Source organism: Haliotis rubra, unplaced genomic scaffold (genome assembly GCF_003918875.1).
Source record: "Haliotis rubra isolate DU_JTF1 unplaced genomic scaffold, ASM391887v1 Scf1, whole genome shotgun sequence".
Classification (NCBI taxonomy): Eukaryota; Metazoa; Mollusca; class Gastropoda; order Lepetellida; family Haliotidae; genus Haliotis; species Haliotis rubra.
Genome location: NW_025764891.1, coordinates 6,765,141 through 6,883,405, shown reverse-complemented (window position 1 = coordinate 6,883,405; position 118,265 = coordinate 6,765,141). Strand labels below are relative to the sequence as shown.

The 118,265-nt window shown below is 37.0% G+C and overlaps 1 protein-coding gene and 1 long non-coding RNA gene across 3 annotated transcripts; both read right to left on the bottom strand.

Annotated features, from left to right (window-relative positions):
- Positions 1-26,201: 26,201 nt before the first annotated feature.
- On the bottom strand, positions 26,202-36,682 carry LOC124276437. The gene is made up of 2 exons (XR_006898549.1): positions 36,175-36,682; positions 26,202-28,273 (listed from the first exon to the last, which is right to left on the bottom strand). It is a non-coding gene; the product is annotated as an uncharacterized LOC124276437 (long non-coding RNA).
- A 134-nt stretch (positions 36,683-36,816) lies between these two features.
- LOC124276276 (protocadherin beta-15-like) lies at positions 36,817-113,935 on the bottom strand. Of its 2 annotated transcripts, none has more exons than XM_046712019.1 (5): positions 113,884-113,935; positions 54,399-57,379; positions 52,455-52,656; positions 43,466-43,528; positions 36,817-37,543 (listed from the first exon to the last, which is right to left on the bottom strand). In XM_046712019.1, the coding sequence occupies exons 2-4, from the start codon at positions 57,057-57,059 to the stop codon at positions 43,494-43,496; spliced, it is 2,898 nt and encodes a 965-aa protein (XP_046567975.1). In that variant the 5' UTR covers positions 57,060-57,379; positions 113,884-113,935; the 3' UTR covers positions 36,817-37,543; positions 43,466-43,493. The 2 variants fall into 2 exon arrangements, with proteins under 2 accessions (XP_046567975.1, XP_046567895.1); XM_046711939.1 differs by lacking the exon at positions 113,884-113,935 and adding an exon at positions 67,757-69,247.
- Between the last annotated feature and the right edge of the window lie 4,330 nt (positions 113,936-118,265).

Genomic DNA, 118,265 nt, shown 5'->3' with positions numbered 1-118,265 from the left:
AAGCTTAGGAATCCTAGAACAAATAGTAAAGCTTTTCTTGTGAGTTATCAGATATGTTAACATTTGTTTAAGGGTATCTATTTGTGACTGCCATGACTGTTGCTGCTACTGTCGCTGTTGCTGTCATTGTCTCTGTTGCTGTTGCTGTTGCTGTCACTGTTACTGTCACTGTCACTGTCACTGTCATTGCTACTTTAATTCTTATTGTTACTGCAACTGCTACTAACAGCTAATCTGCTAATGTGACTATCGCTGACATGGTTGCTATCACTGTCATTGCTACTGCAACTAGCTGCTAATCTGTTAATGTGACTATAACCGCCTCTGTCACTGTTACTGTCACTGTTCACTGTTGTTAGCATGACTATAACCGCCTGCTGTTGCTACTAGTTGCTGCTAAGCTCTGTTAGCATGACTATAACCGCCTCTGTCACTGTTACTGTCACTGTCACTGTTGCTGCTGCTGCTACTAGCTGTTAATCTGTTAATGTGACTATAACCGCCTATCACTGTTATTGTTACTGTCTAATCTGTTACTGTTACTGTCACTGCTTGCTGCTGCTGCTATAATCTGTTACCATGACTGTTGTCACTGTTATCACTGTCACTGCTGCTGCTGCTACTAGCTGTGTTAATCTGTTATAACCATGTGACAATAACTAGCTAATCTGTTAATGTGACTATAACCGCCTCTGTCACTGTTATTGTTACTGTCACTGTTACTGTCACTGTCGCTGTTGCTGCTGCTGCTGCTAGCTGCTAATCTGTTAATGTGACTATAACCAGTTATACTGTCGCTGCTTGCGCATGACGCCTGTCACTGTTATTGTTATTGTTACTGTCACTGTCACTGATGTTGCTGCTGCAAGGTTGGCATGTTGGCAAGGTTGGCAAAACCATTGCCAACATTGGGCAAACTTCTGAATGCTATCTGCGTAGCTGTTAATCTGTCAACATGACTATTGCCACCTCTGTCACTGTTACTGTTACTTTCACTGTCACTGTCCCTGTTGCTGCTGCTGCTGCTACTACCCAGATAGCATTCGGATGTTGGCCCAACATTGGCAGTGTTGGCAAAACCATTGCCAACATTGGGCCAACGTCTGAATGCTATCTGGGTAGCTGTTAATCTGTCAACATGACTATTGTCACCTCTGTCACTGTTACTGTCGCTGCTGCTGCTACTAGCTGTTAATCTGTTAATGTGACTATTACCGCCTGTCACTGTTACTGTTGCTGCTGCTGCTAATCTGTTACCATGTCACTGACTATTAACTGTTAATGTGACTATAGCCGCCTGTCACTGTTACTGTTGCTGCTGCTACTGCTCAATCTGTTAATGTTACTATAACCACCTTGTTACTGCTGCTGCTAATCTGTTAATGTGAATATAGCTGCCTCTGTCACTTTCACTGTTACTGTTACTGTCACTGCTGCTGCTACTATAGATGCTAATTTGTTAATGTTACTACAACCACCTGTCACTGTCACTGTCACTGCTGCTGCTACTAGCTGCTAATCTGTTAGTGTGACAATAACTGCCTCTGTCACTGTTACTGTCACTGTTACTGTCACTGTCACTGCTGCTGCTGCTGCTGCTGCTACTAGCTGCTAATCTGTTAGTGTGACTATAACTGCCTCTGTCACTGTCACTGTCACTGTCACTGTCACTGTCACTGTCACTGTCACTGTCACTGCTAGTAGCTGCTGTACTGATAATGTCAGATGTGTAACCTCTTCTTTCATTGTCACTGCTACTGTCTCTGCTATAGTGCTAGCTAATGTCATTGTAACCTCTTTACTGCTACTACTACTACTGCTACTGTCATACAACCCACTGCTGCTACTACTACTACTAATACTGCTGCTGCTGCTACTACTACTACTAATACTGCTGCTGCTACTACTACTACTACTAATACTGCTGCTGCTACTACTACTACCTACCACTACTACCTACTTCTACTACTACCACTACTACTACTGCTGCTACTACTGCTACTACTACTACCACCACCACTACTACTACTACTGCTGCTGCTACTACTACTACTGCTACTACTACCACTACTACTACTACTACTGCTGCTGCTACTACTACTACTACTACTACTACCACTACTACTACTGCTGCTACTACTTCTACTACTACCACTACTACTGCTACTACTACTATTACCACCACTACTACTACTACTACTTCTACTACTACTACTACTACCACTACCACTACCACTACCACTACTACTACTACGCTGCTACTACTTCTACTGCTACTACTACTACTACCACTACTACTGCTACTACTACTACCACCACCACCACTACTACTACTACTACTACTACCACTACTACTACTACTGCTGCTACTACTGCTACTACTACTACTACTATTACTTAGCTATCATTATTGCTGCAGCTGCAGCTGTTGTTGCTGATTCTGTTGCTATTAGCATGGCATTTACGCTTATTGTCTTGGGAATGGCAGATAAAGTATAATATTCAAGGCCATTTCAGAACATGATTACTAAATTCAAACTTTCAGCACAAAACCAGTGCTAATAAAGTCTTCATTCCATAGCTGTAGTATTTATGCTTGTTGAGCAATATCTCAAGTGACAATAAGCGTTAAAAAATATTCTAAATGTCACATTAATAAGTCAAGATATCATTCCTGTCAGTTCAAATTATAAAGCTGGAATTCACTTTGTTACTTTTTTTCGAATAAATCAACATTCTTGAAATAACAAGCCAGTTTCAGGAATGGGAGTATACATAGCAATTATATTCAAGCAAACAATTCGAGAAAGGTGGGTTTCATGCTGCTTGTAGTGGATTCCTTATGCATTACAATGTGTCAGTACCATTTTGGAGGAACGTCTGACATCATGTTTGTTTGTTGTTTAATGTAACATTGAGCAATATTCCAGCTATATGGCGGCAGTCTGTAAATAACTGAGTCTGGACCAGACAATCCAGTGATCAACAGCAAGAGCACCAATCTACACAGTAGGGGTTCGACATTGTGTTTGTTTGTTGTTTTCTGCCGCACTCAGCAATATTCCAGCTATGTGGCGGCGGGCTGTAAATAATCGAGTCAGGACCGGGCAATCCAGTGATCAACAACATGAGCATCAATCTACACAGTAAGGGTCTGACGTCGTGTTTGTTTGTTGTTAATGCCGCACTCAGCAATATTCCAGCTATGTGGCGGCTAGCTGTAAATAATCCAGTCTGGACCAGACAATCCAGTGATCAACAGCAAGAGCACCAATCTACACAGTAGGGGTCTGACGTTGTGTTTGTTTGTTTATTGTTTAATGTAACATTGTGCAATATTCCAGCTATGTCGCAGCGGTCTGTAAATAATCGAGTCTGGGCCAGACAATCCAGTGATCAACAGCAAGAGCACCAATCTACACAGTAGGGGTCTGACGTTGTGTTTGTTTGTTTGTTGTTTAATGTAACATTGAGCAATATTCCAGCTATATGGCGGCGGTTTGTAAATAATCGAGTCAGGACAGGACAATCCAGTGATCAACAGCATGAGCATCAATCTACACTGTAGGGGTCTGATCAACAGCAAGAGCACCAATCTACACAGTAGGGGTTCTACATTGTGTTTGTTTGTTTGTTGTTTAATACCACTCAGCAATATTCCAGCTATGTGGCGGCGGGGTGTAAATAATCGAGTCTGGACCAGACAAACCAGTGATCAACAGCATGAACATCAATATACATAGTAGGGCTTTGAGATTATACAGGCCTTAGGCATTAATGGGTGAATCCATCAAACATGAATATGACCCTAACAAACCTATAAACACTCATCGGCGGATCCAGGGGGGGGGTGGGTTGTTTTTTTTCAAAACCCACCCACCCTGGATCCGCGGATGAGTGTTTGAAAATGACTAAAGACCACATTGAAGTTAATGTTTCGCATTGGTGGAGCCAAGGGAGAGTTCAGGGGGTTCAAAAACCCCACCCCCCCTTTGAAAATTCCTGGATCCGCCTATGAACACATTTGGGTATAACCATGATTCAAACCTGATCACAGGGTTCTGACTCCTGAAAGGGATATAACTCTGCAAAGCACATTCCAGCACTTCAGACAGCAGGGCCACATGTGCCTTCATTAAGAATGTAGAGACTTGATCATCAAGTAGATTACATGACCTTTTCCTGTCGACATATATCGGTTTAAGAGGTCAAGGTCATATATATCAAGGCCAAATATAACTGTGATCGTGTAGATTTAATGATAAGTTATAATTAACAATAATTAACAATAATTATGTTGATATGAATTGAAAGGCTTCAACTGATGACTATTTCAACTTGTACACAACGAACCACTTATCAAAGGACATCAGGGTAGCAAAATTGATGCTGTTTATAATGCCCAAGTTTTTATTTTGCTTGGATTTTATTTTTAAATAAATAAAAATCTATATAAGGCCTGTCTGGTTCATCTTCAGTCCATATAACACCAATACTATCTAAAGTTTGTAGGGGAAGGAGTAGCGTTGAATACAAAGCTACTTCCAATGATGATACATCATGATGAGAATACGACTGAAATAGCATAGGACATCTACCTGTGAAGGTCTGGGTTAGAATTGGTCTTCAGCAACCCATGCTTGTCACAACAGGCGATGAACGGGATCGGGTGGTCAGGGTCACTGACTTGGTTAACACATGTCATCGTATCCCAATTGCGTAGATCGATGTTCATGCTGTTGATTACAAGATTGTCTGGTCCAGACCCGATTATTTCTAGACCAGTACCATATATCTCGAATATAGCTGAGTGCAGCTTTAAACAAAAAACAAACAAATAAGGCATATGGTATTGAACATATTCCTCCAAACTCTTTGCTATTCGATTGCTGAAACAAGGTGAACCCTTTCCAAAAATGCAAAGAACTAATTATTATAATTAAATTCTATATCATTGTTTGATGTTCAATGGGCCATCTTTGTCTCTTTTTCTTAAATAAAAAAAGACATAAAATTTAATCATCTTATTCAGAAAAATTCTTGTGCTTCAATGGATTTCAAGATTACTTCTTCATAGCATGAACATTGAGCTGAATAATACCAGTTTATCACAGTATCTAGGGTAACGATGGAATGTTTCTAACTGTATCTGAAAGATGTTATTTTACTTGTGTAATAGAAACCTTTTTGTCATATCCTCGGCTGAAATGGGATGAGCTTGTAAAGAGGGTGAATAAAGGGGATGTCAGAGATAGTGGCGAAGATGATACCGAACTGAGTCTTCGCCAGTTTGGAATTGTGGGTAATAACAGTAACTCAGCCCAAACAAAACATTAACGAGGCATCCGCACAAGGATAACGGTTCATATACCAACAAAACCATTAGACCATAGCATTCCGATGATTCTTTGCCCGTTTTTCTTTCCATGATGGCGCTATCATGTTTCACACTGCATCGATTCTTGAATTTCTAATGAATCCCCGTTTTCCTGTTATTTATTCTAGGCATGGATGTATGTAATGGGCCTCCTACTGAGCTGTAGACACACTGGTAACTCAACACATCTCATACTTGGTTACAGACTGTACTCAAATGTTACAGTAGCTTTTATGTTTCTGAAGATTCTGTCAATTTTTATTATCTTTTTCTAGTTTGACTATGAAATTGTAAAATGATACTTATTCTCTTGAAGATAAAATGCCAATTCCACATTATTTTTATTTGACATTTGTTCACCAAGTTAGTTTTATCTGCGCCATGCTATTTTGATACTAAAACAGACTCAAATAGTGCGTTAAAAAATGTCGCTATCATATATCATCATGAAACTGACTTACTTGTGACTGGTGCCATCAGAGACCATATAATAGATATGGTCTCTGGTGCCATATAGTCACTGGTATGTTCAAAATAAGGCTACGAAAGTATGGTTTTAACAGCATGTATATGAATGCAGGATATGTCAGTTTAGCGTTTTCGTGGATAATTGAGTTATGGGTTTTTCGATGCTTTAGGACATCCATTGTTTTCTCCATTATCACATGATTGTAAAGCATGTGACTAACTTATAAAGACAACTGAAACACAAGCCATCATTAAAGCATTACATGTCTTTGTGACGCAACCTGTCTTGCTGTAGCAAGGAAACACTGCTGTTTGAAAATGTGGGACTTATGATACAACATATGATACAACATATGATACAACATATGATACAACATATGATACAACAATCACATACACTCCGTGGGATATAACATGGAGATATGTTAGTCTAGTGTTGTAATGTACATACACTCTGTGGGATATAACATGGAGATATGTTAGTCTAGTGTTGTAATGTACATACACTCTGTGGGATATAACATGGAGATATGTTAGTCTAGTGTTGTAATGTACATACACTCTGTGGGATATAACATGGAGATATGTTAGTCTAGTGTTGTAATGTACATACACTCTGTGGTTGTATATAACATGGAGATATGTTAGTCTAGTGTTGTAATGTACATACACTCTGTGGGATATAACATGGAGATATGTTAGTCTAGTGTTGTAATGTACATGTGGGATATAACACTCTGTGGTGTTGTAATGTACATGGTGGGATATGTTAGTCTCTAGTGTTGTAATGTACATACACTCTGTGGGATATAACATGAAGATATGTTAGTCTAGTGTTGTAATGTACATACACTCTGTGGGATATAACATGGAGATATGTTAGTCTAGTGTTGTAATGTACATACACTCTGTGGGATATAACATGTTAGATATATGTTAGTCTAGTGTTGTAATGTACATACACTCTGTGGGATATAACATGGAGATATGTTAGTCTAGTGTTGTAATGTACATACACTCTGTGGGATATAACATGGAGATGTGTTAGTCTAGTGTTGTAATGTACATACACTCTGTGGGATATAACATGGAGATATGTAGTCTAGTCTTGTAATGTACATACACTCTGTGGAGGGATATAACATGTAGATAGATGTAAGTCTAGTGTACATACATACACTCTGTGGGATATAACATGGAGATATGTTAGTCTAGTGTTGTAATGTACATACACTCTGTGGGATATAACATGGAGATATGTTAGTCTAGTGTTGTAATGTACATACACTCTTGGGATATAACATGGAGATGTGTTAGTCTAGTGTTGTAATGTACATACACTCTGTGGGATATAACATGAAGATATGTTAGTCTAGTGTTGTAATGTACATACACTCTGTGGGATATAACATGGAGATATGTTAGTCTAGTGTTGTAATGTACAGTGTTGTAATGTACATACACTCTGTGGGATATAACATGGAGATATGTTAGTCTAGTGTTGTAATGTACATACACTCTGTGTGGATATAACATGAAGATATGTTAGTCTAGTGTTGTAATGTACATACACTCTGTGGGATATAACATGGAGATATGTTAGTCTAGTGTTGTAATGTACATACACTCTGTGGGATACAAGTACATGAAATATGTTAGTCTAGTGTTGTAATGTACATACACTCTGTGGGATATAACATGGAGATATGTTAGTCTAGTGTTGTAATGTACATACACTCTGTGGGATATAACACTCTGTGGGATATAACATGAAGATATGTTAGTCTAGTGTTGTAATGTACATACACTCTGTGGGATATAACATGGAGATATGTTAGTCTAGTGTTGTAATGTACATACACTCTGTGGGATATAACATGGAGATATGTTAGTCTAGTGTTGTAATGTACATACACTCTGTGGGATATAACATGGAGATATGTTAGTCTAGTGTTGTAATGTACATACACTCTGTGGGATATAACATGGAGATATGTTAGTCTAGTGTTGTAATGTACATACACTCTGTGGGATATAACATGAAGATATGTTAGTCTAGTGTTGTAATGTACATACACTCTGTGGGGAGATATAACATGGAGATATGTTAGTCTAGTGTCTGTGTTGTAATGTACATACACTCTGTGGGATATAACATGGAAGATATGTTAGTCTAGTGTTGTAATGTACATACACTCTTTAGGATATAACATGAAGATATGTTAGTCTAGTGTTGTAATGTACATACACTCTGTGGGATATAACATGGAGATATGTTAGTCTAGTGTTGTAATGTACATACACTCTGTGGGATATAACATGGAGATATGTTAGTCTAGTGTTGTAATGTACATACACTCTGTGGGATATAACATGGAGATATGTTAGTCTAGTGTTGTAAATGTACATACACTCTGTGGGATATAACATGGAGATATGTTAGTCTAGTGTTGTAATGTACATACACTCTGTGGGATATAACATGGAGATATGTTAGTCTAGTGTTGTAATGTACATAATGTACATACACACTCTGTGGGATATAACATGGAGATATGTTAGTCTAGTGTTGTAATGTACATGGAGATATGTTAGTCTGTGGGATATAACATGGAGATATGTCAGTCTAGTGTTGTAATGTACATACACTCTGTGGGATATAACATGGAGATATGTTAGTCTAGTGTTGTAATGTACATACACTCTGTGGGATATAACATGGAGATATGTTAGTCTAGTGTTGTAATGTACATACACTCTGTGGGATATAACATGGAGATATGTTAGTCTAGTGTTGTAATGTACATACACTCTGTGGGATATAACATGGAGATATGTTAGTCTAGTGTTGTAATGTACATACACTCTGTGGGATATAACATGGAGATATGTTAGTCTAGTGTTGTAATGTACATACACTCTGTGGGATATAACATGAAGATATGTTAGTCTAGTGTTGTAATGTACATACACTCTGTGGGATATAACATGGAGATATGTTAGTCTAGTGTTGTAATGTACATACACTCTGTGGGATATAACATGGAGATATGTTAGTCTAGTGTTGTAATGTACATACACTCTGTGGGATATAACATGGAGATATGTTAGTCTAGTGTTGTAATGTACATACACTCTGATGTTAGTCTATATATATACATGGTGATATAACATGGAGATATGTTAGTCTAGTGTTGTAATGTACATACACTCTGTGGGATATAACATGGAGATATGTGGGATAGTCTAGTGTTGTAATGTACATACACTCTGTGGGATATAACATGGAGATATGTTAGTCTAGTGTTGTAATGTACATACACTCTGTGGGATATAACATGGAGATATGTTAGTCTAGTGTTGTAATGTACATACACTCTGTGGGATATAACATGGAGATATGTTAGTCTAGTGTTGTAATGTACATACACTCTGTGGGATATAACATGGAGATATGTTAGTCTAGTGTTGTAATGTACATACACCCTAACATGGAATAACATGTAGATATGTAAGTCTAGTGTTGTAATGTACATACACTCTGTGGGATATACACAACATGGAGATATGTTAGTCTGGTGTTGTAATGTACATACACTCTGTGGATATAACATGGAGATATGTTATCTGTTGTTGTAATGTACATACACTCTGTGGGATATAACATGGAGAGATATGTTAGTCTAGTGTTGTAATGTACATACACTCTGTGGGATATAACATGGAGATATGTTAGTCTAGTGTTGTAATGTACATACACTCTGTGGGATATAACATGGAGATATGTTAGTCTAGTGTTGTAATGTACATACACTCTGTGGGATATAACATGGAGATATGTTTAGTTAGTCTAGTGTTGTAATGTACATACACTAACATGGAGATATGGTCTAGTGTTGTATATAACATGGTGGGATATATGTTAGATATCTAGTGTTGTAATGTACATACACTCTGTGGGATATAACATGGAGATATGTTAGTCTAGTGTTGTAATGTACATTCACTGTACATAACACTGGAGTATGGATATAGTGTTGTAATGTACATGGACTCTGTGGGATATATGTTAGTCTAGTGTTGTAATGTACATACACTCTGTGGGATATAAGTCTATGTTGTAATGTACATACACTCTGTGGGATATATGGAGATATGTGAGTCTAGTGTTGTAATGTACATTCACTCTGTGGGATATAACATGGAGATATGTTAGTCTAGTGTTGTAATGTACATACACTCTGTGGGATATAACATGGAGATATGTTAGTCTAGTGTTGTAATGTACATACACTCTGTGGGATATAACATGGAGATATGTTAGTCTAGTGTTGTAATGTACATACACTCTGTGGGATATAACATGGATATATGTTAGTCTAGTGTTGTAATGTACATACACTCTGTGGGATATAACATGGATATATGTTAGTCTAGTGTTGTAATGTACATACACTCTGTGGGATATAACATGGAGATATGTTAGTCTAGTGTTGTAATGTACATTAACAAATGACTTCACACACCACAGGGATACCACATTGTTAAATACATTTATGTGTTATAGGCACTTAAAGCAAAACCGTATTTCCTCTATTACAGGCAGGGTCTCTACACACGGCTGCCTCTAATTGATGCCGGGTCATACGTTTTATTCCAGAAATGGGGCCTCCGTGAGACTCTGAGTGTCTAACAGAGGCTGGGTGCATCATTGAAGAAATTAATTATCCCTATCACATTAACCTATAATATGTCATGTGATGATTACTCCCTTCGTGATAATAGTGATGGTTTCCAGTAAATGTTCCCTTTGTATGGCTGTACAGTTTGGGATATGGGAAGGTAGTGAGTTGAAACTTTGCTAGGATTAAATATAACAGATACCCATAAAAGATGGCCTGTTAATGACTTGTGCCTCATTAATTGATGCCCAGGTGTCCGACAAATAATACATAGTATCCAAAACATGTGAAAGATTACCAATGTGCAACAACTATGAGAAGTAAACCTGCATGTCTCAGGCCTGACAAGTAAACACAGAGCCACCAACCACTTCATGATAAAGTAAACTTCCGTTTATAACAAACCCAAAGGGACAACATTTGTTTGTTTGTTGTCAATGCCGCACTCATTAAAATTCCACCTATATAGTGGAGTAAATAATCGAGTCTGGACCAGACAATCCAGTGATCAACATCATGAGCTTTGATCTATCTGGATTTGATGACATGTGTCAACCAAGCCAGTGAGCCTGACCACCCGATCCTGTTAGTCGCTTCTTACGACAAGCATGGTGAGTGAGTGAGTGACTGAGTGAGTTTAGTTTTACGCTGCACTCAGCAATATTCCAGCTTTATGGTGGTGGTCTGTAAATAATCGAGTCTGGACCAGACAATCCAGTGATCAACAGAATGAGCATCGATCTGCGCAACTGGGAACCGATGACATGTGTCAACCAAGCCAGTGAGCCTGACCACCCGATCCCGTTAGTCACCTCTTACGACAAGCATGAGTTACTGAAGACCAGTTCTAACCTGGATCCAAAGGGACAACTAAATATTATTTTGTTATATCCGTAGTTTGATATTTGGACTAAAACATCCGTCAAGTGGCCAGAACTGAAAAGCACTTTCTTCTAGAAGCGTGTTGTAAACATAGTTTACTGGATGAGTCTGAAGAGCACTGCTATGAATGCTTTGGGCAAATATGCAACAATTCTAACCCAACATACACGTTATGGGGAAGTCTACCGCTACCCTCTCTAATGGCTGCCCACGCCAACAGATGGGAAGTTAATGAAACAAAGGCAATTATGGAGTCTAGATTACAATGACTTAAGAAGTGATAAATGTATTTCACTGTTCAATGCCTTTCTATACAATAATCCCTAAAGAGTGTTCTCCAAGCATGGCTACATTCCCACCCGCTGACTGTCACACATTAACTGGTAAACTCCACAAAATGACTTCCCTGTAGGGAGCTTAAGTGGCCTTTAATTCCATCATACCTATTCCACATCAAAGAAATTACTTCATTGGATCATGCTATTCTAATTGACTTGCTTCTGTTGATTGTCTTCTGGGACTTATTGGATAAGCTGAATTTCTAATTATACATTCATGGGGACAGTTTCAAAATGTTTTCAGAGTATTTAGTTTGACTGCTTAATACAACAGGTAAATTGTTATATGTTTTTTTCTATAACATGGTAAAGGCAACCTTTGCACAAATAAAACCTTTCATATTCATTTTTTTTAATATGCAATAAATGCAACAAAAGAATTCCTCATGCATATATTATCTCTAAAAATGAAGAATAAATTGTATACATAGGCTATATCATGAGCATGTATTATAAATCACAGTCATATAGTGATGGTACCAGCTGTTAGCAGCAAAGGTGAGCATGTCCTGCTCCATCAGTGCACCTGTCATAAACACATTCAAAGGCTAGTCAATTATTTGCAGAAAAACATTTGCCAAAGTAAAACAAGTCAAAATAGGAAATTGCATGAGACATCATTTTTGCCACTGATGCTTCAAACATGGAAATGTCCTCCACATGTCTGCCATAAACTTGTTGAAAGCCTTACTGCCTTGTATGTGACCTTGGCCAAACAATTTCTGAGCAAGAGTTCACAGCTTTGAAATCATGGTAAATGAGCATTCTTGATTGTACCCCAAAGCCTACAGCCTACAGCTGCTCAACATACAGGGAAAATTGACCATTGGAAAGCCATCTCTCTTGTCATACATGATCAGAGCGTTCGGTTGCCACGCCCAAGACCCGGGTTCGATTCCCCATTTCTGGTGTTTGCCACCGTGATATTGCTGGAACATTGCTTAAAATGGATAAGACAATATTTTGTCACCCACTCACTCATACTGGATGTTCCAGTTTTTTATATAAGTTTGTTACGTTTGATACCGCCCCTCCTGTACCGAATCTGGTGTTTGTTTTACCCTTGTACATCTCCAGTATCATACATGCTGGTTAAACATCTATATTGCATATCAGTTGCAATCACAAACACATGCAAAGGCAGGTCAAATGTTCACAGGATCAAAACAATAGCATATATACAAAATAATAACCATTCAGTTTAAACAGAATTGTTTTACATAAATACAATGTTCATATATTTTTGAAAATATTTCACCCAAAATGACTGAATAGATTTGTATGGAGCTAACCAAATGACAGTTATCATCATTTCAAGTAGCCAGCTAATCAGGTTGATCTCTCTTTCAAACATAAAATAATGCATCACAGGTTAACATAAATTGATGTGAAAGATTTACTTTAATGTTCAAGTGACAGTAGGTGAGCAAGTTGTCAGTGGTTGAAAAACTGAGAGTGGCTGAGATAGAGTCTGAGAGAGTGGTTAATAGAGCGGTTGAGTGAGTGAGTGGTCAAGTTTTTTTAGGTGGACAGGCAACAAACAAGTGAGCAAATGAGTAACATCATGTCATGGCAGCTTAATGTCGGAGAACAAAAACTTCTTCCTTTCAGAGCGTTACTGTCAATATTTCAAGAAGTTCCATGCAAACTCAACTGAAATGTTCTCAAGGTCATCAAGGACTGGTCCTCATATCTTCTCGATAAAAGCTTGAACAATTGTTTAAAGATTAACCCGGGGTTCTCCATTTCAAACCCATGATCATTAGATTCTAGCACGACTAAGGGACATAACTCCAAACCAGCATGACAATTAGGCCATCCCTTTACATTATTTATCCACAAATCATGTTTAAGTTTTTAATGTTGATATATCTCATCAACATCATCCTCTGGCATCGCGTTGAGACTATTTCAAATGTCAAGAAAATTTATATTGCAACTGAAGAAATTCAAGGTAAAGAACATTTCCTTGGCTTAAGAGTAAATGTACTTTTTCCATTCATGTTAATTGTGAAACCTTTTTATCATCTGTGATTTTACATTTGTAACATTTCAATCTGATTACAAAGCATACAATTTTTTAATGATTCTAGATATGTTAATGTTTCCTGGTCTTCTCTGTGTATTGTTTTCGCCTAATATGTCTGTGGGTAGAGGTTAAAGTACATTGGTTAAAATAAGTGATTGTGGTTTTACAATGCTTTTAGCAATATTTCAGCAATATTATGGTGGGGGACACCAGAAATGGGATTCACCCATTGTACACATGTGGGGAACAGAACCCATATCTTTGGTATGATGAGCAAACACTTTGGGCTATTTTTGTTAAAAATGTATGTTCATCCTTATAGGGACTGGTGACCTCTCAGTCCCATGCCAATACTTGTGGGGTTTATCATAATACAGAAGCTGTCATAAATGCTCGACCTTTATGTGCATTGCTTTAAATGCCATTTAACATTTTTAGATACTGTTGAAAGCATTTTAAACTAAAAATTAACTCATTTACTGAATCAGGCTTTAATGTATGTATATCAGTGTGTCTGTTGTATAATGAAAGCTCTTAATACTTTAATACAAGAAAAACTCTGACTAATGATTATAAATTATGGTTTTGATGATTTAGAATGATAACTCTCTAGAGTAAGGTCAACTTCTTCTCCAATCATGAGATCAACCGGGGTCATCCACTAAAAGTGAGTGAGTGAGAATGGTTTTATGCTGCTTCTATATAGCATTTACATGTGAAGATAGCTGGAATATTGCTGAGTGCTGCATAAAACTAAAGTCGCTCACTCCCTCTCTCTCTCTCTCTCTCTCTCTCTCACTCACTCACTCAGTAATTCTTCCACATCATGCCTGCTGATGCCAAGCATCAGATTCACACAGAACAGTTCCATGAATGGTGAACATAACTTTGAGGCAAGTCAAGCCAACTTTTTAAGCACACGGCCTATAGAACTTTTTCAAAATCATATTTTGACCAAAGACCACATGTCACTTCCTTGACTATCTCATATTGCGATATGTCAATAATTTTAACCTTTGATATTGAGTGTAATCAATAACCAAGTTGAACTGTCTGTATACCATACCCTACTGACATTTTGACATCAATATGTCTGTCTGGCTTGAAATACTTAAACCCATTGCCATGCTTTATAGTAGTGTCAGATCTGATTATTATTTAACCCGATGACTTATGTGAATGATTAACCTTGGATATTTAATAGTACAGCATACCATCAGTATTTGCAATAACCAATACTGTTTGTACCCTCGCACGACCCTTACTTCAAATGTTAGGTGTCAGCGTTCTGCTGCAATAATACAAGGTGGAACAATTTGTCAGTCTACCCTGTCTAGACCAATCAAATGGACAAACATTCAGAAAGCTACCCAAACACACCAATGTCACCACACATAAAAACGCTGTCAAATTTTCCACCAGGTAAATAAAATTTAAAATCTTACGCCAGTTCTCAGCAGCTTGATTGAAGGTAAACATTAAACCACACCTGATTTTACGGTCAAGTGGTCCTTTGACTGGTCAAGAGCACAGTAAACAGCTCACGACTAAATGTCTTCCAGCACGGGTGACAGGACATTGGATAGCACAGCACTGTAAGGAAGAGTTTGAGATATCCCCTAGACCATTTTCATCTACTATCTGTGTGATCTGATAGTCAACTAAACAATCTATTCACTCTTGGTAGACATACTTTAGACTATCCATGTACCCAGTCAGCCATAAGCAAGAAAAACACCCATCGAAGTGTCCCCTTATTTCTAAATTGTTGCAGTTAATCCCCAATCGAGGCCATTCAGTGCCTCAAGGGATCAGAGGCTTAGTACAACATAGCTGAAAGAAGGGCCTGATGCCATGTCACATGTTTTGGATTGGGGGTCAGTTTCTCAAATTCACATTTCCCTTGTTCCCAAAACTACATATCTTTTATTCCTGTCCTGGATTCCTTGTCCTCGGGAATCAAATTGCATTTAATTATGTGTCGTCTGCTTCAGTCCCCAGACAATTCAGGGGAGAGGACTCTTTGTGGAAAGTAGACTTGATATATTCTCCGAGGGCCATCACAGTTCAGGTTGCAGGATCATTTACCCTAGTGGGGTAGCACAGCCTAGCTGTACCCACCTGTGCTAGGTGAGGATGGAATGACCCGTGAGATGCGTTCATGTAGCGTCAGTTCTACATGACTTGGCAAATGGGCAAATGTCTTCTGTCATGTTGTTGTGTAGCAGTATTTTTTGTAGTTTTTTTTCTTGTGTGAAAATGCATAATAGCTCCAGCAGTGGATTGTAACTTCCCAATTATCTTTTCACACATTCAAGTGCTTGACACCTAGATACACTATCACTGCAATTTGTTATAAGTGGATGAGGTCCTGTAGTGTTATCCCATTAGGGGACATTAAGTGTGAGTTCACTTATTGAACTGTATCCAGGTACAGGCCCAAACCTGCTTCTTGTCAATGATAAGCAAAACCTTACCTACTGAGCTATAACGCTTCTGACCTGACCTGCGAACAAAATTGTATCATATATATTTGTTTGTTGTTTAATGAGGCACTCAGCTATATTCCAGCGATAAGGTGGCGGTCTGTAAATAATATGGATCAGACAATCCAGTGATCAACAGCATGAGCATCGATCTACGCAATTGGGGTACAATGACATGTGTCAACCAAGTCAGCGAGCCTGACCACCCCATCCTGTTAATTGCCTCTTAAGACAAGCATAGGTTGCTGAAGGCGAATTTATAAACATATCTTCACCGGTCGGATCATATATAGATCATATGTATATTGCCCTGTGACCAACTAGCTGTCAGTAATCCATGCTTGTCGTAGAAAGCAGCGAACAGGATTGTGGTCTGACTTAATGTTATTGGGGCATTAGGGTAGCCTAGTGGTTAAAGCGTTCGCTCGTCATGCTGAAGGCCCAGGTTCCATTCCCCACATGGGTACAATGTTTGAAGTCCATTTCTGGTGTCCCCTGCCGTGATATTGCTGGAATATTGCTAAATGTGGCATGAAACTAAACTCACTCACTAAATTTATTGATTCATGTCATTATATCCAAGCTGGTTAGGTTGATGCTTATGATGTGAGTCACTGGATTGTGTGGTCCTGATTTGATCTTTTACAGCCCCATGTCATATAGCTGGATTGTTGCTGAGCACAGATTTTGACAACAAATAAATATATTTAAATGTGCTTCATTTTGACCAATGACTCTTCAAGGATTTTGCTGACAATGCAGAGTTTGTAGTATGTGGGTCTTTGTTAAAGCAATCATTATCATGTCGCCAGGATACAGCTGAAATTTCAGATTAGAAGTTTGTTTTTGTAAATTCATCTTTGTTATTGTTACAATTAAATCTATTTTAGTTTTATCACTGACTGCTCTTGGATACTGCTGACATTTCAGAGTATAGAATCTTAGTTTTATGTTACGTGTAATTCATTATCTTTTGTATCATTATATCTGAAGAATTCAGATGACAGATGAGAGCACAGAAATCATCATCATCATCATCATCACCACCACCATCATCATCATCATCATCATCAGCAGCAGCAGCAGCAGCAGCAGCATCATAGCTCTGGGATACAGATGGCAGTTCTAAATATGGAAATATAATTATTCCAATCCCAATCTCATTATAGTTATTTGACTAGGATCGCTTGGAATCACAAACTTTTAATATCAAGACTGCCCTCTACATATGACAGTTGGTGATAGTACAAACTCATTAGGTTCACCTTACTATTACAAGAATCAAATACATGTAGTTATGACACATCAGAAGTTTTACATGAGCTAATCAAATATCATGGCACATGGTCTGTAATTTGTCCACTCATACATTGTACTTACCAATTGTCAACTCCTAGGGCCTTTGAAAGCACAGCTTACTTTTGTAATGGAAATGGCTGAGTGAGTGGGTGAGTTTAGGTTTACGCTGCACTCAGCAATATTCCAGCTATATGGCGGCGATAAAAATACTTTGTCGATATGATGCTAACAGTTCTATGTTAATTTGCACAAAATATTCTCATGCTCTGCTGTCATGGGATTGTCTGATCCATCATGTAAATATCTGGTTGAGATTTTGTCATGTGGGCCTTTTGACCTGTTCCAGACATTTTATTGCTTACAGGACACCATCTAGCAGTATTATATTAAGTTGCACAAAATATTCTTGTGTTATGGGCACAGTGGGGTTACAAACCTAGTGGTTAAAGCGTTGGCTCGTCACACCAAAGACCTGGATTCGATTCCCCACATAGGTACAATGTGTGAAGCCCATCTCTGGTGTCCCCTGCCGTGATATTGCTGGAATATTGCTAAAAGTGGCGTAAAATTCACTCACTCACTCTTGTGTTATGCTGTCACTGGATTGTCTGATCCATCATGCAAATGTCTGGAAGAGAATTTATTGCTTATGGAATGCAACAAACAAAAACTTTTATGCAGTTGTTTGACAGGGCAGGAAATGCTTACCCTATTCAAGGAGACCTGGTGTCATTAGTGATTTTCAGTGATCCATTCGTACAATTTTACTTTTGCCCTTCTATACCCTATGGACTCTGATATGTCAGCTACTGGAGACGTGATGCTCTGTGCCTTTGAAGTTGTATATATTGTATATATGTTTATCTTGGAATTATTGATTGACAATGTCTTAGTGAAATCTGGAAGCATACCTTCTGACAAGAACCATACTTGAAGTCCTGTGGGTAAAGATTGTGTGCTGATTCTTGCCAACCTTTTTCTCAATGCATATATGAAACGGAATGTCTATCTTATCAGGCATATTCTATGGATATTTGTGAAAGAATTGGCATTTTTATATTCTGGTACACATTTCTCTTTATAGCAACAAAGTATGAGAGACCCCTCCATGTTTTATTCCGCATGATTGGAAATCAAAGAAACAACTCAATCTATTGCAAGCTTATCAGTTTCATATGTCCATGCATAGAAATTCACGATGGTAGCTGCATCTTCACAGAGATTTATGACAAAACGGATGCTATTTCGATTGTCAATTTTCCCTTTAGATCCAGTAGGATACCTTCCTTAGGCCTGAGCATTTGATTTTTACACCTCATGCATATTGAGATACTTGAGAAGTTCTTTAATGCTGACATCAACAAAAAAGCTCATGGTGCATGTTAGAAATTATTTGATCAGGAATATAAGATTAGGGGACTCATGAAAGGTTTATAGCAAACATGCTGTGACAATCTGCAGACTTGACAACTCTGTCATAATAACACGACTTACAGCATACATTGTTTCAACTTCCAGCACAATTTATTTCATCATAATCAAATGTTTTTAATATTTCTGTCTGTTGTACTGATATCCAAGAATCTTTCCTTACTGAAATATGCTTGTGGAAAGGCCATTAGTTTAATTTTAGGGCCAATGTAAACCTTTCATTGTTCTTACACAGGAACTATGATCTGTGTGCTTATTTCCAGGGGTGGTTGGGTAGCCTATTGGTTAATGCGTTCACTCGTCACGCCAAAGACCCGGGTTCGATTCCCCACATGGGCACAATGTGTTAAGCCCATTTCTGGTGTCCCCTGCAGTGATATTGCTGGAATATTGCTAAAAGCTGCATAAAACTAAACTCACTCGCTCACTTATATCCAATCATAATGGGGCGGTGGGGTAGCCTAGTGGTTAAAGCGTTGGCTCGTCACGCCGAAGACCCGAGTTCGATTCCCCACATGGGTACAATGTGTGAAGCCCATTTCTGGTGTCCCCTGCAGTGATATCACTGGAATATTGCTAAAAGCTGCATAAAACTAAACTCACTCACTCACTCACTTATATCCAATCAATATGGGGCGGTGGGGTAGCCTAGTGGTTAAAGCGTTGGCTCGTCACGCCGAAGACCCGAGATCGATTCCCTACATGGGTACAATGTGTGAAGCCCATTTCTGGTGTCCCCTGCAGTGATATCGCTGGAATATTGCTAAAAGCTGCATGAAACTAAACTCACTCACTCACTCACTCACTTATATCCAATCAATATTGACAGGACAGTTACTTCCTGGATAGTTGTGAAATGTTCCTAGTCAACTATCTTAGTTTGGTCTCTCCTCAATAGTGTTATCATCGCTGCAGAATGTGTCCCGCTTATCTTATGTTTGTAGGAGTCAGTGAACATGGCGATCAGCTGTGAATACCTGTTGTTTTTCAAGAACACCTGGTGTCATCACTGATTTTCAGTGTTCCATTCATGTAATTTTCACTGCTGTTTTTTCCTTTGCACCAAAAGGAATTTGTTTCTGAAGATAGTAAAGACTGGGTATTCATTTGTACTGACGTTCTATATTTAATTGCTTCATATAACACCTTAACTGTTCAAGTAGTTGACTTCAAAACATTGATTTGATTCCTGTAAATTTCATAAAATTCTACGCATTTTGAAACTGTGCTGAAAACTTCCAGATTGAAGACACTGTAGGCTTTATGTCGACAGCAAAAAAAAGATATGAATTCTTTAGTAACAGCAGAAGTGATGATGATAAGCCTGTGATAAGTACAATAAGTTACATGGTCAAATTTGGCGTCAATGATTTTTATTCGTTATAGATTAGCTTTCATATAGTCCAAAAGTAAATTTAGCCAATTACCTAACACTCTTCAATATGGGAGAAAAAATCCTGCAACACATTCCATGTAGAAATACACTGAGAGAAACAAATAAAGGAACACAGGAAAATTCAAGCGTTCCTTTAATATTTTCCAGTTTTCATCACCATGAAGCAGTGTTCCCTTATTTGTTTCCCTCAGTATATTTTGTTATAATCATCCTCCATACTGAAAATAAAGTGAGTCTTGCTACCGTTATTTATGAACTGCAAAAACTACTTTCATGGCTTTAGACAATGTTCTTCAGGCAACAATGTTCAAGCATTGTGAAGCAGTAAACTGACATTCCATACATGGTGGCGCTGTGCCAAATGTAAGGCTGGGTTGGTGGTATTGAATTTGCAATTACACATCTTCTAGGTCATTATATATGCATTGTTCTTTGGCATATTTTGATTTTAGCCTTGCTATGATGCTGACTCAAATTCTGCGTATATGAATCTACGATGCTTGGATTACACACGTTTATGGTATATTCAATCCTAAACATGGCTATATGACTACATCAATTTGGTCTGTTGTTCCGCCATTATTCCTTTGTGTACGGCAGACTGTTGGTCTCCTGGTTACATCTGCGTGCATCAAAGCGTAATTTGAACTAGAATAAAGATGAGATGCAAGCAACATAGATAGTATGTTGACTCTTTGTAATAGGTTTTGACATAGGTAACATCTCTTCTTTAACTATGGCATAAGGAAACTATGGCAGCAGTCCTGATGCCCCTGGTTTCTCTACACAAGAAATGTGTGTAAAATGTCATGTATACCCTAACCCTCTTATATCCTTCATGTCACATAACTGAGCCCTATGGTTATACAACACCAAATCAGATTCTGTAAAAAAAAGAAAATTATAATTTAAATTTTATTTCTGAATCCCTGTTACAGTCAAAACTAAGCAGCCAGGGGACAGCTCAGTCTGAAGAAAAACAGTAATTTAATGGGATACAGGTGGAAATTTTTACGAACTGTATTTTAAGAAGCACTTTTCGTAGGGAGCCTTCAGTGTGGACGGAATCATCTGACAGCTGTGATTGGGTGATTTTGTGTCAGATTTTTGTGTTTTTTTAAATTTACATCCCTCCAGTCACTAAAACTGACCATATTTTTTAAATATTTACAGCTGTCTTTTTCCATGTGATGACTGAGGCTGAATGTGACACAGGTATTTTCAAGCGGTTGACATTTTGTGCGGAACTGGGCTTAGACTGTTTTGCCTGTACTCGAAAAAGAAATTGGCTGGGGTAGTCATTTTTTTAATGTTTATTACTGCTTTACGGCCAGAATATGCACACGTGTACATGTAATAGCTGTTGATGGCTTGTAATTTAAAAATATATATTTGGTTTTGTGTAACCTATACTGTGGAATATGTCTTTACATTCTAGTTCATTTAGCATTTATAGAGAATTAAAATAGGCAAGTGTAGAAAGAAAGGAAATATGCATTTGGATGAAAGTGACAAAACCATTTCCATAATTTGACAAAATCTCTGCTGAAAGCAGGATTCTATACCCTGCTATAAGGCTATTTTGTAGTGAAGACAGGAATTCACTGAGAAAAAGCATTCCAAGAACTAAATGATAGTCTACACTCAACCTGCTATAAAGGCTATGTTTTATTTTGTAGTATAGAGAAGAATTCATTGAGAACAAGCATTCCAAGGACTAAATGAGTCTACACTCAACCTGTTATAATGGCTATGTTTTATTTTGTAGTATAGAGAAGAATTAATTGAGAACAAGCATTCCAAGGACTAAATGAGTCTACACTCAACCTGCTATAAAGGCTATGTTTTATTTTGTAGTATAGAGAAGAATTAATTGAGAACAAGCATTCCAAGAACTAAATGAGTCTACACTCAACCTGCTATAATGGCTATGTTTTATTTTGTAGTATAGAGAAGAAGTCATTGAGAACAAGCATTCCAAGGACTAAATGAGTCTACACTCAACCTGCTATAAAGGCTATGTTTTATTTTGTAGTATAGAGAAGAAGTCATTGAGAACAAGCATTCCAAGGACTAAATGAGTCTACACTCAACCTGCTATAAAGGCTATGTTTTATTTTGTAGTATAGAGAAGAAGTCATTGAGAACAAGCATTCCAAGGACTAAATGAGTCTACACTCAACCTGCTATAAAGGCTATGTTTTATTTTGTAGTATAGAGAAGAAGTCATTGAGAACAAGCATTCCAAGGACTAAATGAGTCTACACTCAACCTGCTATAAAGGCTATATTTTATTTTGTAGTATAGAGAAGAATTGATTGAGAACAAGCATTCCAAGGACTAAATGAGTCTACACTCAACCTGCTATAAAGGCTATGTTTTATTTTGTAGTATAGAGAAGAATTCATTGAGAACAAGCATTCCAAGGACTAAATGAGTCTACACTCAACCTGCTATAATGGCTATGTTTTATTTTGTAGTATAGAGAAGAATTAATTGAGAACAAGCATTCCAAGGACTAAATGATAGTCTACACTCAACCTGCTATTGTGGGTATGTTTTATTTTGTAGTATAGAGAAGAATTCATTGAGAACAAGCATTCCAAGGACTAAATGAGTCTACACTCAACCTGCTATAATGGCTATGTTTTATTTTGTAGTATAGAGAAGAATTCATTGAGAACAAGCATTCCAAGGACTAAATGAGTCTACACTCAACCTGCTATAATGGCTATGTTTTATTTTGTAGTATAGAGAAGAATTAATTGAGAACAAGCATTCCAAGAACTAAATGAGTCTACACTCAACCTGCTATTGTGGGTATGTTTTATTTTGTAGTATAGAGAAGAATTAATTGAGAACAAGCATTCCAAGGACTAAATTAGTCTACACTCAACCTGCTATAAAGGCTATGTTTTATTTTGTAGTATAGAGAAGAAGTTAAATGAGTCTACACTCAACCTGCTATAATGGCTATGTTTTATTTTGTAGTGTAGAGAAGAATTAATTGAGAACAAGCATTCCAAGGACTAAATGAGTCTACACTCAACCTGCTATAATGGCTATGTTTTATTTTGTAGTGTAGAGAAGAATTAATTGAGAACAAGCATTCCAAGGACTAAATGAGTCTACACTCAACCTGCTATAATGGCTATGTTTTATTTTGTAGTATAGAGAAGAATTAATTGAGAACAAGCATTCCAAGGACTAAATGAGTCTACACTCAACGATTCTGTTTGCTGTGCGCAATGCATGCTACTTCAGTGGGGATAACAACACAAGTGTTACAAGGATAACAACACAAGTGTTACAAGGATAACAACACAAGTGTTACAAGGATAACAACACAAGTGTTACAAAACAAACCTTCTGGGGAACACCTGACTTCATCATCTGAACTCGATAGCGAGTGATGGTTCTTGAACTTCCAGTGTATTTGTTGGACTGAATTTTACCCCTGTTAGATGAGTCCCTGTAATCTGAGTGGATGATATAGCTGTTGTACTGGATGTGCTCCCATTACAATTACATGAAAACCTGGTGCCAGCTGTCTACAGTGGTTTGTTAGTGTAGGGTCTTGAACTTGTCAACCGGTGAAGATCCGGGTTAGAATGAATCTTCAGCAACCCATGCTTGTCGTAAGAGGCGACTAATGGGATTGGGTGGTCAGGCTCGCTGACTTGGTTGACACATGTCATCGGTTCCCAATTGCGCAGATTGATGCTCATGCTGTTGATCACTGGATTGTCTGGTCCAGACTCGATTATTTACAGACTGCCGCCATATAGCTGGAATATTGCTCAGTGTGGCGTAAAACTAACCTCACTCACTCTTGAACTTGTCACTTTCAATTTGTTAGTAGTTATTAATGTTATAACTTTCAAAAGAGTCCCTACAATTGGAAAGGACATGCTCGAATGTTCTATTTCATCTGTATGCAGTGTTTGGTGAGTGTGATCTCTTTTGGAAACGGGGCAGTGGGGTAGCCAAGTAGTTACAGTGTTCGCTCATCACGCCAAAGACCTGGGTTTGATCCCCCACAAGGGTACAATGTGTGAAGCCCATTATTGAGCTTTTGTGTTCTGAAAGCACAAAAACACAGTAAAAGTTCAAAAGTTTATTTTCACATTTGTACAATTTGTCTTCATCAATGAACTATCAACAAAAATAATAACATAGCAATAAAAAAACTAATACAATGTATTCTTAAAGAAACAATAATCATGACTAAAATGCAATAAAAATAGACAAATACATAAACATTTCTCTTATCTACATTCCTATCCATATCATAAGCTTACATATCCTATACAAGAAAATACTGAGAAGTATTTGCAACGTAAATGCTAGAAATCGTGCATTGTCTGTATTCTTCTATGTAATTGCTAAACAATACTTAGTTATACAGTTGATTAACATTGAATAACTCTTTAACTAAAATACTGTTTTTTTGTCCGATCACTGTACTTTGTTGTTTGTTCAAAAGCAATAAAAGCAGGATGACTCATACCATCTAAGTGTTGATTGGACACATCAGAAACCTATGAAACAAATGCCATTTGGAAACTGGGGAAACGTAACACGATATATTTCGAATTACACTTTCTTACTAAAGTACAGATTCTAGTACTTTTGTTGGGTCAAGTTCCATCATGGACTCGAACCCACACTCTCAGCGTCAGGCACCTAATTGCCAGCACACAAAGTCAGACATCTAACCCCCTCAGCCACTGCATCTTGCATAAAAATGGAAGTCAGACAACTGGTAGTCTAGATCACAGGCTTTGTGTACACCTCTGACAAGTGTAAATTGCAATGGCTCCCAATCTGAGAGTGTGGGTTCGAAACCTGGGGACTTACCCCAACAAAAGTACTAGAATCTGTACTTTTTTGACAATGTGTAATCCCAAATATAACATGAGTCACATCAGAAACCATTGTACACATGGTTCTGTGGTACAGCTTCTCTGAAATTTGGTAAATATGAATTTGTAGTTAAACTCTTCTGGACATCCAATTACCGAGTGAAGTACATGCACTTTCAGAGTCCCACAGGTTCAAATAAAGCTTAGTATAAATCATCCCACACTCAAAGAATAAGCCCACTCCTTCAAGTGACCCTGGTGCTAAGTCTATAGTAAACCACATATCAACATATAGTGCATGACACTCCAATCATGTTTGTCCAAGTGATATTGGAAAGTCTGCATAATATTTTTCGGAGACAACTGTACAGTGACCTTGACCTTGACCTTCAAGCAATGGCAGGTGCTGCAGTAAAGGAAGCTATTCATGATCCAAGGGTCCAGGGCCTAGATTTTTTAAGCTCTCTAAGTGCTAAGATAGTCGTAAGTGCCATACATTAACATTAACTTACGACTATCTTAGCGCTAAGAGAGCTTCGAAAATCTAGGCTCAGGAACTGATTCTCTGTGATTTTCGATGTAACAGACGCAAGTATAATTATCACTTCGGCTCTGACAAATCATTTCATCAGGTGATGCGATCCATGATTCACTTATATCAGATGATGAAGTTTATCAAATGATGGAGCTACAGAATAAAATAGACAAAGAACATCATACATGTACATCAATCTGCACATTAAATCAAATACTAACATTGACTTGTGAATGATGAAATTGGGATTTTTTGTCATAAATGTGGACTTCCTGTCATTTGCAATATATATAGTATGAACTGAGAGACGAAACTCAGAGAGAAATTCAGTCTGAACTGTCACATCTTGCTTATTCTGCTTCTGCAGGAATAACTGTAATGAGAGGATGCTTTTCTATTTTAGTTTTTACTGACTCTTACATTTGATGTACAAAAATATTATGAATTCACCTTAGTTGTGAACATTTATTTGTTCAGATCAAATGTCTTGTGCCTTCAGTGTCAGAATATGTCACTTATGACATGAAATTAAACTTCATGATATCGACACAAGTAAACCAAGAAAAAAACCAACTAAGTTTATGTGGTAAAAGTCTCACAAGAATTATCATAAATCAGAGACTTCTGTGGAATGGAAGCATTTTGGCATTACTGACATTCTGCAATGTCACCACAGCAGATCTTCTACAAAACAGCAGAAAAACATAATGGACTTGTCTGTCATGCTAGAATATTACATTATTTATACAAATTAATTCAAAGAAACTATAAAATCTGCTACTTCAATCTGGAAAAATAATACATTACTGGACTCATAAGATATGTTTGTTTTGTACACTATCAATGTTGTATCTCAAGTCCTTATGCCAATTATATACATATGAACAGTACCATGACATCAGCAATAGCATTATGACATCAGCAACAGAATTGTGAAATCAGCAATAGCATTGTGACATCAACAACAGCATTGTGACATCAACAACATAATTGTGACATCAGCAACATAATTGTGACATCAACAACAGCATTGTGACATCAACAAAATGAAAGACACTGGATGTTGAGCAAGTCTGCCGCATGTGTAGTACATTCATGGCTCAACCTTTCACACTCTCATAGCACTATATATAGCCCTTCGCTCAGGAGGATGGACAGCGAGATGCATCTAACCATTGTAGAATCTCAAGCACCATCAACATAATTCACAGTTCATTAACCATTTAAATGAATTTTCAATGCAAATCTGAAAAAAAATGAATTTGATTCATTAGCCATTGAAAACCTTTAGAGCCCTTTTCATCAAGAGTATTCATAACATCCTAATCCATTGCAGTATGAATTTAAAGCATTGTTGACATATTTTTTTATATTTAACTTTTATATTAACATGACATTTTTTTAATCTAATATGAGACAGGGATGGTATTTTACTAAAGTGTTCAGCTAATGATAACATAGAGACTTCATGATTATTTCCCCTTAATAAAAGTAATACAACTTCATCTACTATCTGCGAATTTCTTGCAATGAAACTGATGCAGGATGGAATCTAATAACATATATCTTTACACCCTACATTGAAACATTTTCAAAGAGACCCTTAACCCATATAACAAACCATTGTTTACGTTCTAGGTTAAAGAAGGCTTAAGATCAGAAATCCATTTAAAGCTAGGTACCATTCAATGATATTCAACCTTTATCAATAGACAGAACCAAGTCCCCACATTAGACTGGTGCTACCAGGTATTGATTTACTAATGGCCAAAACCTCAGTAATTGCAAAACATCTTGAGAAGTGCAGAGGCAATTTAACCAAAAAATAGATTGTAAAATGTAGTAGATATACTTCTAGTGCGACCAGGTCATTAATTAGAGGCATATAGCTTAACCTTTAGAATGAAAGGCTTTCGTGGTGAAAAATCTCCATCTTAACAAGCAGCCATTGCCATAGCTTCCGCATGTCAGAGATAAGGGTTGAAGAAGGAGGCTGGAATCGAGTGACTTTTCTTAAAGATTTAGCATTCTGATGATGGTGTCAATTTCATCACACTATGTTGGAGTTCAATATATGGATTGTAAACCAAAGCATAAACCCCTGGAGCAAGTGTGTGATAAATATTCAAATTGGTCTGTACCCAGAGGATATTTACTTCCACTTACAGAATGGATTCTACAACCTTAGTAACTGGGAAAGCAATTGAAAAATGCACATTGAGTTCCTGGTTTGCAGAGTAAGGATGATAAGAATGAGAATGTAAGAATTTTTAGTTTTCATGTTTCAGTGAAGTGCTCATTAATCTGTAAGATATCTACGCACTCATCAGCAAAATGATTCTCCCACACAAAAAGAATTTGAATTCCTGTATGTAGATTTATGGGTTTCAGTCATAGATTTTGGCATATGTCCAGTGTAGGAAAATATTTCAATTCATGCTCCCCGGTCAGCTTGTGATTGGTCCAAAGCACTGTTTAAATTAATCTGAAAAAGAAAATTTACAAATAATGATTTAACAGATAATACAAAATCAACATAAACTGATGTTTCTCTATTCTACAATAAACTGTATCAAAATATATAATGTTTGGGATAATGAAAGAAATATATAAGCAACAACATGAACTATGTCTGTACTGAAAATGGTTTACGTTTTGGAAGGAAATGATCTGATTTTATGACATTTATTTCATCATGACTACACATTTAGTGTTGGATACAGGACATGCAGACCATGAGCGAGTGAGTGGGTTGGGTTTAAGGTCACTTTTAACAGAATCCATTTGAGACTGACATGCAATGATCAAGGGAAACACAAAGAGCTTTGAGCATGCATGTAGATGGGATGGAATATAGTGCTTTATAAATACCCATATAATAATAATAATAATAAATAAAGTGAATTTTTTTAAATAATAATCATCATCATGGTATGTTATATTAATGTGGTAGGAGAGTCTGAGATGATGCAGGTTTCAGACATTCACCAAAATTTCCGAAACCCACGGGCATATATAACGTCACCTGTTTTGAATACAATACATGGTTAAGATGTTGAAAAACTCAAATTTTTAGCCTCCGAGCTGAAGAATTTATTGCCATTTCTTACAAATTTGATGTCAGGAATTAACATAAGGGGCATGAGCAGCATTGGAAATACCAGCCTGCCCAACCGCCCGGGATGGGTTATTTTCAACACACATTGCCAGATTCTCATATTCTCCTGCCTGACGGTCGCGTTAATAATTAGACATGTAATGATGTATATGACAATATTCATCATGTTTCAGGATAATTCCTTATTAATTCACTCGTAAAAATATATGATTAATTCCAATTGGATGATAAACTATGTCACTTTCTAACCTAAAATATTTGCGGGCAGGTAAGTTTTGGTCAGGGCTGTCAAGTTTTACATCTAACCAGCCATGTGGTCTGGCTGAAATTTTTGGAGTAATATGGGGTGGAGTACCTGGATAGAAAATTTGGACCCATCCCAGCTGAAATTTGAACACAAGATCAGAAATTCTATTGTGCCAAAGGGATGCAACTCTGCACAGCAAATTGCTGTATGGCCTTGACAGTAATCCCGACATAAGCTCTCTTGAGCAGAAAATGATCAACACCATCGACGCCTATTGAAACATTCTATGATATCTTGAAAGTCTTGCTTCAGCAATTACAAATGGTGTTTTCTCCTTGGTTTGTAATTCTTTGTTTAAACATATATACTTTGACAAACAAAACACTCTGGAAACATTTAGTCCACATGAAATAGGAATGACACCTTTACATAAAAGAAACCCTTAGGCTTGAAATTTATTCTGATATTTGATAATAATAATTGTGAATTTATAATGCGCCTTTTCCATCTACAAGGCACATGCTCAAAGCGCTAACACACTATGTATTTCTGTGGATATTTTAGAACACGACACCATGACTTGAATAAACTTGTATTACTACCTCACAAAACCATACAGAAAGTTTTAAAGAGCTTCAGTTTGGGTACATTCTTTCCTTTAAATTATTCCCCTTTAAATGACAGCCCTATGTGAAATTTAAACAAACCTTTTACTAAACTCTATCTCAATCATATTTTTTTACATAAACAACTTAAATGACACAAAATAAATAAATCATGAAATAAATGCGTTTTCTATGTAATTGCAAGAAACAGTATGTGTATTAAAATATCACAAAGGGTTATTTATTCTCCTCTTTTCTTCATGAAAGCTACATAAACTCATCTACTGCTTGTAAACCTTCCCATTTTACCATAAATTCCAAACAATTTCATGACATTTAAGAAGATCAAAGGCACAACATCAACTCCGAATTAAAAACATTTTAGTTCTGCTCTTTAGAGAAAAGCACTGGAATATCTGAAAGTACTGGTGCTAACATTACTCAACAGATCTTTAAAGATACAATTAATGCTTGCTAATTTTACAATTTTTTATAAACTTTCTTTGGATGAAACATTACAGTTACCACCAGTCTTGGATAAAATACCAGTCTTTTGACTCCCAAACCATCCCTATGATCATGTGAGTACATTAACTTGTTTCTTTCCAAGCCTGCATTTAAATATTTAAGTTTTCAAGTTGAAGTAAATGCAATCTCATCGTATGAATAATACATCAAATAGGGATTAAATGAGTTGGTGTCCTAAAATCAATGAGAATTGGGAGCTCTTGCAGAATCCCCCCTGTCAGGCTACCGGCCCTACTTTTCAATCAGACTCAGACAATTTCAGGTTTATTTTTCACCACTGCCTTTATAAGCATTTTATTTGCCACCCAGCACACCGAAAGCAGCTGACTTTATAATTACTTTCTGTACCTTTGAAAGGTCAATTCTAATGGAATTTACTTTCAACATGACTCTTGTCCTTTTGCAATGAAACCTGTAAATAAAGGCATTCTTTTTATCATACGATAAACTTAAATATATTATGGTTTAAATCTGATGTTATGATAGAAATAATATGAAATGTTCACACTGGTATATTTTAATAAAAGTAAGTATGGCTTGTTTTCAGACTAGCAGTATCTGAACTAGCAGTGCTTCATTGTGCCCTGACAAAAACGTATGGTTTATTGTTAGTACCCATCAAGTTATTGTCTATGCCACAGTGAAAATTAATGATAATTGTTAAACAAGATTACAATGTGGAAAATAATTTTTCTACATGATTCATAAACTATCATTATATTAAAAAAATCCCTTTGCTGAGGTCAGTATGTGAAAACAAGTAATACAGCCCGTTGTGTGTGTTGACCAATACTGCAGACTAGGGTCCACCAAAGGGGTCAAAATTCTTGTTTCTTCATATTGACCTCATCATAGAATATCATTGCTTTGGGTTACTGGTATACTAAAATTCATTTTATATTTTATGAAGCCTTGAAACCTTAATTGATGTTGTTTCATTACAGTAACACATAAATTGTGAAATGTTACTACCAAATGCCATCTTGGTTTCAGCCAACATTCATCCCATGAGTGAATCAGTTTAGTTTTATGTTGCTTTTAGCAATATTCCAGCAATATCACTACGGGGGACACCAGAAATGAACTTCACACATTGTACCCATGTGGGGAATCAAACTCAGGTCTTTGACATGATGAGTAAATGCTTTAACCACTAGGCTACCCCACTGCCCCTCATCACATAACAGGTAAATATTGAAGGGCAATATTCAATCTCAATATAATTTGGAGGTCCTCATTTTAATGTATTGTTTTGTCACATGGTATGGATTAACCAATGGAATTGCAAGATTCTTAATAGAGGCAAAACAAGTACTTTTGCATATTGTCGAAAGTGTTCTTCAATGGTCATATGGACTGTTTCCATGGTTTAGTGGATAGGGCATCCACTCATAAAACAGCAAGTCAGTGGTTCGATCCTCTTGTTCCACCATACCAAAGAGATTAAAAGATGGTACTTATTGTTACCCTGGCTGAGAGGATTTACACATCATATCCGTTAGACTAAGAATTAGTGCCAGAATATAATCATAGTAAGTTAGGATAAGTATTAGTCCTCTCTGAAAGACTTCAAACCCATAGTACAATTATATTTTTGAGAAATGGAAATGGAATCATCTCATTTAGAAACACAAATCCACAAAGCAAAAAGTCATTCCTACAGGAGCCCTTAACAATTAGAAGGTCATAGAGCTGAGGCAATCCTGCCAAATCATTCTACACTGGAAGCAGATTCATGTTTTACTTTATTCTCTCTAGTTTGGGTTATCATTGATCAATTAGAAAGTCATAATAAAAGAAAATCCTTATAGTGAGTGAGTGAGTGTGGTTTTACGCTGCTTTTAGCAATATTCCAGCAATATCACGGTGGGGGACACCAGAAATGGGCGTCACACATTGTACCCATGTGGAGATTCGAGAAAATCCTTATAATTACAGTGCATATTCAGTAATTGGTATTACATGTATAACGGTTTCAGGAAAGTTCAAAGGATAGAAAAGTAAGGAGAAGCTATTAAACATGTTTTATTAAAAATGTAATCCATTTATTAGGATAATTTTACAGTCTATGTAAAACTTGACACATTGTTGTTTTCATCTATTACCAATTGCCATTTGTGTTTGTTTGATGTTAGAAACCACCAACCGAAGGGACTTGAAAACAACGCAATGATGTTTTCCTTAATGTAGTTTAATATAAGTAATGCATTTAATCCTTTTATATCTGAAACTAATGTGAAGTGTTATTATCAATCAGGTTATTTCCAGTTTTACTTTCATGTTTCAACAGGGAAAAAATGAAACCTAGTACATCTGAAAAAATGTTGTTTTCTGCACCAGTCTGCAATATTCAAGCTTTATCATGCTTCCTTCAAATAATTCAATAGTTGATTGCAAGCACTGTAATATGCATATTCATAAAGAGCCAGATCAAGACCTTTAAGCAGTGCATTATAACCCCAGTCAATGGATCAGTGTGCACTCAGTTTTCATTCTCACCTCCCTGGGGGAGAATACATTCCAGTCTGTGAAACTCTAGTAGGTTAACAAACACATTATCACCTCATCCTGCCAGTGAACAGAGGCATAATTCAAACACTGTGAAGTCACATGCCTATGGAGACAACAACTGTACTACCTGTGCCTCAGTGTGTGGGGGCAGTTGGGTAGCCTAGCGGCTGAAGTGTCTGCTCATCACACCAAAGACCCAGGTTCAATTCCCCACATGGGTACAATGTGTGAAAGCCATTTCTGGTGTCCCCCGTCGTGATATTGCTGGAATAATGCTAAAAGTGGCGTAAAACCATACTCACTCACTCACTCAATGTATGGCTGGACCAAAGCCAAAATTCTAAATATATGTACCTCCCATCCATGACCAACACTGCATAACTGCACCTGATCAGTGATCTGTACACTGTGCAAAGGAACAAGTACCACCAAATGAGATCCATCTGGTCTGTTGACATTGTTGTGTACATGTTAATAAATGTTCCATGGCATTTTCTTTAATTTGAGAACACATAGGTAGACAAGAATATATCTTTCTACTATCCATCTATAATTGCAAAATATTTCAAGCACTTTCATTTCAAACTACTTTTGAGGATCAATATTTTTGAAATGTCAGTTAGGCAAAATGCTGTGTTTGATGAAGATATTCTTATTTCAAACCCTACTTGATACTAGTTTCCTAATCACACTTCAAAGGAAAATAAAACAACCCAGCATACTTCTATAATCAAAATCATTTTAGGTTATCAATTTGGCTTTGATTCATTTTTTGGGTTTAGACTCTTGACATATTGATCAAGAATATCTGAAAAACAACAAATTAAATTGGTCTAGCCGAAACAAGATTTTCCAATGATTTGCCTTAAATCAGTTAAGCGAAGATTCCTGATATTCCGAGGACTAATGTCAGCCATCAGCATGTGCACGATTTAGTCAGGGACAGGTTGTCAATACGCTTGACACAAATCAGTTTCCACATGGAAGCCCTTTTGCCTAAGACTGACTAGCACCAGTGCTGTGAAGGAGGAAAGGTATATTAATCTGCCAGACTGTGATCTTATAGCATCAATCGAGACAGAAACATTTCCTTTCATTTGAATACAAACAACCATAAGCAACATCGCCATAGAAACTGTTATTGAAGCCCACAGACATGGGAATGTGGCATTGGTCAAGCATGTCCAGTTATCGATGGAAGCAACTGTGTGTGACCATTGGTCAGTATATCGTTAATGGGAATATTACAAGAATCGGCCATGTGTAACCACAATATTACCGGAGCTAAAATGTTGATCGGTGGTGTGTAACTTCTATTCCATTACGGTTCTACTTAGTGCTGTTTATGTCCCCTTTCACCGTTCCCTGAACCCAGAATTAATTCTAAATGTGCTTAGTGCTATTTCATGGTGTTTTGCAGACAATTTTATGGATTTTAAGGTGATCAAAATAATGTTTAGTGCTTGAAATTATTTTTGCTAAGGTTGAGAAAAACTCACTTTACTTCCTATCTTTCCTGGATTGTCCTTGAATGGCTGCATGCACACTGATGTAACCTACAGTTATAAATGCATCCTAGCTCAACCAGGTTTTCAGGACTGTTTACTATTGTCATTTCTTTTCTTAATGATAATAACTTTCATTATTATGTACAGTTAAATCAGGTTTATTTTTATATTATCCATGTAATGAAGAATTTGTACATGCATGCTAAACCTGGTGTATAAATAGGTGACTCATTTTTACTGTTTTCATTTCTTTTCAAAATGATAATAACTTTCATTATTATATATAGTTAAATCAGGTTTATTTCTATATTACGCATGTAACAAACAATTTGTACACACATGTTAAACCTGGTGTATAAATAGGTGACTCTTGAGTTAGTAAGAGTAGCGAGAGAGTGAGTGAGTTTAGTTTTATGCTGCACTCATCAATATTCCAGCTATATGGCAGCAGTCTGTAAATAATCGAGTCTGGACCAGACAACAGTGACCAACAGTATGAGCTTCGATATTCACGCAAATGGGATACAATGACATGTTTCAACCAAGTCAGCATGCAGCCTGACAAGCCGATCCCGTTAGTGGCCTCTTACGACAAGCATGAGTAACAGTAAGTTGGCTTGTGATTTTAACAATGCTCTCAGCAGTATTTTAGTTATATTTCTGTTAACCTAATCTATCTCTTATAATGAAGTTTCTCTGAAGTAGATCCATATAGAAATTATTGATATATGCTAATCATGCACAGTAATTAAGCTGTATTATTTCCTCTTGATTAACTGTCAGAAACAAGTTCATGCCAAATCACATACAAATATATTGAGCAATTCTAATGTATTTTTATTTCTATTTCAACTGATCAAAGTTAGCTGTCCTAACAAATTCACAAACCATAAAATCAAATGGTTGTTTTCTTCCTTATACATGTGTACATTGTGGTTCAAACCAAAACAAGCACATCACTGATTGATATGCTTTAATTACTACTTTCTAGATAGATGTAGTAAATTCTTGGAAAGGTTTCTATAACAATGGGGTTTGATATATTTAAACAACTTTTAAAACTGCCATTCAAAGAAGGAACTTTTTTCCATGCCTTATTAATGTATTTAAACCAGTGTTCCTCTCAAATATGTCAACAGAATTGCAAAGAAAAACCCCTGATGACCAACGTCTTCACATGACAAAATAATTCAACTCCACGACAGCTGTAATTTTGAGATAAAGAAATTAGTTTCATTCAGAATCATAATTTTTGTTTTAAAACCAAACACTTTAATCTTTACATATATAAAGAGTATAGACAACAACAGATTTAGAAAGAATACAAACAAAAAACACAACATTTTCACTTGCAGATTTCATTTCAGGATTCCTAGCTAACTTTGCAAAGAAGGTCAGTTTTCCCCAAGCGGTATCAACTCATAAGTTCTTTCTTTCATTATTTTTCCTGAATGTCTTCATCAAAGCTTGTTGTTTTGGAGAAAGCAACATTTCACCAGAGACAGAAGATTTTTTGACAACCATGTGTGTCAAATGTGAAAAGGGATCTTGATTCAAATAATGTGATCTGTGACAGCTTTCAACCAATGTATTCATCTTTAATTATACACTGTTGTGTTGTTTAGAAAACTGAGGTCATGATGCTCAAACCACACTAGTCTGAACATCTAAAGATGTTTGAAATCTAATCAAAACAACTATAATTGGGAGATATATATAGCCAGATATATATAGTCCAAAAATGAATCCACCTACAGGCCCTTTTCTATCAGTTTGATTAGATGACCTTGAAATTAACTAAAATTTAAAGAGTTTATTCAATCAAAAATGAATGTCACTTGTGTTTAACTTTATTGTTATACAACTTACCTGCTGTACAAAAACTAATCCATTTTGTGTAGGCACAGGAACGGTAAGCGGTGTCCTGTTTGGCAGAGTCAGGAGTATGCACTTTGAGCACTGTTGGGAGTTTGTGTCTCCCGCCATGTTATAATAGCACCAATTTCTCACAAACATGAGTCACGTCTCGCTGATGAAACATTCCCTTCGTTTGTGTCCTTATTTGCACTCCACATCCAAGGAAATGCCACATCTGTCACTGTTGGCTAATTTGGACCAAATGAACTTTTGGCAGTCCCATTTTAATCAGACTGTATCCCCTTATGTCTGAAAACATGTGTCACAACTTGTTCTCCATGAGTTACAATGCCTCTGCCCCTTACACACAACATGACACAATCTCACAGGAGATATTCTCTCCCTTAAACACAAATTATCAAATCAATTGCTAACATACATTGTGTCATTAAGTCCTTATCTTCAAACAATGTGTTCTCATTCTAACATATGTGTGTTATCCTAATACCCACTATCATTCAAAATGGAACGTAAATTCTCACATAGGTGATCACATTTTCCTCTTTGACTTCCGAGTTGGATCATATTTTTCTTCTGTGGCTGGTGCAGAGGTCACATTTACCCACACCATTGTTCACTATACTTTCACATTTGTGCACAAGTGTCAGATCTTCTCTGATTGTTGGTCACATTACTTCATCAGTTGGGCCCCAGAGTTTCACATCTTCTCATCCTGTTTTGTCATCAAATATACATACAGGGGCACAAAAGTTACATCCTCTAACATTCTTGGTCATATTTTCTCATCCTTTGGGCACAAGTGTCACAGCTTCTCATATTGTTGGTCACCAAATATCCATATTGGGGCACAAAAGTCCCATTTTCACTTTGCTGGTCACATTATTTCATCCTTTGAGCACAAGTGTTACATCTTCTCATATTGTTGGTCATCAAATATACATACAGGGGCACAAAAGTTCCATCCTCTCACATTCTTGGTCACACTTTTTTATCATTTGAGCACAAGCTTCACATGTTCTTGTACTGTTGGTCGTATTATTTTCATTCCACATTCTCCATAAGCCACAGTGTGGTCACAGAAGCAGACAGATATTTCTCCACTGGACACATGTATGCCATTTAGTCCTCAAATATTCATTCACTCAGGTGCACAAGGACTGGGTCACTGGAGTAGCATGAGGAACAAGTTTCTCCCATATAATCAGATGTCCTGAGATGAGAAGAATAACATGAAACAGATCTAGTCCTGAGATATCTAGTTCTGACACTGGAAGAAGTCAGTTTCTCCTGTCACACATACACCATCAACAAGCTATCACAGAACGCTTAAGGGCAGATCTCTCAACACTAGAATTTTGATCTGAAATGAATCCAAACAAACATGGATTAGAAGCAGTACAATTTGAATCGGTAGTTAAACAGAGGTTTCTAAATTGAGTGAGTGAGTAGCTGCTTTTAGCAATATTCCACTAATATCATGGCAACGGACACAAGAAATGGGCTTTACACATTGTACCCATGTGGAGAATCGAACACAGATCTTCGGGTGATGAGCGAACGCTTTAACTACTAGGCTACCCAACCACCACATTTCTTAACTGAACAAACACAAGCTCATCCTTCAAATGTGTTTGGTTTAATGTGACATTGAACAGTGTTCAAAATATGTCAGCTTGATGTTGGTAGTTTGTCTTACATTACATTTACTACTTTATGAACCCACAAACATGGGTATGGTGTCACGTGACATTAACAGTGATTTCTTATGACAATCGAAAGGGTTTTGCTGATCTTATGTCTTGTATGATTTTGCATAGGTTTCTGTTATATTTATGGCTTTGTTGTTTTTATTTGCACCCAAATATCGTAACCCACAGAACAATGTAAGTATAGAACTTAAATCAGAAAATAATCCACCAAAACATATTGCAGGTTGCATAAAGGACAAAAACACAGTGAAAGTTCTATGAATGGATTACTGAAAATCAGTCATGATAACAGATGGCCATGATCATTAAACCAAGCTGACTCTCTTGTATGGACATGGTGATTAAAATACTATCAGAAATGACGCAGTTGGAATCATTCTGGTTAGATATACACGCAACTCTATTGTTATTTATGCTGCTCTTGGAAATCTGGAGTACTGGCCATTTGCATTAGAATAACTGGATGTGCATTTAGACTGATTCCATGTCAGAATTAAATTCATAGCATGCACTTTAGCAGGCCAGGAAACCATACAATCAAAAGAGTAATATTTTTATAATCACCAATATGCAGTAATTTCTTTTTTTAAGACATTGTATATTTACCAGGGTGACGCCATTGCTAACAACTATTGGAATGTCCACTATATACACCGCCATTTTTATCTTAGTTTTGATGAGATTTTCCTCCAGGTTAAAAATACCATCAAAACTTGTCGATTTGTCCTAAGTTATACCCACATCAAACAATAAAAAGCGACTTGATGAATAATGAAAATTTCTTTTTCCCCAGCATATAAAGTCAAAAGGCTGATGAGTTCGTAGCTTTTTCGGACAAATCAATAAAAGTGTCTGTTGTTTCATTAACTAACATTGCACTTGCCACATCCTAATAGTATATCCTCATGTATATAATTCCGCTAAACAGAGCACCTAGATCAATACTCATTATCAGTTATTTTGCAATTTGTCTAATCTAGGAAGTGAAAATCTTTGTATCCTCATTGCAAGATTCCCAGTAAATTAGTGGCATTTGGGAAGTTTCTGGAAATGTTCTTGCAGAATGGGGAATTTACTTTAATCTACACAATTACCAAAATCTGCACTCCAAACCTTGGTGCAAGTTAGCTGCACCTGTCACCAGCTTATTAGACTTATAACAGTGAAATAGTTGTGAGGGGAAGAGTATTGGGTGTATTGATACGTACCTCAAGCATCTCAAGCACAAAAATATTACACGATATTTATCTAACATTTTTCTTTGATCAAGAAAAGCAGACTTAGGGTGGAAATGAGATAATTCTTTACTTTCATCTTGCCTAGTGTTGAAAACGAAAACATTTGTTAGTCAGATTTAGATTGGAATTTTCAAACTCAAGGTTTAATGGTCCACCATTCTTTTTTGTTAAAGCAAAACAGGGCATGGAAAAAATAAAATATAAAGAAAAATCACTTGAAGCATATATAACCTATCATGGTAACAACTAATCTTAAAAGCATGCAGATTAAGAGCAAAGCGATCATGCAACATTTCCCTTATTATTATAAAATCATTCAATTCAGTGACATTAAAGATCAAAGAGTTTTATTCCTAAAAAGTGTATCTAAAAGGACATCACAGGAGGGAACTCGGTCAGTGCCATGTAACACTTTATAGATCTGCACACGAGGGAGAGGGCTATTGATATCAGTTGTCCTCCTCATAGTATCAATTGACACAGCGAATGTACTAATCCAGTGTTTAACAGTCTGAGAGAACCAGCTGCCTTTCGCAGAAAGATTCCCATAGAAATGTCTCCATCAACCGTCAAATCTTAGACATCCTCATTCATGCAACTTTTTAGAACTTCCAAAATGTAACTGATTCAGGTAAAACCTTTGACAGTTTAAAAGATCTTTCATAGGGCACAGAAAAAGTTCCAGAAAGGTTTATGCAGTTCACTTATAGAACCTTAGAAGATTACACTTTGGTAACATTTCTGCATTAAAGATTCTTCTGCCACAGAATTTCCCTCTGTCATCAGTGTGACCTTCAAGGCTAGTACCCATTTATTTAAGAATATAGATATAGTACTCTTATATTCTGATGAAATGTCAAGCACTATTGACTGTGATGCTGCTTGGAACAGTTTTCTAGTTCTATTACAGCCAGCACGTCAGCTTCAAGTGGCAGGAAAGCTTATAGCGATGCAGGTCTCAGCTTTGGTGTTTTACCACTATTGGTGAGTGGGTTTAGTTTTGTGCCACACCCAGCAATATTCAAATATTCCAATATACTAGTATATTAAATCAGAATTTAAATGTGATTAACCATTTTCATTCAAGACACGAAAATTGACACTGTCAAACATTTTACAGTCGTAAGAAAAATACAACTTCAGAATGAAACTGCTTATCATACAGGAAGACCCACACTTGTTCACTAGTCTGAGTGAATTTTCTAGACTACTCGCTAGTTGTTTTCTCCTTTACACTATCGCTTGTTTCCAATGAGCTACAGATTAGTTGCATATGACCCATGGTGTCGACACTTGTTAAAATAATAATAGAAATTAAGGGACTCTGGTTTGGTTTGTTGTTTTACGCCACACTCTGCAATATTCCAGCTATATAGTGGTGGTCTGTAAGTAATCAAGTTTGGACCAGACAAGCCAGTGATCAACAGCACGAGCATGACTTGTGTCAACCTAGTCAGCGAGTCTGACCACCTGATCCCGTTAGTCGCCTCTTACAACAAGCATGGGTTGCTGAAGATCAATTCTAACCCGGATCTTCACGGGTTGCTTCATGTGAGAGGAAAGCTTATAGTTATGCAGGTCTCCGATGTTTGCCATTTTGGTGTTTTACCACAATATGGTGCTGACGAACTGAGAAACATAATCGGACTGAACCAACAATTAAATGTCAAAGCGCTATGTAAACATTATGATTAAAAGATTTTGACATGTCACCTGAAATCAGGTTAAATCAATTTACCATTTTGATCAGAGAGATGGCATAAATTAAATATAGGTCATTTCACAGTAACAAGAAAAATATTGGTTAAGCCTTCTTGTAACACGAATACAAGTTTATAGAATAAAGAGGGTGATTAAGACATCAATCAAAGAGGGCTAAAGTAATATTTAGATCCTCTGTTAAAGAAGCACAGGCCTTCTTTACAATCGGTTGTCAACAAGTTGTGGACCAAAGCTATAGTTTGTAGACTTCTTGATTGACACTGGAGGTAGTGACCGAGAAGCTCTTCATGAATATTGCCATACATGATCAAATTTGCATTAATTTTCTATGCTTATGAAGTTTTGCATATTCTGTTGGAGAAAAAATAGTCATCTGCACTATATTGAACGTTTTTTCATTACCACAAAGATTGTAATGTAACACTGAACACACCTACCGTCAGTCATCGACAATCATCATAATCATGATATCTGTTTTGTGTCAGATTGAAGCTCCTTACAGCAATATTGCTCCCAACAAAAACTTAATGAATATGTCATGTGCTGCATTGGAGTCATCACACTAGTTCTCATGGTGTGTGATAGTAGGGTTTATCTTGTTCAATGTGTGTATGTGTGTGTATGTGTGTGTGAGTGTGTGAGAGAGAGACAGACAGACAGAGAGATACAGAGAGAGACAGAGAGAGTAAGAATGAGAGAAAGAAAGAGAGAGAGAGAGAGAGAGAGAGAGAGAGAGAGAGAGAGAGAGAGAGAGAGAGAGAGAGAGAGAGAGAGAGAGAGAGAGAGAGAGAGAGAGAGAGAGAGAGAGAGAGAGATACTGTGTGTTATGGCCTTGAATGTGTGTAGTGATGATAGTGACAAGTTGCAGAAAGTTCTGCTCCACATATTGTACAGATGTGGGGAATTAAACCTGGGTCTTAGACGCGATGAGCGAATGCTTTAACCACTAGGCTACCCCACTGCCATTAAGAACTTAAGAACTACCTGATTCTCTCATATCACTATAGTTTATCTTTCATGGCAGTTTCATCTTTCAGGTATGTATCATTCATACTTAGAACATTTGTCGTGGAATGACAGGTGAACTATACTACTCACACTTTGCTAAGGATCACAAAACTTCGCAACTTTACTTAAATGTAGATTTATAATTTGAAATTGTATCCATTTAAAACTGGATAAATAATGATATGGTAACACATCTTTAGGAAAATAGCCACTTTAAGCTAACTTGATACATGAGTAACCATAAAAATCGTTTTCATGGCACCAATCAACCATTTTGCAAAACATGGCATGGGTCATTGATAAGTACACAACACCTGTCAATAGCAGGTATTGGATCCACCAGATGAAATGACATACTGAAAACTTGGATCCATGCTTACAATAGGCTTACATATTTAAACCAAATTTGACCCCACATCATAGTTTACTGTTGAATCAATGATTTGATCCTTAGCAAAGTGTGAATAGTATATATTGTAATAAAAGACTTGGATTGTCCTTAACTTGTTTTGAGTAAAATATAACTGCATAGTGTAATTTGAAAGTTTGTTTTTTCTAAATCTTTACTAGTAATTTCTGGGATTGTTATGGCAACTAGAGGATAATATTATTTTGAACTATTTTTTTCAATCAAGAAAATGTTGGTACCATTATAGTTGCTCTGTTAACATAAAACATCATTTGTTCAGGTGTTTTTCATCTTCTGTCAGTTTAATGATTGATATAAAGAAATACAGCTCTTTGATTATGAAAGAAAATGAAATAATTTATCACTTATATATTGAAATGATCGATACAGAAATGAAATAATTTATCACTTATATATTGAAATGATCGATACAGAAATATACACCCATTTTTGTATATGTCGGCCCCTTTAATATCTTTGCAAACACCTGGTGTTATCAGTGATGTTCAATGATCCATTCACACATATTTTTAACCCTGTTTTGCCCAATGGAATCTGTCTTAATGGACAATCGAGACTGGTGATTCTCTAGCATTGACTTTTTAATTTATCTTTTGCTGATATGGTGTAACAGAACATATCCTTAACTTTAATTGTTTCAAATGTTTCTTGTTTCTAAACATTTGTTTCACTAAACCTTGACGGCAAATTAAGCAATGAAAAAATCTCATTCAGTCTCGCAGAGTGAGACTATATCCAATCAGAATGACTCATTGCTGTTGATTACTAAGACAGAAGAATAATTGATCATGTTCTATTAAACATATCAACTTACAGTTTGTTAGGCCTAAAGTACAAATCAACATGATTTCAAACTTGAAATATTTATAACTTTAATAATATAAAAAAAACCCATCTTTTTTAAGTTTTCAGATCTAGCTCCATACAAAAATGTCAAAATGTTAAGGGTTACCAGTCTGCTGACACAACTTGAATGAACATCTGAAGAAGATTCTCATTAATAACATTAAAAAAATACGCTTTTTCAGAATGTTGCTGCACAAGATGTAATAATGATTGTCAAAGTTACCATTCTGCAGACACAGAAGGAACGAACATTTGATGAAACGGTCTCATTACCCTAGATTTGCCGATGTCAAGTTTATTTTGGATGCATAATTAATGCCTACACTCACCAATGCTCAGCTAGTAACTGGATTTCACCTACACAAGACTGCAGTTGCTACAGTTGCTGATTACTGAAATCAAAATCAATTAAATCAATATTGACAATTGATCAGAAGCAATTAGCTATCGCCTTATAACTGGTGCTGTTGTTGGTATTATGTTTTACAATCATTTCACATCGACCAAATGAATGTTGAACATGTGTGAATTACTGTGAAAAAATATTCTTGATTGATGTTTCGTTTACATGTTTATCCATGAAAGAATGTATTTTTATTCATTTAACAGACTATTGATATCAGAAATAATTGAGGTATGGATATCAATACATGAATAATTTGTGATTGTTTAGTATAAATTGGAAATGAAGTGTTAAAAGTTTACATATTCCTATACTAAAAGCAGGGAAATGCAAAGGAATGTTACAGAATAGGTACAGAATGAAATGCCGTCATGTAGACGCAGTCGGGACTGCCAGGATTATAGCATACACAGTCAATTTGATCACCTCACACAGGATTATCATCACACAGAATTATCATCATACACACAGACCACCAATTATCATCACACAGACAGGGATTATAATTACACACAGACAGGATTGTCATCAGACAGAGACACAGGATTATACCACACTGACAGACAGGATTATAATTACACACAGACAGGATTATCACACATACAGGATTATCATCTCACACAGGCAGGATTACAGGATTATAATCACACCGACAGGATTACCATTCACACAGACAGGATTATCATTACACACAGACAGGATTATCATCACACACAGACAGGATTATCATCACACACAGACAGGATTATCATCACACACAGACAGGATTATCAATACACACAGGCAGGATTATAACCACATACAGGATTATAATTACACACACAGGATTATCATTATAATTATCATCACACAGACAGGATTATAACCACATCACACACACACAGGATTATAACCACACAGACAGGATTATAAACACAGACAAGATTATCATCACACACAGACAGGATTATCATCACACACAGACAGGGTTATAACCACACAGACAGGATTATCATCACAAACAGACAGTATTATCATCACACAGACAGGATTATCATCACAGGTCAGGATTATCATCAAACAGGATTATCATCACACATACAGGATTATCATCACACAGGTCAGGATTATTACCACACAGACAGGATTACCATCACACACAGACAGGATTATCAATACACAGACAGGATTATCATCACACAGACAGGATTATCATCACACACAGACAGGATTATCAATACACAGACAGGATAATCACTACACAGACAGGATAATCATCACACAGACAGGATTATCATCACACACAGACAGGATTATCACTACACTGACAGGATTATCACTACACTGACAAGATTATCATCCCATACAGACAGGACCATCATTACACAGTCACAACTATCTTCACACACAGACAGGATTATCACACACAGAAAAGATCACAACATATTAATGATTATCACCAAATGCAGTCATGACTATGATCACAGACAGGATAATCATCAGGTTGTCAGAATTATCAAAACCTGCAGCAAGGTTTCTGACCACACAGACAGGAATATAATCCATACGAAAACAGGATTACCATCACACAGAAAGGGGTATCAGTACACACTACCATTACTTTACACATTATTATCAGTCAGGATTATCACCACACACACATGCACATGCACGCATGCACACGCACACACACACTTTTATCAAACACTGTCAAGACTATCACCACATGCAATATGGATAATCACACACAGTCAGGATTATTAGATCACTCGCACCCACGCACGCATGCACGCACACACACATCTGTCCAGGTTATCGGCACATGCAATATGCATCATCACAAACAATCTGAAAGTCTTGAAAGGGAGTTAGAAGATGGCGTGTGAGAAGGACATGAAACCCTATTGATGACAACATGTCTCTCCTTTCTCCTGAACTTCCAGGGATGTCTCTCACTCCAGTGAACAGTGAAAGAGCAAGAGAAAGCTGTGGCAGCCAGAGAATCATAAACAAGTCCTTAGCCGATTTCATAAATAAAGTTAGTTTCTAATATATGTTAAAGTGAATAACAGGTTGGTTAGGTGCATATTAGATAAAAAGGCACAAACATAAAATCAGTGAGAAAATATTAATGACATCAAGTCGAATTTCAACTTCACGTCTTCATAGTTGAATATTCTGTCATGTTAATCTAGAATAAATAAACAAATGTCTATATATAGACTAGCTTTTATGAGCCACAGTGCTCTGTGTAAATGGAAATGCATCCTTGCTATGATTATCAAAGCAATGTTAGCCATTAAATATAGAACTTGAGAGTTTCTAAGATTTATCATAAATACAAATATGATAAAATATTGAATATTGCACTATATCCCAATGAAATAAACACACACTATTTGTATAAGCAATTTCCTGAGGAACTATTATATCCCGGGTTTATTGCGACTCTTTGTGAAAGTTGTGAGAACAAACAGGAATATATAGCTAGATAACAGTAAAACCAAGTACAGGGCTTGAAAGGAAAGCATCAGTCTTGTTGGAGGTTCAAGAATCTTATTGAACAAAGGTAATTGTACTGCTTCAGTGTGAAATGAATCAAACTTGTATGAGGTATTCTATTGATGTCCAGTCATTCCTAGTAATAAGTTACAATAACAAATAATAAATGTCTATATCCAAAATGCGCATTTTGTATTCTTTTACTCTAGGTGAATTTTGTTTTACTGACAAACCTGTCACACATGTTCTAAAGAGAGACAAAGTTTTAAAATATTTTTACATTTTTAAAGAAATCTGACTTAAGAATGTAAATCTTATTTTCTGAAATTTGACATATTGACATAGAACAGACATACAACAGGGAATCAAATTGCTTTGACTTTTAGGAACAGTGGGGTAGCCTAGTGGTTAAGACAATTTAGCATCAGCTCATCATGCTGATGCCCAAGTTTGATTCCCCACATGGGTACAATGTGTGAAGCCCATTTCTGGTGTCTCCGCTGTGATATTGCTGGAATATTGATTGTGTGGAATATTGATTGTGTGGAATATTGATTGTGTGGAATATTGATTCAAGATGGGACTAAAACTAACAAAAGTACTAAATCATTTCTTTACTGAGAAAGTGTAATACCAAATATAACATATGTAAAATCAACTAAATATAACATGAAAATAAAGTACCTCCAGCTTCCCAATTTCATTACTCAAGTTCCTACAAATAAAAATGATCACTTCTTGTGATTCTTTCTTTCTCATCTTGATGAAATATACACCTTATAGATAGTCATACCAAACTCCCATTCTTCATGAAAATCGCACCCTCGACAGTGGTACACTAACGCTTTGAAACTGTTGTGTAAAAGAAATAAAATATATAGATATTACTTTTTTCATATTTATTGAAACATGTTAAAAATCTAGAAATAAATTTATTGCGACTTAAAACATATACATGTACTTAAGTATGCACTAGGGATTTGTTACTTGTATAGGTTTAAAGATTCATTTTGTACTTAGATAGAACCAATAATTTTCAGCTATGGGTACCAACCCCCAAATCTCATTTCAAATTCAATAAGTCACTTTGTATTCCTACACCTCTATTATTTTAATTTTATCTTTGTAAACATATCTAATTTCAAATGTCACACTGACAATTTAAACATATTACTTAAACATTTAGATTTTGTTAATTATACATTATCGTGTAGTTCCACTTAATGTAACCCTCCTCTGACGTTCTATACAAAACAGACCAGGTGACAATTTATGTAAAATCCTATACTAACACAATTAAATGGCCCCAGTTTTGAATAAGCCAAGGAGATTGAAATTGGCTGCTGATAGGAAGTGCTAAGTAGATGGTACACATTATGCGGGCAGAATTGATTTTTTGTAAATGTATCTATATGATGCACAGTTTTCTGATCAGCTGTAAAATACGTATGGGAAATGATACATATCGTATTTATTCAAGTTGAAATAAAACAGCATATTAAGATACTCCTGGGATATACGATTTCACTTTGCAGAGTGAAACTGCATGTATTACTTCACATTTTTCCCAAGATGCCCTTTGTGGTAATTGGCTATCCTTTCTACAGCACATGAGCTCTAAATGAGTGATAGGGTTTCATGGATCTCTGGTTTGTTGGATACAGTGATAAAATTAAAGGGATCTCCCTGTTTGTAGGATACAGTGATAGGTTTTGATGGATCTCCCAGTTGATGGATCTCCTGGTTTGTAGGATATAGTGATAGGTTTAGATGGATCTCCTGGTTTGTAGGATACAGTGATAGGTTTTGATGGATCTCCTGGTTTGTAGGATACAGTGATAGGTTTGGATGGATCTCCCAGTTTGTAGGTGATACAGTGATAGGTTTAGATGGATCTCCTGGTTTGTTGGATACAGTGATAGGTTTTGATGGATCTCCCAGTTTGTAGGATACAGTGATAGGTTTGGATGGATCTCCTGGTTTTAGGATACAGTGATAGGTTTTGATGGATCTCCTGGTTTGTAGGATACAGTGATACGTTTAGATGGATCTCCTGGTTTGTAGGATACAGTGATAGGTTTTGATGGATCTCCTGGTTTGTAGGATACAGTGATAGGTTTTGATGGATCTCCTGGTTTGTTGGATACAGTGATAGGTTTTGATGGATCTCCTGGTTTGTAGGATACAGTGATACGTTTAGACAGATCTCCTGGTTTGTAGGATACAGTGATAGGTTTGGATGGATCTCCTGGTTTGTAGGATACAGTGATTTGATGGATCTTGGGCCGGTTTGTAGGATACAGTGATAGGTTTGGATGGAGCTCTCTTTTTGATGAATCTCCATTCTTGTAGGATACAGGGATAGGTTTAATGGATCTCACCTTTCTTTGAATTTTTTTAATTACCCATAATTTCTTAATAATATATCCTTTTGAGCTCCACTTTAGAAAAGTCTTAGAAAACTGCAACTTTCAAATGACGTCATTTGTAGCGTGACATCATTCCCACTTACATCACAATACATGGTGTCAACAATACTTTCTGGAAAACTTAAACAAATACATTGGTGGGTATCAAGTGATATTTCCACTAAGCATCATCATCTACATTCGATTTAGATGATCGTGGTTATTTCCGACCATATGGACATTATTAGATCTGAATTTCCAGCTAATATTAAATTTTTATGCAAAAAAGACAAAACACGTCATCAGTTGAAAGATTTGACATTTAAAATTCTCCATGATGTCTCCAAGAAACTGTACATCATAGCTCCCATCCTTTAACATGGTCTGATCATGCACCTGGCCCCCATCGCACTGCTATACGGGGATTATAAATCTCCTATAGTTTAACATAGGCTTACCATGCACCAGGGATCTGGACCCATCGCACTGCTATAAGGTGATTATAAATCTCCTATAGTTTAACATAGGCTTACCATGCACCAGGGATCTGGACCCATCGCACTGCTATAAGGTGATTCAAATCTCCTATAGTTTAACATAGGCTTACCATGCACCAGGGATCTGGACCCATCTCATCAAACTATCTTAGTGCTAAGGCAATCATAATTCTCCCATACTTTAACATAGGCTAACCATGCACCAGGGATCTGGACCCATCACATACAACTATCTTAGTGCTAAGGCAATCATAATTCTTCCATAGTTTAATATAGGCTTACCATGTACCAGGGAGCTGGACCCATCTCATAAAACTATCTTAGTGCTAAAGCTATCATAATTCTCCCATACTTTAATATAGGCTTACCATGCACCAGGGATCTGGACCCGTCTCATAAAACCTATCTTAGTGCTAAGGCAATCATGATTCTCCCATACTTTAACATAGGCTAACCATGCACCAGGGATCTGGACCCATTTCATACAACTATCTTAGTGCTAAGGCAATCATAATTCTCCCATACTTTAACATAGGCTTACCATGTACCAGGGATCTGGACCCATCACACACAACTATCTCAGTGCTAAGGCAATCATAATTCTCCCATACTTTAACATAGGCTAACCATGCACCAGGGATCTGGACCCATCACATAAAACTATCTTAGTGCTAAGGCAATCATAATTCTCCCATAGTTTAACATAGGCTTACCATGCACAAGGGATCTGGACCCATCACATACAACTATCTTAGTTCTAAGGCAATCATAATTCTCCCATACTTTAACATAGGCTTACCATGCACAAGGGATCTGGACCCATCGCACACAACTATCTTAGTGCTAAGTCATAATTCTCCAACACTTTAACACAGGCTTACAATGGACACAATGCAAAGATTGATTCGTGGAGTGTGGCCCTTATATAAGCATGAAATCAATTTTAGGTATACAACTAAATGAGATCTAAACATGAAACGTCTCTTACAAAATAATTCAAAGATTTATATGTGTACGTTATTAGATTTATTTCCCCCCAGGCTCTGAAATATGGAGGCCAGTCATGAATTGTAGGTATGCTGCGAAGGCAGGTTAATCTTTCACTGGAATGGCAACCTGCGCCAGTCATCAATTTTCGAGTATCTGTTTCTAGATTTCCTCTATCCAATTAGCACATGGAGGATTTCTTACCTCAGTTACCTTAACTCTGGCAATAGATTTCATTTCTCCAACCTGGTACAAGTTTTAATGAAATCAGCCACATGTTTAAAAGAAACATGCACACAGGTGAAAATTAAAAACTGAAATAATTATTTTAAGCTTGTTGACAGAGAAATCTTTCCCTTAAGCTGGCTTATTTCGTCAAGAGCCAATCGATATGGCGGTTGTCAAATCATTAGGCGATATGTACATCATAACCAACGAATCATGCATTAAATGTTCAGTTGGAGTTATTAAAGTTGACATCCAAAGGAATGAAGTTATCTGTGGTCAGAGAAAATAACAGGGGTTAATTAATTAAAAACATATTTTTTTTGTAGGCTTATATTATATATTTATAAAAATATGATGTTAGAAACTCAAGGTTGATAGCATTATAGGATCATGAATGAGTCAGTATGGTCTAATGTAGCTTTTCTCAATACTGAATGGGACCACATCACATTGAGTGAGTGAGTGAGTGAGTTTGGTTTTTTATGCTGCTTTTAGCAATATTCCAGCAATATCATGGCGGGGGACACCAGAAATGGGCTTCACACATTGTACACATGTGGGGAATCGAACCTGGGACTTCAGTGTGACGAGCGAACACTTTAACCATTAGGCTACCCCACTGCACCTTGCTGAGCGTCACACATCTATGTGGGGAATCAAACCTAGTTTCATTGCGTCACTAGCAAACACTTTAACCACTGGACTACCCTACCTCCCTATTATAACATGAATAGGCTGCTATCCTGTGATATGTACAGCTTGTTGGTATAGTTAACTTTGGATTTGATACTAGGCTGTTCGTAGTACAATGATGAGGTGGCTTTATTGTCAATATTTCAGTTAAATCGGGGAATGAAAACTTAGCGTAGAAGGAAAGCCGAAATTGATAGAAGTTATTATGAACATAGAGATTTTTTCTGGGTTACATCTTCTTTTTATTCTCTTTTTTATAAAAAGAAGATGTAACCCATAAAAAATCTCTATGTTCATCAAATATCATCTTCTAAAATGCCAATCAAGCATCTAGAAGTTATTAGTTTACCACATTGATCAAAATCAAGGCAAATCTGGGATTCAAACCTGAGACCAGCAGATTCTGGTAAAACAGAAACTATTTTTCCACCCCAAATACTGGTTACAACTAAATACTAAACATACCACTAAATATCTTAGATCATATATATTACCCATATGATCATAAGTTGAATTAGTTACTCAACATTTTTTGGTACTTCAAGTATGATGGGAATTTAGAAAGACAAGCTCATAAATGTTTGTAGAGAAAGGATATATTTTCAGTTTAAATTAACCTGCAGAGAAATTAAAATCTTTGTTTAAGTCAGTTACTGTTTCTTGCATATATATTACATGTTAAAGGTAATTTTTAAAATGTGTTTCACTTAGCCATTAGATTACAAAATGCCTAACAATATTTTCAGTTAATGCATTAACTGTGACATACATTCTGAAAGATGGTCAACTAACTGGCGGTCCAAGTATGCTTGATTCAAGTCATTTTAGTAAGTGACTGAGTATGGTTTTATACCGCTTTTAGCAATATTCCAGCAATATCATGGCAGGGGACACCTGAAATGGGCTTCACACATTGTACCCATGTGGGGAGAATCGAACCCGGGACTTCAGCATGATGGGCGAGTGCATTAACCATTTGGCTACCCTACAGCCCCTCAAGTAATTTTAAACCTGTGTATGTTATCTGTAAACCCAAATTCTATGAAGTCTGCACATTTTACCTATTTATGATAACCCATGTCTCAGTTTAACAAAGAGCAGTAGTTACAAACACTAGATCTATACTGGGAGTGAGTGAGTGAGTATGGTTTTACGCTGCTTTTAGCAATATTCCAGCAATATCACGGCGGGGGACACCACAAATGGGCTTCACATATTGTGCCCATGTGGGGAATCGAACCCGGTCTTCAGCGTGATGAGCGAACGCTTTAATCACTAGGCTACCCCATCGCCCCATCTATACTAGGAATGCATATTCCTCTGTTGATACAAACACATTGTCTTTGTTCTCTCAACTGTAAAGCTTGTAAAATTATCTTGTAGTGAGTTCACAGGATGTTGAAGGGAAGATGAATGGCTAAAGTTGTGTGCAGCTAGGGAAACTACATTAACGAAAAAAAAGACTGGCAAGCAACAAGCAAACAGAAGTGGTCGCTATGTGAACAGAAAGGGTTAGTGAGTGAAAGCTAAATAAAACCAGAATGTAACTATTTGAAAGAAAGAGTACATTCAGTATAAGCTAATGGTAGGTAATAATTCTGACTTTAAGAACAGTCATTACCTGAATCGGTGTGCATCAGCATTAGGGCACGGTTGCTGTTGATGTCTTCATCGCTAGTGCCACGCCCACTGTCTGTTGCCATGGAGACATCACTTGCACCATCATCTACTCTGCCCAAGAAGGAGTTTTGCCTGTACTTCATATATTTCCGACCCGGGTCAAAAGTACTTCCGTGTAAGCTGTAGTCCTTAATGTGGGATAACTGCAAAACAAACTTCCATGTTATCAATTTGAAAATTTAACTGCACAAAATTGCTACATTGCAACAGGAAATGAAAGACTTGTGCTTGAGATTTCACTGTATAAATACATCTTTCTAAGCACTGGTATTTCGACATGAAGTAGATATTTATGGTCTGCATGTGGAAATAACTTCAAGTTTGGATATTGTTCATTTTGCCTTATGTCAATCCAAAATATTGCCTTCAGGAAGTAAAATCCATACATCATGTGTACTATATCTATGCATGGCAATACATTTGTGTAAAAGTCAACATGATGCTATGAAAAACAACCTCAAACATAATTAAGCGCATGGCCATACTGAAGCTTCTCAAGTGAAATTAGGGACACATAAGTTGTTTTATGCCAGAGAGCAATATTAAATAATGAGTCCATTTATATGGCGCCAACTCCATACACTATGTGTATGCTCATATAAGTAGCGCATTTTAGTCCAGGTATGACTGTCGGAAGAGAGATGTGTTTAGCTGGGACTTGAAAAGCAAGAGTGTTTCGAGTTCTTTGAGTTCATTTTGGAGTTTATTTCATAGAACTGCAGCATTATAATTGAAAGATCTTTGGCCAAATGTCTGAGAATATAAAGTGAGGTAAAAATGTCTGAGATAATGAGAAAACGAATTTGACATTGTCACACATTGTTACACACAATGTCACACATTGTTACACACATGGTAACCAACACATTCCCGACATCTGACATCATGAAGCTTGGTACTGGGGTCTATTCCTTCGTGCCCAGTTTCAACTAGTCCTAAGCAACCTATTCTAGAGAGAGGAGACTCAATGGATGAAGTGGCTAGGTTCTATGGCATGTCTGTAAATGAATCATTGTACCCAAGTTAGTGTTTGTCACTCATAACATCAATCACTGGACAGACTGACACAGTGAGTGAGTGAGTTTAGTTTTATGCCACAGTCAGCAATATTCCAGCTATATGGTGGCAGTCTGTAAATAATCAAGTCTGGACCAGACAATCCAAAGATCAACAGAATGAGCATCTATGCCATTGGGATATGATGACATGTGTCAACCAAGTCAGCGAGCCTGACCACCCGATCCTGTTAGTCACCTCTTACAAGCATGGGTTACTGAAGACCAATTCTAACCTGGATCTTCAGGGGTTGGCTGGCACAGACACAACTGGACCATCATGGTGGTCCAGCATCTACCCAGAGGTAGGAAGGTCAGTAGGTCAATAACCTAGCCATGCCACACCAAAAGAAGTTAAAATATGGTGCTTGTTGTTACCCTGACTAGCACTCAGCACTAAAGGGATAAAAACAGAGTGGGGTGTCCATTTCAAACTGTGGCACATAATTCAGTGGGCCAAACTGTAACAGGGTTATAATAATAGAGGCAGCCATACAAATACACATGTGAGCAAGGTTGCTATGTCAGTGCAATAAACTTAAACATTACATTAAACCCCATTCCACGTTACAGTATGGAACTTTTTCCAGAGAGCCATCATATAGACAAATATTGCTCAGTGTGACACTGAATAGCCACCCAGACTAAAGAGACAGACAGAGAGAAAGAGAAAGAAAGAGAGAGAGAGAGGAATGGACAGAGAGAATGACAGAGAGAAACAGAGAGAGTGTGAGACAAACAGACCAACCAACAGACCAACAGACAGGCAGGCAGACAGACAGACAGTGAACGACAGACAGACCAGACAGGCATCACCATGAGATACTCACATCAGAAATTTTGTCATCTTCTTCTTCCTGGAATGATGACTCCATGACATCATCCCTGAACTTATAACTGTTCCTCTCAATCTCATCGAACACCTTCTTCCGAGACAAACTACTGTGAGAGGTGTACCTGGGGGTGTCAGGGTCGTTTCCTGGGGGTAGGGTATAGATGTTGACCCCCTGCTCCTGTTTCTTCATCTCCTCTCTCTTTCTCTTGTCTCGTCTCTTCATACACAGAATCCCCAGCAAAATCGCAAGAGCAATTATCACTGTCAGACAGGAAAGAGAAATCACAATGGGCAGGTAATCGAAGGATGCATTTGCTGTGTCATGTTCAATTGTGACCGTGAAATATGAATAAGTAGTATGTCTGGGGATGCCATTATCGTGAACAGCAACGAGCATTTCATGATCACCTTCGTCTTTAGAAGTAATGGTTCGGGCCAGAGTTAACTTTCCTGTCAGAGCATTTAGCAGAAATAATGTCTTCTCGTTACCCTGTTCGATAGTAAACGTGAGAATGATCTGACCATCTCGCCCATCATCTTTGGCCTGTATTGTCGCAATCAGAGTTCCAATTTTACTATTAAATAGGACATTAACAGAATTATTTAATCTGTTTGGGAATGTGATAACTGGCGGTTTATCCAAATCCTCCATCACATACACCGTGACGTCTGCTGTGCCTCGAAATGATCCCTTGTCAGGATCCATGACAATCACACCGAAATTGTATTGAATATTGTCTTCTCGAGTAAGTTTCACTGCTGAACGAATATCTCCAGTTCTGGAATCCAACTTAAACAAATTCCTCACAGATTCTGTGTCCCTGAATGAAAACACAAAACTATTAGTTGCATCTGGATCCACAGCTGTTAGTGTCCCACAAACTGAATAGGCAGGGAGATTCTCAGTGATATTGAACTTAAAAAGAGGCTTGGTGAATCTGGGTGGCATGTCATTCTCATCCTGGACTGTCACTATAACTGATGCTGTTGAATTCATTCCTGGGAATTTGGCATCCATAACTATGACAGGAACTTCAAACGATGACTGGATTTCACTATCAAAAACTTTCTTGGCTTTCATTTCTCCAGTATGTCTGTCTAAAGTTACAAAACGCGAGGATCCCACGATGTCATAACGCATGTTGTTATTGCCGGGACCGTCTATATCAATAGCTTTCAGCGTTGTAATAAGATCCCCAACATTGTTGTTCTCAGATATATGTGCAAATATTGTAGCATTTGGGAAGACTGGAGAGTTGTCATTAACATCCTGGACCTGTACAACAATCGCTGTTGTATTTTTCTTAGCAGGTGTGCCAGAATCCCTACATGTGATATTCACCTCAATCACCTTTGTCTGTTCATAATCCAACTGCTGGTCAAGGTAAATACGCCAGTAATTGTACTGGAAATATTCCGATCGAAATCGTGGATCTGTGATGGAACAATTCACCTGTCCAGAGTCGCCTTTGTCGGAATCAACAACGGAGAACACAGTAAAGAAGGATCCTGGTTTAGCGGACTCAGACAGATTAAACAGGTACTGTTTGGGGTTGATCTGCGGAGCATTATCATTGACATCAGTCACATTTACAATCACAGATGCTTCAGTTGAACGAACAGGGTTCCCTTGGTCCTGAACAACAACGGGGAAATGGTATTGCTTCTCCAGCTCATAATCCAGTTGTTTGATAGGGTAAAGCTCTCCACTTACACCATCAATCATAAACGTTTCTGTCACTTTCTTGGTTGCTCTTGGACTGATACTGTAAATGAGGTCACCATTCTTCCCAATGTCCTCATCCATGGCTGTGAGGGCCAAGATGGTGGAACCAACAGGATGATCTTCCTTCACCAATACCGTGAAGGTTCTGATGTCGAAGTGGGGAGTGTTGTCATTGACATCCGTAACTACAATGTTGATGTCAACAGATCCAGACCTTCGAGGGCTTCCTCCATCTTTGGCAAAGATGGTTAACCTGTAGGAAGATTTGGTCTCTCTATCCAAGACTTCTTTCACTCTTATTCCAATCTCCTGGTTGCCTGATAAATCTTCTTCAATGTTCAGTCCAAATGGTCCATCACTAGGGAACAGTTTGTATGTCTTCACAGAATTATTGCCTGTCATATCTTTATCTATTGCTGGGGAAATTGGAATGATGTGACCAACAGAGACAGATTCAGATATGTTCCTTGTGATAGACCGCTCTGGAAATGTAGGGGAATTGTCATTGATGTCTTCCAGTTTGACGGCAATCCGGACGATTCTTTCTCCCACTGCCAGTGTATCCTTATTGGGTGGCCGATAGTAGAATCCTACATCAAAGCTCAATTCACAATCTTTCTTCATCTCACATTCGATTTCTCGATCCAACCTCATCCCAGTTGTAATAATTCCTGTTGTTTCATCAATATTAAATTTCTTTGTAATCTGAACATCCTTTGTAAACATGGAATACTTATGGTTGTCAAGTTCTTGAGCAGTAAATGATAAGTTAAGAATCAAATCATTGGCAATATTTGCAACAAACGTTCCTTGTGGTTGTTCCTCAAGAACTTGATACATCAAGTTAAACTCCTGGCCATGTATCATGACCAAAGACGACACCAACACCATCACCACCAACATCCTCCTCACAATGCTTTGCAGGCACATTTTTATCAATATTCACTACAATGCAAACACAGTCTCTTGAAACTCAAACAAGGATTATCCCCGATTTCTGCTCAATTATTCCATCTATCGATGACAAACATTTTGGGTGCGTAGTCTCCCTCTCCTCAGAGTCTTCTTAGCCAAACAAGGTTTTTGCGATATACATGTTCTCTCCACTAGCATCAATACTTGCACATTGAAATTGCCTCCTTCAATCCATGTGCTTAGCTGCAAACCAATATTTTTATCCAGTGAACAAACACAGTTCCATTTAGTGCGGTTCCAGGCTACAACCGTTATCACTCCACAGGTTTGGCTATCTGAAATGAAATAGACAAATGTAAACAGCAAATTGCACAAATTAAAGTCAAAGGTTGTTATCATGTAGACAGACATTGGTAGCTTTGACTTAACAAATATGCATCTGTCACAACTGGAATATGCACAATTGGTTAAACGGACAGGATATTTCAGCCCACACAGCAGCTTACATGTCAAAGTTACATCTTAACCGATAATTTCAGTTCAGTCTTGAGCAGATCCCAGACAAGAGAGCTTGACATAAGTATTTGCTTGTTCAATATGCTGTGTATACTTGACAAGGAATTCAGTTCTCATTTCACGAGAGCTTTAGATCGACAAGGAAATGTCACTGTAAGCCTGTACAGATGAATGTGAATTAAAATGTCCACCTTTAATCCAACCATGCATGAATTATACCTATAAATGTACGGTAAAAGTGTCCGCCAATCCTTCGGCAATGCTTGAAGTACCCATAAACCCTCCACACACACACATTTTATTTCATTTGCTACACCAGTTCAATCTGATTGTGAAGTAACACAAAGTAAACATTTCAATACCAGTGATCCCTTAGGGAACGCGGATTATCATCATAAAGGATTTGTTCATAATCGGAATATCGTGAGTCATAGTACCAGGCTATACATGCTGACATTGTGGTGAGGTAGCCATTGCTACAGACATTCATACAAGCTGTAGCATTGCCTGTAGCCGCTCTTTACAGCTGTACAGACAGGGCTATGTCTGATATGCGATTGACAGTATAGAGTGAGTGAGTGAGTGGGTAGGTGAGTGAGTGAGTGAGAGTAAATTTTTTTAAATTGGTGGGAGTTTGATTGAATGAGTGAATTGATTTGGGTGAATGAATTGGTAGGTGAGTGAGTGAGTGAGAGTAAATTGGTGGGTGTTTGAGTGAGTGAGTGAATTGGTTTGGGTGAATGAATTGGTAGGTGAATGAGTGAGTGAGGGTGTGTGTGAGTGTGTGAGTGAATGAGTGAGTTTTATGCTGCTTTGCTCTGCAAAGCACCTTAGAGTGAGCACACTGCAGTGCCATAGACAACAGCCAAACAATGCCCAGAACTATGACAGAGCAACATCAAAATGTACAGTGACCAAATACAGTGGCTGGCTTTTGTGAAATGATTCGGTATAAACAGGATATAAGTTAAGAAAAATCCTGGCTTCTCAAAAATGTAGTTATGACAAGATGAACCTTGTGTAGTATTGTAATCATCTACTACTCCACATGAGTGAGTGAGTTATGTTTCGTGACATCAGCAGTATTTCAGCCATGCAGTCACTAAAAACTGACAACAGTTGAATAAGACAATGATTGGAAGTGTGTGCAAATGTCAAGTGAAAAAAACCCATGGAAGTGAGTGAGTGAGTGAGAGACTGTAGGATTTTAAAGTGATAAATGTTAATTTTTTTCATGGCACTCCTCTTGTACCAATGTCAAAGTTAAGAGAAATTATTATAAATGGTTTTAAAGTCACATAACTATTCATCACAGTATGACTCAAAATGTCATTACTGGAACGTTTTCTGTTGCCAAGCACCCCTTGGGATACCAGGCTACAATACAGTTCTGAAATATCACGCAATTATTAATGGATTCCTTGAAGGGATGGGTGATCTGACTGGGTCATTTTGCTCTGCTGGCAAAGAATGCAGTGCAGTAGCCTAGTGGATATAGGTATGTTCATTACACTGTACCAACTGAGTTTCATTCTCCATATGGGTACAGTGTGAGAAGTCTATTCTGGTGTCCCACTTTGATAGAGAGGGAGTATTATGAAAAGGAGCCCAAATGGATACTTACTCACTCACTCACTGATGGCAAGGCTTGTAGTTCATGCTGTCAACCACTCACTCACTCACTCATTGATGGCAAGGCTTGTAGTTCATGCTGTCAACCACTCACTCACTCACTAATGGCAAGGCTTGTAGTTGGTGCTGTCAACCACTCACTCACTCATTGATGGCAAGGCTTGTAGTTGATGCTGTCAACCACTCACTCACTCATGGCAAGGCTTGTAGTTGATGCTGTCAACCACTCACTCACTCACTCATGGCAAGGCTTGTAGTTCATGCTGTCAACCACTCACTCACTCACTCACTGATGGCAAGGCTTGTAGTTCATGCTGTCAACCACTCACTCACTCACTGATGGCAAGGCTTGTAGTTCATGCTGTCAACCACTCACTCACTCACTCACTGATGGCAAGGCTTGTAGTTCATGCTGTCAACCACTCACTCACTCACTGATGACAAGGCTTGTAGTTCATGCTGTTAACCACTCACTCACTCACTCACTGATGGCAAGGCTTGTAGTTCATGCTGTCAACCACTCACTCACTCACTGATGGCAAGGCTTGTAGTTCATGCTGTCAACCACTCACTCACTCACTCATGGCAATGCTTGTAGTTGGTGCTGTCAACAACTCACTCACTCACTGATGGTGAGGCACAGAGTTCATGCTATCAACCACTCTCTTACTAAAATCACTCTCACTCACTCACTCACTCACTGATGGTAAGGCTTGTTCATGCTGTCAACGAGTCACTCATGATGACAATATATGATTTCACTACAACATTTGTCAAAAAACTGATAGACATTTCACATTGCTGAGAGAATCAAAGCATACTCACGAAAAAGTGCATTTGAACAAACAATTAAAAACTTAATAAAAATGTTACGTGGCAGGAAACAGTTGCTAAGCTTAAGTAAAGAATGGAACTATGACACCTGTAGCAAACATATCACCATTAAATAACTATATCTTACTTGTTTCACTTAAGTCACAATAAAGCATGGTCCATATATTTTTTCACGCAGCATTTACAACTCGTTCACCTGACCCAGACTTCAGTATTCCAAGTCGCCATATCATAGCCAGGATATTGCCGACTGTGACAATATTCACGCCATGAATAAAGACTCACCGATACATACAAATTCAGCTTATTAATTTGGACAGACTGACAGACATAGCTACGTTCCCGCGGAGCCAGTCAGACATAAAAAACACATATTACAACCAGGAAATTCTTCGTCATGGAAATACATCATGGGATGCAGATGACCACAAGGAACAAGAGCACCCTCCGCAGTCCCTCGACTAAACACCCAATAAGTCCAAGACTAGGGAAGTAGAAGGCAATGGCAGGTACTTACTTACATGTATAATAGAAAAACAAGAATTTGATGGAAAGCCTGTCAAATAATTCTCACAAAGGTAGCTTATGTCTTTTCACCTATTCAGCATTGGATCTGGGCTATATTTGTATTTGGGCTCCTTCGGGAATGAATGGCAGTTTAAGATTCAAGAGTTGAATAAATGCTTCCTGAGTTCAAAAGAATTCGAAGACATGCATGTGCTAACAAGCGATGATGGATGATAAATCATGATATGATTTTAGAAATCATGAAAAACACAAACCTCTTTCATGTTCATTGGTTTTCATTTCTTGGCACAAGTTGATTGGATTGTGAATTTCGATAGCTTTTCATGCTTTTCACATGTGTTTTTTAAATATTATTTTCAAACTGCTCTCAAAACATCTCATTTTTTAGCAGCAGGGGATCCTTTTCAGTCTTCATACAAAGAAACGTCATAGAAAGTTTTCAAAGAAATGGACAAGATTTTGTAGATAATTTTCTGTCTTGAAAACACTTGTACATTGGGTATATATTCCCTATCAACTTGTGTTTCCAAGAAAGTTGAGAAGAATTAATTCTTTTAGTTTTATTTCTATATTGAGGAGTTGAGGTTAAGCACCAAAAAGGATTGATTTTCCACATTCATAACTACAGTGTGTTAAGGCCATTTTGTTTCCAGCCTCCCCTTCCCCTGATTTTGCAGGAATGTTGTTAAACACACATTTATACATATTCACATATTCCTTTTATTTAACTGCATCAGCTAAACCTTCAATTTAATACTAAAAAAATGGCTCTGTTGACTAAAGATTAAAACTAAATACAGCAATGCTGAATCCATCATTACATAATGTGTCATATTTGAAATATTTATACAGGCAGTCCTTGATCAACTGAATGTTTCCTCAAACATCAGATTAGAAGCAAAATATCTAAATCAATGAACAAACTTAAACTGACAGCTATTATTTCTATCCTTCTACGGTTGTTTCTATCCTTCTACTGTTGTCAGTGTGGGTGGTGGGAGGACAGACCCAGCCATGAAAGCCACAAATCTACCCTGCTTGTCACATTTAGCATGAGTGTAGATATTCACAGTGAGCTGCCCTGCCATCTATGACCCTAGAATGACATCCCTTTGACAAACCAGGATCCATTGACTGATTTCCAAATTCGGCCAAATAACGACCCTTGGTCTTACATGGCATGATCTCGTTTTTTTCAAAAGGGCATGAAAGGAGGGATCAACCACTTTCATCCAACGCCATGATATATAAATGATGGGAAAGTGATTTTAAACTCACCGACCCACTAACTCACTTTATATACATATTCAAATAAATCATATACAATACCAGCAACTTCCCTGAACCATGTTCACAACCACAACTGCATCCTCCGTGGTCAGTCTGGACACTGGTCATCTGTAAACACTACTACTCTCACCACAGTCCCAGAAACAATCAAATCCAGTTTAAATCAGAGTTTAATATATTAGCTTTAACAGACCACATCCTTAATCTCCTTGACCCCGTCTTCAGGAGGACTGACTATATTTGTTTATTTGACCAAATCTAAGTTAAGTAATTACAGGCCTCAGCATTCGCACAGATATCATAAATTAAATTTGCACAACATGACTGAAGACTTGGTACATGCCTAAGGCGTGTGTTATTGTTGACAGGGCTTGGAGGAAGGAAGAGAACAGATTGACCACTGCTCTAAATACCTACTTTCAAAACTCCTCCCTATCGCCTACTATTTATTCAGGTGGCTCTAGCAAGGTGAAAAAGCGTCATGAAAAACAAGCTAAAGAAACCGTATGGGTGGCACACTTTGAGAGCTCTTCACACAACAGATTTGGCCTATTAGAAGTATTAAGGCCACTAGGTTCTGTTAAACATAGTAAAACGAAATCTTGTTTTATGCTTTGTGTTTGAGGAATGTATACATCTTGACAACAACTGACAACAAAAGAATATGATAGAAAAAGGGTATTTTTTATGTCATCATGGTAACCCATGGCAACCATTCAGCATAGTGCTGATGCGAAATCTCAAAGGAAGAGCTAATCAAACAAAATCATGACTATTCAGTCATTCAGAAGATGTGGAATTAGTCAAGCACTGGATAAATACCATTTCCCATTCACTGAACAAGAACAAGAACATTATGACTAATTATCAATATTAGGAACTAACAATATTTATTAGTAACACAGTATCTGGTTCTAAAATTGTGTTTTTATGCTCTCAGTTCACTCCATGTGAAGTCTATGAAGATACTGATTGTCTACAGCAACCCAAGCTTGTGGGAAGAGGCATCTATCGGGATTGGGTTGTCCGGTCTGCTGACTTGGTCGATCTATGTCATTGCATACCCTCTGTGTGGATTGATTTTTTATGAAATCAATCATTGGATTGTCGGGTCCAGACCCGATTACCTACAGACTTACAGATCATATAGCCTGAAAAATGCTGTGTGTAGCAAAAAAACAACCAGATTTGCAATCAAGTACATTTGGTACATTGCTAGACCAGGCTAATACTGAGGTGGACCAGACTAGACCAGGCTAATACTGAGGTAGACCTGGCTAGACCAGGCTAATGCTGAGGTAGACCAGGCTAGACCAGGCTAGGCTAATACTGAGGTAGACCAGACTAGACCAGGCTAATACTGAGGTAGACCTGGCTAGACCAGGCTAATGCTGAGGTAGACCAGGCTAGACCAGACCAGGCTAATACTGAGGTAGTCCAGGCTAATACTGTGGTAGACCAGGTTAGACCAGGCTAATACTGAGGTAGACCAGACTAGACCAGGCTAATACTGAGGTAGACCAGGCTAGACCAGGCTAATACTGAGGTAGATCAGGCTACACCAGGCTAATACTGAGGTAGACCAGACTAGACCAGGCTAATACTGTGGTAGACCTGGCTAGACCAAGCTAATGCTGAGGTAGACCAGGCTAGACCAGGCTAATACTGAGGTAGACCAGACTAGACCAGGCTAATACTGTGGTAGACCAGGCTAGACCAGGCTAATACTGAGGTAGATCAGGCTAGACCAGGCTAATACTGAGGTAGACCAGACTAGACCAGGCTAATACTGTGGTAGACCTGGCTAGACCAAGCTAATGCTGAGGTAGACCAGGCTAGACCAGGCTAATACTGAGATAGGCTAAACCTGTGGTACAATGCCAGGCCAGGTTAATACTGCCAGTATTACCAGCACTAATTTGCCTTGTCCCTACTATCATAGGTTTCCGTAGAACGGATGGCCCAGTCGTCTTACGCATTGCAATTTGCCATTGATTTTCAGTGCGTTACCTATACCAGAAATCTATCATCTCCGGTTCCAATCTCAGCCTATGCTGAATATATTGTTAGGTTTTTCAGCACCTTACTCTGGTTCATGGATTTCTCAAAAAGTGATAAACATCCGATATCTGTATCACATCAGGCGTTCTTGACATTTCATGAAAAAAAAAATATCAAAGTGTTCTAAAATGAGTAAAACTGAACTCACTCACTATGGGTTGAAGTGATATACATTCCTGACTGACAACATTCATTCAGTTTTAATAATGCTGACTTCAGCCGGATTTTCATTAAAATCCCAACTTTTACTGTGATACACCTTTCTGCATGATGATCTGAAGACACCAGTTATTCCATTGCAGATTCTATAAGGTTTACTTTCTGATCAGCCAATCAGTGTTGAGCCTCCATATATGATTTCTGTTTACTTCTGACTGCCATGATATCAATCTGGGCCATTATTATGTCATGGTTGGCTCTACACTCAGTTTTAGTGACATGACATCTGAACCCCAAAGGATCAAAAGAATATTACTGCTCTTTTTTGTTAGTTTTTATTGAAAGAAATGGGAGTGACCAAATCAAGGTGGTAAAGGAATGAAGCTAAACAATTTCAGAAAGTTGAAATCTGATTTGCCCAAGAACTACTGCAACCTTCATTTAGATTGGACAGTCTAAATTTGCTTTGGGCTTATTTCATGAGACGTATGGATCAGATGTTGATACAGAGTGGTATGGTATTGGAGGAAAGGATCTGATCTTAATGGGATAATTAGATCAATCGTGATGGATTCTGTACACTCCAAAACACTGAATGATAACTATGGTAATATATTTAAGACTGATCTACTTTACTTCAAGAAACAAGCCTGTTAAATCATGGAAATTAAATAATGGTATATATCATATATGAATTGAATGTAAAACATTTCACTTTTTCCCACACAAGCTGTTGTTGTTTTATCTCTCCTACATCTAGGGCATGTCAGAAACCTATGACTGTGGGTTTGAATCCCAGTCATCATCATCATCATCATCATCATCATCATCATCATCATCATCATCATCATCATCATCATCATCATCATCATCATCATCATCATCATCATCACCACCACCATCATCACCACCACCACTACCACCATCATTATCATCATCATCATCGTCGTTGTCAGAGTGATTTACACCAGGCCCAGTTCCTCAGTCAAACATTTAATCTAAACTTAAAAAATCTTTCTAGATCTTGTGATTCCAGGACAGGAAGTCGTCTGCAGATTAATGAGACTGATAAACTAAGTTTGTATCAAGAAATCTGATATCCCGTGTATGATTGATCACAACATGATGTCATTTTCAATTAGATATAAATGTAAATTCATTCCATTGATCATTCATAAAGAAACTGAATGTCTATGAAGAATTGATAAAGTCCACAAGAACACCTAATTTAACCATTAATTTTCTAAATGCAGTCAGGATACATGCCTGTTTTTCCTAAGTTTCAAAGATCATATTCAAACGGTAGGATTCTCCATCAATATGGCTGCCATGTCTCCAATGCAACCAACTAATGGCTGCTCTGTCCACTCTGTCAAATTTAATAATCCTTTCTCATTTACCTATTTTTCTCTTTCAAAGTTCTTATCTGTAAATGTTATTATACCTGCATCGTTCCATCATTTGATCAGGTACAATAAAAATATATAGATAAAAATCATAGATGGAGAATGTATTATTCAACAATTTCTCAGATGTTATAACTATGTGAGCTTAATCAATCTTGACGTCTTATAAAGTTTTTCTAGATGCCAGTTCAAAACACTCAAAACTAAATCTCAAATTGATAGTAAATCATTTAAAAGTCCTGCAAAAGACACAAAGCTTTGACAACTAGCTTCTGTCTTTCGTCTTCCTAATTATCCCTTGAAGTTTGGTGTAGTTATCAAAAAAGATTTGTGCAATCCCCCCCCAAAAAGAAATTATATGCTATAAATCATTGTGTGAGACATAACTGTTGAACATAATGAAATTTGAATAATATAATAAGACAGAAGAACGTCATTTTCAAATTCATAAAGATAAAAAAAAAGTGGTTTGCACATACATAACTGTAGTACTGTTTAACAAAAAGTTACTTTTTTTTAAGCAAACACTTTCACAAATTATCAAAACAGAGCCAAGGCCATTTTGTTCACTTGGTATATTCAGAACATTAAAGTTATACAGAGGAATAGCTAGCCATCAAGAAAGGAAATGTGTTGTTAATTAGGTGTGTAATGTGATTCAGAAGGGCTTTGCAGGTGTGCACAAACTGTATTTAGTAAAGCATGTTAATATTCTTAGCCCATGTTGAGTGCAAATGATGATTTCTTAATACACTAATTATCATCACACAGGGTTCCAGCCCATTGACTGCGATACTCTTCAAATACCAATTTTACGCTCAATGGAATCCATTTCGGAAGATAATCAAGTGTGGTTATTTTCTGGCGTTGTAGTTTTATATTTTATGTTTAACGAAAAAAGCTTAATTATTCTAAGATCCTAAGATCTCCATCATTTTGGTTATTGAAACACATGGCTCAACAAAGGCACAAGGTGTTAACACGATTATGGAATCTAATACTTTGAAAGGGCAGTGATGATTGGTCACTCATCAGAACCCTTTCTCACAAAGCGATCTTAGGATTATGACTGATGCAGCTCACCAGGTGATAGGAAATCCGTTCTTGAAACTAACAATAAAATTTCATAGATATTCTCTGAAAAACTCTCTTCTATTGTTCCAGCATTTAAAGTACAACTGTTTTTTGCCTTCAATCTTTTTGATGCATGCCACCTAAATTTGTCTCAATAGTTATTCCCAAGATATTCAATCACTTACCAAAAAATCATTCCCAACACCTAGATTTCTTTTTCGGTTTTGCATGTCAGGAAAATACCCCATCCATATTAGAAGAGATGGCTCCATTTCATATACACGCAGCATTAATAGTACTCAGCTGCTTCAGATGCAGAGCATTTAATCATAGGGGCCATATACTGTGGCTTAAATCATATACTAGCTATGATGCTTCCCTGATGACAACGGTGCCTCTCATGAATGATAAAAAATTCTGAAATTGTCAGGAACAATTTCGAGGATCTGTAGATTCCAGACATCTCCAAGATTGCAGGAGCCATACTCTTGAAGGAATTGTGCTGTAAAACTGTTTGCCGTGGCACGAACACTTACATCAAAACCTATTTTGAAACTGGTCAAAGGCAGGCATGACACAACTTGACCTAGAATCAGGCCCTGTAGCTCACCTAACATATATCATTCAGAATCCATTTCCCTAACACCAAGTTCACAATTTTGATTCATTTGGTAAAGCCGTGTAGGGCCAAAAAAAGTAGTTTTGCAACATCTACAACTGTGCAGTTGAACGCTGATCATGACATCTTACATAAATGGAATATTTATGGCAGCAATCAATCAAATGCAGGAAGTATCAACTCTCCAAGGCTTTTATGGTTTTAGAGTAGAAAGTTAAGAAACATTTTCTAACATTTAAATTTTACCCCAAAAATTGCTTCCTGAAAAAGGATTGAAGCCTACTGGCCATGAATAACACTGCAACATGTTCAGCCCATTTAGCTAAGTAGTTGACGTTACACAAGCATGACAAATGATGTTGCATGACGGACGATGTGGCATGACATGTCAAACAATCATGAAATAACGTCAAAGAAAACATCTTGCAAGGAAGAAATATGATCTACATAGTAAGGATGACAGATATTGTCAGTTTCACATGCCTTCAATGAAACATTGCTTATACACTGTGTCGACTTGGCTAATTGACAATGTCATACATGGCTTTGAGAAGATCTGCAAAGTGACCTCTAAACAGTCAATCACTACTTACCATGTGTCTCGATCCACAACCATCGTAATGGAATCTATCTATCCAGTGCACACAGCCCATGAATCATGTACAACTCATTAGCTTAAATACATCGTTCGCTGCTACTTCCTGTCTATCATTGTAGTTCAACTTCTGCAGCATGTGAACTCACTCCATCTCAACATTTGGCATCCACTTCACACGTTTTACAAAAAATATTCATTCCAGGTAGAAAGGTAATTAATGTGCTGCACGGTGCTACGTCTCAATGTTAAACCTGTGAGATACAGACACTCTAAGTGTATAATTCACATTCCAAAGTAACACTGTGTATAGATACTTTATGTGTTACACTATTGTAGTTCTCTAAACACCTTGAGTGTATCCCTTTGTTACATCCAATGTTAATTGTTACACAATGTTACATTCCATGTCACACTTCTGTAAACAGTATTCTAAACTGTAACATAGTGTTACATTGTAATGTTACAGTCTGCATACAGCTGATAAAAGTGTAAAACAGTGTTACATCTGTATGTTACACTTCTGTGAAGCAGCCAAATCAACAGCAACACAGTGTAACATCCCAATATGGCACTTTGGTAGTAGACACAGTCAAAGTGTAAAACAATTTCACATCCCAATTACACTCTGTAACACAGAAAATAAAGGTGTAACAGTACATCCAGATAGTGAAACAGACAACTGTAACACAGTGTAACATCCAAACGTGACACTTCCTATGACGGAGGATCAAACTATACACATAGTGTTATATCCCAGTGTTACAGCCTGTGGTATCGCTAATCAAAGCGTATCGCAGCGTTAAAGCCCAGTGCACCACATCTAGTTGTACTGCCAATTAAAGAGTATCACAGTGCTACATCGGCAGTTTCTGTCTGTTTCAGCATTAGAACTCAACACACGGTTATCCAAGCTTAGACAACCAAGAGCGACATGAGATGACTTCATCTCTTTCATGATCATGTAACAGCGCTAATTGTCCGTCTTCCCTTGAGAACTTCCTCCCATCATTAGATTATTTCACAACAAAGTCATATCTAGACCGGTCCTTCACGGTAAATAAAATCATCATAAAAAGGGAATCATTTTTTTTAGTCCAAGTAATGTGAAAACTTGTATCTCTTCATGTGACTTGCACACACTCTGCAATACGAGACCTCAAAGGTATAAACTTTCACAAGATTAAAATTATTCTACCGATGAGAAAATATTCATGATCAGCTCCTGCGCTTTTCCCCTACTTGCTTCAATGCAAGCACTCTCCAATAAAATCGTTCTCCCATGAATCCAGCTCTTTGTAGTGGTACACTCCAAATTACTTATCCTTACATGTTGAGCAGAGCTACAATGAAGGCTGGTTTGTACTGCACTATCGCCTCACAAATGACAAAAGATGTTCGGCAGTTTGAGAATCTACACACACACAAACACACGCTGCTAGCGAGAGAAGAATAAATTAACCTGAGTCTCATGGATCGAATCTTTTCAGTAGCTCTCTTCCCATTCACCGGTGATGAATGGAGGAAAAGCAGTTGCTACCAACAACTTTTTCATGTACCCTACCCTGTGACACAATATGAAACCCCCCAGCTTATCTAGTTTGTAGTTTGAACAGATTCTCTTTCGTGTGGAGTTTGCTAGCAGTCGCTGATCAGTCAGTTAGAAGCAGGGTCAATACAGCCTGGGGATGTAGGGATAGTACGATTGCAAACCCATCTCGGATCGGCTTGTTTCATATACATGAAATTACACTTAATGGGTATACACTCCAATTGCTTCATTCAACAGCCATAAAACCATCGGCAATAACTCCTTAGAACTCCGAGCAGAATGAATGGTGTGCGAACTAATTTCTACATATGGTTTAAAATTATGAGGGGTCCCTTAAAAGCTGGGCTGATGCCCTTTTATTTGATGTGAGAACATTTAGAAAGATTTCAGTCAAGAAATTATCTTTAATAAGGCATTAGTGGAGCAGTGGAGTGGACTAAGTGAAGATGTTTCTGCAGACTTTGTTCCAAACTTTTGGTGACAACCATTGAAGGAAATGAGGCTGGTTTAAATAACATCAATCATATTAAAAAAATATCATGAAGTAAAGTTGATCTTATTGATGTTCTGCATTACACTATTGAAGAAGATTCTTTATAAACTATACCACATATAGAAATTCTGTTTGACACAGAGTGAGTGAGTTAGAATTAATGCCACTTTGAATAATATTAGCATTATCTCACTGATTAATGATCAATATAGAACAGGCAGTTCACTGCACTGGAAAATGTGCCGTGTAACATGACATTTATTATCGACATATGTAAACACACCAAAATAGGAAGAATCATACAAAATAATGGATTAATTTTTTAAAGATTTCTTTTTTTAATTGAGAACCTTGTCTATAATGATGTAGTCTTTTATTCTAAATGAGGCCAGACCAATTTTATTTCTTGTTTTACAGATCCGCCGGTCGTATTTTATCAAGAATAAGAAAAAAAAAAATATTAATTTTCCCTGCTCAATAAATAAAATCTGAATGTTTTTATTTTCCAAAAATGTAAACTTACAAGAAAACTTTTAGATTGCTGTTTGCCACATATACACTTTATACATTGCCAAAAGTAAAATACTTTTAGTATTTAGAAGGAATATTACTTTGACTGGTCATTTTCTTTTCATTTCTTTCCCTCCTGCCTGAAGGTTTTCTGAGGACATAAATTCGTGAAAGAAGAAATAAAATTGGTCTGGCCTTACGAAAGGCAACACAGGCCCATAGTACCTGTATTACAATGTATGTGTACAATTGGCAATTAACACAAAATGAAATTTGCGTTATACAATTCATGAGCGCTTAGCCAACATATAACTACTTGATAGTTCTACTTGAAATTTCCAACAATAAAATAATGATGATCTAAAGGATTACCTTCACATTCAAGTACAATGTAAGGAGATCCTGAAACTTTGATATTTTATACCCAAATCAATTCTCTGTTTTTATTAATTAAAAAAGCCCCCAAGTGGCATATATATAAGTTTTTTTGTACATTTTATTCTGTTAATCATATTTCCAGAATTCTTTGGATGAGACGTGCAGTGGAAGCTAACAGCAAGTGATTTCAGATAACATGATTCCAGTACTACATAACGAGAGAAACCTGAGTCTTGCATAGCAACTAGGGTGAGTTAAATAGCTGGTGCAGCAGTTATTGCAGCAGAACAGGAGACACCACTGTATACTAAGCAACCACTGAGTAACAGTAGCCTGAAGCTCACCTGGTTCAAAAACAGCACAACATCTGACACGAGACAACTGCAGTCTGAATCTAACCTATGGATAGTCTGATGCTAGTTGAAAGCTATTCTGACATTATTCTGCAACTCATCTGAAGCTAACCTGAAACTATTCTGATGTTAAGTCTGCAACTCATCTGAAGCTAACTTGAAGCTATTCTGATACATAGTCTGCAACTCATCTGAAGCTAACCTGAAGATATTCTGATACATAGTCTGCAACTCATCTGAAGCTAACCTGAAGATATTCTGATACAAAGTCTGCAACTCATCTGAAGCTAACCTGAAGATATTCTGATACAAAGTCTGAAACTCATCTGAAGCTAACCTGAAGATATTCTGATACATAGTCTGAAACTCATCTGAAGCTAAGCTGAGGCTATTCTGATACATAGTCTGCAACTCATCTGAAGCTAACCTGAAGATATTCTGATACAAAGTCTGAAACTCATCTGAAGCTAAGCTGAGGCTATTCTGATACATAGTCTGCAACTCATCTGAAGCTAACCTGAAGATATTCTGATACAAAGTCTGAAACTCATCTGAAGCTAAGCTGAAGCTATTCTGATACAAAGTCTGAAACTCATCTGAAGCTAAGCTGAAGCTATTCTGATATGAAGTCTGAAACTCATCTGAAGCTAACATGATGGTGTTCTGATACGAGGTCTGAAACTCATCTGAAGCTAAGCTGAAGCTATTCTGATACAAAGTCTGAAACTCATTTGAAGCTAAGCTGAAGCTATTCTGATACAAAGTCTGAAACTCATCTGAAGCTAAGCTGAAGATATTCTGATACAAAGTCTGAAACTCATCTGAAGCTAACCTGATGGTGTTCTGATACGAGGTCTGAAACTCATCTGAAGCTAAGCTGAAGATATTCTGATACAAAGTCTGAAACTCATCTGAAGCTAACCTGAAGGTGTTCTGATACAAAGTCTGAAACTCATTTGAAGCTAAGCTGAAGATATTCTGATACGAAGTCTGAAACTCATCTGAAGCTAACCTAAAAGTATTCTGATACAAAGTCTGAAACTCATCTGAAGCTAACCTGAAGATATTCTGATACAAAGTCTGAAACTCATCTGAAGCTAAGCTGAGGCTATTCTGATACAAAGTCTGAAACTCATCTGAAGCTAACCTGAAGATATTCTGATACAAAATCTGAAACTCATCTGAAGATATTCTGATACAAAGTCTGAAACTCATCTGAAGCTAACCTGAAGCTATTCTGATACAAAATCTGAAACTCATCTGAAGCTATTCTGATACAAAGTCTGAAACTCATCTGAAGCTATTCTGATACAAAGTCTGAAACTCATCTGAAGCTATTCTGATACAAAGTCTGAAACTCATCTGAAGCTAACCTGATCGTGTTCTGATACAAAATCTGAAACTCATCTGAAGCTTACCTGAAGGTGTTCTGATACGAAGTCTGAACCTCATCTGAAACTAACCTGAAGCTATTCTGATACAAAGTCTGAAACTCATCTCAAGCTAACCTGAAGCTATTCTGATACAAAGTTTGAAACTCATCTGAAGCTAATCTGATGCTAGTATGAAACTCATTGTACACTATTCCGATGCTAGCATGAAACTCATCTGTAGCTAATTTGAAGCTATTCTGATGCTAGTCTGAAACTCATCTGAAGCTGTTCGATGCTCATCTTAAACTCACCTAAAGCTAAACTGTAGCTTGTCTGATGCTTTGCCTCATGGTATAGCAATCGTTTTGTCGTTTTCATTTAATTTTATTTTGTCAAATTCCCAAATGAACTTTACATTCCTGTGCATGCCATAATGTTGAGAATAGAAGGAAATACTTTCCAGTAATTCACTCTTCCTCTGTTCACAATCATCAGGAAAACCTAAACAACTGCCCCAGCTAAATATTTACCATTATGTTATTCCAGCAAATCTTTTCCTCTGATGTGATCTTTGCAATGTAATATTGATGTTTGAGGGAAATGTATTTTTGTGCTGTGAAATCTGTTCAAAAAGGTGAGACAGAGCAATCAGCATACACGCCAATTGTAATTTCCCTCTTGACATAGTGAGACGGCAGTATTTACACCATTTTTACGCACAATCATATTTGACACAACAGAATCCACTTCTATGATGTGAAATTATCTCTCAAGATGTCCAGTATTTTGAATTAGATTAAGTTCCAGGATTATTAAAAACAGCTTGAGTTGTGATAGATTTGAGGCTTTAGCTGCATAATGAGCATTAATAACCTTGAAGCCAACAGTGATGATGATGATGATGATGATGATGATGAAGAAGAGGAGGAGGAGAAGGATGGCGATGATATGTCCTAATTTACTCTCATGTTCATCTTGATGTGCATTACAAGATCTCCATTGTGTATCTGAGTTATATTTGATATATGAGAAAATATTTTTTTTAGAATTGTCATTTATTACTTTGACCTTTCTCGAGATACTGTGGGTGGAACAAAAAGAAAAATTCAAAATTGGTCATCTGTTTAAAATAGATTTATCAGAACAGATGGCGACAAGAATCCATCCTTACACTTGATAAATGTGAAGTACAGGATGATATATTGTCCAGTACAAGTCAGTAAGAAGGGCTCCATTGCATCATTTGACACATTCATTATGGTTTTGTGGAAGGAGTTATCCCTGTGTGGAGCTTGGGTGAAATCTGTGTCCACACAGTGACATACCATTAATGAGTGAGTTTAGTTTTACGACGCACTCAGCAATACTTTTACGACGCACTCGGCGGTCTGTAAATAATCAAGTCTGGACCAGACAATCCAGTGATCAACAGCATGAGCATCGATCTACGCAATTGGGATATGAAGACATGTGTCAACCAAGTCAGTGAGCCTGACCACCTGATCCTGTTAGTTGCCTCTTATGAGAAGCATGGGTTACTGAAGATCAATTCTCCCCTATTAATGAATGGAAGCAGGCATCTTTAATGACATTGGGTGGATGGTTAGCAAATCAAACATATTTCACAAATTAGAAAAATCTATAAAATATTGAGTGTACAAATATCAAGAACAAATGAAAGGTATGGTTGTGTGCATGCTAAGGCCACATTATTCAGTTCAGAGTTACATCCCTTAGTGCTGCCAGGATAGGGCAGTTTGGTAGACCCAGGTTAGATTCCCCACATGGGTACAGTATGTGAAGTCCATTTCTGGTGTCCCCTGCTGTGATATTGCGGGAATATTGCTACAAGCGGTGTAAAACTAAACTCACTCACTCACTCCTACCAGGATCAACAGCTCATGGTCACATTGTTTGTGTCCTGAATTATAGGTATTGTCTCTTGGGTTAGTTCCCTTGCTATTCTGATGGTTTACATATTGATGCCTAATAAATAGTGACGTCATAACTTAGTTTAAAATGGCCGCATCTTGTGTTTTGTACTGAGTGCCAAGATGTGCTACTAAATGCCATGATGAACTAAAAAAGACAGATGCTCAAATCATCTGTGCTATATACGCAGTTCTTGCTTGCTCTAATTACAAAGGGAGATAATTTGCTCAGGTTTGTCTAAACCCCAACATGATCAAGAGTTTCAAGAGGTAAAATATTCATGACCTTATTTCTTCCAAACCAGAACAGGCATGTCACGTTATAACTGAAATTATGTTAAAAACACCGAACTTGCTTGTGAGTTTAACAACCGTGGTAAATAACCGTGACATGCGTCACTTGGAGATTAAAGTCTTCCGCACTAAGCTGACATGCAGTGACACACTGCGCCATTAAGGACTAGAAATATAATTATCCAGAGCAGATGTAAGCAGTCAGCCTGTAAGACAGCAGTAGGCTGGGTGTTAATATAGGATTCCATATGCACTTATCAATGTGATCTTGTAACATAGTGCCCGGAGGTCCTTCCAGACTTGGTGACACTGATGTTTACATTGTCTGTGTGACATTAACAGTTCATGCTTGTTCTAATTTGAAACCATCAATTTCAAGTAAATACATGTAACTTTATATGTATTACTGTGAGTGAGTGAGTGAGTAAATTTTCAGTAAATGCATGTAACTTTATCTGTGAGTGAGTGAGTGAGTGAGTAGGTGGGTGACTGAGTGAGTGAGTAAATTTCCAGTAAATGTATGTAACTTTATCTGTGAGTGAGTGAGTGAGTAGGTATGTGGGTGACTGAGTGAGTGAGTGAGAGTAAATTTCCAGTAAATGTATGTAACTTTATCTGTGAGTGAGTGAGTGAGTAGGTATGTGGGTGACTGAGTGAGTGAGTGAGAGTAAATTTCCAGTAAATGTATGTAACTTTATCTGTGAGTGAGAGTGAGTGAGTGCATGCCTGAGTGAGTGAGTGAGTGAGTGAGTGAGTGAGTGAGTGAGTGAGTGAGTGAGTGAGTGAGTGAGTGAGTGAGTGAGTGAGTGAGTGAGTGAAACACTTTGTGTAAACCTGTGATCATGAGTATAGTGCTGACAAACCAAGTCAGGTCGAAACTGGGATTTAAACCAATGATGTAAGCTTGGCATGTCAAAGGGATACAGCTCCACACAGCTAATTGCAGTGCCTTTAACATCTGGGTACACCATGCTCCGTGATGACTGAGGATGTCACATGGAAGCATGTTCATTTGATCTATGAAATGTTTCTTGAACAAAGGTTCAGGAAATGTTGTGTCAAGTGACATCACAGGTGAGCTAATAATCATGGTGGTCACACTATCACTTATATAGTCAACAACAAAAGTTAGGGACCATGAAATATTTTTATATACTATCCATTTTTATCAAAACTCTCCACTTCAAATATAATCACAGAACATATTCATGATCCCTAAACTTTTTGTTCAGCACATTATACACTCATGGATGCCCATCTTCGGGAGAGATAGATGCCTTTCGTTGACGAAGAAATGCGATACCTAACACCAGCTGCCCATGCACACTTGTACTTAATCAGGCACAATGTCTCTCTTTCACATGGAAAAGAAAACCAAAACATAATTACAAATTGCTGGATTCATTGTAAAACTGTAATGACTTTCTTTATTCAGTAATGATTTCACTGCTTTAAAATTCTGTAAAAAAATACTCAAATTGGTTAACATGCCTTGTTTGTGTGTCAGGGTATTGTAAATCTTCCCTGCGTTGTTGCCTCTGAAAACTGTTATCTAAATCTGTTGGTGCTTAGGTGCTTAACTGCCATTTTGTGTATTTTTAATTAATTAGTGATGAATCCTTTCCATATTTATTTATCCAATTCATTCATTCATTCATTCCACTATCTCTTTTTTTCATGTTTCATTAACTATACAAACCTGCAGTTTTGTTGTATCAAACAAGAGCATCAACAGAAACGATAATCAAAAGAATCTATATAAAAACATACTCTCTTGGTACTTTAACAAAGGCTCAAATGACAGTCAGTAACTGGATCGTGTAACACAAAAGGACAAAGGTCCACACATCATTTACTATTGCAACATAGTTTGTTTTGCTTCATTACTGAAATTGGAGACCAACAAACAGCAACTGTCTGTTTACTTAAACGATTAGTCATGTCATGGTGTAGCCATGCATGGATTCATCATTCATTGTTTGTGCCTCTTGACAGTAATCTGAACAATTCAGGTATTACCTTGAGTAATTATCGGGTAATGTGTAATTGTTGTGATCTACGATGCTGAGGTGACATGTATATGCATTGAAACCTTCATGGATGAGGTGAGGTAGCCCAGTGGTGAAGGTGCTTGCAAGGCAAAGGTACTGGTTTGCTCCTCACATGGGTACAAAGTGGAAAACCTATTTCTGGTGTCTTATGCCATGATATTGCTGGAGTGTCACTGAATCTGGCAATAAACTACTCATTCACTCACTCACTGAAAGTACATGATAGTCATTAGCCCAACATCAAATCTAATATTTTCATAAAAAAACACTCATCTAATCATAGTCACATATGTGTTACCAATAATGATGACACTACAATTAGTTCATAAGGTCAAATCTGATTTCCAATATGAAAATTTTAAAAAAAATTTGAGACATCACTTAGCCATGTATCATATAATTGCTGTGAGGATGATGACAATGATAATAATCATAATTATAATCATAATTACCATCACTATCGTCATCATCACCACCACCTCCTCCTGATAGAGGGCAGTGTTTCTATCTCTGTCATCTTCAATATCATCTCAGATTCGTACTATTGATCATAAGCTTCCATCAATACCTGTCCTCAGTCAGCCTAGCTCTGTGTCAGTTTAGTCTGCTTCTAACAACTGCACCTTCACAATGTAGGAATTTGTTTGCAGAGCTCCGCTACAGCACTGACAGTAAGAATATCTCAAATAACCAGCCCCAGCAAACAAAGACTAGGACCAAGATGCCACTCAACAACTCGGGACAATGTCTATTTAGCTGGGCAACAATGTCCATGTCTGTGGTCACTACTTGTATGTCCGCAGCCACCACAGGCCCAAATCTGTCGCAACGTCTGACCATCAATGGTCATCATCGACCCACTAGACTTCAGGTAATGATTACTTCGGCCTCATTAACCCTAAATCCTTTGCGCGGGCAGTTGTAATTAAGACGTGACAATAAGCGCGCCTGGGGAAGACTTGCTGTAGTCTCGGGTCATATAATGACATCAAATGGATGCAGAACTGATTAAACTAACCTGCTATCTTTTCATCCACTCAAGGATGTTTTACGCTAAGTTTCAGCCAAACCATGGGATGGTTAAATGTTAAAATGTTTCTGTTGTACATCTTGCGATTAATTCCTGTTGCGTTGAGATTTTAATTGACATGAGAGCCTCATACCACTTTTAACAATGTCCGCTTCAGCAGGTGTATAACACGTTTGAGACATTCACCATGGCTACAAAGATTAAAGGGCTCCGATGCTTTTCAGGAACTTAAGCCCTCCATGGGGCCATCTATGTTTGAGGGAGTGAATTGGAAAAAGTAGGTTATTTAACCATTCTAACTATCTTCTATTTATACAGAATTAGAACCTAAAATCTTTGATGTGACAAGTATAGCCGAATCTGTAGACCGACACAGCTGTTCTTATAAAAGGTTGATTGTCCATGGCAATTGCATCACCAGCCAAGCTACAGGAAGTACTTATGAAATTGACTGTTGTCCATCATTTTGCAAAGATGAGTATTGTCAAAGATCAATAATGAATAACCACACTCTGGTATTTTCCTACAGAGACAATTGCCTAGAATGACTATATTGACTTCAACAGTGTAGCCAGGCTTAGATCCTGTTGGACTGCTGGGTATTACAAAATCATCCAAATTATAATCTTTACAACTGAAAAGGGATTGTCGTACTTGATTTGTTTGTCCTTAATATGGGGTGGTTTGAAGGTTTTTGATGCACTAACATACTGAAATAATTACCCTCATTAACGGTCGTCTTATTTTTGTATAATCCTTCCTATGTCCTTGTATATTTTTTTCATGACCCTCACGGAAAAGATAAAATTGATTTATAATCCATCATAAACTGTGCATTACAGGCTATTATATTGGCTGGTGACCCTCATCTGATTCCCAGGGCGGTGGGGTAGCCTAGTACTTAAAGCATTTGCTCGTATTGTTGAAGACCGGGTTCGATTCCCCACATGGGTACAATGTGTGAAGCCCATTTCTGGTGTCCCCAGCCGTGATATTGCTGGAATATTGCTAAAAGCGGCGTAAATCTAAGTCACTCATCAGATTCCCTCCCAACCAATAATTAATGACTGGTCCCAAAGACCAAGTAAATGAGATTGTTGTTGTTTTCTTAAATTAAGCTAGTCTATTCTGCCAAAGTTGGAACAAATTGTTGTGTTTTGAGAAATTGGTTTGTATTTTGTAAATGTTTAAAATGTTCTATGGTTGATTGAAACATATGCAGCTATTTTTGATTTAACAATATATTTCAACATCCTTTACAGCATACAAAAACATAGCCCAAATAGATAAGTACAAATAACACAGATTTCATAAATAACAAAGTTCTATAAGCTTATACGGATGGAAGACATAAAACTTTTATTGATAAAAACTTCTTTAGTGTTTGTAACAAAGTTACCAGGCTACTTCTTGCCCTTTGATCATCCATCAGATAATCCTGAAATGTCTTCACAAACAATAAAGAAGTTGTTATAAACGTTTCATGTCTTCTTTCAACTTACATATGGCTATCAAAGACATGGTTATACAGTTTCTTCACTACCATTATTGGCCAAGAAAACCAATAACAAAATAATATTCAATACACGCTTGATATGACAAGTTCACAAAATGTAATATTTTTATCAGTAATATTATATTACCCCCGGGTATGTTATGTATAAGACTGCACTTTCCATCTCTGTAAGAAATCTCTGCCACAATCAGAGTCAATTGCACAATGCTAATTATGTTATAAACATGTGTTTATGAAACACTATGAAATAGTGAAAATACCATGTGTAAAAAAACCTGAGCAAATCCTGCCCAACCGTTGGCACCTGTCACAAACACTGGCAAAGGCAAGTCAATCATACATTTGAAAATCATTAACATTTGGAAAAAGTTAAACTAGGGAATCATTTTTGTCACTAAGGCATCGAATTTGGAAATATATTCGCCTCATTCTTCATTCAGGCTTCAAATACTGTGATTTTGATCAAACAACTTTTGTACAAGAGTACTACTCTGATCTTGGCACATGGTACTGCAACATTACATGAACATGACCCCATGTTGAGGTGATGTGATACTGTAAGTGTAATACTGAAGTAGATGAACCACACACTTCCGCAGTATACCACCATGGGAAAATAGCTCACTTCATTGTGCAAGGCCTTTGTCCCTCTGAAATTGTATACCCTTGATATTCAGGTGCATTGTTCAAAGTATTTGGACATTTTATATGCACAATCTGTATCTATTAATCAATCAGTAATATATATGATTTATCTTAATATCATAGAAATCACTACTTATAATATGGTTACATTTTCAATGAAAATATAACCATCATGAAATGTGTTAGTTTTGTTCAAAGCTTTTATTTAATTTAACACAGATTTCAGTAGTCATTTTTAATTTAAGCAAACTACTGATAAAAAAATAATATTTGAAGAAACTGAGTACAATCAAGAGGAGTTAATTAAAAGGACTTTGTAATTGGCAGCATGATTAAACTTAATTAGTCAAAAGATGGCATACAATTCAGGAGAACTTATTGATCTTGACCTAAAAAATGCTGTAATTAACAAATGATTTTATCAAACTGACCTTAAACCCAAGCCAAATGCGATAAAAGATTTAAGCCCTAAATTCCTAGTTAATTACAGAGAAAAATCACAATGTTTTTCATCTGATATTTCTATCTTTCTCCCGATCAGTTCACACACCTGTAAATAGGTAAGCTCGTTAGCAGAGGGCCCAGGTAGGGTGCGTTGAATCACCATCTTTGTAATATTCACCAACTCCCACATTCTCCCCTTATCAGATTGTCCGAGGCGAGCAAACTACCACAACAATGAGACAAAGAAAAACTTTTCATTTTTTTCTTTTTGAGACCAAACAGTTATACAGCAGACTTACCTGGCACTGTTTGTCTAACCTAGATGATTTGTGGCCAGAACAATACAGTCTGAATGCTGTATTAATACATTCCACTCCAAGCTGTAATGATGTTAAACCTCCAATTTTGTGGCCAATAGTAATTATTCCTCTAAGCAAACAAAAGCTTTTCGTATTCATGGTATAAATTGTTTGAGACAATATATCTTGAATGTGACAGAGCTGATAAGGTACAGTTCCACTCGAATAGCCATATTACATCCAGGTTTGACTATAAAATTGTACCATATACCCCTTCACAGTAAGCACTCCACAGAGCCCTCCCAAAGCCCTCATTTATTCCAAATAGAACAAATCCTACTTTAACTACACAGATACATAACAGAGATAAAAATGGTGGAAAATATCTGATTGGTTAAGCCTTTTCAGATGGCTGTGAATACTATTTAATCAACCTTTGTTTTCTGTGTCAAGCTGATCTGATGGGACACAATGTAGCTGTTCAGAACCTAACTGAGATAAAAGGCATGGATCTCTGTATCGAGAAGATCATTTTTTTCTACTGTCTCATCAGTTTTTACAGAAAGGTCTCTTGGGGAGAAAATTGGTCTAACCCTAAGAACTTAAGAACAGTTTAAGCGAATACAGTATTTTTAGAACCAAGTCCAAAGAGGATGAAAATTGATTAAACCAAACCTATTTTTTCATCTTTTACACATCTTCTTGCTGAATATGCCATGAAGATGAAGATAGATAAAAAAAGTTTAAAAATGTTGTCAGGAATTCTTTTAGGTCAATTACGTAGGAAGAAGTGGTTGTCACATTGAAAAAATCCAACTATTTGGGATGTTTTAAAATAAATATTCATGTTACACATAAGAGGGACATGTGTACCTTTTTTGAAAACGGGGCAGTGAGGTAACCTAGTGGTTAAAGCATTTGCTTGTCACACCAAACACATGGGTTCATTTCCTGCGGGTTCGAGTCCCCTGGGTTAATGTGAAGCCCATTTCTGGTGTCCTCCGTGGTGATATTGCCAGAATATTGCTACAAGTGGCATAAAACTGAACTCACTTTTTCCAAAGCACCTGGTGTCAACACAAAATTTTGGGTACATTTCACCACTATTTGGCCTTTGACTGGCAGTTGAATCTGTTTTGGTAGAGACTCGAATCAGGACTGTTTGGCCTCTTATATTCGTTTTGCCTATTCTCTTTTTTAAATACCAATGTTATCATTAGTACTGAATACAAATAACATCAATATTGAATACAATGATGTAGAACGAACACAATGATCAAGCCAGCCAGTGTCAAATACTAAAGCAGACCATTGGGAGCTACCGGTCAGGCAGGATATGCTCACCTTTCCGTGAACACATGGTATCATCACTATTTAATAGTGATTCATAAACACATGCTCTGTCATCGTATTGCATGGTGACAAACACTGGATTGTCTGGTTCAGACCCGATTTGTTTACAAACAATATCATACAGCTGTAATACTGCTGAAACAAATATCTGCTCATGATATAGTCACAATTGTACAATCGACTCTGCTTCTAGCAGAGATTTCTTCTGAATGTGGAAAGGGTTTTGTCGCTTCTATTTACTTCTACATTTTCAGAAGTACAGAACATTTCTATACTTGCAGTCTAATTAATAACATTTTTCTACCAGTCAAACACTTGAATGTAATCACTTTATTTTGCAACATGTCTTAATAGATATTTTCCACAGGGATCCCTGTGATTATACTGTTCAAGTAAGTGTTCTTATGTCATGGAGTCTGCTAATGCATCACTCATGTCGTAGCTGACATTTTGACATAAACTTCAGTTGAAATGATATATATGTCTGGAGTTTTATTGGACAAAAATGAATCTTTAAATAATTTAGTCGGTATCCACCCAAAATCGTTCACTCATATCACAAGCTGATCTATTTTATTGTCTCTAATTATGAATGAAACCATTTGAAATTTCATTTGTTGGAAAACAATTCTTTTGTACATGATTATGTATCAATCTTTGGAAGATAACTCATTCAACAGAACCTTTCAAAAAGTTGTTGATAGAATTAAAATGTCATCAATGAATGTGAATGACAAAAAGACAAGTAATCATTTTTGGTGGAATCACAAGTTGCTAACTGTGTTCAAACAATTTTCAAAGATAAAACAAATGCAAGAAATTGGAAAGATGTTATTGGTTCCAATTTTTCAAATCTAAATTAAGTTAAGGGATATGAATGTTTTTCTCAGAATACATCAGACTGTTCATCTTAAAACATAGCATTGTCATGATTTTTCTGTAAACAGAAAACACCTCCATTTTAACAGTTGTAGAATACATCTAGTTTCATTAAAAACATGATGTTCATGGAATAATGTTTCATAGATTTTTCCATTATCATTATTTGCTCATAAATAGGCAGACTGTTCTGTAGGTTACAGTCATGGTGTTGACTTTATTACATATGTTGTAATTAGGTATTGTTTTAACCAAGGTGAACACAAAACAGGGCTAAATCTGAATAAGGATATTGATATTCCTATCATATTGTGTGTGTGTGTGTGTGTGTGTGTGTGTGTGTGTGTGTGTGTGTGTGTGTGTGTTCGTGTGTGCAACCACCCATGTGCATGTGTGTGTGTGTGTGTCTGTGCCCAGTTACACATCTAAGTGTAATGACTTAATATTATACCACATTGACAAAATAAACAAGTTTAAGTAACCTTCATGATGCATGCACTTGTTTCACTATCAAATGGTGCTGATATAAGGTGTTTGCAAAAGAGAAGTGTATGCTGCTCAACCACTGGCACCATTACAAACACATGCAAAGGCAAATCAATTATTCACCTGAAAAAACGATGCAGGAACATATGGTACAGTTCCAAATACAAAATTTAGGACATTATCAAACAAGTTGTGCAAGTAGGTTCAGCCGTATGTTCTTGTCAAAAGCACCACTGGTTAGGAAGGACATGGTCACCATTTGATGACAGTTGGCATCATCCTCATTTGACAGTGACTCTTAAACACATGCTTATGATAAACTCTGAATCGTGCAACTGACTGGCAGAAATGTCTTACGTACTAGTATATGGAAAGAGTTTTGTTGCTTGCATGTAATATTTGAATTATATGTCACTCTTGTTTTGCAGTGATTTAATAAACTTATTGAATTTGTTGTTTTAACTTACCGATATATTCTGATATAAAACAACAATACCAATAAACTCAATACTATGAATCCATATACCATGTATAAAACATTTCACCTGCTGTTGCTCAGATGATATTTTCCTCACCAGAATCCCACCCATCTCAAGGGTCTACATCCTCCTGTAGACCAGCATCAGAATCAGCATCACTATCTCTACCATCCTCAGAACCAATAGATTTTGCCACATTCATGCAGCTAGCAGCATTCAGTGACTTATATATTCACTTTAGTATTTGACACAAAAAGTGCACATTGTATTTACTCCATAAATGCAAAACATATTGAACTTAGTTCCTATGAACAAGTATAGCAACTGTCATGACATTACAGACTGCTTACTTTATCATTAGGGGCGGTGGGGCAGCCTAGCGGTTAAAGTGTTCGCTCATCACGCTGAAGACCCGGGTTTGATTCCCCACATGGGTACAATGTGAGAAGCCCATTTCTGGTGTCCCCTGCCGTGATATTGCTGGAATATTGCTAAAGGTGGCGTAAAACCTCAGTCACACACTCATACAATACAAATACCATACATGCTCACACAAATACCATACATACTCACACAAATACCATATCCCAGAACAACCCATCAATAACAATACCACTGCTCATCAACATCACCTCCCCAACATTATACATTATTTGTAGCTTATAGAATATTGCCACTGTTTCTTCATGGAATGCTATGCAATAAATATCTTATCTTAATATCTTATCTTATCTTATCTACCATTGAGCTATAACTACGGGCATTCACATTTCCAGTTGCCATGACAACAAATTCACCCCAACTACCCTTCCATCTTCTTAGAGGAACATATCCTTCACCTTTCTGGAAGAAGAAAAAACTTTGATGACGATGTTGCTCCAACAACACCGCAAAGCTTGCAAACCTATACAAGAGCTGGACAAAAAAGAACCGCCATTAACCCAAAAGACACTCACTGCCAGGACACACCTTGAATTAGCGTCCTTCAAATCCGTTTGAGGAAGCCTCTGTCAAAAACTGGCTGTTTGGAAAAGCCAGGACAAGTTATGACACAGCAGAACACTGCTACTTTTATTTGCATTCAACTTGTAACAGACACAAGTATTGGATTATCTCGAGCAACCATGAGAAAATTCACGAGAAATTTATTCTAGCAATACACCAAGGAGTAAAGTTCAGAGGAAATCTTTGTGACTCGGCAGCTGACAGATCGGATCTCATTTCAAAGATCTGTTTATCTAGGTTGAACAAGTTTTTGTGTGTCAACAAATCTGGCAAAGGTTGAAGCATTGCAGCTTGAAACAAATCTCTTTGTGAAGAATTACAATCTCATTGCTTTAAGATGTGACTAACTATTTCAAACATTGCAAAGTGTTAAAAGAAATGTTTTACACCATTTCTCTAAAATTTACTAAAAATCAATATACAGGAGCGAGTTTGAAGTTAACACTCCTTTGACCAACACATTGTCAGTGAACCGGATGCTTGTAACTTGTCAATGTACAGGATGTTAGCAATTTGTAAAAGAGAGGTTTCTTAAAGGAGGAATATTCTTGGGTTAATTGCCATCCCAAGCAAATTCTTCAAAAAACATTTTGTTGGATTATTAATCCAAACATCATCATAATAATCTGTGTAACAGTTGATTATTAGTCCAATTTAATAATAAGACAGTGTTTCAGTTTTCCAAACGGCACTTATCACGAAGTGTATACCCGAAACCTGTATACTGCCTCCACACAAGTCCCCTTTCCTATGACAAGACCTCCGACGTGGTTACAAAGAACCACCATGTCTCTTCCAGTTGTTAAACCAATACACTTAAAACCCAAACTAAAAGTAATAAGTTCAGATATAAGCTAATACAGGGTAATGAATGATCAGGATATTGCAGTGACTGCCTTGAAATGAATCAAATTCCCAATCGATTCAGTTCATTCCTAGTTTCACTTGCCAAAGGTCATGTACGTGCTTTCCATTCCATTCACCGCTAACCATAACTATGCCACTGTAATATCAATTGATGGAATGATTCAGTAACACGCTCCTTATTTAGGCCATGAATGAAAGATAGCAGTTACTACATTATCGTCTGTTGAAAATACTGTGTTGATGTTACAATACTAATGGCAAGTATTGCTTCAAATGCAGACAATACTGTGGTATGCCCAGGAAGCTATTCCCGATTTTCTCATCTATTTCATACCTATGGAAAAAATTTAAATAAAACACCATTTATTTTATTTTCAAGTTTACTGAACCTACTAACTTTATTAAAAATCAGTAAAATAGTTAAAACTTATTTATATTTTACCAAATGATTAAAAATATCAAAAAAACAAGAAAAATGCTATATTGTTTAAACTAAAAGGATCTGGGGGTTAGGCCTGCTTACTTGGTTAATGCATGACATTTGTATTTCAGTTGAGTAGATAGACACTCGGGACATTAATCACTGGTTCGTCTGGTCCAGACTTGACTATTTCCAAACTGCCATCATATAGTTGCTATACTACAGTGCAGCATTAAACAAGAAACAAACGTTGTATAAACAGTCCCTGATCATTGTAAAGTTATATATCACTTCTGTGATGAAAATGTACACACCATCACCATGGGAACACTGAACATGTATTAAAAACCAGATAAGCATTTCTTTATTCCATAAAGCTGATTAACCTAAACTTCAAGCCACATGAAATAATAAATAGTTTTTCACCAAAGTGTTAACAAAAGGTCCATTTTATATATATATGGCTGAAAGTATAATCTACAAAGGCAGATGAAGATACTGAAAGTTCAAATTTTCTGAAACATGGTCGAGGAGACTTGAGTGCAGTGAGCTTGGAGTGAGTGAGTGAGAGCTTTAGCAATATTCCAAGCATATCACGGTGGGGGACACCAGAAATGAACCCCTGTTTTCAGCGTGACAAGCAAACACTTTAACCACTAGGCTACCCCACCTTTCCCTGTGGGCTTAGAGGGCAAATGCTACATCACATCAGCCATGTTTTCATCCTCAGAACTTTTGGAATCATGGGGTAGCCTAATGGTTAAAGTGTTCGCTCGTCATGTCAAAGACCCAGGTTCAGTTCTCAAAATGTGTACAATGTGTGAAGCCCATTTCTGGTGCTCCCTGCCATGATATAAAACTGCTGAAATGGGTGTACATTATGTTCACTTACTCCTTAGTCTTTCATAGGACAAGAAAATGTGCAAATGTGAACAGTTTAGGTTGTGAGATTGTCACATGTAGGGTGTGAAACAACAACATAATTTACATATAAAAATCCAAATAGAAAAACCCTTGCTATCTGGAACTCCAGTAAGAATATATCTACTTCAAAACCAGTACCATTAAAGTGAAATTACCACAAAGGTCAGATATCAGAGAATGATTTTTTTTATGGACAATTTATTATGGTCCCAAGGACTTGTAGTGAGGAGTTTCACCAGTGTCTTATGGGGATAATCGTGACTTGTAGTGAGGAGTTTCACCAGTGTCTTATGGGGATAATCGTGACTTGTAGTCAGGAGTTTCACCAGTGTCTTATGGTGATAATCGTGACTTGTGTAGGAAAGATACCCCATCCCAACGTCCGAGAAGGGTGAATTTTATGGAGGACGGGTTAAAAAAACATCTGGTCCGTCCTCATGTCGGGTCAGTTTTAGCAAACCAATGACATAATCATTATTATATTATAACCTTTTTGAATATTTACTGCCAAAGGATACTAGAATAATCAGATGATTCCACTAGGAGAGATTTAACAGTCCAAGCTCTGTGTGTGCATATTAAACTATAGCTTAAAATAAAACAAACCAGTTTTAAGTCTTGAAATGGTGTTTTATTTATATTTGGAGGACAGGCTAGATTTTGGCAGGACTGGTAAAAAATTTGACCAGCCAGTCCTGTGGACAGGCTAGATTTTCTACATCTTTCCTACACTGGTCTTATGGTGATAATCGTGACTTGTAGTCAGGAGTTTCACCAGTGTCTTATGGTGATAATCAATTTGTGTCTTGGACAGGAAAAGAAGGTACAGGAGGTACATGAATGTGTAAGAATATTTGCAAATAAACACCATGTGAGTGAGTGAGTCTAAAATATTGAACCTACATCAAAACTGTCTATAAAAATTCATTCTGAGCCAAACCTACCTGTGATCAACAGCCTGAGCAACAATCGACACAATCAGAAGCAGGAGCAGATAATCAGCCAGTTCACACGTTCCACCCACGTAATCCCCATGTTAGTGCGAGGCACAAGGAGCATCCTCTGACCTACATCCCCATGAGGTAAATTGGAAGACACCAAATCCAGAATGCGCAATATAAACTCCTGACTATGTGGCCCTCTATCAGATCTCCCTAGCACCTGCATCTCAGTCCTCTGTGTACTCTGCCCCCAGACTCCAGCATCGCCAACAGCATCATACAGGCCTTACACTTTATCAGCCATAATGATGGCTCCAAGAAACAAGGAAATGAAATAATTATATATTTATCAGTAAATCATCAGGATTGACAAAAAGCAGACACCACTTATCAAACATAGCAACCAACATAGCTAATTATCAATTTGCTCCCTATAAGCTGCTGAAATATATTTTCTGAATGTGTGAATAATCATCTTCATCATAATTACTGTCATCATGTATCTTCATCACCTTCATAGGAGGACGGCCTTTGTGGTCTAGTGGATAGAGTGTCTGCCCAGGGGCCTGAGGTCAGGGTTCGATCCCAGGTAAAGTCAACGAAACGATGTTGAAAGTTGGTAGTTTTTTCCCTGCCTGGCATTTGTCATTTGGCGATGAATTTAGGACTGGTCAGAATGAATGAATGAATGAATGAATGAATGAATGAATGAATGAATGAATGAATGAATGAATGAATGAATGAATGAATGAATGAATGAATGAATGGCAAGGATGGATGAACACTGCCTTACACAGCATCAGCAAGTTTCTATTCATGGTGAGACTGTGTCGAGTTAGTCTGTCTCAGCCCCTGAACCATACTAATTTTCGCTACAGCCTAGCCTTTCCTGGATGCTGAAGCCCTAAATGAAGCAAGTGTAGATTTCCCCAGGTTCTCTGCTCTCCCTGGGGCCTCCTTTTCAATTTAAACGTGTATGTATGTTGCACTATAAAACCAGCATAAGTCTGGTCTAGTACATGCAGTCACACACGCATGCACGCATGCACATTCACGCACACACACGCACGCACGCACACACACACACACGTATGACATCAAAACCCATTTCACCATAATTCACCACATATTTCTTTTGTGCATAAGTCACATTGAGAACAATTTTACCATTTTCTCTATGAAACAAGCAGAACTTGAATGCACTGGAAAACCTCTTCATTCTACTTTACATTTTAAGGACACACAGGAATACAACAAAGACTGTTCTCTATTGTCCAATACCATATCCACCTTGTAGACAATTCCAAAATTTCCCTTGCTGTTGTACAAGACATACGAACTTTTGCTGAGACAAAATGGTATTAGTCAAGAAAGAGTAGATATCCTCTAAAAAGAACACTGGCAAGTTCAAAGACACTCCTAAGTCTCAATTAGCTGTGGAATAATCCTTTATATTCTTTCTGTCTAAGATTCTGAGTCACTGACCATCACGCCTCAGACAGTGATATACACACTTAAAGGGCTCTTCCCATGTGACAGAGTGGTTAGAAGTTCGACTAACACCTGGTGTCATCACTTATATACACTTATCTATTTCAATAACTTTCACTGTTATTTTACGTTTTACACCCAATGGAATATGTTTGGCAGATAACCAAGATTATTCTCTATACCTGGTCTTTTATGATCAATCACTTTAACTACAAAAAATACATATTTACAATATTCAAGGTAGGTCATTGTAATCAATCTCTATATTGATCAATGATATTCTTTATTAAAATATTCAATGTATGTCACTGTCATTAATCACTATAACTTATAAATACACTAAGAGTGATTGAGTAGCCTAATGGTTAAAGCGTTCGCTCGTCACATTGAAGATCTGAGAGTTTGATTCCCCACATGGGTACAATGTGTGAAGCCCATTTCTGGTTTCCTCTGCATGACATTGCTGGAATATTGCTAAAAGTGGAGTTACACCATACTCACTCACTACTACAAATACTTCACTCAATGAAAAGCCATTGTCACAATTTACTATAACCAAAGATATTGATATCTGAAGGAGCTATTCCTGTACTGATAGAACAGTTACACCACACCAGCACAGCTGGTGCTGTATATCCACGCCAGTCACTGTCTCTGAGCAGTTTGTCTTTAAGAGCAACATGATCAAACAGCTGATGAGGGTTGCGCTTCAAATATTTATGAATTGTTTCACTGAAAAAAGAACTTCACAGATGTTCACATGGTGACTCCAGCTTGAGAACCTTTTTGTTTAAAGTATTTAAAGAAAACATAATGTTACAAAAGAAGTGTTTTCACCAACATTACCCATTCTTACATTTTCAAGCTATAAAAAATAGCACATGTAGCAAAGATGTGTGAGTCCATTAAAGAAAGATAATTACAGACAAAATTCAAGGTTATCTCATCACTAATGGTGGTCAGGTAGCCAAGTAGGTAGAGCATCCACACATCACGATGATGGTCTGGGTTCATATCCCTACAAGGGTACAATAAGTGAACCCATTTCCGGTGTCCCCTAAAGGGACATTGCTTAAATATTGCTAAAAATGGTGTAAAAACAATTCATTCACAGACTGCAACAATGTTCGCGTTTCATGAAACTGTTAATTTATGTTATATTTGGGATTACACTTTCTTAGTAAAGTACAGATTCTAGTACTTTGGGGTTGAGTCCCATCCGGTGGAAGCCACGGTGGCTGAGCGGTCTAGGCCTCTGACTTTGTGTGCTGGCGATTAGGTGCCTGACTCTGAGGGTGTGGGTTCGAATCCCAGATGGGACTTAACCCAAACAGTACTAGAATCTGTACTTTACGCAGCTTTCAGCAATATTCCAGCAACATCACGGCGGGGGCTGCAGAAATGGGCTGCACAAATGGTGCCCATGTGGGGATTCGAACCCGGGTCTTCGGCGTGACGAGCCAACGCTTTAACCATTAGGCTACCCCACCGCCCCTGAGGGATGTAGACACAATGCCATTTAGAAAGTGATGAAATATAACATACACTGTGTCTAAGGGATGCAACACAATCGCAAATTGTGGTGTCCTAGTTGGGTCAGTTGTGGCATCAATAAATGAAGGAGAAGAATCAGTATACACATACATATATAAGATATCATTTTATGCACTCTCAAATTCAAAATCAGATTTGTTCATGTAATATTGAAATACACTTTTAAACTGTCTTCATAATTCTTAATATTCCACTGTGTTTACATGTTTACTTCTATATCATGTTTTCTTTGTTGTTTAATGCTGCAATTAGCAGTGTTCCAGCTATATGATGACAGATTGTAAATAATTTACTTTGGACAGGACAATCCAGTGATTGACATCATGAGCATCAATATATGACATTGGGATACGATAACATGCATCAACCAAGTTTGCGAGCCTGACCATCCAATCCTGTTGGTCACCTCTTATGACAAGCACTGAAAACCAGTTCTAACCCGGATCTTCATGGGTCTACTAATGAAGATAACATATCAAGATTCATTGAAGCATGCAGTGTCTTAAATACATCTACCCAGATTTGAACACATGACCAACATGTGCATGCATACATTCAAAACTAACATAATGTTACACATGCATATTCACAAACTCATGATCCAACAATTACAACTGAAACATCCATGCCGATATTCACACACAAGTCCACATTGACACACACCATCCACACTCACACACACAAGTCCACATTCACACACACAAGTCCACACTCACACATACAAGTCCAATTCACACACACAAGTACACACTCACACATACAAGTCCACATTCACACACACAAGTACACACTCACACATACAAGTCCAATTCACACACACAAGTACACACTCACACATACAAGTCCACATTCACACACACAAGTACACACTCACACATACAAGTCCACATTCACACACACAAGTACACACTCACACATACAAGTCCAATTCACACACACAAGTACACACTCACACACACAAGTCCACATTCACACACACCATCCACACTCACACATACAAGTCCAATTCACACACACAAGTACACACTCACACATACAAGTCCAATTCACACACACAAGTACACACTCACACATACAAGTCCAATTCAAACACACAAGTACACACTCACACATACAAGTCCAATTCACACACACAAGTACACACTCACACATACAAGTCCACATTCACACACACAAGTACACACTCACACATACAAGTCCAATTCACACACACAAGTCCACATTCACATACAGACACAAGTCCACATTCACACATACAAGTCCACATTCACATACAAGTCCACATTCACATACAGACACAAGTCCACATTCACACATATAAGTCCACATTCACACAATACAAGTCCACATTCACACACATACAAGTCCACATTCACACACAAACAAGTCCACATTCACACACACAAACAAGTCCACATTCACACATACCATTAATCCAGGGTTACATTCACATGATATCATTAAAAAATTCACACAATTATATGCATAAATACATTTACACAAATGCATGAATATACACGTTCAAACAACCATATGCATCAGCAAAAACATTGACAGATGTTGCAGGACAAACAATAAAATTCACGCACGCACAGAGCTCAGTTCTTTATCCTTTTGAATCCAATCAGGACTATGAAATCAGTCCTATACCTTTAATCCTCCATAAAGCATCTAATCTGCTGGTGCCGTTCTAGCATTATCAGATGTACACAACCAAATGTCTCTATTGCTAATCAATGTTTCATGGAAGAGCAAGAGCTTAATGTTCAATATTATTGATAATTTCATAGTAGAGTACAAAATTCACGACAATAAAATGATTTTTAATCAATATTCTGGCAGAGAAAGCTTTAAGTCTGAGGGTTGTTCAACAAAGCGTTCCATCCTCTTGTGTTGAAAATTGATGTAAAAATTGGTCGAGAAAATGGAAAGCTTTTTGTCTAATCTTGTAAAATCATTTCTTTGATTGCTTCCAAAACAAAAATAGCATTGTGTGACAACAGAACTTTAACTTGAACTTTATAGAGTCAGTAAATAATAACAAAGACATTTATTCCTAAAATTCAATTGTAAAAAACATTTTCTCTTGAAACAGAAATACCATATTTTATAAGCAGTTTCAAGTTTAAAGTCATTACTTGTTATTAATGTCACATGCCTGAAAAGACATATTCTCGATTTAAATTAGAGACCACATAATCAAGATTTGAGGTCTTTGTGAAATATAGCCAGTGGTATTAACCCCAATCCGACACTGTAGATATGCTAAGCCTTTAAGTAGATAGTACCCCACTGTTAGGATAACATTTACCAGGGTGTAGCAACTCGCAACACACTGTCACCCACACACAAAAGGCTCAGGTACGGCTGACTTGACATCTGCATATCCTTAACTACTGACCATTCTACATCCATATTTCACCACAAAATCGCAAAACAACAATTTTAAGACCTTACCTGCTCGCTAATGTCTGGCTGGGAAATAGTGGACTTCTAAAACATATCCAAATGGTCGAAAAGAGGTATTCAGCCCTGAGATCTCACTGATAGCATGGCGTCAGGGTTTGAGGCAAATAAAAGCCATCTCGTCGTCCCTAGGTGAACCCACAGCCATGCGACTGGCTGTACACAGGGTATTGTACCACTCACTGGCTACTGAAAGGGTATGCTACTGTGAATCTGAATGGGTCTTTTTCACTAAGCATTAACAGACAAATAAAACGTTAGCTTTCGCCGATTACACATGATCCGAGCCCTATTGCAACATTAAATTTTCGAACACATTTAAGGGTATGATCTCTTCTCAACGACACCTGAAGGACGTTTTAAGCTATGTTTGTATGGTTTATAAGACTTCTTTTAAACGGAAAGTATAATGAGATTATCGAGTAAGCACTTGGCTAATGCTCCAGTTCCTAATGACAATGTCTTCTATTGAAACTCCAATAAATAGTTCTATCTATATGTGTGTATACTGTATGCTGTACCGCCCGGGTAGGAAGGTTTGTAAAACAGTCATGGAAAGACCGACAAGAAAACTTGTTGATATTACAGAATGACATCTTTGAAATGTCTATTATTAATATGTTAAATGAAATGGGTTGGAATTAATTATAATGGATGGTTGTGAAGTCATTCAAAACACAACAAAAGCTTTGACAAAAGGCTTGGCACTCTCACAAGAAATATAACTATATTAGCTCTACTTTGAAAGTAGTGGTAACACTAGTAGTACCTACATGACCTTGTTGAAATTAAAACCTTCAATGCCTTAGAAGTCAATATTTGTGATTGGAACAGAATCCAAACAATTATGATATTACATATTATAGCAGATAAAGTTATAAAAAGAAACATTCATATATCAGCGTCCAAATGTCCAAGAGGCAACTTTACCTTTATGTCGAGCAATATACCGGCAGCTCCAGCCTTTAGTGTCTACATCTATCAAGTTTTCAGGTACAACCGACCATGTTCTTCTTTTCATGAAGATTTCAAAGTTTGCCTTGCGAATCTTGTTCGGACGTTGTTTGATCAAGTTTACAATATTCAAAGCCTTAGTAAAGCTTTTAGCAGAGATTCCTTATGGATGTGGAAAGGGTTTTATCATTTCTATTTTCAAAATGTTTAGGGACACTTCCAAATTTCATGAATCAATTTTAAAATATAGCTTAAAAACTGCATAATTTGTTGGAAATAGTGGTAGTGGTGCTGTAGTAGTATTTGTACGTGCTGTGTAGCAATATATGACACTCAAGTCGATAGAGGAAGAAAATGTGAAAACTCATCTGAAAAGGTACATACTTTTAAGAAAGTAGTGGTTGAGGTAGTAGTAGACTGTCTTACAGTCCCAGAACCACATTATTTCCCCTTCTGCTTAGACATTCCTGAAATGCAGAAACACTAAATCGAGCAAGTCTAGATTTCCTCAGCTTCAGGGGGGCTCCTTTTCAATTTAAATAAATGATTTGCTTTTCTGGAAATTATACATTTTTACAGACTAAAGGTTAGTTTAAGATAGGTAGTACTTTTCACTTGTACTATGTAACATCATGGGCCACATGAAACAAATGTAGAAAAAACATTAAAAACAATGTTACAAATAAACATGCATATATAGCGGTAGTGTAGTAGTATTTGCATGTGCTGAGTGACCCTACATGTTACACTGATCAACAGAAGATCAACTGATTCCTAAAATTATCCCAAATTTGAACCTTATACTCCAATGTTAAATTCATCAGATTATTCTGTTATTCCCACCTTCACAATTTCACAAAGTCATCACAAGGGCACAACTTACAGCACTGCACACTACAAATAATAAGACTTCATCAGAACGCCTATTACCAAATCCAGGAGTAAGAGGTACAAGATGATAACAGCCTTTCCAAACATTGTTCTTGGACTTCAAACATTCACTAGTCATCTGATTCAATTTGACAATAACCAGCTTCACAATAAGTGATTCCCAACAATTTCCATACTAATTCTCACACCAAACATAGGGCTTCCTGCACATCCATACATAATTACACCGGAATTAGAAGCGCACATCCTTCATCCCTTCAGCACGGTGGAAACATGGGATTCAACAAGGACCAAACTACCTCTTACAACCAAATCCCACAATTTGACCAGCTCAGCTCAACTCTCCACCCCATAGCCACTATGTCCATTAAAGCAAGTCAATCAATGAACAATTGATCAGTCTATTTCTTCTCCACTGACCATTGGCCGGAATCTACCCTTAAATTTAACTTAAGATCCCATTTCCTCCTTTGAAGCGCTGCCCGCTCCTTGTGAGCTGATGGATGTAATTGATGGAGATGTATGGAAATCTTGCCATGGTTCCTGTGGAAGTGAATACTAATTACATAATTGTTCTCAATAATTAGTGTGTTCCTTGCCCCTATGACCAGTAAAACAACTTGAAAGGATACACATCGGTTTACACAGAGTTCACAACAAAGTGATTATTTCTCCCTTGGATCTTCTGGAGAAATACTGATTATGTTCTGATTCAGTTATTTGTTTGGGATAACAATATTTGTTGTTTTCATGTACTGAGATTTGGTATTTTGGGTAACGGTAAGTACCTAACTAACAGATGACATACCAGCTGGTGATATGAAGTTGATGATAGCATAACTTTTTGCTACTTACTCAAACTTACTCAAATGCTCTGTGGAACAGAGTCGAATGAAGTTCAGCAGATCTGGCTCTAGGAGACCATACTCAGAAAGACTCTCATTTCTAGGACTCTTGACCACGGGCTTTGCAAATGAGGATACCCATTAGTGAACTAACATTGTTAAAACTGTACTTGCTAACCACGTAGGACAAAGGTACCTGATTGACTGACTGAGTTTGGTTTTTATGCCGCTTTTAGCAATATTCCAGCAATATCACGGCAGGGGACACCAGAAATGGGCCTCACACATTGTACCCATGTGGGGATTCAAACCCGGGTCTTCGGCATTACGAGCCAACACTTTAACCATTAGGCTACCCCACCGCCCCACATAGGTACCTGGTAGTATTATGGCTGTAAACCTTCTAGCACCTAACAGGGAGCTGATAATACAATATGAATGCTTTGATCCTCTACCGCTGAGTGTCCCTTTGTGGGGGATACCAGAAAGGGTCTTTGCACATTGTACCCATGTGGGGAATCAAACCCAGGTCTTCGGTGTGGCGAGTCAATGCTTTAACCACTACCCCACTGTCCCTTGTTTACTGGAACAAGCACTTATCAGATGCTCGCTGATTTAAATCAAGGGAAAGTTTTTTTCATGTAAACATTTAAACAGATCAGTTGTGTTCTCAAATTCAGTTCAATTTTCTTAACACTTCTTCATATCATTAGCAACTTCTGCAGCTGTACATGCCAAACAAACAAAACGATACGGATGCTCTGATGATAAATACCATGGACCAATTTCCTACAACAGATGCACAGTGAGTGATTGCCTGATCAGGGCTACAACATTTAACACATTAGTAAAACTTTAAACAAGGTGGCAAGTGGTGTACATTTCATAATTTGAAGAAAAAAATCCCTTTTTTTAAAATTATTACAAATGTTCCCATGTTTTTAAGGTAATTAATTGACTTGGCAACGCATGTGTTTATGACAGATGCCACTTTTTGATAGTGATTCTTAAACATGCTTATGATAATGTCAGAATCGTACAATGGATTATGCTTTAAATGGGGATTTCTTATGATTATGAAAAGAGTTTTGTTGCTGTTGTTCAATTGAATGATACATGCAATTATAATTACACTACTGACTGACTGACTGAGTTTGGTTTTACGCCGCTTTTAGCAATATTCCAGCAACATCACGGCTGGGGACACCTTATAATTACACTAGATAGTCTAGGATGACGTACATATTAAATTACACTTTATCATTTTTCGTTACCCATAGTCTTAAGAGACTGCATTAGAATATGTTTTGCCATTTCATTTGATAAAGTCCCCAGAGTTTTTACAAATAAAATATGTAAACCATGCAGACAAAAAGCCAAAAATGATAAAATAATCACAATTCAGAGACTCAAGCCAGTCTATATTGCAGGTGTCTTCTGGGTAGTAGAGATATAGGCGGGACAAGGCCTTTCAAAGTGGGAACCTCTTCAGTGATCATGTTCACATACCACTCAATCAGAAAATCCATGCTTCGGTTCCCATGTCCAAACTCAAAGACAATAATGGTACTTACCTGCCAGGAATAGTAAATAATCTTAACTGAAGATGTAGAGCTACAAATTTGGCTGTTCAATATGTGTGTCCAAACTCTTACCTACAAAACTATAGATAGCCAATGAAGCTTTGATCACTTGGATTCTTCCTAATACCAGTGTCTGGATACATGAAACTTTATGGTATCAAAATTACCATAATGATAATAAAACTATTTTCAATTTATCTTGAAGACATTGTCCAGCAATCCAGGAAATTAATCAAGTGATGTTTACTTAAACCTGAATGCTATTAACTGGTTTTCATCCGATACCTAACATTAAAACAATAAAAAATGGTACTTATAAATATTCAATACCTTCCTTCAAACTTTGAAACTTTTCTCTTTTTTCTTTTAGAACTTTTTACTTTTGCAAAAAAGATATATGGTAAAAACATTCTCTTCTCTCTCTCCCATGCTTGTATATGGATATAAGTGAACACGGAATCTATAGATGTATTTCATACAATGAATACAATTCAACTTACAAACTTCAACATGTTTGTACAAATGTTTGATCAGATAACACACAGCCAGTGAGGCAGTGGATTACAAGAAAGGTTCTGACACATCTTCAGATGGATAAAGCAAGATCTGTAGAAGCTATTAATGTTTCTCTCATGTCTTAAAACTAAAATATAGGACATATTGTTTTTGCAATAATTAAAAACATACCTGCTTGAAACGGATCAGAACTTTCAGCTTAAACAAACATTAAATGCAAATTAGTTAACTTTAACAAAACAGAAAAGATTGTCCAAACCACGGTCTACTTTCACATGTCTTCTCAAATGAGTACAAATTGCATCTGATTCCTTTGTATTTTATCAAAATCTAAAATTGTGACGTATCAATAGTTTTTCTTTTGGTTCTTTGTATTTTACGAAAGTGGAGCGGTAACTTTTTTTAATCAGATTGCAACAAATTCAGCCAAATAGTTTCTTTCATGTCGCAATAAAATCAAATGCCTCTTTTATTTTGACCAAAGTCTTGATTCTGCGTATTGCGTCGGGCAATACGATGGCATGTGAAATCAGGCACATTTTATCAATATTAGGAGTTTTCGCTCTTTTTCACAGTCTATACCATAATAGGAAATGGGACAAACCACGAATCCCCTGGACTCTCCCTATTGTGTTCTATTGCAATTTCTGATTATGCTAAAAGCATGTCAGGGATGGGACAATTTATCGCCTTCTTTGTCGCTTGTAAAAAGGAGTTTAGTCTGGTTTCGACAAAACTTTGATTTAAAATACACATGAATTTTGTCTGTTAAATGCTACTGGTCTCAGAAGTGTGGTTTTATTTCTCTTTGTAGTTCTAAACAAGCAGAAGGCCTGCTTCCCAAAGTGCACAGCTTCAGCCTTTCAATTAATTGGCATTATTTCCAGGAATCTCTGGACTACCAAAGACATCTGTCTTTGAGAACAGTTTCCATTCATCAGCTTGCCATTTACAATAGTTGGAATACTAGCCCGAAAAACAGATTACAACATTATTGACTGCTGCTTTCAATAAATCATCAAAAACGCCTTTTTGATCAAATAATTTATGTCCAAATTCATCATGCCCAAAACCACTTAAGAGGTCATATTGAGTTGTCATTTATCATTTGGGCTTGATAAGACAACAAAAAACAAATCCTGTTGGTGGAGAAATCATCCCAGCTAATTGTATTAAACGAGCTGGAAAAACAAGCTTGGGCAGATTTTTAAAGAAAAATAAGAAAAGCCCCACAGGCATTTTTAATATGTTAAAAGCACCCATGATATTTTAAGAAATGTAAAAAAGTCTTTAAAATTTATCGGTATCTTCAATAACTGGAGCAATTTTTAAAGGTCTTTTCTACAAACCTTGCTATCACTTCCCACAAAATATCTCCCTGGACAATGCAATTTTCTTGTAATGTGTTCAAAGGATAAATCTTACATGAAAACACTTTTCATGGACAAAAATTTAAAATAGAGGTATTAAGAAATAAAAACTAATCCCAGAATGAGCAGATGATGAGAGTCATATGTAATAAAATGTTATTTATATATAAAACTTAATATTTAAATCAACCATTACCCATCGCAACATGTGGTCTGACAGGCAGCTGTATCACTGTTCACGAGAGAGGCAGCCAAGCCCTGTGACAAAATGTTGTATAGATACAACCAACGAGCAACATTTAACTATCTCTTAAGACCACTTAACCCCATATTAACCATTCCCTTAACACAACAAGTAAATATATTTCCTCTAAACATTCTCCTAAATGGGTCGAGAGCAGCTCAAGTTGATGAAACTGGGGTCGAAATAAACACGTTTTACGAGGTTATCCCTTAAAGATGTTGAACCCAAAAGCAATAAGTGTCAGGTTACTGAGGGACATAAAAGTGTAAGATTATCCCAACTTTGATCAACACCATTGTTCACAGATTAAATGCCTGGTAAAGGACACTGTCGGTTTTACAAAGATTCAGCTGAGACCTACAGATGAAGGTTATTTTTTTATACTGGTGTATGATATATTTTGTCACATGGATGGTCTTTTTTGCTGCATGCTCTGAAAATGAATCAAATGTCAGTCATAGGGAAAAAAATGAAATACATTTTTCTGAAATTTTTCTGACAATATCATTAAGGTTTTGAAACTAAAAGCTATTCCACTGTAAATGTCAAGTTCAACTTGACCTTCATAGGTCATACTAGGTTATATTGTTTCTTGCCCATCAAACAAATGATAAAAACTTTTAAACAATATTTTAGTGAGTTTTTTGTATGTCATTTGAGGAGTATTAATAACTTAGATGAGCCTGTGATATGAATATAAGATTAACATGTTTTACCTATATTAGAATATATAAAAGAATAATTTCTTTGAACATGAACCATTATTTCCATTGTTGCACCACAGCCTACAGCACAACTGCAGTATAGTTCTAGACACTGTTCCCTACATACCGTCCAAGTATGGTCATTATATCATATGTACAGTGAAGTTACATACATTGTTGAACATATTAAGTTTAGTTCTAGGCATTGTTGCACAGATTCAGTTTAGTTCAAGACATTGTTTTACAAGGTCAGTCCAGTTCTAGACATTGTTGTACAAGGTCAGTCTAGTTCTAGACATTGTTATACAAGGTCAGTCTAGTTCTAGACATTGTTGCACATATTCTGTTAGTTCTAGACACTGTTGGACATATTCAGTTAGATGTAGACATTCTTGTAATGGTCAGTCTAGTTCTACACATTGTTGCACACATTCAGTTTAGTTCCAGACATTGTTGCACACATTCAGTTTTAGTTCCAGACATTGCACACATTCACTTTAGTTCTAGACATTGTTGCACACATTCAGTTTTAGTTCTAGACATTGTTGCACATATTCAGTTTTACTTCCAGACATTGTTGCACATATTCAGTTTAGAGCTACACATTGTTGTACATGGTCTTTCTAGTCCTAGACTCTAGTGGAAATTTCATCTATTTTTTAAATATTGCTGTAAGTGCCATAACACACTGTTTAGGGCTATCATGACCAGCTACACAGAGTCTCACCCTCCTGTCGTTAAACTGTATGCCTTGAGGTCTTTACCAACTCATCTTGATATTTTTATATCAAAAGACACAAGGGTGAGATTCTCTACACAAAATCATTCATCAAATGTTTTTCAGTTTGTAAACAATAATACCCTGTGTCTTGAGAAAGAAGGGTACATTGACCCAGCTTCAGAGGTAGACAGATCAGTGATGCTATTTTGGTCATGGCATCATTGAGTGTGTGAGTATGGTTTTACACTGCTTTTAGCAATATTCCAGCAACATCACGGCGGAGAACACCAGAAATGGGCTTCAAACATTGTACCCATGTAGAGAATCGAACCCAGCTCTTCGGCGCGATGAGCTAACACTTTAACTGCTAGGCTACCCCACTGCCCCTTATGGCATCAGGGTAACCAGTGATATCACAAACTGTTTTGATGCAATATCATTGTATTGATATCTGCTATGGGATATCGCTTGATCTCACCTATGCAATATCTTTTGCTGAAGATAATTTAGGATGATAAATGAAATTTCCCGATATCAGAAATATCCATCTCATTTCTCATTGTAATCTCTCAGCGTAAGAAACTAAAATCAGAATGTGAATATTTCAACATTTTTATTGCCAGTGTGTAATTCTGAATGTTCTTGATTTTGTTTTTGACAGCAACACAATATATAAAATAGCACTTTTCTGTTTTACTCAAGAACTGGTACTCTGATGCACATTATACACAAGAAAATATGCTGTGTTATGTATAGAAAATAATACTTGAACTTTAATTGTTTCATCTGTTTTCAAGTTGGAAAAAGACATTTCACATTATTCTGTTCCTATTGAAAACATACACAAAAAATACTTTTGGAAATTTAGAACAAAATTTACAAAGAGAAACCAATTACATTACTGCTTATGTGAGAACAACATAAAACTAAAAAACAAACTTATCCCCTTAAAAAGTTAATATGTATTTCTAACTTAATTTAAATTAAGAATAAAATTACATTACTGCTTATGGAAGAACAACATAAAACTAAAAACAAACTGTTCCCCAGAAAAGTTAACATGTATTTCTAATTCATGTAGATTAAGAATAAAGTTCACAACTGACCTTGTGTTTGAACAAATTCCCAGCTTCTTCAACATACAGCCGACAGATACGACACAACTGAACTGAGACTTGACAACAAGCATTCAAATGTAAGTCACAAAGAACATTTTTTATAGCTCATACACAATGTAAATGTTGATATGCGCCATATCAAATTGTACTTTCACGATTCATTTGTTGTTGTTGACACGAGTAAACATACTTTGGGTATACACACTGTATCTGCTTCACAAATTGGCAAGCACAGACCTTAGAGAGTGAATACAAATATGTTTCTATTACAAGCATTTGCGGCAACACCCCACACATAAAATTCATATATTCAATGTGACCAGGCTGCATTGCTGGTAGCTGTGAGTGGGCAGAACAAAACTCCCCAGAGAAACAGAAGTATCAAGTGCCCTAAATGGCTTCAAATTTAACACTTCACTTGCAGTTTCATTGGCAAATGTCAAAATACACCATGGACCTAACTCAAACACATCAAACCTTTGAAAATGCCTGAAAAGAAGCATCTTAAATGGAAAAACACGAAGCAATTCATCCTAAATGTGTTAGATATATATGATGTTGATCGAAGAAATACATCCCAATAGTCGGTCATGTAAGTAAAATGTATTTGATATATCTACTGATGTATGAAAATGAACAAGAAAGAATATCTTGAAATATACATTTTCAACCCTGGTATTTATACTGTTCAAACATCACAGAAACACTATTCACACATCCTTATAACTGATTCCACATGTTGGGAAAACCTAGCATTTACAATTTGGGTCTTTCACTAATGATTTTTCTGCTCTTAAAATGATTTCTTAAAATATAGTTGAACAATTATATTGCATTCTTTATTCACTTTATTCCTTTATTTATTATTATAAAGAAATAAAGTGATAAATAAAGAAATAAAGTGATAAAAAATAATAAATTATATTGCATTCTTTCTGAATTAATTCTAAACCTGGCCTAACCTAACAACATCATTGTTTATAACTGTTGATAACTGATCAGGGACGGTGGGGTAGCCTCATGGTTAAAGCGTTCCCTCGTCACACCAAAGACTCAGGTTCGATTCCTGATATGGGTACATTGTGTGAAGTCCATTTCTGAAGTCCCCAGTGCTATGATATTGCTTAAGTATTGCAAAAGCAGAGTAAAACAAATCATTCACTCAATAATAATTGATCACTGCTGTTCATGACAGATCACCATTGCTTATAACTATTTATGATTGATCATGGGTGTTTATAACTGATGATCCTTTTTAGTAACTCATGGTCATTGCTTGAAATCTATTATCATGGTTCCCACTTAATCATCATGCATGTGTAGTAACCTTTCCATCCAGACAAGAAAGGTGGTGGTATTATATATATGTCATGTTTCAATTTTAAAAGAATATGAAATGTGAAGTTTGATTAATATACTATATTTTTTCAAAGAAAATACTAAAAAAACATAAATACTTGTATAACCTAGGTGCATTGCTAATTTGGTATCTACTAAAAAGCGATCTTAGTGTTATGGTCACCATAACTCCCATATCTTGTATAACCTAGGTGCATTGCTAATTTGGTATCCAGGACATTCTGTAAGGTTTGTATCTAATTTATTACTGATGACAAACCCGTGAAGATCTGGGCTAGAATTGGTCTTCACCAACCCATGCTTGTCGTGAGAGGCAACTAACGGGATCGGGTGGTCAGGCTCGCTGTCTTGATTGACACATGTGACTGTATCCCAATTGCGAAGAATAATGCTCATGATGTTGATCACTGGATTGTCTGGTCCAGACTCAATTATTTACAGATCACCGTCGTATAACTGGAATATTGCTGATTGCAGCGTTAAACACCAAACCAAACCTGATGATGACATTCAATGAATGAAAAAACGAAACATTTTCAAGAGTCCTTAAAGGGCAAAGTGATTATGAATACAGAGTTGGCAAAATGTTAAAAAAGAGCTGCATCATTTCCAGCATGCAGTAACATTTCTAAAGACTAGACAACTAAATTCGGGGAAATCAAAATTAATTGCAAGTCTTGTCATGGAGGAGTTGCCTTTCATCCCCTTTCTGTGATATATGTCTACCTTACATCAATGAAACAACCTGTGTTCTGTTGAAATGATTGAAATAATTTGATTTGCCATGTTGACCACCTATGGCTTAGCAAGCACCTGCTGCCATGCTGGTGTGTCAGGTTTATGTCACGATAGTGTTCATAGAGCAGGCTAGTTTCATGTATCATAACATGTATCACAAAAAAATATTTAAAAAACTGATTGTGGATGATCGCTGGGTTTAGTCTTTAGCTTCAGAATTTATTTGTTGTACATCAGACAGTTGCAACATTTAATGATCACAGGTGATAGAGTGCTGAGGCGGTGGGGTAGTCTAGTGGTTAAAGCATTTGTTCATCATGACGCTGGATTGGGTTTGATTCCCAACAGGGGTGAAGTCCATTTCTGGTGTCCCCTGCTGTGATATTGCTGGAATGTTGTTTTTGTGTGTTTTTTTTAATTGCTGGAATGTTGCTAAAAGCAGTGTGAAAGCCAACTCATTCACTCACTAATACTGATAGAGTTTCATAGATAAGTGGCAGATTCAAATGTTAGGTTTAGTAGGTCGGCCACCTATCTGACTGGATTTCACATAGTGTATTATAAACCTAACTATTCACTTGGTATTACAACCTCAGTATTACCTTGAACGGAGTTAACTTTTACAAATATGTCACGTTTTTAAAGGAAACAATCCCAAATAATTTATAATTCAGTCACCTCACACATGCTCGTTTATTCAACAGCATCACAAAGTTCACTTGCTCAGTATTCGTCTACATCGAGTTAGTATACATGAATCTATGTAAACAGAACCATGATGAATACTGAATACTGATGCTGAGGTATCCAGGGTTTTCAGTGACCTGATTGATTCCCTCTGCTGGATCATTGTTCTCTGTAGATCAGGCAATATGGTACTTGTTGCCCTGCCTGTATTCACATTAATGGGTACAAGAAGGACTGGTTCCATATGTCAAACATAATGTGTCTGATGGGCTATTCATGCTTCACTGCCGCATGCATGCATCTCAGTGGGCTAGCACTATAAAACCAGCTTAAGACTGGGCTAGTACAAGCAGCCGTTACACACACACTATTTTGATTATGAGCCAAATATTCTCAAACGACGTTAAGCCCAATTTCACCTCAACTCACCTGTTAATATAGTACCATGCAGGCAATAAAGGTCAAAGTTCACATATCGACCAATCAAATTCCACCTACTTGGTATGACATGTGATTCATAACAGTTGTAATGCTATCTGTTAATATAGCATCATGCTGGCAATAAAACACCAATGCCAGAGAATATCCCATCTTGTTTATCCAATGAACAGATTGTGTGAAAGACAAAATAGCAATAAAGTCCTATGAATGGATCCGTGAAAATCAACAATGACACCAGGTATTTGTGTAAAGAGTAAGCAAGCTTTGCCATAGCACCAGTGGTACTCTACAATGCCAGACAGCATGTACCCATAAACTATGCTAAAATATCTAAAATCTTTGGAAAGTATTTAGGTTTAGTTTGGTTGTTGTTTAATGCCGCACTCAGCAATATTCAAGCTATATGGCAGCGGTCTGTAAAAACATCTTGTCTGGACCAGACAATCAAGTGATCAACAGCATGAGCATCATTCTATGCAATTGGGAACCGATGACATGTGTCAACCAAGTCAGCGAGTCTGACCACCCGATCTTGTTAGTCACCTCAAGCATGGTTTTCTGAAAACCAATTCGAACGGAGTGGAAAGCATTTAGAATTGACCCAAATATAAAATGGTATTACCCACATCACTACATAACTGCAATAATCTCAAACACAATGCTAAACTTTCTGGCTCATAAATTCAGGCTGATATCCCGAAGCCTATAATTTAAGATATTCTTTTCCAGCAAATTTTAAGTAGGTAGGGAAAATATGATGTGACAGGAGATGCATGAAAGAAACAACAAATATATATGCTGTATTGACTGTTTGATGCAGTAATAGATCCATGAATCCACATGTTCCCAAATCTATTGTATTCCACATCTTCCTATCTTTTAGCATGCAGCGGACAGAAGTGTGGGCACCGTTCAGTTTATGTACATCTAGAGTGATGGCAATCAGTTGTTTTTGAAACAGTATATTTATTTCTGGTTTGTGGACAAAAAGAAAAGACTACTCATATTATTCTTTTTTCACATTTTGGTTTTTGGGGGATGGCAGATTCGTAAACATGTTAAAACAAGGTTTGGACGCATAAAAAACCCACTATTATTAAAAGAAATTTTCTTTTTAGAGGCAGATTAATTACATTCAGGTTAATGAAGTTTCCCTATATATTCAACTGATAAAAAGATGAATCCTGTTTAATTTATTTTCCTCTGTTCTATTAATAAGTACTGACATACAGAAAGGATACAATTAATTAATCTCATTCACCTCCTGATTTATCTGTTTACCCTGACCACGGAAACAGTGAGACTGTTAACACAACCATCTTTCTCAATGACCCATTTTCTCCACTATCAGCAGTTCGAACACCTGCCGCACAGAGTGGGCAAATCTGATGATGGCGTTATCGGGATACACTTAGTAAATATCTACGACATCGTTAATCCACAAAAAAAGGGGAAAAAATTGTGGTGATTTGACACGTCAAATTACCCAAGCAATGCAAATCCGCCATTACAATCCCTGGAAAAAAACACATTGAAATAATCATATCTGTAATCAATCTTATTGCCTAGGCAGGACTGGGTTTGGTTTATTAGTTTCAACAGATCAGTTGATGAACTATTTCTTCAGTTCCTATATCTGTAGTTGAAGATAATTATGTTCTTGCATTTCAACAAACATAAAAATCTGTGTGTCTGTAAGTCATACATGGTATGTGGTATAAAAAATATACAATCATGCCTGAAAGTGCTAAAAAAGAGTCTCATCAAGAAATAGTTTTTCTTAGTGATATATTTGATAAACATATCCTGGTTGTGTTTTGGACCTTATACATTTGCAGAGTGATGGTGAGTGTTTACAGCCTAGTAACACTTTAATAATGTGTATTTCTTTGGTCAAATTGAATTTGAAGCATATACTTCCTTTTCTTTGACAGCGTAGTTCTTACAAATCATGAAGTGTCTGCATTCAGACTTCCTAGTGTTAATGTCCAATAATGCACATTCAAATTTAGTCATTTAACCAAATGGCTAATGGAAAGAAATCTAGGATTAAATAGACTGAAACATTTTGTTATAAGATATACGTAGAAGAAAGCTAAGAAATACTCTTTATTTATCGCAATATGTGTTGTGGTTTTGCCTTTTGTATTTATCATATTGTGTGTTATTACACGCCTATTTTAACATTTCTACTTTCATGATAATAATAAAAATGACAAAACCCTTTCCACATTCCAAAGAAATCTCTGGTAAAAGCTGAGTTGATTGTACAATTGTGACTATATCACGAGCATATATTTGTTTCAGCAGTATTACAGCTGTATGGTGTTGTTTGTAAACAAATACAAACATTATTTCAAACTCAGTTCTTTTATATAAATCAAATGAACAATCACAAACTGACCATTTAATCATTTACACAATAAACCAGAAAGATAGAAAACTAGGAAACAATGCAAAATCAGCAACATCATTCAGTGCAATATTCCAACACAAGTCAGCCAAGTCAAGTATCAGCCAATCAGATACAGTAGTCTCCTTGTAGGTATGGCCTTGTTTAGGTTTATGGAAAAAGAAGCACCACTATGTTCTGATTATCAACAAAAATATCATATAATCACTTGCAATATATTTATTTTCATATACCTACAACCAGTGTGTGAAATAGCCACTGGCCCGCTAGCCCGTGGCTAGTAAAAATCTAGTCGGGCCAGTAAATCTCCAAGTCACTGGCCCGACTGGCTGGTGAATTTGCATGGGGTCATTTTTTGAATATATCACTCTCTCCCACTTGTCAAGTTGTTATGCACTTTTAAATCATGCAGGATTATGGCTTGATAAAAGATGGTATTTTAACTTTTTGTAATCTTTGGCTTAGTTTCTACATTCAAATTTCGGGCTACCAAATTATTTTGTGGGCTAGTAACTTTCAGGCATAGCTAGCCCAACTGACAAGCAAAATTTGACAACTATTTCGCACACTGCCTACAAATGTCACTTGTCCAGTGAAACGTTGGTTTAAGAAGAATGTATCTTCCTGATGAGGGTTGAAAATAGTGTACCCCATTCCAGAAAGCTGTCCTATCGCTATGACGATTGTAACGCCCATGGACTTAAGACAGTCATACTGCTACAAGTTTTAACTCTGTCATGTCATATTATACAAATGGGCAGATATTAAAAAATATTTTGCCACAAATATATTACAAAACATGGTCACTTGATCATTAATTTTGGTATCTGTATAAAAAAAGAAATGTATCATTTGCAATAAAAAGACTTGTATGTTGTTTTAAAAAGATCACAGAATAAGAATGACAAAAATGACTATTACAAATAAGACACTAAGATATTCAGACATATTTTTATAAGGTGAGTAATAATGTTTTTCAAGAAAAATCAGAATTAATCAAATGAATGTGAATGTATGCTGTTTGGAGAAAAACATTGATGTTCCATTTTGGCATCTTTGAAATTTTCTGGATTTTTATCTGCAAATGGATACCAAGCATATGAGCAGAGTTTTAAAAGACTGGCAATCGACATGGCAACATGAATATCTCAAGTCTAATCAGTTGTGTTTGGATGATGTTCATCAAAAACGTTTGATTTAGTTGACATTTCAGGTATCATGTATCAAAATGTCATAACATCCATGACAGATATCATGTATGGTTCAAAGATGTTTGAGTACAAGAAGAAAGAACATGACACATTTACTAAAAAATGCTTGTTGTTCAAGTGCTTTTTTTCAGATTTCTGAAATTGAATGAGTATCACAATCCTACAAATTTTAAAAATTTAATAAATGCCTAAGCATTGAATTCTCAATGATACATAAAATGCCACTGCAAGAGAATAGCCATTCTTGTTATATACTGAAATACATTCCAGTGGGAGTAATCAATAACCTAGCTGTTAAAATTTATGAATGGATCACTGAAAATTAATGACACCAGGTGTTCACAATAAGTGTAAGCATGTCCTGCCATAATGGTGGCATCTGTCACTATCGCAATTTGCATAAACAGTATCCCCACAAATATGAACACATGAAATGTGTACCTTCATAATCAAAGCATTTAACTATGTGGAGTTTAATTTCCATGAAAGGGAATAAACACGTCTCAATAGTAATGTTGGCTATTCCAACCGTAAAGATTTAGATTTTCAACCAAAGCTGCTAAAAGTTTTCCCAAACTTCAAAACCATCGAAATAATATTTATGGATGTTTATTTAATATCATGTGTGTTACGGCACTCTGAAGAAATGTTCAGACAATTATCTGGCAAGGAAATATACCCTACCCATGATACCGTCTAATTACCCATCCACCTTCAGCTCTCTCTGTGGTCTGATGGTTTGAGTGTCTGACTATTGATCAGGAGGCTGTGGGTTTGATTCCAGTCTTCCAGAAGTTTCCATTCTCGACTTCGGTTTTACAACACTCGATGTTTGAAACACTAAGTCCAAACTTCATCTGCTATTTAATTCATCAGGTCTTACTAGGAAAATGTCAAACCTCATATCCAACTTACTGAGAACAAGTCAAACCTCATACCCTGACTTACTGAGAACAAGTCAAACCTCATACCTGGACTTACTGAGAACAAGTCAAACCTCATGCCCTGACTTACTGAGAACAAGTCAAACCTCATGCCCAGACTTACTGAGAACAAGTCAAACCTCATGCCCTGACTTACTGAGAACAAGTCAAGCATCATACCCAGACTTACTGAGAACAAGTCAAACCTCATACCCAGACTTACTGAGAACAAGTCAAACCTCATGCCCTGACTTACTGAGAACAAGTCAAACCTCATGCCCTGACTTACTGAGAACAAGTCAAGCATCATACCCAGACTTACTGAGAACAAGTCAAACCTCATACCCAGACTTACTGAGAACAAGTCAAACCTCATGCCCTGACTTACTGAGAACAAGTCAAACATCATATCCAGACTTACTGAGAACAAGTCAAACCTCATGCCCTGACTTACTGAGAACAAGTCAAGCTTCATACCCAGACTTACTGAGAACAAGTCAAACATCATACCCAGACTTACTGAGAACAAGTCAAACATCATACCAGGACTTACTGAGAATAAGTCAAACCTCATACCAGGCTTTACAGAGAACAAGTCAAACCTCATACCTGGACTTACTAAGAACAAGTCAAACCTCATGCCCTGACTTACTAAGAACAAGTCAAACCTCATGCCCTGATTTACTGAGAACAAGTCAAACCTCATACCATGCCTTACTAAGAACAAGTCAAGCTTCACACCTGGCCTTACTAAGAACAAGTCAAGCTTCACACCCTCATACCCGGCCTTACAGAGAACAAGTCAAACCTCATATGTGGCAAGATCAATTTAAAAAAACAACAAATTGAGTGTTCAGCATAACAAAATCATATAAATGGCGACACAAAGAAAAGTTTCTGTCTGGAGTTATGCCCCCTAATTCATTCCAGGATGTTATGATCAACACTTGATACTCAGAATCTTTCTTATTATGATCAAATGTTTGCAATCATGACTTTGCTGAATCCTTGTTTTGTCTTAAGAACTGCAACACTTGAGGTTTTCCTTTCACATTTAGCTGACATGCTGTGATATAGGCCTATCTGAAAGTTTGTTCAAAGTAGTGTAATAGTCAGCTCAGTCACAATCTCTGTGGTGTAGTGGCCAGAGCATCTGTCTGAAGAGTGGAAAGTCAGTGGTTTGATCCTATTTTCGATCCTGAGACTACATACTGTATGTTGCATCATACCCAAAGAGGTTAAAAATAGTACTTGTTGTTACCTTGCCTGCTACTTTAATTAAGGGGATTTAACACGGACTGGCTCTGCTCCGAGTCAGACACACGTGTTAAATTCCTTTTCACTCCACACTATTCTCTTTGTAAGAACATTACATGCTACAGATAGAGATTACATATGAATGCATATTACAAGTAATCAGTTTGTGAATTGTCTGATAATAGGTATATCTCTATATAGGGCTGGCTAAAAAACAATAATCCGAAATATTGTTGATTGGGTAAATCATTATTGACTATCGATATGAAAATTGTCATTGATAATATCAAACATAAACTATTGAGTTAATTTACTCACAAAAATACACAAAGCTACATCTATATTTATGGACTGCTTCTAAATGTTCAGGATGCTGTTTTGATGGTAATTCAAGCATAAATATGTTATAACTCTCCATGTGAAATATGATATTTTCCTTCAGACATATTTTGCATTCTTGCTCTAAATTAGTTTTGATATTTATCTTTATCGATAATCGATTGATATTTAGTTAACGATTATTGATCTCTGTGATCATTATCGTTAGACAGCCCTACCCCTATCAACATTTGCATGACATGTCTCACAGAAACGTATGTCATTTTTCAGGACAAATTTCAAACAGACAAATTGTTCAGTATGTCTTGAAAAACAAGTCATGTAAAAGTTTGCTCAAGCAGTTTTTGTATCCTACAAACATAAAAGTGCTTTTTTACAGCATTTTTTTAAGATTTAAAAAAATATTTGAAACTTTAATGGTTTGATTGGCATTATATATTCCATACATAATACTTATATCGACCACCAAATTAGTAATCAAAAATACATCCCACACCATCTTCAGTATGTCACAAAGGGATCTCTTTACACCATGAGGGGTGGTGGGGTAGCGTAGTGGTTAAAACATTCGTTCGTCATGGCAAAGAACTGGGTTCGATTCCCCACATGGGTACAATGTGTGAAGCCCATTTCTGGTGTCCCCCACTGTGATATTGCTGGAATATTGCTAAAAGCGGCGTAAAACCACACTCACTCACTCACTCTGTACACCATGACACTGGGATCAAAACTTGAATGTCTTTTGTCATGTCACAGAAAATGCAGGACACAAAAAGCTACAAATCAAAACACTTATTTTGTATGTCATACATTGAATATAGATCCAACCCCCATCAAACCTCTTTGTACACAGCAGCAAGAGGTTAATTGCTTCTACTTTCTGAAACTTGGAAAACACCTCCAAGGTATTAAAAACACAAATTCCTTATCTTTTGACAGCTTCTCACACCAACTGACACTTTTGAACTGTGAAACCACAGCCGGGGCCATACTGTTCTGCTCTCCTGGCTCTGATTTAAAAACATTAAACAAATGATGCTTCCCTCAGACTAGACACAAGTCTATTCATTTCCACCCTGGGGTTGCGCAGAATAATAATTCTATTTTCTTTCATAAGACATTTGTAAATTATGAAACATGAAAAACGTTGTGTCTGATGAAATATTTGAAGTCTGTTTCCTATGGCTGAGACATCAGTAAAAATATGAAAGTCATATTAAATCAATTGTGCTTTGCCTTCATGTACATTTCAGATTTTCTTGCGTAATGTTCACAGTGAGGGACACGATGATTTTTATTTTGTTGCTTTTCTTGTACATAATTTTTAAGCAAAGCACTATGTATCTTGACAAAAATTGGGTGATTGAAATGACATTTACTTTGTTAACCTTCTGTGTCCTTTGTACAGACAGAAAAAGATGACAGAAAATAAGAACAAAAAATGAACCTCCTCAGGGATATCGAAGAGTTGTTACTTGTATTACTAACAAATTAAAGCAGTGAGTGAGTAAAGTTTTATGCTGCACTCAGCAATATTCCAGCTATATGGCAGCGGTCTGTAAATAATCGAATATGGACCAGACAATCCAGTGATCAACAGCATGAGCATCAATCTGTGCAATTGGGAACCGATGACATGTGTCAACAAATTCAGCAACCTGACCACACGATCCCGTTAGTCGCCTCTTGCGACAAGCATGGGTTGCTGAAAACCATTCCTTACCCAAATGTTCATGGATCTGGTTTAATTTGTCAGCACAAAAGGCAAACCTGAACAGTTTTCATCATTGGGATTTCCTTCTGCCTAAAGCAGGCATGCTCTGATATAACTGAAATATTGCTCTTGGCTGAGTTAAAGTCACTCACTCACTCCAGAAGCATCAACAAAGCATGATATGTCATCTCTTGCTCAAGACGTCACAAATTGATTACAGTTAATCATCTGAACAATAGTCTTACAGATTATCTGCATATTGTGAACGAATACGGAAGTCCCAAATCCTGTGCATCTGTTTTCTCGGGACATTCTCTGTAGCATTATGGTCTTTCTCTAAATGTTCAATCATTATATATTACCTTAACATGGAAGGAAGCCCAAAGTCCAGCTTGTTTCATGAAACCTGCAAGAATAAAGATCATAATTAGAGCCTGGATTCAAATCCACTAGTAGTGGATCCTGCTGGCAGGTAAGGGACATAACTCAGATAACTCTAAATATCTGAATCAATCAAGAACTAACTCTAGAATCTGTAGAACTACAAATGTCATATTTCCGACCAAAAAATTGACAAGGGACTCTATGCCACAGGGAAATTATTGCTAGAAGAGTTAAATCCTTAAACGTAGTCCAGATAGCATTGTGGAGCCATTCTTGTTTGCAGTATTCTGATCTGATAATTATTTTGGGACAGTCCTTCAAGGCAACATGAAATGATGAAGAGCTGATTGCAGCTTAGCCAATCAAACATACAGCAAAGACAAGCTGTTTGACTGTCAAACACAACGCTGTGAGACACTGTGAAATCATATTCCATTAAATTTAAGATATCTGGGATGTGAACACTGAAATCAGATAGCACACATTATATAATATACACAGGTTCCTAATATGAAACACATTCCACACTCCATCATGCAATTCAGGTAATTCAAGACAATTCACAAATTCAATATTTGGTTAGGGCTACACTTATGTATATCTGGAAATGTCAGGATACTTTTAATAATAAATAATAATGTGTAGTTTTCTATTTAAATAACTGTGCAAAATACAGATCCAATTGATGCTCATTTAATGAATGTTTGAAATCATCCACCCTGTGTACAGAACTTTAACCTAAAATAAATCCAGCAATCTTGGTTTAGGAGTATGCTAGAAATTTCACATACTACTGGTTAAGCCACCTCCAGAATATCATAGCCATATCATCCTTAACAATAAATGATCAAGTCTGTGTCATTTAAACAAGTGATTGATAGAATAAGCACACAGCTGGGGGTATGATGACATACAATCAACAAAGTCACAACTTTTAGTGAGGTGAGGTGAGATTGGGTTTAACGTCGCGACTTGAGAATATTTCGCTCATATGACGACGTGCATGCGTGTGCATGTGTATGTGCGGCTGCTTGTACTAGCCCAGACTGAAGCTGGTTTTATAGTGCTAGCCCACTGAGATACCAAGCCGCAGTGAAGCATGAATACCCCACTCAGACACATTATACTGACTCCGAGCCGACCAGTCCTTGTTGTACCCATTAATGCTGTGCACCAGGCAGGGACCAACAAGTACCATATTTTAACGTTATTTGGTATGACGCGATCGGGGATCGAACCTGCGACCTTCTGCTCTCTGGGCAGATGCTCTAACCACTACACCTTATAAGTAAGGTCACACTCTTTAAGTATCCTCTTCTTCTGCATGAAGGACTGGAACTATTTATTGTCCTAAATGGGTTACAACAGGCATTACATGCTTACCTTGACCACCAGGTGTTATCACTGATTCCCTACATGTAATTATAAGCTATATTTTACCTTTTATGCCAAATGGAATCTGATTCCAATATCAAGATTGGTTATTCTCTGGCACTGACAATATCATAAGAGGCAACTAACGGGGTGGTCAGGCTTGCAGATTTAGTTGACACATGTCATTGTATTCCAGATCGATGCTCATGCTGTTGATCACCAGTTTGTCTGGTCAAGACTGGGTTATTAACAGACCACTGCTATATATAGCTGGAATATTGCTGAGTGTGGCGTTAAACAACCAATCAACAAACTGATATTATATGAAAAAAAAAAAATGAAACATTTAAGCTAACATAATTATATAATTTGCATAGAATATTTGTATTAAGAGATGAAAATGGTTAAATGATCAATTCTGATCCCTAGTTTGTGAAGAGAGGTCATAAAGTTATTCTTTCTGAAACCTTTGTATTTTTTATCCACTGATATGGAAAGAATATCATATTAGTTGATAGGAGAAGAATGACACATGTGTTGACCTGGAATGGTATGGAAACACAATATTCACATTAGTTGGATTCCTTGGAGTGTTCATAACTTAATTGTTCTGGCTGTATATGACAAATGTCTAGCTGATATTATGTTTTGGGAAACATAAAGGACACAGTTCTGTCCAATATGATGGCTAGGAGTGGGGATTCTGCATGCATTGAATTCATACATAAAAGCAGTGACATGGTCGGTATTTACTGTTACATAAAACAGGACAGGAGTTAAATCTTTGGATGGCATTTAGAAGAGATGTACATAAAGGGAATGTTTTTCAGAGATGTCAACTTCTGTAGCATGATGGCATTTTGGGGATATTCTTACTGTTTTTTATCGCACACTTTAAAACACCTGATGAAGGAGTAAGAACACATTCTGAAATGTTTAGAGGGCCGTGGGGTAGCCTAGAGGTGAAAGTGTTTGTTCATCATGCTGAAGACCCAGGTTCAGTTCCCTACAATATGTGAAGTGCCATTTTTGGTGTCTCCAGCTGTGATAATATTGCTGAAAGTGACATAAAACCATACTCACTAACTCACTTACTAACTCACATTATAGAAGCATAGAATTGTTTTCCTTCAGGACATGAGTTTTCTTAATTTCAATTAAAAAATGTTGGTTTGAACAATGCTCACCTGATCCATGAATGTTTATTCAGTGGGTGAGTGAGTTGGGTTTGATGCTATTTAGAACAGTATTTGGATCATATCCTTGTATCATCTGTGGGAGGGAAGCAGTCATGCAGGTCGCAGATATTTACCACTTTTGTAAACTCACAAGCATGGTTTGGTGCTGACAAACCGAGAAACGCAATCAGGGCGGGATTTGTTCCCATAATCACGGGGGGTGGGGTAGCCTGGTGGTTAAAGCGTCCGCTAGTCACACTGAAGACCCGGGTTCGAATCCCAACATGGGCACAATGTGTGAAGCCCATTTCTGGTGTCCCCCGCCGTGATATTGCTGGAATATTGGTAAAACCATACTCACTCACTCACTCACTCCCATGATCGCAGTTTTCTGGAATACCTACTAGGCCAGTAGCAATCTCCAGCTAGCTAACAAAATAGAGGTATAGCAAGATGTCTTTGGAATCTTTAGATACCAAAAATTTCTGCTACACACAGGAAACAACTTTTTGAATTGTCACACCTTAGTCTAACCCTCAATGTTTTTCAGAATATGAATATCATGAAATTTCTAATGAAGGTTAAAATGAACATTGTAAAATTGATACTTTTCAACACAGATCAATTCAACAGTGTGAAATAATATTTCATTCCAGATTGTAATGTTCATTTCATCTTGCTGTGTTAAAGGGCCGGTGGGGTAGCCTAGTGGTTAAAGCGTTGTCTCGTCATGCCGAAGACACGGGTTTGAATCCCCACATGGGTACAATGTGTGAAGCCGATTTCTGGTGTCCCCCGCCGTGATGTTGCTGGAATATTGCTAAAAGCGGCGTAAAACCAAACTCAGTCAGTCAGTCTTGCTGTGTTAAGATCTACTGACCTTTAAAAAGATGTCAAAATGAATCTGTGTTTGCATACAAAAAAACCCCATAGAAGCTAAGATTCAGAATAACAGCATTTGAGAAGAGCTCCACTGCAACTTGATGCACAGTGATTTCACTGTTAGATTAAGAAAGATACCCTGTGCAGAGCTTGGGGATTATAAGCGTACACGAAAACGTGTCACTGAATGATGATGGGTGTGATCAGCATTGAAATGAGCATTTTTTGGTGTTGCAGAAATAAAATATGAACTTGTCTCGAATTACATTTGCTTATTTTCACTTTCACAATTTTCTTGGTCAATATACTGATTTGGAGGATACATAAAAACAAAAATTATTTGATTTCAACCTTTATCCTGATCAAATTTTGTTGAATATAACTAAAAAAATACCCCGCATACTTTTCATTTTGTAATTAATGTACAGTAAAAAAATTACATTGTATCACCATGTTAATGATATAAGTAATATAATTACCAGTCAATAAATATGTCATATCATTTCAAATTTTGTTTCCCTATTTAATTAAAAAAAAATATAAAACAAGAAATAATGAATCCAACCTCATCCAGATTTGCCCCCAAATGAAAATATAAAATATATTTGCATCGCAGTTATAAGTGACATTGACATAAGTGTATTTTGCTTTGTTTGTTTGTGATCTAATGCTGCACTCTGCAAATTCCAGCTATATGACAGGGGTCTGTAAATATTCAAGTCCAAGCAGACCATCCAGTGATTTACAGCATAAGCACTGATGTAAATAAGTCTATCTGGCAAACTATTATTAACATACAAGTATACACAAAGGGAAAGCATTATGCTTTAATACCAATGAGAGTATATAATGTAAAGGACTGCTGAGCATAGAAAGTCAAATTAACTTTCCTTTGCATGTGTTTGTGACTTGTGGCTTCAGTGGAG

Bases quoted from the DNA above. Each gene is read 5' to 3' on its own strand.
- LOC124276276 (XM_046712019.1), bottom strand. From the start codon at position 57,059: ATGTGCCTGCAAAGCATTGTGAGGAGGATGTTGGTGGTGATGGTGTTG. The intron at 52,657-54,398 runs GTGAGTATCTCA...TTTGTTTTGCAG, and splicing joins AAGATGACAAAATTTCTGAT to TTATCCCACATTAAGGACTA. The intron at 43,529-52,454 runs GTAATGACTGTT...TTTTGATTTCAG, and splicing joins GCTGATGCACACCGATTCAG to TAATCAGCAACTGTAGCAAC.